General features: G+C 46.6%; 3 protein-coding genes across 4 annotated transcripts; all 3 read right to left on the bottom strand.

Annotated features, from left to right (window-relative positions):
* Window positions 1-1,581: 1,581 nt before the first annotated feature.
* RAP2C (RAP2C, member of RAS oncogene family) lies at window positions 1,582-6,454 on the bottom strand. Its single transcript, XM_070951731.1, has 3 exons — window positions 6,025-6,454; window positions 4,344-4,661; window positions 1,582-2,008 (listed from the first exon to the last, which is right to left on the bottom strand). Exons 1-2 carry the CDS (start codon window positions 6,295-6,297, stop codon window positions 4,383-4,385), a joined length of 552 nt encoding a protein of 183 aa, XP_070807832.1. The 5' UTR covers window positions 6,298-6,454; the 3' UTR covers window positions 1,582-2,008; window positions 4,344-4,382.
* Window positions 6,455-22,119: 15,665 nt separating this feature from the next.
* On the bottom strand, window positions 22,120-48,452 carry MBNL3 (muscleblind like splicing regulator 3). 2 transcript variants are annotated; one of them, XM_070952170.1, is made up of 9 exons: window positions 47,824-48,452; window positions 35,894-36,058; window positions 34,896-35,096; window positions 34,193-34,429; window positions 27,732-27,882; window positions 26,527-26,562; window positions 24,361-24,455; window positions 22,575-22,644; window positions 22,120-22,482 (listed from the first exon to the last, which is right to left on the bottom strand). In XM_070952170.1, exons 1-8 carry the CDS (start codon window positions 47,995-47,997, stop codon window positions 22,588-22,590), a joined length of 1,116 nt encoding a protein of 371 aa, XP_070808271.1. In that variant the 5' UTR covers window positions 47,998-48,452; the 3' UTR covers window positions 22,120-22,482; window positions 22,575-22,587. The 2 variants fall into 2 exon arrangements, with proteins under 2 accessions (XP_070808271.1, XP_070808272.1); XM_070952171.1 differs by lacking the exon at window positions 26,527-26,562.
* Window positions 48,453-76,666: 28,214 nt separating this feature from the next.
* Window positions 76,667-142,467, bottom strand: HS6ST2 (heparan sulfate 6-O-sulfotransferase 2). The gene is made up of 2 exons (XM_070951867.1): window positions 141,959-142,467; window positions 76,667-77,384 (listed from the first exon to the last, which is right to left on the bottom strand). The coding sequence occupies exons 1-2, from the start codon at window positions 142,465-142,467 to the stop codon at window positions 76,685-76,687; spliced, it is 1,209 nt and encodes a 402-aa protein (XP_070807968.1). The 3' UTR covers window positions 76,667-76,684.
* Window positions 142,468-142,928: the final 461 nt, after the last annotated feature.

Below are 142,928 nucleotides of genomic sequence, written 5' to 3'. Positions count from 1 at the left end.
GCTGGGTTTGGGCACCTGGATGGCTACCCCACCCATCCACCCACCCACCCACCCACCGGAACACTGTCTGGCTTCCCATTGTGCCATGTGGAGAAAGAGGCATTTGAAGCGGGGAGAACCAGAGTCCTTCCTCTTCCTCTGATTAATCACCTGGGATCTTGGCCCAAAAGACTTCCATGATTCAGCCAGGGCAGTGGGACAAATGCACCAGCGCCTTCTCGGCTGGACCAGAAGAGGCCTTGTGCAGCTCCAGAGCCCTTCTGGAATCCAGGGCCTGAAGCAAAGTGGGCGGGGAGGCCGACAGCTCAAAGGCCGCCTGGATTTGAACCTTGCAATACACTTAACGACTGGGAAGGCCGCCTCTTTTAAATGGCCAGCCCTCCCCACCCCACCCCTGGTTCCAAACTGCGCTGAAGCAGTAGCCCAGGTCAGATGCCAAACTCTTTGCCGTTCCCAACTCCAACTGAGAAAGAATTGGAATTTTCTTTTCTTTAAAAAAAGGTCAACCAACAGAGAAGTTTAACGCAATGTGTCTACCACTGAAGAACTAAGGTACAGTCAACTGTGTGAATTCTGCATTCCCTTGGCACGTCTTGATACTTGGCCAACGTAAAGAGCACTGCAAAACGGGGTTTTACGCTTGGAGATTTCTATTAAAGTGCAGGCCTAGCCTTTTACTTCACTGCAAATGTTGAATCGAGAGATCAAAACTCTGGGAAGACTCAGGTTGAAGGCCCAGCATGCTAGTGCCAACTGCCAACCCAGATAGATTTAAGGATGAAATTTGGTCAACACTTAAAAAGTTTTGGGCTGCTACGGAAGTTGATTAGATGTACGGTCAAAGGGCTTCAGGTGGGCTTTTAAAACCTGGTGCAGGTTCATTCCCTGCCTGGAGTGGAGAAAAGACACTTTTTACATCAGTGCCAGGAAAAGGTCTACAACAGTTGCGGTGCTAACACTTCCACTAATGCTCTCTTCCTTCTGCTCAAAATCTGTGTTGCTCTTCCAAGACCACAATTAGTTAAATTGCCGTTTTGGGACAGATACAGGCCAAGGATCAAATTTTTTTTTTCCCCCTTTGCCAAAGTCACCTTAAATCCTATCGGGGAAATCTCAAGTTCAGGTTTGCTTTGGAACACAACCTAAGAAGACACACGGTCCGTTTGCCAAGAAAACTTGGTTTTTCAGCATTTGGAAGGTGAATGTAATAAAGCAGATGAACGAGTGATTTTCAACACAGCCTTTTCTTTCCAAAAAACCAAATCCAAATACCATATAACAACAGAGAACACACATACAAATTGCTGGATGCCTCCAGTCCCCACCGAAAAAGCTTTCCCATCAGGCCAACCACATGCCACCACAGCTGCTGAGAAAAGGGATGTCGCGTCCTCCCGTATCAGGCAATTCTTAAACATCCTTCTATGACACCATCACATGTAAACAGAATGTTTCAAAGTTCCAATCAATGACGTTTTAGAGGAGAAGAAATCTTGTTTTTGCTTTCTCTCTCTCTCTCTCTCTCTCTTTCTCTCTTTTGCAAATCAAGCACGGATGTGAGGTAATATACAGAAGTAACCATTTGTGTTTAAGGCTCACTTTTATTCTCCATTAATTTTTTTTTCTCTTAAAAAGGCATTTGAGTAGGTAATACTGAGTTTAAAGTTTAATAAATACAAGATTTAGAAATCAATTAAAGAAATAAAATAGTTTAAAATGAACTTTTTGCATATTAGCCATTAATAGGAACTTAGAAAGCTATTTAAAAAAAAAAAAAAAACACCCCAAGAGATCAAGAACAGATTCCCAAATCAAATGGTAAACATGCTAAGTGTTTGTAGCAGGCCCGTTGCCTCCCCCTGGCTGCTCCCTTGCCTGTTTCACACCGGATGCCTGGAAAACGTGCTCTGAAGACCGAGACCAGGTTAAGCAAGGCTCAGTTCAGCAACCTGGGCTTAAAAAAGAGTTCTCCAATGCAGCATCTGTGCAAATTTCCTCTGAGTTTTATCTGTAAGAGAAAGAATTCTGTCAGGGAGCCCCAGGTCAGGGGTGGGTTCTACTTACCTTTACTACCAGTTTGCAATGGGAACCTTTACTACCAGTTTGCAATGCACGCACTTCTGCACATGCGCAGAACGTCAATTATGACATCTGGGCGGGTGGGCGGAGCCTCCAGCCTCTTTTACTACCGGTTCTAAAGAACCGGACAGAACCGGGATCAACCCACCACTGCCCCAGATCCTCCCAGGATCTGTTTTGATGGCATCACCGGGTACGAAGGTCTGTTTTCCCGTCACCCCAAAAGAGTTTTATTTCTGACCTGCAGATTAATTTTTTTTACAGCTTTTCCTGGGGATCTGTGAGAGAGGACAACTTATTCCAAGCCACACAGAGATCCTGATTTATGAAAATGCAAGCAGAGCAGAGAGTAGTAGTAGTACTTCCCGCCACCCAAAAGTTAAATCCAATAGATCCCCAACCAGATTTCTTACACAATGCAGCTGGGAGGGAGGGGGAAAGCTTGGGACTAAATCTATTAGAGAAAGGGGTTATTTCCCTCCTGTTACACCTGAACAGTTTGATGCCTTGAGGAGCTGATGAGGCTCTCCACCTTGGAGACTGAAGAAAGGTGACCTTTGTCACTCTACCATTTCAAAAGAGGGCAGCTACATGGTTACAGGAACAGGGAGAAACTGAGATGGAAGCTATTCAGCCTCTCAAGAGGCAGAAGGCTGCAGATTATTGGGAAAAATTAAGTCATTGCTTCCCTTTTCTTTCGTTTCATGCAACCCGTGTGGTTGCAACACGACTTCATTTGCTGATCATGTCTGCAGCCCCCGGAAAATTCAAGGGCAGCTGACACATGACCACACTTTCACAACCTCCCGCTCCATTAGAGCTAAGAGGCTGCTTCAGGTTAAGAAGTGGGCGTTGCCACTGAACCGTTAGCTTTCCCCCTTCTTCAAATGAAACAAAGCGATTTGCATATTTCAGAATAGCGTGCAGGAGAAAATTGGCCTTGCAAGAAAAAAATCAACATTTATTTACAAGGAGTCAGGGAAGGATCAACTATAGCGGGCCTATACAGATGCACCGTAGATAGTAAACACCGTATTTTTTGGAGTATAAGACACTCCGGACTATAAGACGCCATCTACCTTTTTTGGTGAGGAAAAGAAGAAAAAGAAATCTGCCTCTGCTTCCCAGCAATTTTGCCTCCTTGCAGCAAACAGCAAATAGCCTGCTTTACTTTCATTTTCGTTTTCAGCATAGCTTGATTAGCACAAGAAAAAAAAACCTGCTCCCAGCAATTTACCTCCTTGCAGCAAGCAGCAGAACCCCCCTCAAAACAGCTGAGAGCAAAACAGCTGAGAGTCAGGAGGCCCATCCAATCAACTTGTGCTAATTAGGCTGTGCTGAAGCTGAAATGGGCTGTTTCTTCTTGCTGCTAGGAGGTAAACTGCTGGGAGGCAGAGGCCAAAGGGTGGGGGCCAATGGGTGGGCAGGGCTACACTCGGTGTATAAGACGCACCTAAACTTTCACCCCCTTTTAGGGGGGGAAAAAGGTGTGTCTTAACTCTGAAAAATAGGGGTACTCGGAATAAGTTAAGTTGCCAAGCAAGAGTAAGAATTCTGAAAAGAGGTGGCTAATAATTAACCAATGGAACAGAAGCTGCCTCCAGAAGTCATGGGAGCTCCATCAATGGAGGTTTTTAAGAAGAGACTGGACAGTCACTTGTCTGAGATGGTATAGGGTCTTCCTGCTTGAGCAAGGGGCTGGAGTAGAAGACCTCCAAGGTCCCTTCCAGCTCTATTCTGATTCTAATAGAAAAGCCCCTTATTATCTCACCATAGCACTTCCTCTACCAAAGACTGGGGAAGATGGCTTGTGAGGGTTCCGTGTTGAGCCAGGAGGATTTAAGGCAGGTTTTTTTTAACTGTTTGCCCTGCTACTTGGCGAATCCACCATGTTTTTTGAGACCAAGCACTGCAACGTAACCAATCCTGGCTTCAGAATTATTTTGGAAACAGGGTGGAAGAAAAGTCCAAGAAGTCCAAGAGAGGTGCTGCCAGCTCAATCACAACCAATTCGCAAAAAGGCTCCTGTCTGGTGTGTTTTGTTAGAGGCGTCCAGCAAAGTTAACACTGGCAGATTCTGGCTCTCTGTACTCAGGTAGCAAGGGAACCCAAGCACAGGACCCATCAGCCACCAACTTAGCCAGGGAGCCAAAGGGCTGCTCTTCTCTTCAACAAAGGACCTACTCCTGGCATTGCTGCATGGAACAGCCCAATCCCTGTTCCAGAGGCTCTTTTGGAAAGGAGGGAGGGGAGGGGGCACTTACCTGCTCTGCATGGCCATGATGGAGAGTTTGCTTTCTCCCTCACTGGACAACACAAGTTGTACAACACTGCTCTTGCTTTTCAGGCAGGGATGCATAGTTCATTTGTCGCACAATCTCGGCAAAGAGTTCATCCACCATGGTCTTGCTCTTGGCAGAAGTCTCCATGAAGGGGCAGCCCCACTCCTGGGCCAGAGCTCGGCCTTCTGCTGACAAAACCTCCCTCTCCGATTCCAGGTCGACTTTATTCCCCACCAGGATGAGAGGAACCTTTTCATAGCGCTTCACACGGACTATTTGGTCCCTCATCGGCTTGATGTCCTGGGGAAGAAGGGAAAACGGGTGAATGCTCTCCAAAATTTGAGGGGTGGTGCAAGAGCAAAATGGGGGGGGGGCTTCACCACGTCTGCAATGCTAACACACTGGGCCAAAGAGCATGGGGTCCCCCCACCCTCAGTAGGTCCCAAAAGACAGTTTAAGGCAGCAATATTTACTACAAAATATTCTAATAGAAGAGAATATTTGTAGCTTAGGGTTGAACTGCGGGGACTTTGGTCCTCTCTGAGCTTGGTGTTTTTCTTGCAGACCTTTCGTGACCCAGCTAGAGAACATCATCAGTTCAACTCTCAAAAAGAAACATACATCCTACTATCCAAAAGAAATCGGTATAAAGTAATAGGATGAAGCCAAGCTGAAAGAGAAGAGGGGCTGCTCTGGCCTGCAAGGTTGGAATTTGGGGTTCGTCAACCCCCACATGGTGGGGGTTGGAGGTCACAAGGGCATCAAGAAGTGCCTCCCCCTCAGGGCCCCAGAAGCTGGAGCCTTTCCTCCCAGTCTAAGATGGAGGAGGACCATTGCGGCTTCTCTAGGCTCCTTCTGTGGAAGCCAAGGTGGAGAAGAACCCTCCAAGGAACCGGGGAAGCCGATGCTGGTCCCAGCCCTGGGAGTCTCCCCGGCCACTTTGGGCAGGGCCAGGCGAGAGGCCTCGGGTTAACCCAGATCCCCAGGAAGGGGGGTGGGGGAGGCTTCATCTTCCCAGGTCCCCAAATGGGGCCCAGCCTTCCCCACTTGGGCTGGGGGGAGGGGAGAGGCCAGGGCCTTCCAGACAGGCCTGTGGAGGGCGGGGGGGGGGTGGGGGAACGTGGGGGGTGGGTGGGTGTCTAAGGCAGGCCGGGTAGGCTCAACCCCCCCTACTCTTCCCCACCAGGATGGCCTAGCAGCCCCTCCCAGTCCGGGGGTGGAGGGGGCGTGTGTTTGTATGTATGGTGTGTGCGCACGTGGCGGGTGGGGGGGGTGAACAGTGTGTGTGTGTGGGGTCTATCCCCACGCAAGGCAGGCCGGGCAGTGTGTGAGAAGAGGGGTGTGTATTGTGTGAGGTGTGAGATGTGTGTGTGAGAGTGAATGTGTGTGTGAGAGGTGTTTGTGTGTATTGTGTGTGTGTGTGTGAGAGAGAGAGGAGAGGGGTGTGTGTGTGTGTGTGTGAGGTGTTTGTGTGTATTGTGTGTGAGAGAGGTGTGTGTATGTGAGAGGTGTGTGAGAAGAGGGGTGTGTATTGTCTGAGGTGTGTGTATTGTGTGTGTGTGTGTGTGTGAGAGAGGAGAGGGGTGTGTGTGTTGTGGGTCTGTGTTGTGCGTGAGGGGGGGAGGGGCGAGGGCCCCCCCTGCTCCCTCCCTCCCTCCCTCACCTGGAAGCTCTGCTGGTTGACGAGGCTGTAGACGAGGATGAAGCCCTGGCCGTTCTTGATGTAGAGGTCGCGCATGGAGGCGAACTGCTCGGTGCCGGCCGTGTCCAGGATCTCCAGCACGGAGGGCGAGCAGTCCACCTCGATCTCCTTGCGGTAGAAGTCCTCGATGGTGGGGTCGTACTTCTCGATGAAGGTGCCCGTCACGAACTGCACCGTCAGCGCCGACTTGCCCACCCCGCCGCTGCCCAGCACCACCACCTTGTACTCCCTCATGGCCCCGCCACGGCCGCGGCGGCGGAGGGAGCGCTCCACGCGGCCTACCTCCCGCGCCTCGCCTCCACACGCCCCCAGGCCCGGCCGCCTCCTCAGCCGCCGCCGCCTCAGCCACCTCACTCCATGGCCGGCCTGGGGAACCGCCCGCGCGGAAGAGTGCGGCAGCGGCGCTGATGACGCCACTTCCGGGCGCGGGGAGTGGTGGTGGTGGTGGTGGTGGAGCGCCGGAAGGGGGCAGCCCAATCGGAAGGAGCGCGCGGCGCCTGCGCCCTACCCGCCAAGCGGGGCCGCTCTAGCCCTCCGCTTGCTTCCCTGGAATGCCTCTCTCTCATGCCTGAACAAAAGGTTTCGCTGGCCGTCGGGGCGGGGCTTAGAGATGCGAGAAGGCGGCCGCTCCTTCCGGGCTGGAGTCGAAGAGCCTCCGATGAAAGGAAGTCATGGGGGTGGGGGGGGGGGGGGAAAGGAAAGAGGGATGGACACAGAGCGACGCCTTCAACAAACATAGAGAAGCAGCGGCCAGAGCGGCTGTCTCGATTTTCCCCGGAAATGCTTTTTTGGGAGGGGGGGGAAAACGGGCGGAAGGGAAGCTTAAAAGTGTAACGCGAGGCGGAAGAGCCGCGCTCAGCTGAGCCCAGCCTGTCACCTCCGGGCGGCCCGTTTGAAGGGAAGCGGGGGAAGAGCTCCTCGCAGGCCCAGAAAGGCCCGTGGGGGGGGGGGGGGAAGCAGGAGGAATGCTGGAAGGATGAGCGGTGCCATCTCCGGGATGGGAGACCACGAGGAGATCCCAAGGCAACCCTCCAGCCTAGACCGAAAAAGCCTTTCCTAGTTTTTCCTTCCCACAGTGGAAGCCTGGCCGTTGCATGGAGAGTCTCCCCCCCCCCCCACTACTTTCTTTTCCTCGGCATCGCTGCTCCTTTGCTGCCCTTCCCAAGAGGGAAACTGAGTCAGGCTGACCCTCCAGTGGCTGGACTGCTCTGCAACAGCCCATGTGGGGATGAAGCCTCCCCTCCCCCCCCATCGGTTCTCCAGTGGCCCCACCAGGCAGCAGCACATCCAGGGATTGTGAGGTCCCTTGGAGGGCTTTAAAACAATCTTCAGAACAAGGGACCGAGAGTGGCTGCTCCTGAAAATCCCCTTAATCCTGTTCCCTGCCTGTGTTTCTCTTCCTTGCAGCTGGCCTGCTATAAGCTCTACTACTACTACTACTACTACTACTACTACTACTATTGTTATTATTGACAGTATACACAGCAAACAGATGACCATGCTGGATTTCGTATCCCAAATCACTAGTGGAACACTTCCCAAGCATTTAGGACTGTGTGATGTATCGGCAGATTATGCGAGCAGATCCCAATAAAGTGGCTTTCTGCAGCTGACCAATGGTGATCTTGTCAGTGCCAATTGTTTTTAAGTGCTTGCCTAGGTCTTTAGGCACAGCACCCAGTGTGCCAAGTACCACTGGGACCACCTACACTGGTTTATGCCAGTCTCTGCAGTTCGATTCTCAAATCCTGATATCTGGTGACTTTTTCAAGTTGTTTCTCGTCGATCTGAAAAAGTCACCAAATATCAGGACTTGAGAATCAAGCTGTATTATTATTATTATTATTATTATTATTATTAAATGGTCATAACAATAAACATACCTGACACACCGGCTTCTTACTGTTTCCTCCTGAACATCCTGGCCTAAAGACTGGCCACCATCACGACCTTAAATGCCTTGGACCAGATTCCTTGTTAAGCTGGGGGGATTTCTGAAAATATGCGACTCCTTTTTTTCCTCTCCATTCAGATTTGGTCCTCAGCTTTGCTGTTAAGGGCTTAATAAAGCTCTTTTGTTCCTTGGTGGGGAAAAAAAGACTTGCTTTCACACACGCCCTCTGAAATAATACTTAAAAAACTGCTTTATGGAGGACAGGACCATAGGGCTGTTTGTAAATTACTGCAATAAGCTTATTGCCGTTACATCGTTGATGGGACTCCTTGAATGTTACCGGATGTTCCTCTTCAAAGGAAGTAGAAACGGTACAAATGATTCACTGGTATGTGTTATAAAGACATTTACAAAAGGCACAAGAGTTCCAGTCGGAATATGGAAACGCAGCAAGAGATTCACTGCTTCGTTTAACAGCAGTGAAATTTAAGAGAGTGCTGTTCTACAGGAACAACATGGGGTGTGTTTTTTCTTAGCAACTCAAATTATGCCTAATTTTTCCTTAGGGGGGCTTGGTCCCCTTGCTAAACTCCTGAAGAGGGGCCCCTTGGTCCAAATATTGTTCTGTCCGACAGCCACACAACAGAGCGTGCAGCATGTACAGCGAGAACATTTAGCGGGAGGAGAAATAAGCTTCAAGGAGGCCGAGGAAACAGTGTCCAGAATCCCATCTGGACAAGCTTATCGTGTAATTTTAGCCCTGACGCAAGCATGATAGTGACCAGGAAAGTTGAGGGAGGGGGGAGGAGAAAAGAGGGCTTCCGAGAGAGGAAAGTTTATGCTAACAGATTGCGGAGGTCACTTCAGTTCACCCTCTTAATGACTGCTTAGCCATGCAAGCAAAGCAAAGCAAAGCAACGAAGGCGACAGGCTGCGCTGCAGAACCCCAGGCTTGGGAGTTAATTTTGGACGCCAGTGACCGAATGCGGATGTTAGGGGTCATGCATTGTTTGTCTCCAACCTCTGCCCCACTGTAGGACTAAAAACAGGCAGGTTTTTTTCCCTTTGGGGGCACCGCTGTGCAAAGTGCAGCTGCAAACACACACCCCTCCTCCCTTTGCAAATGCATCCATCAGCTTGTCACAAGAGAATGGCTGGCTGGCAGAGAGTCGCAGGGCGTGGATGGATCCATTTTTAGCAAGGGAGCGGCTGGCATTACTCAGAGCAGTGTCACCCGCCCAGCTCACAGGCGGAGGAACTTCTCTGCCGAGGGAAGAGAACGTTTTCCTCCAAGAGGCTTTCCTACTGGGCAGGATGAAGCAGCCACTGGGGCCAAGACCAAAGCGAATTTTGTTTAGAATGCAGTTTAAATTGAATTTGCCCGCTATTTGACACGAGTCCTAATCCCAGCGGCCAAATGTGCCAATTTCTAGATTGAATTATGTTCAAATTTCAGATGACTTGCTCTTTATTAGGGACACTCTAGAGCTGGGTTCACACAATTACATTTAACCACCTAGTTATGGTATCGATCGGATGTGTTTTCTACAAATCTTCCTCACAGGGTATCCTAAACTAAGCAGGTTGGGTTTGCAGATCACCGAAAGCAGAAAAGCCACCAAACAGGCGGAACACGTTTACGAAAGAAGCGCAGCTGCAAAATCGTTCCTTCCTGAATAATGCTAAATCACAAGAGTCCCAGCTGTTTCTCAGCTTTGCTTAGCAAAGGAATTGCTCTCCATGTTTTTAACGATTTCCCTCCGTCCTACAAAAAATCCACTCCAGGAGCTTCTCTAGCTGAGGGCATTTGCACACAAGTGAGGGGAACCTTCTTTCCTGCAGATCCCGTTTTGGGAGCCTAAAGTGTGTGTGTGGGGGGGAGGCAGGTCTTGCTCAGAAAGGCTGCCCTCCCTGGAGAATGACATGGGGAAGTTTCCTGATCCAGACAATTTTGCAAGACTTTTTTTCCCTTCAAACCCTCCCTAGTACGGCTGAGGCCTTGTGGTTTGTTACGTTGGCCTGTTTTCTTCCCCGGCAGCTGCTGTCCAGTTCCCTGCCTTGGAGGCCACCTTAATTGAAAACGACACCTTCCATGTTGTGGCCTGCCAAATCCTGACACAGCGGAGAGTTTAAATAACGCACAAATGCAGGAAGCTTATAGGATTTCTTGTAACTGAGCCCTGCTGGCAGAGAAGGGACGGTCAGTGGCCAGCCCCAAAACAGAAACAGATAAAACTCCGATTGACCTCGATTCCATGGGTCAATCCTCACAGATGTTCCGTGGCAGAGTCTCTGGCCTTGGGTTCCTAGATGTGGTTTGATTCAGCCACCAGTTGGTCCAAATCAGATCAACCCAACAACTTGTCTCTGAAAGGAGGGATACTGACGTGAATGTGAAATTAACCGACAATTCCACCCCGCTGCAACCCAAGAATCAGGATTTTGTTTGGTGTGAATGACGGCAGCGCTGCTTCTCCCATCTTCAGAACAAGGCCGATTCCAAACTCTCTTGACAACTCCAAGCAGCTGCGCCAAGGGCTGCCATGTTTGCCATCCTGCAGGCAGACATGGCCATGCAAGGTTTCAAGAGGTAAAAAAAATAGGTTGCAATTTGTGGCTTTGCCCGTCCCGTTGCGCCTTTCCCATCAACCCTGAGCAAAAACATTCCCAAGGCAAATTAGGGTGGGCAGAAGTCATCCTGGCAAAGTTGGCTTGGTCTGTCGTTTCTCCTTTATTCCTGCCATTTTCCAGTCATGGCTCAATTCAAGAAAGAAGACAAGCAATCCTTACCTAGCAGCCCTATGATGGGATAACCTCTACAAGAACTTTGGAACTGGCAAAAATGTTATAAAGATAAATCAGCTAAATGTTGGAAATATCACCAGTTACCAGGTTCTTATTACCATATGTGGTGGACATGTCCAGAAGCTAAAAACTATTGGAATAAAATTAAGATATGGCTGGAAGAAATGATACAACAACGTATTGATTTAAAACCAGAACTCTTCCTACTGGGTATCCTGCCAGAAAAAATTAGCAAAGAAAATATTTATTTGATTATACATGTAATAACAGCTGCAAGGATTGTTTATGCACAAAATTGGAAAGCAGAGAAAATACCTTTGGAAGGAGAAGTAATTAAAAAAAAATTAGATTGTGCAGAAATGAATAGATTGACTATGATGATTGATTAAAGAAAGATTCAGAATACTTTAAGATATGGAATCAACTCTACTATTGGTTAGAAGAGAGATGCAAATAAGTAAATTAATTGTTATGTATAAAAATGCTATGATCAGAATATTTTGTTAGTGATGAATTATTGTAATTGATTGGATGAGAATGAAGACAGAAGAAATAACAAAAAGAACGACTGGAGACAACACCAAGATGTCACACGGAAGGAATGACTGATATATTAAATGTTTGTTTAAAAAATAAACAACTTTTAATAAAAAAAAAAGAACTTTGGAACTGGCCATCAAAGATGAAGATAGGGAGAAGGGCAGCCAATGCAAACCCTCCCTTTGCAGGTGTGAAACTCTCAAAAATCCAAACTAGCACAAGGAGAGGGGGAGGGCACTGAATTGTTCTCTGGTACTGTCAGGCAATTAGAAATTGAAATCTCTTTCCCATCTCCAGCAATCTCTTCTTAAAATCTATTAATCCTGCTTTCTCTGGTGCCTCTCACTTTATTTGACCTTGGTCACGTAAGACCAAGAGGCAGGATAGTTATCAGGTACGAATAAAGGATCACAACGATGCACTTCTCGGCATTTTAATTCATTTGTTGGGTTATGACTTTCGCCTGCATTTGCCAGATTCATCTCCAAGAAGAGTCCTGCGGATCAATTAATGGGAAGCTTTTTCCCCACCCCCAGAGAGGAAACTTGATGACAGTGCATTTTGTCTGCTGCTCTTTTCAGAGTGTTAGGAGGAAAATGTCAGCAGCAGAAGTATTTTTTTCTGGAACTACTGGTGCAATAACTTTCTGGTTGCACAATTCAGAAATTGGAGCCAGACACCATTATGCTGCAGTAGCTGATCCTGCACTATTTCCAAAGTCCTGCAGATGATTCGGTTGAAAAATCAAAACAAATTCGAAACTCTCTTTTTATGAAGACCAACACATTGAAAGATTCTATAGGGGAGCTTTCAATCTGAGTCTCCAGACAGACTTTCCAAAATACGCAGCATATTTCTGTCAACAGTTCCTAGGATTTACTCTTCAACATTCTTCTAGCGTCACTTTCTCCTTCTTTTCTTGCTCTATTTACTTGGATGCATTAGAGAGTTTATGTTGCTATTTGTCTTGGTTTTCCTCAATGAAAGCTCTCGCTAGGACGTTATAATATTTTGCAATGGAGATCTTCTGGAAAGAAATGCTGGTTTGTGTGTCAAGTGAAGTAGATATGTATCTACAGCGTGTCCTTGCATTTCGTTCAGTGTGCTTTATTGTTACTGGGTCCTTTTAGCAGAAAAAGATTTAGAAGTGGGTGGTTAGAACAGACCAATTAACTTGATTGGAAGACTTTACTCCAGAACAGGGCTTTGCACACAAAGGAGGACACGTAATAATATCAGTGTCTCAAAATCTAATTTGTACGTGAAGGACAACGGAGGAGGGTTTTCCCTTTGGCAGATGGATATCGAGCACATCAGCTAATAGGTCTCTCTCTGCTGTCACATCCCACTGAAATTTAATATGCTCAAAATTCTTTCCTTTTTCCTTTGTACAATTAAAACGGGGAAAAAACAACAAGAAACCAGTTAAAACTTAGAAAAAAATGTATCAGCTTAAAAGCCAAAATCCTGAATAATGAACTTTTCTTCCCTTCATAAAAAGGAAAGTAATGGAGCTTAGCTGTCCTATTTAATTTACATGACAATCGCCAAACAGCGTTAATCTTTCCTTTTTTAAAAAATAAAATAAGTTTCCACAATATGAAACGATGGAACAGCCATTTCGAGGTTGTGACTAATCAACCAGACACTTAAAAAGTAAAGTCCTATTTATTAAATGTGTTGATATAGGTTCATAAAAAACATACAGAGAGAATTTTATACACTTTATTAAAAGATCCGGGAGAAAAAAAATAAACAATAACAATATAGAAGTAACATAGTAAAATGAGTTGCATTATGCAATGTTTCTAGAAAGCACAAACAAGCACTCTAGCAATATAAATGTGGCGAAAAGGAAAAAAATAAAAACATCAAAGCATATATTCCATCCATAACAACTGAGGGAATGATCTCTTCTTGTTGGCCTTGAATTTTACAGACTGGAACTAATCTGGATTTGCATCACGATGGAACCAGATCGAAAGCGAATCAACTGATTTCTACCGAGTCTCCTTTTGGTCCCTTGCAAGATTATATTTTTTATTCAACCATTTTAGCTTTCTTTTTTTTTAATTTTCAAAATTGGCCGGGTTTTTTTGGGGGGGGAGACCCAAGCCAAATAATTACAAAAAAATTAGACTTTAGGATCAAAAAACCCTCCTCCTCCTCTTGATTTTGTGCAAAAGTCTGAATTAAGCATTTGAAACCTGGACAAAGATTGAGGTTTTCTGACTTAAAGAAAAAAAAAATCTGCTGTTGATCATGGATTTCTTTGTAGCAGAATTCACATTTCTGCACTAAAATCTGGCCTCCCTTAAAAAAAATAAATAAATCACCCTTGCCACAATAGTAGGTTGTTTTGGCATTCTGAATTTTGGAAGGTTTTATTTTTGGTCCCGGTGACTGTAAAACGAAGCCCAGTTGAACAGAAATATCCTCCCCTCCCCGTATGAAGGCAACAGAAGAAGTCGTCCCCTCAGCCGTTCGGATACCAAGAGCCATGGCAACAAAATCATTTGGCTTCCACAACTATCAAATAGCATCTGTGTACAGTAACAAAGATCTGAAACCATGTAAATTCTACGTCAGGTGATTTCCCTCTGTTGTGTGTTTGGAAAAAAAAGACCACTTTTTCTTTTTTTGGACATTTCAATCGTTATGATCTGTTGGCAGTTTGGGGGATTAATTTGCGTGGCCTTCTTTGGAAGGCGTGAAGCTTCCGATTGTAGGACACGTGGCTACGAGGGTCACCAGCAAAGGTTTCCTGGGAGGAGGGGGCTACAAGAGTCGAGCTTCTCTCCCTCCGCTTACAATCACCCCCGAAAGAGACCTCTTCCCCCAACCGAAGGACCTGCAGATGGGTCTTTGGCTGGGGGAAGGGGCCTTAAGGAGGTGGGTGTCCTTTTTCGATCAGGTGGCACTTCAGCTCTTCTACGTTACTCCCCAACCAGCCCTGTTTCTGCTTCTGAATGTTGAAAGTCAACCCAACTGGAGGACGTCAGGTTGGCCAAAGTTTCTTGAACTTTTAAAGCCTGGTGCTGAGGTTAATGTTGGGCGTTGGCAGTGAGGGCTCAATGGCACGTTTATTTATTTTATCTTTTATTAAACAAGGTTATATAGCCGCCCAACTCACCCATGAAGCCTGACTTCACATCTCAGCTTGACCAAGATTTATCTTTCTCTCTCTCTCTCTCTTCCCAACCCCTAGTTTGGAGTGCTTTTTCATTTTAAAACTGGGTTAAGTCCACTGTGATCTATCCATTTTTGGCTAGCACATGCATCTGAGCTCGCAGTTCATACTCGTCTGCGCATCTTTCCAGATAACATTGTGCACATCCACACAGGAAAAAAAAAGTACATTTTCTTGTGGCATTGACCTCTGAAGCAACTTAGAACTCAGGAGAAATTTCCTGACAGTGAGAACAATTCATCAGTGGAACAACTTGCCTCCAGAAGCTGTAAATGCTCCAACACTGGAAGTTTTTAAGACGATGTTGGATAACCATTTATCTGAAGTGATGTAGGGTTTGCTGCCTGGGCAGGGGGTTGGACTAGAAGACCTCCAAGGTCCATTCCAACTCTTGTTATTCTATTAAAAAATCGTTACAAGCCTATGCAAAGGTTCCCTTGTCTTAAAAACTGGACCTGGCTTATGGGGTCAACTCCACATTCTGTGCAAAGCCATTCTCAGGACCTCGATGCTTAGGAGAACCTAAGCCGGGGGTCTCCAAATTTGGCAACTTTTAAGACTTTGTGGACTTCCAATTCCCAGAATCCCTCAGCCAGCATGAGCCTACTGGAGCTGGGGAGGCCTTAGTTGAGAGTGAACCAGACCCACAATTTGGGGGTTTGTTTAAGGGTGAAGCAGGCGGGACAGATGATCTATCCAACGGCAACTTCTGGTATTTCAAAACCTAGCCTGGAACGAATGAATGAATGACGGAAAGGGCTCCACTTTGGAGCAGGCTCTCCTCTCGGAAGGCCCAAAAAAGGGGTGGCTAGAAAATCATCCTGGAGGAACCTTTGCGGGTGACCCTGATTTTGAAGTCAAGTATTTGTTTCCCATATGGAGTTTTCTTCTGAGCTGCAGGTTGAAGTGACCAGTCCGCTGTATTACAAACTATATGGCAAACTACAAAGCTTGGAGAACAGCAAAAGCAACTTCATGCGTTCAGATAAGTTTTATAGCAAAAAATCTCTTCCTTTTCAAAGCCTTAGTAATCTCTTTTACAAACTTTACCTTGTATTATTACAGACCTTTTTTTTTTTTTAATATATTCAAAATAAGTTCCAAGGATTTCTTTCGTGGACTATGTACATAAGTGCAAAAAGACTTCTCACACACATTCGTACACCAACTGAATCAGTTTTAACTGCAGCATATTGGTTTCTTCAACACTGTCACAGAGTTATTCCACAGTATTTTTTTGAGGCGTGTGTGTGTGTTTGTGTGTCTCATACGTATTTTAACTCTTCCTTTTTTTTCTGCTGATAAATAAAAATATAGATTTGTCTTTCTTTCCTGGTCCTGATTTGGACATCCTTATTTCATGAGCTCAGAACATGATTCTCTTAGGCAGATGATTTTTAAAACGTCAAGGATGGGAAAAAATCCTTATTGGGGAAATCCCTCACAAAGGGACAAAAAAAAGGCAACGGCTGTCAAAATTCAATGCAGATTTAATGAGATCAAGTCCAGCCAAATGAAAAAAGCCTCAATTTTGCAGAATACTACGTTCCCTTGATTTCGTTCGGACCTTTCTGGGAATCTGTGGACCAAATTCTGTATTCCGCTTTCCAAAATATCTACTATTTGGAAATGGAACTAATGCGTGGCAACCCTTTCTCTCATTTCTATCACCGAGAAAAATACTGTGGAATAACCCAACCCACACAACAATTTCTACAAGCTATAAAACCTGACTCTAAATCCATGTGTTGTAAACTTTTGACTGAAAAAGTGACGTCGAAGACACAAATCCAGCGTTCACATGGGACTTTGGGATTTTAAAAATATTCAGTCATATATTTCTCCGACAGTATTGAACTGTACCTTAAACAAACCCATACTGTTACACATTACTTTTTTTTTTAAATTTACATGTGAAAATTTCACAAATAATGTATACAAAGGTAGCCATGTTGTAGTTTTGTTGCCATAGCAACAACAACTTAATTATAATTAGTTAACAATGAATCTATCATTGTAAGGAGTTACATACAAAGTTAATTCTTCCGTTTGTTCTTAAACTGTAAACTATACAAACTAATTATGGACTGTATTTTTTCTGTTTTCTATTAACTTGGCATGCGCTTCAGTGTTGTTGTTTTTAGAAGATAACTAAAAGAGTTGAATACATGTATTTAAAAATCTTAACATTCTCTAACTCTCCTTCAAAAATTAAATTCATTAGTTACTAAAGATTATATATTTATATATGTATACATGCACATATATGTGCATATATAAATATATATATATGAAAGCAATAATAAAATCTGTTAAAACGAACAATAAAATAAATGGAAAGTAATGCAACATGAATTAACTTGTTGTAGCCTATTAACAACGTCTTTTAAATTCTATTTACAATTATTTTTAGGCTATCAACTAATAATAGGTATCTTTTCCTTAAAAAAATTACTACAGTCTTAAACATACAATATATTCTAAGGCCTGATCAGGCAACGTGGTAAAAATAATTTCGGTACATCCTTTCAGGAGGAAGGGAAAATTTAAGACTTTTCCTCATATATTTCACTTTTTTTTTTAGTTGTCAGTGAAATGTATTACGGATTTTTTTTTAAAAAAAAAAGAAAGTGGGGGGGAGAAACTCCAGTTTTTAAAACTTTTGTGTATTAACACGTCCTATTAAGTAATTGGTTGAGATCAACAGGAGGCCAGCCTGCCTTTTGCCCATCGGTAAGACTTCCAACATTTAACATATATCACTCTGTTTATCTATCTATCTATTTATCTTTCTATCTATCTATATAGTAGAGGGTTATCCAAACTTGGCAACTTTAAGGCTTGTGGACTTAACTCCCAGAATTCCCCAGCCAGCTATATTATGCTGGCTGGGGAATTCTGGGAATTGAAGTCCACAAGTCTTAAAAGCTACCAAGTTTGGAGACCCCTGAGCTAGTCTGTAAAAAGGGTCACTTTCACAAGCCAGCCTTATAACTTGGGGACCAGAGCGCACCGGTGAAAGGCTGAGATGCATAGGATCGCGCCATAATCCCCACCCTTCGCATAGGTGTGGCTTCTCTGCAAACCCCTTTAAAAAAAGAGGGAATAAACCTTAATTTCTAAGGTCTTCTTCCCGCCCTAGCAATAACTAGCTCCAATGTACTTTCTACCCCTTCCTAACTCTACGAGAAAAACATCATGGCTCAAATATGTTGCTCAAGACAACAGCTGTTTACTCTCCAAGTAAACGCCAATGAGAAGTCAAGTCTGCCGAATTCCTGGTGCATGAAGCGGTTGTCCGCTTTGGAGGAATAAAAAAATAATAATAAAAAATTCCAACCGACTGTCTTGTGAGTTCAGAGATTTGAGAGGAAGCCAGGTTTATTGGGGAATTTATTTTGGAAATTTATACGGCCCTCCTCGCTACATCGACTCTAGGAGGCTTACAAGGATAAGGAGCAGGATAAAAAAAAAAAAAAAAAAGGGGGGGGAGAAATGCATTTTCCCCAAACAATCTCACTCCAGACTGTACTTCAACCTGGTTGAAGATTCAGAAATGGAGTTTTCAAGTTCTCTGCTGATAGTATACAGGAAGTCCTTGACTTACAAGGAGTTCATTTAGCGACCGTTCGGAGTTACAATGGCACTGAAAAAAGTGACTGACGATCGTTTTTCCTGCTTACGCCCCATGGTCACGTGATCGAACGCTTGGCAACCGGCTCATATTGATGACGGCCGCAGAGTCCCGGAGTCCCTTTTGCGACCTTCTGATAAGCAAAGTCCATAGGGGGAGCCGAATTCACTTAACAACCGTGTGACTAACTTAACGACTGTGGCAAGAAAGGTTGTAAAATGGGGCAAAACTCACTTAACGAATGTCTCGCTTAGCAACCAAAATTTTGGCCTCAATCGTGGTCGTAAGTCAAGGACTGTCTGTATGAGGAAGGGACAATGCGCCGGGGAAGGAATGGAAAGGAAAATAATCGTGGGCACTCCATCACTGGATGTTTTTAAAAGAGCCCTAGACGGTCACCTGTCTGAAACGGTCTAGGTTCTCCTGCTTGAGAAGAGCAGGGGGCTGGACTAGAAGACCTCTGAGGTCCCTTCCAGCACATTCATTCCACTTCTAAGCAAAACCAAATGAATCTCATTTCTTGGCTCACTTAATGAATCGCTTCACTGGCTTCCCCAGGGTTTTAAGGCAGGTTGACTAGCAAGACTGCAAAATAAGGAGGCTGGGAGGAATCGGGGGCCACCTTGGCCAGGCCAAAACTGAGGATCTCTTTTGCAAGGAGTTGAAACCGCTTAGCAAGACTTTTGCCAAGGGCAGGGGGGCTGGCTCTGGGAACGGGGCTGGGGAGAGAATTTCACACAATATTGCAAAAATTACACCACTTTACCAAAAAAAAAAAAAAAAAAAAAAAAAAATCCCTTTATGCTAAATAATTTTTGTAAAAAAACCAAAAAACCAAACCGAACGGGGTTGATTATGAAAAAATAATCTAATCCATCAGAACACTGTACTTTTAAGATAAGAATCATCATTTTACAGATCCACCGACTTCTAAAACCCTCTCTAGTTTTTGTGCATGTCATGTTCAAGGTTTAGGAACACATGTTCTTTTTTATTTTTATTTTTATTTTAATGGAATGGCTAACAACTTTCCCCCCTCAAAAACGACCAATCAGCTTTTTCCGTTTTCCCTCTGCAATGACCCGTTTTATTCAAGTTTTCTGCATTTCTTGCATATTATTTGCATAAGGCTGAGAGAAAATGGGCACACGTACACCAATCGATAACCACATGCATACTTTTTGAGAGAAAGAACTTTGGATAAATTAAAAAAAAAAATAAAAGGAAGACACAGGCTTGGATCCACCTGCGCCAGTTTTTTTTTTTTAAAAATAAGTCGTTAAAACTCACATACAGATTTGAACAATCTTTATAGAAAAATCTCTGGAATCAAGTTCACACCTGAATCCGGGTTCGGGAGATTTGATTTTAGAGTCACCAAATAGCTCAGCGACTTTGTAGACAGAATGCAGCTCCTAAGGAATTTATAGTCTGCCGACTGTGTTTTTTTTTTCTTTTTCTTTCTTTCTTGAATAAAGAAGTCATTGCACAAACAATCTTTTAATAGTGCTACCCTCACAAATGGCATTTCTATTCCCACCCTCGGGTTGAAATTTGGTGAAGTTTCCAAAGCTTCAAGCTTTGCTTTTTTTTTTTTTCTTCTTCTTCTTCCTCAAAACTTTTTTTCCCCTCTCTCTCTCTTACAAACAAACACTAAATTTGCAAAAGTTGATATTAAAAAACAAGAAGAAAGAAAAAATTCTTGTGGCACCTAGAAAAGTTACCCTGACACACCTATCACTGGATCTCCATATAAAGTGTGTGCATGTGAGATGTGCTATGTGTGTGGTCGTATGATCAGTTTCAATGTCTGTTGCAGGAGGTTTTTCAACAGGTTAGAGGACACTTTGATAAAGATAGCTAGGAGTCAAGCTTTCCTACTCCCCCCACCCTTTTTTTTTTTTTGGCTCCTACATCCTTCCGAGCACTTTTAAAAGCTGTGAAACTGAATGCTGTGGAAGTGTGTTAGGCTTACATTCCATGCACATCTACGCAAGAATTATATATATTTTTTGCTTCTCAACATCATTCAGAGAAAACCGGAAAGAGTTACATCAAAGTGACAAGATTACACAAATCTCCATCTACGTCGCACTGAAAAACGGATGCTCCGCCTCCTCGCTTTGAAGAACGTAAAGCTAACACCGGCGTTGTGTACACAAGTGTGTGTGTGTGTGTGTGTGTGTGTGTGTGTGTGTGTGCATGTGTCTAATCATCTTTCCAACTAGAGATCAGGGATGTTCTCTGTAGAGGCACTGCCACAGGTTGTGCAAATCCCATATCATCATCATCGCCACCGCTGCCGCCACCATCTTTAAAATATATAACTATCTGCGCCTAAGGAGTATTCAAATCCTGTTTTTCTCCATTAACTCGGTTACAAAGCCAGGAAACAGGAAGTCTGCAACCAGGACCTGAAGGACATTCAGACGTGCCAGGATGTCAAATTTAAGGAGTTAGATGAATATTCGGTAAGCCTTCAAAGTAGCACCAAAGGGCTTAGTTCTCCGGAGGCCGATTTCCATGTTTCCATCAATCAGCGGCTCTCCTTGTTTCTGGATTTTATGGGGTTCCAATTTTGGAAAGGCATCTCAATTTACCTCAGGGGTGTCCAACCTTGGCAACTCCCAGAATCCCCCAGCCTTAGTCCATTGGTCTTAACGTTGCCAAGATTGGACACCCCTGATTTGACCCCCGAAAGTAAAAATGACCAAAGACTCTCATGTTTCAGAACGGAGCACCAGCTGGTTCTTCACCCAACCATTTGTACGGGGATGCCAAGCTCACCGAATTAAAACGAACGAGCTCTGAGGGCGAATGCATCTAGAATTACCTCCAGATCCTAAATCCTAAATTTTACATTTGTAAAATCAGTTGCTTACGGACAGGAAAGCGTTAACCTATTTGAAAAAGAAAATGAAAATTTCTGGGAAAGCTGTTAAGACTTGTTTTGTTTCTCTACATGATTGGAGGCAAGGAAATTCGTTACTATTACATACACAGCGATGTGAAATCACAGCTGCCAGCTCTTTAGCTGGGTTTGGCTTTCATACCCATCCAGATCTTCCCAAGGACCTGGGAGGTTATAATGTATTGGTGCAATACACAAGCGGTTCCAAGTTAGGGCAGCCTTTTGCAATTGACAGATGGAAATGCTGTCCATGCGTAGGTTTTCTAAGTGCCCTTTAATTAATCAACGTTATTATTGGCAAGAGAAGTAGCGAATGGAGAACTGAGGCATCTGCTTGGTGCTACTTATCTGATCTAAGATAACCCCATATCTTGGGTTACGCCTGTTTCTTTTTTTTGTTCTGTATATATTACAGATTAACTTTGATTTTGACGGTAAAAAAGGCCCATTTTTTTTTTTTTTGTTTAATAAAAAGAATCAATCTTCTTCAACATGATTTCTTTAAAACCTAGTCACTAAAGTATTAGGAAGTTGAAGGCCACATACTGCAGGAAATTGTAACTGAAAACAGAAATCTTTTTTTCTGGCCAATACTTTCTGCCCTCCAGTGAAAATTCTTCAGCATTTAGTCCCTGGTCCATTTTTACTTTCTGGTCTGTTTCCAGACAAGTGCTTTTTCTTTTTGTTTTTTGCACTATTTGCAATGTTTAGAAATCAACCTGATCAGAAACCACCTGCAACCTGTCTGAATATCTTCAGATCTTCTGTTGTTGTTTTTTTAAAAGCAAGGCCTTCCTGTTTCCCATTGCAACCTTTATAGCATATCGTTTCAAAAAGGGGGAGGGGAAGGGAAATTGATAACAATGGTCATCTATGAAAATGTAAGGTATCATGATCGTGAAAAAAAAAATGGTGTGGAATATACTTGATAATGATGTACAACTTTTTTTTGTCTCTCCAAATAAAGTCAATATAGACTAGGATGTAAACAAAACATTAAGATAACACTTTGAAAAACAGACAAACATTTATCCATTGACGATAGAACAATTAACCTAGTTAAGTCCACTGTGCAAGAGCACTTTGTCTTGATGGTAGACAGGAAAAAATAAAACCCCACTTTTAAAAAAGTGTGTTAAAGTAAGGTGTTATAAAAGTCTATTTTATAGTTCTCTACTTCTATGTCTCATATAACAGAGCACTGTTTTCTTAATTGTTTTTTTTATATATAGTGCTTTTTTAAAAAAAAATGTTTTGACATTCCCACAGATCAGTTTTTGGTTAACATGGATGTTTGCCGTAGGCTTACTGTCGATGCCGAAGGGAGAGACGGAAAAGGGGGCAGAAAGCACAGAGAGCCCACTTCAGCTTCCCACCGGGAGAGGAGAAGGAAACAAGACGCACAGGGGGTGCCACCGTTTCTGCTCCAGGAGGCCAACAGGACGCTGGAAAAAAGGGGGAGAAAAGGAAACAGTGACAACAGAGACATTTGGCAAAGACGGGCAAGTCGTGTCAACACCGCTGGAGTGCCACTTACTGTTGTCTGGCTTCTACATCTGGGACACAAACATGCTGCTGTTCAGTTCATCGACCGATAACTGGGAGATCTGCAGTAAAACAAAGAGGAAAGAAAGGGCATTAAAACGTGCCCCAGAGGGGTTAACACTCTCCGCTAAATTCCTCAGGAATTCTAAGGCAGGTCGCGTGGGGGTGGGGAGGTAAGCAACCCCGGGGGGTGGGCGGGGGCGGGGGGGTGGGTTAGGGTCACAGTGCTAATCCTCTCATTTGCAATTACACCACTGCACCGAAATTTGTGCAGTGACACCCTAATGCATGTGATGTCGCTCTGACCTCAACGATTCACGCACAACTGGCTGGTTGGGAAAGAGGGGGCTTATGAACCGTTGGGGATCAAACCAACCACCCTTGAAGGTAGCATCCCTATACAGTGGCCGGCAGGCATCACCTTTAATGCAGCGTTTCGCAACTATGTCAACTTTGAAGCTGTGGGGACGTTATCTCCCAGAATTCACCAGCTAGCCATGCTGGCTGGGGAATTCTGGGAGCTGAGGTTCTTCACCTCTTCCGAGAAAGCCTGCCCTGGTTATACCACATGAATGGGACAAGTGAGCCATCAAGTAATTTCAGGAATATTCAATACAGAAACCACCACCACCATTTCAAGCAGATTGAAATGGGTCCCTCCCTCCAGATCACAGCTGATCCCTAGATCCCTAGGAAAGATCAGAGAGATCATTTTAAAGTGTAATTTAAATGAGTTGAAAAGACACTGGGGAGATTTCACGGGTTTAGCCTTGTTCCCTTTCGCTTCCATGAAAACATGACATCACAGCCACAACTTCTGGCAGACTGCCTGCAGGCGGCCCTTAACACCCTCCGGGAAAGCTGGTTATGGGTTATTGGGCTGATTTTTCCTAATCGATATATTTGGCGTGGCACCAAGTTCAGTGCTTGGCGTCTTGTCTCTTTCAGGTTAATTCTTACAGAGTGGTTATTAGGTTCCCTGTCCCAGGAAAGGCCTGGAAGGAGCCCCCCCACCCCTCCCAAATTGCAAGACTGGCACCCCAAGAGCAGAGCCAACTGGCTGGGAAAAGCTGGAAGGAGCCTGCTGCATTTTTAAAAAGATATGAACGGAGGCAAAGAGTTTGGGGCTAGGGGGACCCATGCTTGGACTCCATTTCCTTTGGAGGTGGGAAGGAAGGGAGGGACTCCAGCCTCAATTGATGAGCTGGCAGGAATCTCTCCTCCTCCGCATCAAACTTGAGCACCTCCCCCGCCCCGTTACAAATTGGGGTTCCAAATGGGCTGAACAGCTGCTCCTAGCCTGCCAAGTCTGGGAGCTGCTGCCCCAGCACATCTGGAGGGGGAAGAGTGATGCTTCTGGACCCCTCAAACTTCCCGGTCCCTTGGTTCAAAATTACCCCACCCCCACCCAGGAGGAAGGCCTGTGCCCCAAGGACCCGGCCTCCTTCATGAGGCACCGGCCTCTCCTCAAGGCTCATAAAGAGAGACTGAGGGTGCAGGAAGGTTTGGGGGAACCCAGCCCACCTTTCCTCTGCCAGGAGGGTGTCCTCGTGAATGGTCACCAACCGCCCCCAACACGCCAGTTGGCGGAGTTTCCAGAGCGGTCCAGCGGCCTCAACGGGAGCATCAGCCCCTGACCGAGCTGGGTTTCCTTCACACCCTCGCTGTCCCCATCTCTACGTCATCCCTGGCAAAACGCACCGGGCCCCACGCGGGACGTGGGCCAGCTCCTGGCCCCTCCGACCCCATGAAAGAAAGCTATTGAAAGGGGGGCAAACCTGATTGGCTGTTGCAGTTGCAGCGAAAGGAACGCTGGTGGCGGGTGTAGTTGCTGCAGAAACAGTGGTGGGCGTAGCACCGTGCATCATGGAAACTTTTCGGTAGGGAACCATGGAAGCAACAAAACAGGAGGGTGGAGCGTTTATGGAACGCGGTGGGGGGGGCGTGTCGGGAGTCACAGCGACAAGCCAAGGTGACGTCATGGAGGGAGACACCAGGAGGCGGCATGCAACCACAGAGCAAAGCAAAAAACAGCATCGGGGGAAAAGAGAACAAGAAAATAATAAGAGAAAAAAAGGGGAAAAAGCCAATTACAATTATAATTAAGGAAAAAAAAACTAAAATATTCTCAACAGTCAGTAAACATTTATAAGCAGAACAATGATGTATAAAGACTCTGGGGAAGGGGGGGGGGGTGCACGTGTGGTGATCGAAATTTCCAAAGATGGGCGGAAAAGGAACAAGTAGCCAAACCACGTTTTCTCGCGGGGGGAGGGGAGGGGCAAGTTAAGAGAGTCTGTGGTCCGCAACCAATTAGGAGAAATGGCAATTACTGGCACACAAGACCCCACCCCTTGATTTGTGAGTAAGGGTCCTTTGTGGACCTTGTTCACCTCCGTGCCCCCTCTGGTTACTCCCTTGGGGTTCTTTCCAGGTGCCCCATAAGCCCCAGGTACAACTTCTGCTGGTTCTGTCACAATGGGGTTGTGGGTGCGAATGCCTCCCACATTGCAGGTATTTTCCCCTGGGCCCACCCCAATTTCTCCCAGAAGCAGAATATGGGGGGGGGACCCCAGTGTTTGTAACATCTAACATCTTTAGAAAAGAACCAAAATAGAGCCAAGTAGTCAATGGGAAGACTAAAAATGGCCTGTAGATTTTAATGGAACAGGGGCCTTTGGTCTTTATTTTTGGTGTGTTTTTCTTAAGGTTAAGGCGTAAGGAGGGCTGCAATTTGAGGAGACCAAGGAAAGGGAGGTCCTGAGAGGCCTGATTAACTGGATGAGGCCCAAACCTTGAGTCCCTCTCTTTTTCAGAGAGGAGGGAGGGAGAACTCCCCAAGCCCCCTGGAACTGGTTTCAAAGGAGTTTATATTTTTTAGCAAGGGCAAAGTCACTGCCGGTTCCATCCACCAAGGTGCCCCTTGTGGTCTGGAGGAAGAAAGCTCCGTCCAATGACCCAAATTTACATCCTCTGTGGACCTTGTTTGTCAACTTCCACAGCCCGCCTTCTGTTCTCCCTCATCAAGGTTAGTCAAGGGGAAACAAAACACCCAGGGAAAATATGTGTGTGTGTGTGTGTGTGTGTGTGTGTGTGTCTGCACTATAAGCAAACAGACCGACATGAAGGAAACAGCGGTTATTCATGAATCGTGTTCTCCAAAGGATTGCTTGCCTAAAGCTCTCCCTTACAGAACCAGCAGAAGTGCTATAAATTCATCCCTTTTACAGACTTGACTCCTCGGGCAGCACCACCACCAAGTGTCTTCCCAGTAAGCAAGTGAAATAAGAGTGAACTTTGAGAGGAGTGGAAATACGTCCCAGAATCCTAAATTATCAAAATACCCCCAAGGGCAAGGGAATACAAAATGTCCCTGCTCTTAACACATACACATACACACACACACACACACAATCTCTTTTGTTAGCCCAGTTTTTCCTTTCTATGTCCTGCTCTTTTCTGGATTAAGACACAGCGTGGCTGTCGTCCATCTGGAATCGCGTTGGAGATGACATGTGACATCACAGCACTACATAGCCCATCAGACTGGGCTACCCGGAGATGTCGGCAAGGGTCCAAGGGCAAGGAACATGGAATGGATTTGATGACATTGTGCCGGCTTTTAAGAGTGGAACAAAGGCAAGTAGAAGAGAGGAGAAGGGGGCCACGGAAACACTGCCGAAGGGAAACAACGAGGGAGAGGTTCAGTTTGAACGCTCATTTAAGCTCGGTTCCACTGATTTCATCCTCACACTTGCCACACTATAGAGATGTGGAAGAGCACATCTCATGTGCATATCATGGGACACTGCTAGGCACGCGCGTGCATACACACACACACACACGCAACCTTCCCGCTCTCCTCCTCCTCCTCCCCCACCAGTAACCCCGACTAATCCAAAGGCCTCATTTGTGTTAGGAAAAGGTTGTGGAGAAAAACCTACCAACGTTTGCTGCGGGTGCCATGCACAGCACAGACCCTGCACGTCATGCAGTGAAGCGTGGAAAACATGAACAGAAGGGATATTTAGTTAGTGAAGCTGTTCGTGTGTTAACAGGCACACATTCTGAGTAACATGATTATTTTACGGGGCAGGGGCGGGTTCTCTAGGCAGCAGTGCCCACAGTCATGCCCACACCGAACTTGGATCCGACAGTAATTGAAACATTTAAACTTTAGCGCTGTGGCCAAAAGGGGAAACATATGCTTGGATTTTTATGCGGCAGGTTTGCTGTTCAGGCCGAGTTCCTGAATCCCTGCTTAATTCGGAACAGGTTTTTTGCAAGCTTACATTTTGCCAGTTCTGCAGGAAGGCTGCATGTGGGAGACACGTCCCAAAGGGAGAGAAGGGATGATGGGCACCCCATCTGCTAGCCGGGGCTGGAGTGGTTGGCGCACTGGCAAATGTTTTATCTTTGAAGTTGGAAAGTTTTGACAGGCCGCATTTTGTACGCTGGCTGAACAAAACCGGTGGAACACCTGAATATTTGGTGAAGAGCAGAGTTCACACCTTGGGCTTCCAGCTGCAGGGGAGGTTTTCCTTGGGTGGAGGGAGGGAGGGGCAGCTATCAAAAAACTGGCCGGGAAACTGGCCTGCCTGTAATGTTTATTCACAGCAGGGGAGATCAGTTACTCTTTGAAATGCAAGAAAGCATCTAGAGTTGCATTAGAGCAGAAGTCTTCAAACTTGGCAGCTTTAAGACTTGTGGACTTAGCATAGCTGGCTGGAGAATTCTGGGAGTTGAAGTCCACACGTCTTAAAGCTGCCAAGTTTGGAGACCCCTGCAGTAGAGAAACTACTTGTAGAAGACCAAGATATTCAAAAGAAAGGTGACATTCCTGGCCATCCACTTCCCAAAGAAATCCTTGCTGCTTCCCAACTAATTCAACTCTCTCAGATCCTCGACCCCTAAGATTCTTGGAAGGCAATGAGAGAGAGAGAGAGAGGAAGTCCTGTCTTTCGGCCCTCACCTCTGGCTCAGGCAGCACCAGCAAACCGAAGGCTCACAGCAGGGAGGGAAGTCATGCACAGCTGCTCTGGGCAAAAGCTGGGCAGTGAGGGGGCCCTTTGGAGAGTCACACGGTGGCCCCGGAGGAGACAATTCGCGCATCGAAAGAAGAGCCAAGAGGCTGAGCCAAGGCACCTACCTGTTGGGATAAAGGCAGGCTGTTGCAACTGCATGTTGGCAAGGGCCTGCTGGTAGTGAAAAACGCTTGGGCTGAAGACTGTGGTGGCACCGTTGTTTTTTTCAAGCGCTGGCCTCTTTGGTAAAGGTTGAAGGGCACCAGGTGGCAATGCCTGCAGAAAGGGAGAGTCGCAGCCGACGGAAAGGTGATGGGAGAGGAAGGGGGGTGGGTGGGAAAAAAAAGAAGGGAAAACCAGGTTTAGTCGAAGCATGTCTGGACCAGGAGAGGCGGTGTCATCTTCAAATCACTTGCAACGTCCTGAGAAATGGGACATGGGACAGAATTCACCCCTTGACAGCCGAAAGAAGTGAAACTGTGCCAACGTCAACCAGCGGGCGAGCAATCATCTTTGCCACCAATCTCAGATTGCTTTTAAAGCAAATTTAACTGCCAGGGCTAAGATCTTCCCCAAAGGAGGTCTTTCCATTCCGAAAGGGTTGGGAAAGGCCGCAGAGGCAGGGGGATTCTGGGAGGTGAAATCCCCACATCTGGAGAACGTCTGGGCCAGGGAAGGCTCAATCAAGGGAAAGGAGTAAAGGCCGCTTGCCTTCTCCTCCTCCTCCTCCTCCTTTCTTAGGCTTTGACAGTTAAGTGACTTTTAAACCCGCTGATGTTTTCACTTGGTTTTTACACAAAATTTCAACGATCAAGGATGCCGCTGGAATTCACAGACTGCAGCGGATACCAATGTAGTAACAGTTCCGATTTTCAAAAGGAAAAAAAAAAAAAAAAGGAAGGGAATTTTTTTAAAAAAAAAGAAAGAAAAAGGAGAGGAATCAACAACAATTTTCACTTGCCCAGAAACAATTGCAGTGGTACGCAAGCAACAAGCGTGAAAGACACACACAGGGAACATTAACAGCTAAAGTCAGAGATACGTCTATTAGCAGGGGAAGATTAGCAGAAACAAGGGAGATGGGGGTGTTAATGCTGAGACTGCTGGCTACAGGTGTACATACCGCTTCCTGGGCCAACTTCTGCTTCTAGGGCAGCTGTGACGCCAGAGGAGGACATGGTAAGCATTAACACTGCGGGCAACTGGCCTCTGCCGCCGTTCAATTCTCTTTATTTATTTTATTGGGAGGATTTATATGGCTGCCCACTCACTCTCAGCGGCTCTGGGCAACTCACAAACAACCCTTTCCCTATGGGGTACATCAGTAAGGCGTAGACGAAGACAAGCCTTATCTCCTCTTCTGGTGTGTGTGTGTGTGTGTGTGTGTGTGTGTGTGTGTGTGTGTGTAAGCCTTAGCAGTAGAAGCAGCTTCTCTGCCCCACTTGAATCCCTGAAGAATCACACAACTGATAAGACTGGATCTTCTTGTATAGGAGGACTGGCAGAGATAGCTTTTATATTTGGGAGGTGGGGGGGTTCTAAGAACTGGTTGGGGGGGAGGGGGGCAGGGGAGTTCAGCAGAAGCAAAGCCAATCAAAAACAGCTATCCTGGGCTGGGTGGTTGAGAGAAGACAGATGCACAAAGAGAAAACACACCCCAAAGGGTAAGCTAACTCTTCACTTAAGCCAGGGGACTTCTAGCAAATGTTGGTCTGGATGCGAAATCAAACTTGCATCCACCACTCAAGTGTATCAACCAGTTCAGGGGTGAACAGCTGCAGCCCCTTTACAACCAGGGGACTTCAACTCCCAGAATTCCTGAGCCAGCCATGCTGCTGTTGCCCATCCCTGAGCTAGTTGCTGCTCTATGATTTTGGGGATCGTAATTTTGCCCCAAGGGTTACTCAAAGGCCATTCCCTTTGTTTTTCTTTCATCATCATCATCATCATCATCATCATCATCATCATCATCATCATTATTATTATTATTTGGGGGGGGGGATCTCCCAAGGCACAGAACTCAAAAGATGCTGAGTCCCTTCATGTTTTGTTGTAAGAGACAGGTGGGATTTTTTTTAGTAGATCTGGTGACAGGATGAATTTGGCCCAAAGGCTCCTTTCCTTGGGGGTTTTCTGCCTCTGGGCGGGCGGGCGGGGGGGCTGGCTGGGCAACTTTCCAACCAGCTTCTCCTTGTCTGGAAGACCTGTGGCATCACAAGGCGTTAATGCTCACAACTGTTTCACCATCACACTTAAATGGAGAATGCGCTCACCTGCCGTGGGGGTTTTCAGCCAGCCTCTTACACATTGCCCCTCCCCACCCCAAAAAAACCATGCCTAAAGAATAGAAATGCATTGGAGGCCATAAGCAAAACCCCAGCCGGCCATACTTCTCACCATATGTTATTACCCCTCAATCCACTGCATTTCATTCCCTTCGAAATTCCTGTTTTTCTCCTGTGCAGGGCTGTTTCTCTCTCTTGAACAAAAACGCCCAGCAATTTCCTGGATTTATTATTTGGGAAAACTGCCCACTTAATTCATTCCAAATTTAGGGAGGTTCACCCCAAACTCGCTTCAGGACCTGTGACAGTCAGAAGTCACACATTTTTACAAAACCCACCCACCCCCACTTCTTTCGGTCTTGTTTTTTTTTTTAAAAAAGACCTATTATTTCTGTAAACAAAAAAGCAACCCAACCTATCTTCTTTCTTTAAAAAACGACACCTTGAAAGCTAAGCACGGGGTACAGAAGCCAGCCTCCCCCACCCCCACCCCAGAGAAAACAGGCAAGGAAAAATGACGAATGGAAATGGAAAGAAAGGGATGGATGAACTTCAAAAGCTCAAATGGAAAACGATACCCCCCCCCCCGCCCCATCCGTACACAAACTTTGGGAAGGAGGCTGCGCATCACACGAAGGTCACAACCCACTCCCTGGGCAGAAATTCCCATCAGCCCGGTGGGTTTAAGAATTTAAGAAAAAAAAAAAAATGAAGAAAGTAATTTGAGTTGGGCTCTCAAAGAGACGGTTAACATCCCACATATTTACAAGCCACATATTTACAAACAAGGGATCCACAATGTACAACTGCCCTGGACCCTTGTCCGTGAGGGTAGATTTTATAATCTTATTTTATGGCGGTTGTTAAGCGAACCAATGGGCTGCAAATGGATGCACTTTTGCTGAAAACCAGACAGAAGTGCTGGTTTTGGACAAAACCATCGTAAAACGTCGCCGTGTGACGGCAGGATGCTGCAAACCGACTGTAGATGTAGCCAGTCATAAGTCAAGGACTCCCTGTATCGGACTAGGACGGGGTTCTCATTAAACTGTGAAAATCAGCTGGCCACCAAGAGTGGCTGCCTTTCCAAAGGAGGGGCCCGGAGACCCCCTTTTCTTCATGCCCCTAAAGTGCCTCAAAGGATCCCACCCAAAAGCCTCCTGCACTGTTCGGAAACAGACGGACTGAAAAAAAAGCTGCAATCAGAGATTCTTGCAAAGCTGCACCTGGACTTTTTAATTTCTTGGGTGGGAAAGGCAGCTGCTAGTTCAAAAATGGATTTTCAAATTCCAGCAGAGAGTGGTCTTTTTTGTTTTCCCAAACTTAGGGGGCTGCAAAACAATACGGACCAAAACATCCGATTGGAAACATGTTCCTCGTGTGATGGGCAGTCTCTGGACACAACACCCAAAACAGAAAAGGGAAGGAGGGAGAGAGAGAGAGAGGGAAAAGGGGAAAGAATGAATAAAAAGGTATTCCATGCAATCTAAAGGATGGTTACATGCAAAGCTCCAAGTACCAGGTCAAAGTTTGCCTCCAGGGGTCGCTTCTGTGATCGGAGAGCTGGCTGTGTCTTAATTAGCAGGCAGCGAGTACATGGCGGTATTGAGGAAGGGGGGTTGAAGCACAACACAAAAAAACAGCAAGCAGAGATGTGTCAAAAAGGAGAGCAACGTTGTGGAGAAGGCGGAGAGAGAAAAAAAATAAAAATAAAATGAATGCATTATCACAGTAATTTTTTTTTTTTTGAAAAACAAACAAACCAAAAAAAATGCAGACAACAAAGCATGCACCACAGAGAGGTCTGCAACAGTTAAAATGGACAAAGAATAGCTGGGTGGGGTGGGGGGACTCCCCTGGAAAGCTTGGGCAGAAAGAAGCCTTTTGGTCCCCGTTTCCACGAGTAATGCAGCAGGATCAGACACTTCACTCAGGGGAACGAAAGCAGCACCACGGCACAAGCTCCGCCCCTTCCGTGGTGCCCGTGACATCATGGTGTGTGGGTGGAAAACGAGGGGCGGAGCTTCCGTCCTGATGAAGCTTCCATCACAAATTTGCTCTGAATAAGGAGACCCTTTCACTGAAGGATTCACACTAGGGATCCCTGGCCTCTAAAACTATTCTGCCAAATAGGCCCCAGGGTTTCTAATTCAGGGGTCAGCAACCTCTGGCTCTGGAGCCGCATGTGGCTCTTTCACCCCTCTGCTGCAGCTCCCTGTCACTCAAAATATGCGTCATAACCACCAGTGTGCGACACCTGTCGGCACACGGTTTATTGAGCTTTTCAACCCCCGATAGGCCAACTATGGATAAATCCAAGAAAAGTTTCAGAAGAAAAGAGAATGTTTAATTCAACTACATATGCTAGTTTTGTGGCCGCTCAAAAAATAGGCAGGCACGAGAAGGGTTTTGTGGCTCCCGGTGTTTTCTTTTCTGTGGGAAACGGGTCCCACAGGTTGCAGACCTGTTCTAGGATAATGTCTCTGTATTTTTAAAATGCACACCAAGGAATAAAGTTTAGATCGTGTGAAATTGTGCTCCCAATTTGCCCAGCTGCCCTTTGAGAATAGCTTCTGGTTTTTAGGACTAAATTCTTGGTGCTGATCAGAAGCAAGTCTCACTGTTTTCAGTGAGGCTCACTTCTGCGTAAGCAAGAAATTGGGAGGCGTGTGAAATATTAATAAGTAGCATCGAGCTTGTCCAGAAAGGGATGATTAGCGTATATTTGAAATCGCAAGATTTCTTCTCAACTTAAGAAGGAACCATCTATTCTCAAAGAATTTTGAGACAACCTCCAGGAATTCTCCATGTCTTTCCAACCACACCCTGCTTTTCTTCAAGATGACCAACACAAGGACGATCCAAGAAAATGTTCCATCTAAACAGTGCTCAGAAACTGTCTTTTTCATTTCATGCCATGACTTGGGTAGAGACAAGGCTGAAAGACCCCCTGGGGGCACACACAAGTCGGTGTGAAGGAGACGTGCCTCCCTCCCTGTTCTTTTCAGCTTTGACTTCCAGATCCCTGATTTATAGGAGGCCACTTGCTTACAGCGGCTGAAACAAACCAGAGCTGCCTTTTGAAAAATCTCTCGGTGAATGTTTCTTTCTCTGTCTCTCTGTTTTGCCCATCGATCAATTCAACCGGTCGGCCCATCAACCAACCAACCAGTTTCTGTGCCACCTTAAAAGGTGCATTGGACAGCAGGTTTTGCCATTCATCCGTGCCAGTCAGGGAGACTTGGGGAGGGGGTGGGGAGTTAATGAATATTACAAGACAGTTTGGATGATACAGCTCTGGAAACAAGCAATCGGTCAAGTATTTTAAAGCTGGATGGGTGGGGGTTAAATGGCACACTGCTAATGAAGTGTATGCTGACAAGGGACAGCATGAATTCAGCATGAACTGCGGGGAGATGGGGAGACAAGTGTTACAGGTAGCTTGTCAGGAATCAGCCCTGATCATGTGAGCCAATTCTTCCAAGCGTGACCATCAAGATGTGCTCTTTTAGTGACAAGACCCACCCTAAACCCAGAGTTGATGCTGGGCATCTTAAGGTCTATGGAGATTCTCAGCCATCCAGGTCATGGTTGTCCCAAAGGTGCTTTTTCAAGAGGAAACTGGACTTCCTTTGTTTTCCTTTGAAGACGTCTCGCTTGTCATCCCAGAAGCTTTTTCAGCTCTACTGAATGATGAGGAATGGAATACAAATCCTTCCATTCCCCACCGTTCAGTTAGAACTGAAGAAGCTTCTTGAATGACAAGTGAGACGTCTTCAACGAAAAACAAAGGAAGTCCAGCTGCCTCTTGAAAATGCAGCTTTGGGGCGATTGGCATCGTAATGTGGAACTGAATGATACAGATATGGGTAGAACAGCATAAATTGGCTTTGTAAAGGATAGGTTGGATTGTAAAAAGAAAATTCCCAAGGGCTCTTTCTTGTAAACTTTCTATGCCGAGAGAAAGAAAGAAAGAAAGAAAGAAAGAAAGAAAGAAAGAAAGAAAGAAAGAAAGAAAGAGGGCAGAGGAGGCTGCTCTGCACACGGAGCCCCACCTGTCTGAAACACAAACGCATCTTGAGGGGTTTCTGATTCAGAAAACAGGATTTGGGTTCTGATAAACAGGATTTATGGATTCTGAAATCTGTGGGGCTTCCTTCTAAACGAGCATCTCGGGGCCGAACTGGCGATTGTGGGAGGGCAACTCTGTTAAAAAGGGGAAGGGGGAACCCCCTGAACCCCCCCACTTAATGGTACAACACAACATTCAGCCAAGTTGTCGCCGGAGGCGGCTCTCTTACCATTGCGGCTGCAGCAGTCTGATTCACCTGGTGCTGAGCTGCCTTGATTTTAGCTTGCAAATGCGCAGGGGGGTGAAAGTACTTGCATTTCTCCCTGGAGCATCGGCCTTTGATGTAATCCATGCACACCGTGACCGTGTTCTCATTGGTGTCAATCATGGCAATATCGATCGGGTGAGCGTAGCGGCAGTCGTTCTCGCCCCGCGTGCAATTTCCACGCTGAAACTCTCGGCACACCTGGAAAGGCAGAGGAGGTGGGATTCAAAGAGGGATATATCCTGCTGCCCCGGACGTAGCTCTCGAGACGATCGCTCTGCCAGGTTAGTTTGAGTAAGAAGGGTGGCCATTATCAATTGGCAAGACAGAAAGAGAAACTGTAACAGTGTGTGGAAATGGCCTTGAGAGATGGACGGGGCGATATTTGGATAAGAGGCAGCTGAACCTGCAGGCAGAAAAGGGGCATGGCAATCATCTCAGAACGGAAACCTCCTTAAATTTTTGGAACTGTAAGGTAAAGGGGGAAGAGATGTCCTTTCAGTTTGCACAATTCTATCAATGTAACCTTACAATAAAATTATAGTTAGTCCTCCTGGGTGTGTTTCTCGTTTGGCACAAGGCTGACGGAAACAGAGCAATCTGCACCCAAATTCTCCCATCGATACCTTACAAAATAAGGCAATGGAATCCAAGCCAATGCAAATACCTCTAATTTATCTGTCCTCATGAGTTTCTGCCCCGCGGAGCCACCGGGTACCGAAACCGCAGGGTTGCTGGACACCAGAACGGGGGTGTTTGGTAAGAGCTCTGCAGGCATCAAGCCCATCCCTGGAGAAACGTGGCTTAAGTAGGGGCTGAACGCCATGGTGGGGCTGGTTGCAAGCGAAGGAGTCACAGGAAACGTTGTCTGTTGGGGAAGAGCAAGCAAAAGACAGGCTGTCATCAGATGAAAAGAGTTGTATGGGACCTTGTAGGTCATCTAGTCCAACCCCCCACCCAATCACCGAGCAGATGGCCATCTATCAATATTCATCTATGGGCCTCCACCATCCATTCCTTCCCTGGTCTTTAGAAGGACTGACGCATCATGCTGCTGGCAAAAGATACACCCAACACTCAAGACATTTTGGGGGCATTTGATTCCTCCGCCTGCTCTTATGGATGCCACAGATTGGAAGCGCACGGGATTCTTGTCCGTGTGGACAGGACGTACTCCAGAAAACTAACATCTAAGTCTACGAAGCCAGAAGGTTGGCGTCTCTTGAACAGAATCTGCCACAAATCTTCTGGTGCTCCAAGGGCCGTCTGATTTAGGAGGGCAGAAGCTTTTGTGGTCTATGTGGAGTTTGTAACGCATGGGCCGTTGTCCTGAAATAACCTGGAAGAGCAGGAGCAGCACAATAACCTTAGATCTCATCGCTAAAGTGCCAATTTTGAATGCTGATGTTGGGCTTTTGGGGAAGGTCAGGGAATCTGCTGACGTTCCACCCGCTCCAGTGCTTTTTCTCACCTTGAAGTCACCGACACAATTTTTCAAGCTGGTGTTGAGAACTCCCTGACAGATGCGACCTGTGTGGTCCAGGAGTATCACCTTGCTTCATCTTCACCTTGTTGGAAACGCGGCCCTATCTTAACTCTAACCTTTCTAACCCAAGAAGCCCCCCCCAGCTGGCTCTTGTCCAGAAAATGACTCCTGTCACTTACGATCGGCTGCAGCTGAGCTCCAGGCACCATGAACTGCATTTGCTGTGCAAACATGGCAGCGGCTGTCTTTTGCTGGATCAAGTTGTTGCGCCCGTTGATTTCAAGTTGTGTTTTTAAGTGTGGTGGAGGGTGAAGATATTTGCAGTTTTCTCGAGTGCACCGACCCTACATGGTTTGTGGGGGGAGGAAAAAAAGGAAAAGCAGATCTTCAGAAGCAGAATCCCTGGGAGACCAGGATAAAATGGATTATTCAGCGCCTGGAGGGAGAACGTAGTATCTCCCACGTTCACTTTTCATTTTTATGCACGATATCAGCACGGAAAATACATGACAAGAGGCAACTGTTTTTAAATTTATTTTTAAAAAAGAAAGTATATTTAACAAACAAAAATTAAAAATACTCCCAACAGTGAGGATGTAATAAAAAAAAGTACGTATAGTAGTAATAAAAATAAACTAAAACTTTAAGTAGTAACGTACAATTTGAGTGTGCTATTCTGTAAAAATAAAATTAGCTTTCCAGGTTTACAAACCCTGTGATTATATCCTCACTGGCCCCTGATAGGTTCCATTATTCAACTGAAATCATAATAGACAATCATCTGAAACACAATTAATGAACTTAACAATTGTTGATAAGAAAGACCCTCCTGAAGACAGCAGAAGAGAAGAGAAAGAACTGGAGAAAATCATAAAATACAAAGATCTGCAAACAGGAGAATGTCTATGGCAAAAGAAAGCAAAGATAGTACCAACAGGAATAGGCAATGTGCAATCCCAAAACATCTGGAGCACCAATGGCATTGACAGAATCACAAAATCAGTCAACTGCAGAAGGCAGCTTTAATTGGAAGAGTTTATATCCACATGTGCCTATCCCAGGTACTTGGGAAGGACTTGATAGGTGGACAAAAATGCCAGATTCAGTTTGAACATCTGGCTGACTGGACAACCAACCATGATAATACTAGCAGCATGCCTGTCATGAAGTTCAACTCCCAGAATTCCTCACATCAGCCATACTGACCAGCGAATTCTGGGAAGTGGTCCACCCATCTTTAATTGGTCAAGGTTGAGCTTATGGACACCTCAGCCCTGCACACAGGCTTCCCAGCCAAATTTAGAATAAACCCTCTTGGTGTGTGTGTGTGTGTGTGTGTGTGTGTTAGATGTGTGTGAAAATACGCTATCAACTTCTCAAGCAATCCAGTTCCTTAGCCAAGATTTTACTGGGAACATGCGTTGTTTTAATTGGCAACTCCGCAGAACATTCAATCAGCTTGGCTGTTCCATGTGGCTAGAGGGGAGAGGGCAGGATGCACTACAGACTGAAGGAGGAGGGTGGGATTCCAGAGGACAGGCCCCTTCCTTGAATCAGCATGCTAAAATAAAAAAAAAAATGCTATTCCATCTGTTGACTGAAAGGTGTTAATAAGTCCTAACTCTAAGAAAAGCATGTGTGTGTTGTGTTTTACTTGTCTTCCTTTAATCAAATTCTTGTTTTTTATTAATAGAGAGTAGGTGGTGTCATGGTTAGGGTCCTACATAAGGACTGGGAAAAAGTAGAGGAAGGAATATTTTATAGGTCATGAAAGCAAGAAGTCTGAAAGCCATCAGGGAAGAATTCCCATAACTACTGGGTATTAAACATGAGCCCTATTTATAGTGAAATTAAGATTTGCCTGAACGTATCTTCCGTTCTGTTCTGTTCTGTTCTGTTCTGTTCTGTTCTGTTCTGTTCTGTTCTGTTCTGTTTGCCTGAACGATGCAACAAGCTAAACGCTCCTGCCTTTGGGAAGGGCCCTCAGATGGCCCGGCTTCCATCTGACTCTTGTTTGATAACAGACATTTCTGCTATCAGGCTGATATTATGATACAATAAAACAAGTAATTCCAAGTGCTCCTTTCTGGTCAGCTTCAAAAACATGCAATCTGTTCCTTCCTTTAGTGCATCGTGAGCCATCCATTAAAATAAGGCTGCCTCACCTCCCATCACCCATCCGATCACAGCTCTACAGGTTAATTTAATGCCGTTCAGCCAGGGCTGCCCAGGCAGAAAAGGGCTCAACTGCTGGGGTCTTCAGGGGTCTGCCTATGGAGTCATCTTGGAAACAGGGCTGGCCACATTCTCGGGGTGGGGGGAGGGGGGAATTTTAGCCTTCCCATTTTAGCCGATAGCTCTGAGTGTTCTTCCCACAAATACCAACTGGGCATTTGCCGTAAACTCTGGTTCACCTCTTGGGGATCACCACGTTTGGCTAGAGGCTGACTCCTCTTGTGACAGACGCCTTGTATAGCCGAGGGGACGGCCCTTCAATCCCGCTCTGGGCCAAGGTTGGGCTTCAGTGGAGACTTCAGCGTGAGATAACGCCACACTTTTCTGCAAGTCTCCGGTTGCCCCCTCTCCTCTGACCAACACACAGGCCCCGATGTTTCCAGGACAAATCTCTTAATCCCATTCTACAATTCTCTCTGAAGGTCACCTGGGGACGGTGGCGCTGCTTCCCCTGAGGTTTGCTACAAGCATCACAAGGGCACAGCCGCTGCCCACGGCGGCCCCAGGGCAGAGAACGGCCCAGAGAATCAATGCGGCCTCCCTCCCTGCTTTTATGGTGGCTGCAGAAGGTTCTAGCCAGGGACGCTGACTCTGTTCTGAATTGGAGATGTTAAGGGGCCCCATGTCTGAATGCTAATGCATGCCTTTAGCTGCCTTCTTGTATTTTTGGATGGATGCATACACACACACACACACACACACACGCACGCAGAGAGAGAGACACACACATAACAACAACCCTGAGCCTGTGATAAGTACTGATTTCAGCTTTTGGAGAAAGTGTCTTATTAATGATCACTTGAGAATGATAATGCACCTTTTATAATAGAGGAAGCACATGCAAGGGGCATATCTTAGGGAAAGCCCCCTCCTCGTGCGGCAGAGTTGGGAGTGCTAATTCCTCATCTCCCGGGGAGCCCCTAAGATATCAAGAGCCCACTAGAAAAAGGCAAAAGGAAAGAGAAGAAAAGGCCTTGCAAAGGAGCCCTATTTCATTGAAGGGACAGGTTGCGGAAATCGTTAAGGGCCAATGTGTGTTTGTGTTGTCACATAATTTAGAAAAATCAACTGCTTTAATTAACATAAACAGCTCTTGGACTTAAAAATAACAATCCATCTGAGCTGACAATTTGTTTTCAATCTGGGAAAGAAATCCGTGCCAAGAAATGTACTGCATTTTTAAAATAGCTCCCTCAGATTACAGAAGGAGAGGCACAAAGGTGACTCAATCCTTTTATTTTAGCCAGGCCCGCAAACAGTCTTAGAGGGAATCAGAATGATATGAAAGAGCTAATGGGTTCTTCCTTCTGGGAAAAAAAAATTGTTTCCTTTGGAGGTTTGGGGAACAGCTATAAGCGACTGAATAATTACGATAACAAAACTTCTGGAAGGTTAGCAATTATTTTGGATGTACCGTAAAGAAATCTGGACTGTAATATTAATCAAAACAGCCTTCCACGGCAATGAATTTATGAACTAGACGAGGGAACAGTGGAATTTCCCCAGCCTGAACGACTAAGAAAGATGTTCTGTACAAAAGTCAGCCAAGGAAACTTTTCTGCAGCAAGGAAGCTAAACTTAAAATATACTTTCTAATCGCGCTGATTCAGCTGGACGGAAGGAAAGGGATAAGAATTAATATGCAAAAGCTAACTTGCAAAAAAGGGGTTGCCAATAAGTGAATTGTTACAGGGAGATTTAGAGGTAGAATCGGAGAGTTCTCCTGGCAAGGAATTAAATCCTCCAGTTTGAAACCTGGTTTACACCTGCGGCAGAAATGAGAGTGTAGAAATGAGCTTTGCCAACCTGCATACATTTTGTTTTTTAAAAACAAAAACAAACTTCTGCACACACACACACACACACACACACACACACACACACACACACCTTACATGCCAAGGCTGCCATTCTTTCCTCTGAGAGTTTTAAGATCTGAAATTATGCCTTTCATGTCCATCTCCACTTTCCTGTGTTGGTTAAGGAGATGGCAAAATGCCCCCTTTGCTCTCCGAACAATGCTTTGGGATGGAGGGCTCCCAGTCATTCGTGTCCTTCCATGCTTACAAACATCCCACCTTTGCCCACCTGTTTCCAGCACAAAATGCCAGAAGAAGAAGAAGGAGAAGGAGAAGGAAAAGAGGAAGAGGAAGAGGAAGAAGAAGAAGAAGAAGAAGAAGAAGAAGAAGAAGAGGAGGAGGAGGAGGAGGAGGAGGAGGAGGAGGAGGAGGAAGAAGAAGAAGAAGAAGAAGAAGAAGAAGAAGAAGAAGAAGAAGAAGAAGAAGAAGAAGAGGAGGAGGAGGAGGAGGAGGAGGAGGAGGAGGAGGAGGAGGAGGAAGAAGAAGAAGAAGAAGAAGAAGAAGAAGAAGAAGAAGAAGAAGAAGAAGAAGAAGAAGAAGAAGAAGAAGGAATGCTCCTTCTCCTCCTAATGCTCTTCTCCTGTCAAATGAAGTCAAAAAAATTACCAACTGCCAAACTTTCGGCTCTCAATGTCAACAAAAGATTCTTGGATTCCTAGGCTGAAAAGCTAAGAGATCATCCCCCAATGCAAGCAATGGCCAGGAGAGGATGGGCTTTGCAATCCAGCATGAAAAGTAAACAACTTTTTTAATGCGACTCCTTGAAATCAGGTCCTATTAAACCAGGTGAATTAGAAAGGAACGGCCTGGTCTTCCCAAATATTTCCCAAGGTGCTGAATGCCAACAGGGAGGATGCCAGCCAGCCTGCTTTGGCTCAGCCTTTGCACCAGGGCGTATGTCTTAGCCGAAGCCTCTCTTGCTTCAAATCCAACCGTCTCGCTGAGGCTGCACAAACCCTGGCCAGCAATTCCAGGCTCACAAAGGCAGCGTGGCTAAGGCCTGGCTCACATACTGGGCCGCTTCCTGCTTTCACGGCCCCCGCAGCAAAGCTCCCCTATCTCATTTTCTCTACCCAGCGCAAAGGAGCAGATTAAGTGGCAATCACAACTTAACAAGATTAACTGTACAGACACACACACACAATGCCTCCGTCGGTCCTTCCACTGGCATGTAAATCGGAAGGAGGGTATTGCTGGAGACCCAGAAGATGCGTATCAATCCGTGATATCCTCTGCCACCATTTCGTCCCATTGTTTTTCCCTCCCAATCCTAATTTCTAACAAGTCCGTGGAACATTTGATAAACGAGGAGCAGCTCTCTTTCTCAAGAACTCATTAACCTTTCAAGAAAAAGCAGGCATCCATAAAGAGCACGCCCAGGCTGCAACTACTGCCTGCTACTGTGGGGGTGGGGGTGGGGGTGTGGAAACACGGGGGACACAGCGTTGTGCCCAAATCTGGCCTGGACAAAACATGGCACCCGCCACTGCCCACTCTCTTCTGCGGAAAGGAGAAATCAGATCTGACTGGGTTTGCTTCATTCACAGAATAAAAGGGGATTTCCCTGCACCGTCAAGTTTGGATCCTGGATGCCACCGTCTCTCTAAAGGTAGTCCTTGACTTATGACTACAATTGAGCCCAAACTTTATGTTGCTAAGGGAGACGTTTGCCAAGTGAGTTTTGCCCCACGTCACGACTTTTCTAACCACAGTTGTTAAGTGAATCATTGTAGTTGTTAGTAACCTGGTTGTTAAGTGAACCTGGCTTCCCTGTTGACTTAGCCTGCCAGAAAAAGGGGATCACGTGATCCCGGGACGCTGCGACCGTCATAAATGTGAGCCAATTGGCAAAAGTCTGAATTCTGATCACGTGACCATGGGGATGCTGCATGTCGCAAGTTTGAAAAATGGTCGTACGTCACTTTTTTCAGTGCCGCTGTATCTCTATAAACAGTCACTAAACAAACTGTTGTACGTCAAGCAGTGCCTGTACTGTACTTCTGCCGGATCATCCAAATGCTTTTTATCCACAAACCGCTTAAGGTGCGGATGTCGCTTTCTTTGGGAGGAATATCAAAATAAACCACATCTCCTTCCTACTTTTTCCTGCTCCGGCTGAGAGGACCGGGCTGGGTTCTCTGGCAAGTCAGCCATCCCACATGAGAGGCAGAGCAACAGCGATAAAAGGGCTATTAAAATCCCAAAGAGACCCTCCCCTCGATAGATCAACACCAGGGGTCTGAGGCGTGACAGGCTGCTATTCAGCTTGGCCTTTCATCCTCCACTCGCACAAGCCATTCTCGTGAAGCCTAAATCCCCGTGAGAGGCTTCCTGCGCCACTTAATTGTTCAGAGGGGTCCAGGATCCGGAGATGGCCGCGTGCAGGCACGAGCCGGCTGCCCCCAGCCCCTCCAAGACACGGAGAGGCGATTCTCCAGGAGAACAAAGAGGTCACAAGAGGAGAACAAAGAGGTCACAAGAGGACAAGTCCGCTGCCAAGGCCTCATCAACAGAAGAGTTGGGAAGAAGGCAAGAAATGGGAATTTCTCCGGCACAAGCCAGAGAGGATCAATAGCCAGCAGGGTTGAACCATGGTGAAAGTGCTCCCCATCTCAGATTTCAGGAAGAAGCTGGAGAGCCCCCCACCTCTCCAGAATGGCTTAAATTGCTCTATTACACATGGCAGAGGGTTGGACTAGACCAGGGGTGTTATCCAACCTGGCAACTTTTAAGACCTTGCGGACTTCAACTCCCAGAATTCGCCAGCCGGCATGGTTGGCTGAGGAATTCTGGGAGTTAAAATCCACAAGTCTTAAAAGTTGCCAGGTTGGACTACACTCCTGGACTAAATGATCCTTGGCCCCTTCCAACTATCATTTAAAACGTATAGGGCACATCATTCCCTCGGGTAGTTTGCCAAAGATTAGACAGGTTTGTTGCATTAATGCTACAAGAGCTAGCCCAGACGCGGGAACATATTCTAAGCCAGGGTCAATGGCTTAACCGTACTCATGAGCCTGGCTGCACCAGGGGATTATGGAAGCAGTTGGATACAAATGCAGGTAAAGACTGGGGAAATGCACAATGGTAACCTGGGGACAACCTCCCCACCAGCAGAAATATAGCAGGTTGGGGCAAAGTCAGATGGAAGTTGAGAATGGTCAGATTCACGTGCTGAAGCAAGCCGCCACATAACCTGATGAGCTTTAGCTGAGTATCTTTGGGGAACCCAGGCTGTGACCTGCAGGCTGCCATTTCTGGTGTGATGCTGAGAACAGCCGCTGAAGGAGAACCAGGCCCGACCCTGATCTGTATCTCTTACTCCCCACAACAGCTGAACCGTCTCTTCGCCTGCAGCTTCCTCAACTCAAGTTAAAAAACAAACAAACCACACAGTTGGGAATCAACCACCAGACTTCCTTCTCCACGGGTGGCCCCACAGCAGCTTTTCAAAATGCATTTCTCTGGGCCTGTGAGAAACTGGTGCATTTAAGGACAGTTTGGGAATATTTCCCATTTGAGACGTTTCTCAGCCGGCCTTGCTTCTAGCAGAGCCCAGTGAGCGAGAGCTCCAAGTGCCTTGGGATGGCCAGCCAAAGACAACTTTCCCTCTGATCCTTTTCTCCCTCTGGCCCCACAAAATGCAGGAAAAGAAAAAGAAAATGCTTTAATTATCTTTTCAGCATACGAAGAGGGGAAACCCCATTTTGCACAATATATATCACAGCCAATTAATAAATGGTTGAAAGAAACGTCTCCCACGTCCCAAGGAGGGAGAGGACGGATGTTATCTGATGCTTGAAAAAGTTCAAATTTGAGAAACAGAGCTTCACCTCCTTGCAGGCTCCACCTGTGAAAATCTCCTCCTCCGCTCAGTGACGTCCTAATTTTCTCAGGGAGGCGACTCACAAGGAGCCACAATCTCACTTCTCCAAACTTTTAAGGCCGCTGAAGATACTTGGGCCAAATAAGAACAACTCCGGGGCCAATGCCACCGTTCCCCCCTCCCCCACGGCCCAGGGGCGAGCTGGCTCCCGCCATGCAAGCAGCTACACGGGAACCAATCGGACAAAAAAAAAAGGGGGGGCGCTCGCTTCCTACGTGCCAGCCATGAGGATGCTGCGTGAAATTATCAAGAGCTCCTGAAATATTTATGTGGCTTCAAGCTCAGCACCAGCCATGGCAGTTTTTTCTGCTCTTCCGCTTGCCAGGTTGTCCCTGTTAACAGCCTTCCAGCAGAAAGAGCTGCAGGAGAGAGAAATAAGTAGGACTGGAAAGAACCGATCGCCACGGAATATTAAAACAAAAGCTCTGCTCTCAGAGACCAGATGGACAGGAAGTTGCCCTGGAATGTACCCACTTAGCAATCGGATCCTTTATATCTACCTTCCTGGAATAGATTAACTCAAGTGTGCAGAGATACCTGCCTAGTTAAGAGACCATGATCATAGGAATAAATACTGTCAGGAGCATCTACGGGCCCTGTTCAAAGAAATCAAGATGGCAGCCTCCACAGCATGATCCAAGCTTCCATTCTCACGGACGCTATCTTGGGACTTTTTTCCGACCATACCATGAGGACAAGCCTGAACACTGAGATTTCTAATGTGGATGGCTCTCCTATATCGAGTTCCCTCAGAGGAACCTTGCAGCTTACAACTTGGGAGTAGAACATCTCTTCCTTCTATGGATGAGAAAAGGCATTGCACTTTTTGGCTAATGAGAAAAAGGGAAGACGAATCCGTGTCTCAGAGGGAAAAAGGTCCATCTAAACTAGCACTTTAATGCCAGCACCAAGTGTCATGCATGAGATGAGACTCTCTTTAGAGATTTTAGTGGCATCCCATCTCTGAACATGGGCATTCCTTCCGTATGGCTGTTTTGAGCATCAGCTTCCTATCTTGGATCCCAGGCCACCCTCTCGTTCCCCAAATGCCAAGGGGATTAGCAGAAACAGGACTTGCGCCCACCTGCATGATGGGAGAAAGGAAAAATATGGACAAATGCTTGCTCGAGGCAGAGAGGGGAAAATGGAACAGCAATAGAGAACAATTGAAATAAGCCAGCCTTAATTTAGAGAAGGGCATCTCCAAGGCTTTTTCTTTTTTCTTTTCAAAGAAAGAATGGATTTCAGGAATTGGATGGTTTAGAAACCTTTCAGCAGGAAGGGCTGCCCTCTTTTTATAATTATGGCCACAGCTCACTCCCCCAGAAGTCTCCAGCATTTCTCTGCAATTTCTCCTGTGCATTTTTAAGGATTACTGTCGGTTCAATTACCTTAATTGCATGGCTGGGCTCGATGTAACACGATCTGTACAGAGATGGCTGGTTACAACATCCTAATTGCCACGACTTTTTCCCTCTGATACACAGATTCGTCTTCTCTTTTTCTCATTAGCCAGAAAGTGCAACGCCTTTTCTCATCCACAGAAGGAAGAGATGTGCTCTACACCAAGTTGTAAGTATACACCCAGTTCTTCCCTCCTGCGCCCCCACCCCCGAGTGAAAGAGCCAGCAGGCAAAGCAACCCCAAATCTAACAGGAGACAAAGGAAAATCCCTGCTGTCTTCTTGGAGGTGAACTGGATCAGTTCTGCTTCGTGAGTTGAGCTAATTTGTTTTCACGTCCAAAACCCAACATGTTCAGGTCTTTTAAAAAAAACAACAGCAACACCTTGGTTCAGTCATTGTGTTGGCTGCATCCCAAATACAGGAGTCAAACTGATTTGCCACGCAAAATATTCAGCTACTGAACAAATGTCACAGAAAAGCAATGTAAACACTTTACTCTTGAAATCCAAGGTATTTGTGTGGTTGCTGAAGTTCAGAACTTTCAAGGACAGAGCAGAACAAAAGAAAACAGGGGAAAATATTTTCTGAATATATATTCGGAAACCCTTAAGCAGCAGCAATTTGACCCAACGTTGCTGAAGGATTGGGGAATTGGCTATGTAATGCTCACTTGAGAAACCAAAGGATGGCACTTTCCAAATACATCACAACAGAGACAAGATGAATTAATCCCAGAATGGAAACATTTCTTATTCCAATTAATGCCCATATCTATGGGGGAGTTTTTCCCCCTCCCATAAAGGCCCATGGTGAAGCTATATGTCAGTGTTTCTCAACCTTGGTAGCTTGAAGATGGGTGGACTTCAACTCCCAGAATCCCCCAGCCAGCGCTGCTGGCTGGGGGATTCTGGGAATTGAAGTCCACCCATCTTCAAGCTACCAAGATTGAGAAACACTGCTATAGGTTGCTATTTGCATCTCAACACTGCTCATCACTGCTATTTGCAACTCAACACCTGATAAGGTTCTTAGGCGGTAAGACACAAAACCTCTGACGCTCCTTGGAACAACGGAGAACAAAAATTAAGCGAAGCCGTCACTCTGTGAAACCACAACTGGTCTTACAATTGGACTCCGATTCTCCTTAACTTTACAGCAGAGGTCTTCAAACTTGACAGCTTTAAGACTTGTGGACTTCAACTCCCAGAATTCTCCAGTCAGCTATGCTGGATGGAGAATTCTGGGAGTTGAAGTCCACAAAGCTGCCAGGTTTGAAGATCTCTGCTTTACAGGCCAGCCGAAGGTTGTAAATCCAAGGAGAGGTGGTATAAAGTTATTTCTTTTTTTTTTCATCACCGCTGTGAATGACTGCTAAATGAGGCAGTCGCTAAAAGAGGACTACCTATGTTCGGACCGGGGGAGTCAAGAAGCCATTTCACATAGATCAACATCATGATTCCCCCACCTCCTTTGCATTCTTGGATCAAGAGGGCGAGAAATACACGAAGGCCATGTTCAGTGAAGGATTGGGATGAAGTATGAAGAGAAGCTGCTGCGTTTCCAGCTAAAATTGGCTGTACAGAGTAACAAGGTGATAGAACGTGTAGGCCGGTGGCAAAGGCAACCGTCACTCAAAAAAAATAAAATAAAATAAAAAAAATAGCTGGGATGAAAATTCCTCCTCCTCGGTGAATATTCTACTCTGGCTTTTCTTTCTGCAAAGCAAGGCTATGGCCGATGTTGCAAGGTCCCTGCAGCCCCCTTTCTGGGGATGGGGGGCCCTGTATTGTGGTTGTTATTTGGCTGAAGAGGAACGAACTTCCAGCCTGTTTCTTTCCTTTCCAGATGGAATTGTGGGCTTGCTTCAATCTTTTCGGGCCGGACATTTTACTTCCCTTCTCACCAGGATCGGTGGATAGCAGTCTGCTGCTAAAATAAAGGGGAGTCCAGGGCTGCATTTTGAAAGTAGATGTACTTTTTTTTTTTTAAAGCAAAAGGCTGGATAAATCAAGGGCATTTAGGAGGACCCCTTTTGCTAGAACACCATTTGCTGTTTTCATGCCTGTGACAGCCTGCACTAGATGCTTGTCCCTGCAGTTTATGGCCCTTATGGTGAGAGTCCATGCAAAAACTTCCGTTTATTTGTATCCTGCCTTTTTATTATTTTTACAAATAACACAAGGCAGCGAACATAGCCAAGACACCTTCCTCCTCCTATTTTCTCCACAACAACTCTGTGAGGTGGGTTGGGTTGAGAGCCAGTCACCCGAGCAACCTTTCATGCCTAAGGCAAGAGTAGAACTCACCACCATCTCCTGCTGACTGGAGCAAAGTCACCCAGGCAGCTTTCCTGCCTAGAACTCCCAGTCTCCCGGTGATTGGCCCAAAGCCACCCACATGGCTGCCATGGCTAAGATGGGGCTAGAACTCACCGTCTCCTGCTTTCTAGCCTGGTGCTTAACCACCAGACCAAACTGATTCGTTACGGACCTTCATATTTGCATTGGCTGCCATCCAAGCCCTTTGCTCCTTCCTTGTCCTTGTGGAGAATCAAAAACTGATTTGCACAGATACACAACCTGCATTGTTCACCTCTGAGCTCCCAAAGTTGGGGAAAGAACTGAATGAGCCACCAGGAAAGGTATATTTAAAAAAAATAAAAAATAAACAACTTTCTGGTTTCCAGAGCACCTCAGCAAAACAGTTGCGTTAGCCCATCCTTACCTTCAGGGAATCAAAGCAGGCGATAACGCGTCCGTTTTCCACGTGGCAGCTCCGGGAAGGGTGGGCAAACTTGCACTCTGTGTCAGAACGAGAGCAGGTTCCTCGCTGGAACTCCCGACAGACTTCCAGCGTCAGCCATTTTGTGTCACGGACCAAGGAAACGTTCAGCGCCATATTTAAAAAACTGCCCCCAAAAGGGGGTAAAAAGGAGAGGAAAAGGGGAACACGACGTTCTTCGGGTGAATACTAATGATTTCTTTTGAAGAAAGGGAAAATGTCTGTGTGTGTGTGTGTGTGTGTGTGTGTGTGTGTGTGTCGGGGGGATTTCTTTATCAAAAGGAAATTCAAGTTAAAAATGTGAAGAAATAACTTTGTTGCTTTGGTAAAATTTCTATTCGTCAGCACTTAGGTTTCATCGAACTCAAATTATGCTTGTCGAAAAGAAAAGGTTAAACTTTTAGCCAATCATAAAATAGAAATCTCATCAGAATTAACTAAAAAAATCAAATTAGAGGCCAGCTCCTAAAAGTGCAATTGTCAAAGTTAAAATAGAAATGTTATATATTTATATATGTTTTTATATATATGTATATATGTATATGTATATATATATATATTTATGTATATATATATATATATGTAATGTTTTGTGCCACTGCCAAAATTATTTCAAAACTCGCATTCCTCTGTTACTGCGTCCTCACAGGTTTCTGTGCTCTCAAGTTATGGGTTTCCACTATCCTCCCACAAAACCAGATCAGTCCAAGAAAACGCAGCTGCAAGGGTACAAGCTGAGGGAATGGTTTTTGTTGCTTGGCAGAAAAGAAACCTTTAGCAAGTTTCTATCCTTTCATCCTGTGCCTGAAACATTTGCAAAAGCTGCAAGTGTTAATACCACTGGTGGAAGAAAAGTTTCTCTTTTTTTCCCTCTCTCTATTTCCTTCCTCTTGTGTTTTTGTCTTTCTTCTTCTTTTCTTTTTTGTACAGGATCGAGTTTGTTACATAGTTGGGAAGAAGAAGGGGGCACAAAGATGACCGAGCGAACCGAATGGGAAAAGGTGAGGGAAAAGACAAGTGATGGCGGTTGAACAGCTGGCCGAGATGTCCCACGCGCACCGAGCAGCGACGGAGGGGGGCTTCTTTCCAAAGAAGGGGGCAGGCAGAAGGGCTCGAAGGCGGCTGTGGGTCGTGGGCGCTCTCGATCCCCTTCCGAGTGCAGGTGAGGGAAAGCCCAAGTCGGGGGTCGAAGCAGCTGTAGCGATGCCAGTTTCAAGGAAGGCACTTTTCAGCGACCTGCGGGGAGAAGGAGAAGAAACAGCAGCTCAGCCAGGAGGGAGCCTCATGTGCCCAGATCCCACCCAGAGAAGCCCCTGGACAAACCTCTCCATCTCAAATACGGCCACTGTCTGATTACCAGTCTTTTTTTTTAATTGCAAAAAAAGAGGAGAAATAGGGAGGGAGGGAGAGAGAGAGAGAAGGGCATTTCCTACCAGAAGCTGCACATGGTAAGGAGGAAGCAGCCAATTGCAGTTCTCCTTGCAACCCAATGTCTGGGCAGACACCCAATAGAGGACCTTGTTCCATATTTATCTCATCCTGGCACACATTGGCTCGCGTTTCCCGAGCTGGTTCATGGTCCCCTCCTCCTCCCTCCGTCCTCTGTGCCACTGTATGCAAAATGCCTCTGCCGGCTGACCCGATGGACAATCACCCCCCCCCCAACCCAGGGCCAATGTACCTGCAAGGAGCCTCCAGAGTGCCTGGCCCCCACCCAAATATGCTCCTGGCAAGCAGAAGGGTTGCCATCACCAGGGCTTCTCCTGAGCCCTGCAAACACGCTGGAAACAGCTCCTGTTTCCTGACACCTCCCCTCCCTGTCACCCACTCACCACATCCAAGCCCATAATCCAGAGGGGGGGGGAGAATGGCCACAGATTGGAGCTGGACAAAAAAAAAAATTGGGTGGGGAAGCCGTGACGTCATCAAAGACAAAGGAAAAGGCAACTGCCCTTTGGGGATGGGGTGGGTGGGGGAAGCTGCTGCTGGCTTCTGCAACCTCGTTTGTTGACGGAGAGCCTGGGCATCAAGACTCCAATAACCATTATGCCAGCCATCCTCTATTTCACATTTAACGCCTTCCCGCTGAAGGCGAAGTTTCAGGAGAACTAACAAGGTCTTTCCTTCATTAAATGGCACCACCCCCCTCCGCCACTTTCCTGGAAAAGCCAGCACAATGACTGGCTGAAATTTCAGCCGTGTCCAGGAGAGAAGGGACTGTTTCTTTTCTTGTTAAAAAAACCCTAACCCTTGGAACAGCTGGATTTTTCCCCCATACAACCATGAATTCAGGTTCTTCTCTCAACACGACTTACACAACTTTGGAGGGCAGAAACAGCCTTTGTTTCTTGGTAATTCTCCTCCCCAAGCACAGGGCTTCAGAAAGCCTGGCTGAAACTGTCCCGAGGACCAATCTCTCTCCCCAGACATGAATAATAGCACCATCCTGATGTGCAGAACTCCCAGGTGTGACAATTGTGGCTGGAAGGGAATCCCACCTGCACCCACTACTATTCCTCCCCTTCCCAGTCACTCCTCGCCTGGCCTGAAAAGGTAAGGGCGACAGCAGGTGACAGAGAAGCAGCTGGGGCAGAGACAGAGAGATAGAGAGACATAGAGAGATACAGAGAGGGAGTCATGTGACTGGTGGAAGTGAGTGACGTCGAGATGGCCACGCCCACCCAGGTTTTGTGGCTCCCGGTGTTTTCTTTTCTGTGGGAAACGGGTCCAAATGGCTCTTTAAGTGTTTAAGGTTGCAGACCCCTGCTCTGGAGCAATTCCCAGAAGGCCGAGATGTTTACATCGTTGGACAAGCAGAGCAGGACACGGACATGACTACCCCGAGGGCCCCAGTCCATGCTCTGGAGCCCTAGTTTCTCCCAGATCCTCCAGGGAGCTCAGGACAGTGAGAAGCCAAAAGACAGCTGGACTGCAGCAGGAAAGTTCAGGGATGGTGCCAGTCAAGATGCCCATCAGTGCAGATACCGATGCCCGCAAAGACAGCTTGAGACCTCCGATGCCTTCTCAAGGGGCCCGCCACCACAACAGATTCCAACTGGTCCAAGAGTCATTGTTATCTGTTCCCCACAGCTACCATTTATGCTGACCTTCCCACAGACCTGATGTGATAAGACGGTGAGAACCTTTGAAGACAAAATGGCTGATCTGGGCAGAGGAAGCAGCCCATCTGGTGTACCTCGATTTGGACCAAATGCTTGTAATTGTCTGGCCTATCCTACACTCTTCAGCCTTTTTCTCACCTTGACTCATTGCAGCAACCTGAGGAAGGGGACTGGATGAGTCCTCAGCGGCATGAATGTCCCAAAGGTGCTTTTTTCCAAGAGGCAACTGGACATTATTTCTTTCTGGACATTTCACTTCTCATCCAGTCAGAACTAAAGAAGCTTCTTCAGTTCTGACAGGATGGTGGGGAATGGAAGGATTATACTCCTTGCAGACAGCTGGTCATTTACATTCCTTTAGAGAGTCACTGAGGCCACTTGGAGGTTCATCTGTGTCCTCTGGGTTATCTGGGTTACCTGAGTGGTGCAACTGGGTGTGGAGCCTTCTTGGAACTGTTGAAAGGACTGTAGACTGGAGATAGATGATGTTGTATCCCTCCCGTTAAGAGAATTTTGACATAGATGGCCTCTTTGACCCCTCTTTCAAACCAGCGGTCCCCTCTGTCCAAAATGTGGACTTTGTTGACTTGAAGAGTGGCCTGTGTCTTTTAAATATAGGTGGAATGCTGAAGCTAGTCCTAATATGTTTGTTCTTCTGTCTGCAAGGAGTATAAATCCTTCCATTCTCCACCATCCAGTCAGAGCTGAAGAAGCTTCTTGGATGAGAAGCGAAACGTCTTCAAAGAAAAACCAGAAAGTCCAGTTGCCTCTTGAAAAAGCACCTTTTGGACATCCATGACCTGGATGAGTGAGAATCTCCCTAGACATGGAGGCATGAATCCATCTCGGTGGGCTGATGGGAGTAATATCACCAACCTTAAAGAAGATAATAACCTTTTGAAGAACTCCTCAGCAGATTCAGAGGACTGTGCCAATTATTGCCTGATCCTAAACACTCCATTTTGGGATAGTGGGTGGGGGAGAGGAGGCGAGTCTACGCAGCCGGCAAACGTTCTTGAGGACATAAGGTTATCCTGGCCCTTTTCGATCTAGGTTTAGGCCTGGTTTGGAGAGACACTCGGGCACAGTCAACCATCTGATGGATGCTCTCTTGTGGGAGAGGGACACTAACGCACGATTCATCACCTTAAAGGTTCTGGCGCTACTTCTTTCCATCCAGTACATGAGGAGAGGGGTGGAGAGTTGGGAAGAAAGTGGGTGCAGCTCGGCAAACAAGCCACAACAGGCTGTCGTATGAGTTGGAATGAGGTGGAATTCTTCTAGGAATCACACCCATTTAAAGCAAAGCAAGAACTGGGCAGCTTTTGACTGAGAGGCGGCTTCTTGGCTGAATCAGAATCCATGGTTGAAGGTCCTCTCCGAGCCTTCTACAAACTATCAGGCCCTTTCACAACTCCTTTCACAACTCCTAGGATTCCCAGCTAGCGACTTCGGCTCAGGATGATGGATGCTGTCACTTCAATTCATCCAGAGGACCTCAAGTTCTAGAAGCTGGCTGCTAAAATGTTTAAGGAACCTACTGAGCATTAATTGCTCAATGACATCAGGATCTCAACACAATTCACACGAAGGTGAAAGAGGGAGGCACATTCAGACTTGCAAGCTTCTGTTAGTAGACCAGTTCTAGGTCTAGAACCCTCTACAGTTAGACCTTGACTTGCAACAATTCACTGAGTGACCAATCAGTTATAACGGCCCTGACAAAAGTGACTTATGACCGCTTTTCACACTTACAACCGTTGCAGCATCTCCATGGACACATGATCAAAATTCAGATGCTTGGCAACTGACTCATATTTATGACGGTTGTGGTGTCCCGGAGAGGGTCATGTGATCCCCTTTTGTGACCTTCTGACAAGCAAAGTCAATAGGGAAGCCAGGTTCATGTAACGACCTTGCAACTAACTTAATGACTGCAGGAATTCACTGGCCATAGATAGCTGACACCAATTTTTAAAGATGTGCTTCCTTTTCCTTATTAAGATTAAAAATGTGAATTGGCGGGAGGGGCTGTCTGACTCTGTTTTCATAAATCACACTTTTGGCCGGGCTCAAGACATGTTTACTTGACTGTTGCCTTGACAGCAGATTTTTCTTCTGTCCTTCAAGGCCATCTCCACATTCCCTGCCTACTTGCCGGGGAGGGGAAGGCCCAAGTCACATCTGTTGTGCACCGCCATTCAGGGGTCAACAAAGGAAGGGTAATTAAAAAAAGTTAACTGAACAATGAAGACATTGTGCCAAGTTAACCTTCCTTTCCCTCTCAGATCCACCTCCTACGTTTTGAGGAATCTCCCCGAGAGAGAATGAAGTGCAGGAATGATGCAGTGGTTTTAGCAAAACTAAGCCGCTGGCATGCAGGGCAGCCGGGAGCTTGGGTTAGTGCCCAGCAATTGAGGGGCAAAGAGAGATCACGTAGAAGCGTCTGGAGAAAACAGTAACAACCCCTTTTCTCTCGCCTCGTTGCTAGAAAACACATTCCGACTTCAAACCGAAGGAGCTACTCTATTAACGCAAGGACTTCACAAGGTGGATAGACACTTCGAATACTTCTCCGTGGACATTCTGTACCCAAAGGCTTCCCCTCTCCAAGGAAGTTTACTTAATTTAAAAGGTAAAGCTTGGCAACCTATGAAAAAGAAAAACACCGTCGCTTGTTTAACCTGGCCCTGCCCCAAAGATGCCTGTGCCTGAAACGGTCATTCAAAGAAAATGGCCAGAGGATGCCAAAGGTATGGACAGAGTGGTCAACACTAGAGCGACGGCCTTAAGCCTTGTCCCGCTTGGTTGACTGCGAGGAGCTTTTCACAGATCTGCCCTTGCAGACCACTCAGAAGTTACAACGGGTCCAGAATGCAGCAATTTGTGGCAGTCCAGAGTTGTTTAAGACTCCTATAAATCTTTAAAATAAATTATTTAGGTTATTTGAAATCTGGGAAATCAGTTGGGTGGGGAGACCCTAAGAAATGTGCATCTTGTTAAAATGCAACTGCCAATGACTGTTGACTTTCCCTGGTTTAGAAATCCTTGCCTCTCTGGTTGCAAGATACCATTCAGCCTGCCGTGACTTCTGCCTAACAATTATGCCCAGCCTGGCCAAGCGTTTCGCCCACAAGGAGGAAGTGCTGCCCTATGGACCTTTTTCGTGGCTGGCACAGCCATGGGGCCAAACGACACCCTTCATTTCAATACAGCAGATTCCTAGGCTGTTGTGAAGTGCTACGCAAGGATCCTGCTGGAAAATAAAAACAAACCACACTAGGCCCTGAAGTCAGTTTGTTTAGAAGCTGACCTGACTTTAATTCTAAGCCACCGTCTGCCTTGAATGAAGCAAACCCACAATCTGCTAGAACAAAACAAAATGCTGGCATTCCGTGCTCCCGGCTGCTTAAGAGAAAGAGGATCAATTCCCATCCGTGCATATAACCATAAATTATGGGAAAGAATTCCCAGCCTCAGATCTTTGACCACTGGGGTAACCATCAAAATGGTCACAATAATTGAAAATTAAAAGCTCATCCAACCCTCAAAAATCTTGCAACATTCCAAACCAGAGCCCCCAAATGTCACGATTTTGCAACTTTGGGCCATTGGTAATAGATAATTAAATGTTTTAGAATTGTAAGGGTCCCCCAGAGGCCATCCGGAGGTGCCATGTTCGCCCCACGGCCAGAAACAAAGCAGCACGAGGGAGCGGTGTTCTCCTTCCCACAGACCTCAGCACAACTCTAACCAAGGAACATTTTTCCAACTCCCCCCACCCTAAAGGCACATTTCAAATTCTGAAGGAGATTCCTGGCTCACCAAACTCACCAGCCTGGTGTGCTCATCATGAAAGAAGAACTATGGCCTGGCCATTAAGAGGAAAGCAACCTCTCAGTAACATAAACAGTGAAACAATCGCCGGACAACGGAATATTCAGCAGAACAAAAATGACCCCAATTACGGCCGTTTTTAAAAGCTCCCAAAAACAAGAACTTGGGAGCAGGCAGTCCCGAGTGGTAGAGCTGCAAGCCAGGGGGCAGCAGCCGACCCAAACTCCCATCCTGCAGGAAATGCCACAATTGCGACACTTGTTTATGACCGCAGCGTTGCGAACATTGGAAAGCTGAAAACGACTGGGGTGGGGGGAGAGACCAAACACATGGGCAGTGGGTTCCCAGAAAGGACAGATGTTGGGCACCCCGTGCCTGTCCCAGCCAGGAGAAAGTTGAGCTCTGGGAACGGGCACAGCTTGGGAGGGGAGGGGTGAACTGGCATCCCCGATGCAATTCCCTGAAGGCAGAATGAAATTTTTCAGGCAAATCTATCCAGGCCTAGGACACAATGTCTCATTCAAGAGCCAAGGTTTTTGTTTTTTTTTTTTCTCCCTCTTGCAAAATAGTATTATTGCTATAAATTAAGGTTTGCTGGATGAAGGTGGCCCATAACAATAGCAGGACAATATCCCCCAAAACGTGGCCGAGGTCCTTCAGCCTCCAGCCTTTTTTGATCAGCTCATTCGCTTATCGCTTCCTCCCCCGAAATGCAGACCTTTCCTTATCAGATGAAATCCAAACATTTGTTTTTCACGGAGCTTTCGGAAAGCCTGCTAATGACTTTTTACAGGCTCATAAAAATAATGGGAAGGGGAAAAAAAAAATATTTCTGAGCACTGAAAAATGCTGGAACGGAGCTTGGAAAAATGCCTTTGGGATGGGATTTCTGGCCTAGGTGTAGATGAGGGAGAAATTCTTCTCCGAAAGGGGGAGAAAAATACGAGGATCTTTCTGCATCAACTCCTATCCTGAAGAATCTCTATAGGCTCTATTCTGCAGCAACAGAATAGCTAACAAGAGTTGAAAGGGAGGGACCTTGGAGGCCTTCTAGTCTAGCCCCCTGCTCACGCATATACCATTTCAGACAAGTGGCTGTCCAGTCTCTCCTTAAAAACCTCCAGTGTTGGAGCACCCACGACTTCTGGAGGCAAACTGTTCCACCGATTGTTCTCTGTCAGAAAATTTCTCCTTAGTTCTGGTCTCTTAACAGTTTGAAAATTGAGTGGTCTCCCTTCCAAAAAAGAGACAATCCATCACCTGACACAACAGCAGATATCATTACATCCTGGGGCATTTTTGCCACTTACTTCATTTGCTATAGTTCACTTTTGTTTGTTTTTATGTTTGGGTCCTGCTGCCCTTGGAGAGAACTACAGAAGTGGAATTTGACAGGATTTCTCTCCACGGTGGCATTTACAACGTGCACAAAACACGGCAGGGTAAAAGGGAAGAAACGTATCTGTTCCTGGGCAATTTCTCCAGTATACTAAACACAATTTGTTCTTACGCAACGGCTGCCTTGTGCAGCTGCCAAGGTTACTGAGACCTTGCTTCATCTGCTGCAGGAGACACACTGCACAAGTTTTGACTTGTGTGCAGGGATGTATTTTTCCATGTGTTTTCTCCAACCATGTAGAATTCCCACTTAGACCATGAATTTCAGTCAGTATCCTGTATCCAGAGCTGGAGGCGGGAAGGAGAAGAACGGTGCAGGAAAATGAGGAAGAATCAAACTCCTGGAGGAGGCCAAGATGCAAGTCAAGGGTTTGCAAGATGATAGTTAGATGAGTACTGCCACCCTGTCTTCCAGCGCATTACCACTTCATATGACCCTAAAAATCTAAAATTAGGCCAACAGAAAAGGCCTGAGACTTTGCTGTCCCAACTTCCCCATCTACGTCCCAGTGGGAAATCCCTCCTCAAAATTCCCTTTGGAGCCTGCATAAATCAGCTTTTCCCCAAGGCCAGGAATCCCAATCTTGCTAGGAAGGAACAGTAAACAGTCCCTTCCACCGCCCGCCATGCCTGTTTCCAGCCTTCCAAACTTTTAAAACTTGGCTGGAGGGCTCCCACTTCAGATAAAGTCGGAGAAGATCAAAGTTCTTCCTTTAAGAAAAAACACGTTAAAAATCTTAAAAACCGGAGATACAGAATATAGGTTTTCTGTTTTAAAAATCTTAAATGAGTTGACGGCCTTAAAAAAAATATAATCACGAAGGCTCTTGTTCCCATTCTTCTGAAAGCAGCCAGGTTGGGGAAGTGAGCGTGGTAGCTCACCATTTCCGGAATCCTATTTTCTAAAGGGGGAACTTGGTTTTAGCTGCTTCATCATGGCTAACAAGCTCTGAAGGATCGCTCTTCCCACCTCGTAGACAAACTTTTTCACTTCATTTTTAAAGCCACCCCCATGATGAATTTATTTGCAGAAGCACTGACTTTCGGACATTGTAGCAGTGCTTGCTAGTCAAATTCTCCCCCAGATTTCAAAGAACATTTTAACAACCCAGTGTTTTTCAACCTTGGCAACTTTAAGGTGTGTGGACTTCAACTCCCAGGATTCAACTTTTGGAAGTGGAAGTCCACACACCTTAACGTTGCCAAGATTGAGAAATGCTGGTTTAAACTATCTCCCCTGGTTTAGAAAGGACCAATTGAGATTCTGCACTCAATTGGCCCTTCTTTCAGACCATCTGCCCCATATATATTTTATGTTTAGTAGTTGACTTTTGCAAATATTGTCCTTGAAAGACATACCAGATCTTTTTCTGGGGCAGAAATGACAGAGGAACATGGGGTGTGGTTTTCATCCACCCAGAATCACAAAACCATGGTCCCAAAGGGGAATCTGAAATTCCTTTGGTGATCTTCTGAGCCGTAAGCAAGACAAGCTAGCCATTATGGCTCTTTAACAAACTGGGATTTAACAACCTGGGTTATCGCACCGAGACCTGTTATGTGTATGGATGGATAACATGGACCTGTTATGTGTATGGATGGCAGAAACTAGTAAATACATTTGGACAGCACAAATGCTTTTTCCCCCCAAAGAAACATCCCCAGTCTTGGTATAAGTCTCCCCTACTATTGAAAGTTGAAATCTATTTTTTTCTACCAAGAATTATATTTTTATTCAAGCATACCTGATACATAGCTGTGATTGGGGGATGTGCCCACCGTGCATATTTTCTACTGCCCCATTCATCCAAGCCTCACATGCAAAATTAAAAAAAAAAAAAATCTGAAAATGAAAACGAATCCTCAAGGATTCTTTCACCCAGGCCTGCACCCAAGCCCATGTGATTCCACATGACTGAATACAAATTGTTCTACTCTGCGCTTTGCACAATTCCTGTCGTCCAACAGCAAGGGCGTTTCAAAGAAGAAGAAAAAAAGGGGGGGATGGGGAGAAAACTTTTGAGCCATAAATAGCGGGTCAACATTTTTTTTGCCCAATTAAAGTTGGAGGCTATCTATTTTTTTTTTTTTAAAAAGAAAAGTTTAATAGTAGTAAGGAACATACTGTACCCAACCGTCAGATTTATGCTAGCTGAACAGAAGAACATTCACAGAATGGCTACATGGAAAAACACATCGACTTCTCATCCAAACAGACTGTGAACAGGAAGTTGAAAGAGAGAGAGAGAGAGAGAGAGAGAGAGAGAGAGAGAGAGAGAGAGAGAAGAAATTAAGCAGCTCCACTCTTGCATGTTACAAAACAAGTTCACCAAACCAGCATTTCCTGTCACTAGCTGCATTTGCTCCCCATGGTGTAGAGAAACTGCCGCATTTGGTGTCGGCGTGTGCATATTAATTCTTCTTTTTAATTGTCCGAATGCAGGGAAATCGCAAGAGGAATCTGACTTTGGCTTTTCTTAGAGAAGGAACACAATGAATTGCTTTCCAAGCAATGGCAAAAAGTGGGGGGTAAGGAAGGGACATTTACAACTCCCCCCTCCCAAGCCCCACAACTGCTCATGCCAACGGTGTGGCTCCACACACGGGGCATTTGGCCTATGGTGCTGCACCCATTCCAGGCCAGGGCTTGGCGCTCCCTGCCAGACTCCCACTCAGAAAAAAACATGGAGGAGAGCTGGGTTGGGGACTGCCCTGGGAACTCTTTCTCCGACTCACACACTTTATTAAAAGGCACGGGCACTTTCACTAACACCTGCAAGTTGCTCCCAGGTCCTCTTGGTTTTTCGGCGGTTTCTTCCAGTGCCAGATCTGCCTGGAGCATGGTGGCACACACCCAGGAAAGAAAGAAAAATAATGCCCCCTCCCTGTCTTTCCCAACTTGACCCCCTCGCTCCTCCCAGCAGAAGCTGCTCTTCCTTCCCTGGCCTGCATCTCCACAAACCCTTCCGTGGGCCTCCCGCTCTTGACACAGCCCAAGGTTTCAGCTTTGGCAGTGGGTGGTGAACTGGCGTTGGGGGGGAACGGGGGTGCCAAAAGCAGAACAATAAATGGCATTGGGCAAACGGCAGCCAGATTCGGTTGGGAGGGCTGCCAAAAATCCCCAACTCCTTTTGCAGGGAGGGAGGGAGGGAGGGAGGAAAGGCCCTCCCTTAGGAAAACCTGCCAGCCGCCCTTTGATCCACAGGCTGCTGGCAGAAAGGAATCCAGATCGGATTCCCATTCCCCTTGCGGCCACGCACAAGAGGCCGGGTGAGCCACTGGATCACACACCCACACCCAAGCTGCATTCAGCCCTCTGGGCATGGAGTGACCCACTCTCTCCCCATGCCGTAAAAGCAGTTCCTTCTTCTGCCAGGGGTGAACGGAGTCACGTCTGTGCCGGATTTCCCCAATAGAGCCCTTCAGGGATGTCTTTGACCACCATGGCTGAGGATGCTGGGAACTGGAGTCCCAACCCATCAGGAAAGAACCAACAGGCACTGGAGAACAGTGATCCTAAAAAGGATCTGGAGAGAACCCGGCAGATCCTAACTTTTACTCACCATTTCTTTCCCTTCCCCTGATGGAAGCTTAAACGGTTTGTCCAGACAAGCCTAATATGGGAAACCTTATGGATTCGCAAAACCAGCTTTGCCTCTCTCTCAGCCGTGCTGTCCTCTCTGCTTCCTGTGTTTTAAAGACCTTGCAGGAGGACAAAAGGTGACTAGGCTGTCAGGTAAAATAATGGCAGCCTGGCAAAGGAAAGTTGACGGGGTTTGCCCATCAGAAACAGCTCAAGAGTAGAGATATGTCCTTTTTTTTTTTCTTTCATTTCTGCATCGCATGCCATATGTATGGTATTTATTTTATTTTTTATGTTTTTCAACATTTTTTATTGAATATTTTTCATGATTTTTATATATTTGCTTTTTTACTGCAGTGTTGTATGCCACTCAGTCATTTTTTGTGAGATAGACGGCCATATAAATTTAACAGCTGTAATAGGCTGAAAGAGAACAAGTTGGGAGATTCGATTAGTTTTTCTGGATTCCAGAGACGGATTCAGAGATTCAACTAAATCAGTTTCAAATGCTGCCTTTAAAGCCAACCCTCACACATCCCTAACTCATATAGACACAATACACAGACAGACAACCTAATCCTTTGTTTACCAAGCTCGATAAAGCCTCAAAACAATGCCTGCTTTTGATAGATGATCACAATTATGCTAATAAGCTGGGTCCAGAACATGACAAAAAAAAAAAAACCTATTAGATGTAGTTTGCAATTACATCCACAGCTATTAAGCATTTTCTCACTTTTTTCTTGCCAATGTGAAAAGTGTGTTGAATGTTTTGCTCATAATATACACAGCCAACGGTGCACATACTTCACACCTAAATGGGGAAAGCAGAACTTCTTCTAACAGGTAACAATTTTACAAACTCTACCCTCAGCCTTACAGAGTCACACACCACCTGGATGTCACTTTGGGGAGGAACTCACACACTATGCAAGAGTTCACCATGGAGGCTAAGGAACTTAAAATGCATTACTATTATCAGCGGAACTTGAATATTTTGGATGCCAAAGCTGTTTTTTAATTGTGGCTTTTGCTTCTCAACTTTACTTTACATATCCTGGCAGAAGACTATTTGAATACTGGTTATTTATGTGACTGTCTGGATTTAAAGATGCAGCTCACCATATTTTCTTTTCCCAATAGGGATAGAAACGCCTCTTAATGTGACGCATCTTCTGGCATAAAGGCAGATTGTTTCTCACTCAGAAAGACAGCTTGCGTCCGCTTTGAAATTTAATAAAACAATATTCATGCCCCTGAAAGCCAGTGGCAGGCCTTAGATCTGGGCCTGACTTGTAAGCATATCAGAAGAATGGTGCTTAGATCCTAGACACCAGACTAGGCGTGGTCTCGTCCAAAAGTGTTCAGATCGAAAGGCTCTTTTTCTGCGCAATTCTGGGTCCTCTCTCCACCTGAAGCTTCTGGGTTTAGGAGCCATGTGCCATGATAATCCCCATTCAACTTCCTCTGGATTCTGCATCAAGTAACAATCTCCCCAGATGTAATGCAGCAGCTATGGCCATCGGCTGTGTCCAAACTGAAAGCTAAGGACGAAGGAGTCCAAGGAGAAATCTGCCTGCCCCAGCCTTCATTAGCAACTGACTGCCGCAATCTCTGGTGCTTGAGGGCTCTTCCACCCAGGGGAAATAAAACCTGGCCCAGATCAATCAGAATGTGACTTCATCAGGCCTCGTAAGTTAAGTCAATAGCAGCCTAACTTGTTTCTAACTTCCCAAAGTTTCCTGGAAATATTCTACAACCAATCACCTATGACTTATGTGGCACCGCACAAAGTCAGAGGGAAGGTTAAGCTTCCCATCCTGGCTGCCACGTAATATTTTCAGCAGTTTCACAGTCGCCCAAGCCTCATGTTAACGTCCACGTGGCCACCTGAAAATCTGCTGATCTGCCCTCTGCTTTTTTTGTCGAGGCAAACCCAGTGGCACACTTCCCAAAAATTTATGTCTGATACTGAGCGTATGGAAAATTAGCCCACTCACCTCTAATGACTTCCTTCAAGATTAACCTTAATTTTACATCCAACTGGAACTGCCCTTTTCCCAAATTCCTCCTACAGTTTATTAAAGCAATCCGTAAGAAGACCAAACTATTTATCTATTTGTTCCAGAGATGTTCAACCTGAAATGCTAGGATTGTGTCTGGCCAAAAGCTTATTCTGCAACTCCCAAGGATCTTCAAATATTGTTTTTTTTTTTTTTTTAAAGCAGGGGACACAAAGGAAACTTGACTGCAGAATAATTCCTACCAACAACATTCAATTTTCAATCAAGACTGAATGACAAGTAATTGAAAGAAAAATTCTGCATTTGTCTTGGCAGTGCCTAGGAAAGTCTGAAATGCAGGCACCCCCAATCCAAGGGTGCTGATCTTCTAGCCTTCTACATATGGAAGGCTAGAAGATCAGATGACTTCCAGATGTGGCTGACTACAATTCCCACAATTCCAGGGGGCCTTCTATTGGGTCATACTGGATGGGGGGGGGGGGGAAATCTGTCGTCTAATGATGGCAAGGGATGCTCTCCAGAAAGCTCAAAATGGCCCTGGACTGTGTGCAGAAGCTGGTTTACAGATGGCTAAAGCTGAGTTATGGCAACAACCAGCTGTAAACTTTCCCCTTATCAGCGAAGAGAGCCACCTCCCCTTTGGGACACCAAAACGCTATGAGAAAAAGCTTCAGGAAAGCTCTACCTTAACAGATAGATGGAGGCTCAACTGGAAAGTTTGTCTGCTTAAATCCTTGCGCCACAACAACTTTTTACATTAAAAAAACCTCGCAAGATTAGTTTTTCTCACCATGCACATGTATACATCCGGACTAGACTGTGTTATTTCTCTGTGTCATAGAATATATGTGGGTATAGGCATAATTTTGTATTTATTTTGTCATGTTTATGTAGTGTCTATGGTGGTGACCTTCCGAGAGCTGTATGCAACGAAATTTCAGTATGCCGATTAGCGTAGGTTCAAAGCGACAATAAAGTTATTCTAAGTCTGTGCTCACCGAACTGTAACGGGGGGGGGGAGGGGGGAACCGGCTTTCACCCTGGGGCTCCCCAGCTCTTCCCTGGCCACAGCCACCCTGGAGGGCATCCCATCCTCGGATCCATCACCGCAGTGCTGAGAAAGCACCTCTTGCCGATGCAGAGGGCGGGCAATTCAACCGGGGCCGCCTCCTCCACAAAACCCACCCCAGGAGCCCATTTTAAAGCTTTGGGGAAGGGGCAGGGTGGAGATGGGCCTTTTGGAGAGCTTGACTTCGCTCTACCCCTACCCAGGGGGATTTACTGATCGACCCCACTAGGCACCCCTCTGGTTCCCACCAAAAGCATTTTTCATTGTTGTTCTTCTGCACTTTGCTTCCCCCCCACCCCCTTCTACAGTTTTATTTACCTTGGGAGCAAACCACCTGGCCGAAAGCGAACAGGGAGCTCCTGCAGGCCCAGGGAAAGAAGACTCCCCCCTTCTTCTTCTTCCTCCTTTGACCCCCCTCCCCAAGGAAGCCCAAGAAACCCGGGATCGAACCCGGAGAGGCAGAAGCTCCTGCTCCCTTCTGGGGGGGGGGAAGGAAGGAGAGAGCACAACCGTGGCCGAAGCAGCCGCATCTTTCGGGCCACCTGGCTCTCTCCGTCTCTCCCCCCAAATACCCTCCCCCGCCCCAGGCACCTCTTTGAGCCCCTCTAGCTGGAGGAAAGGAGCGCGTTTGTCCCCGTTGGCCAACCGGGGTCTCTTTAGGGAGGAGGGGGCTTCTCCTCCCAAGCGAGCCGGGGGGGATCCTGGGAGTTGAAGTCCTCCCCCCTTCCCCCCCTCCCCTCGCGTCATCGGGGCCTCTGAGCAGGTGCAGAGCGCGCGGCCTGGCAGGAAGGCCCCGCCTGCCAGGCCTCCCTCCTTCCCGCCGTGAGTCAGCACCCCGCCCGGCCTCGCACGTGGGCCGGACTGTCTTCCTTACTTCTCCCCCCCCCCCACACACTCCGGACCCCCCTTTGTCTCCAGGCAGACCGGCGGCGGCGGAGGCCTCCAGTGCGCATGTCTCGGGGGCGCCGCGGTTGGGCCTCGCCGCCTGCCCGCCAGGCCTCGAGTGAGCCCGGCTGAGGGGAAAAGGCGGCCCGCCCGATGCGTGTCAGCGGCCAAGCCAGGCCCGGCCAGCGCCCTTGCTTGCCTACCTTGCGCGGCGCTCCGCTGCGGCTGCTGCTGAGGCGGCTGCTGAGGCGGCTGAGGGGAGCGAGGCGGCGGCGGCGGCTGAGGCGGCGGGGGAAGCAGCTCTCCGCGGGCCCTGGAGGCGGGCTGGGGCTGCGGCGCGCGCCTAGCATGAGGGGCTCGTGCGGGCCGCCATCTTCGGAGGAGGCGCGGCGCAGCGAGGCGAGGCAGGCCGGGCCGGGCGAGGCGAGGCGAGGCGGACGGGGCGGGGGGGGGAGGGGGGAAGCCGCAGAGCCGCCGCCCCCTCCCTCCCTCTTTTCCTCCCGCCCTCCTCCCGACGCGGCGGCGCCGCAGCAGCAGCAGCCAATCAGAGCGCGCCCCGCGGCCGGGCGGGGAACTCCCGACGCCGGGAGGGGGGAGGAGGAAGGGGCGGGGCGGGCGCGCGAGAGGGGGCGGGCAACCGCGTCTGATTTTTTTTTTCCACCCCTCGCCCCGCCCACTCCTCCTTTCACCCCCCCCCCGCTCCCTTCGTTCTCCCCTCTCCCTTCCCGGCAGGCCCTGTCGGAGAGGCTGCCATAGCAACGCCCGCCTCACCCCCCCCCACCCTCCACTGCAGGCCTTGCTTGGCGTTCCCTCGCGAACGAGGGAGGATGTGGGGGGCGTGAGGGGATGGTTTTGACGGAGTGGATTGGCCTGCCTTCCCCCCTCCCCCCACCCGGATTTGGTGAGGGGTTTTGGGAGATTAAGCGTGAAAGCCCCCCCACCCAACTTCCCCCGCCCCGCCGCCGCCGCCGCCGCCGCCGCCACACGCCAGCCACAGGCCGAGGCGCGTCGAGAACGGCGTTGCTAAGCAACGTCGCTTGGAGACGCGCCTGCGCCCGCCCTCCGGCGCGCGCGAGCTGGTATGGGGCGTTGCGTCATTCTGACGTCATCGCGGGTAGCGAACGGACGCCCCGCCCCGACTTCGGGATTTAGCGGACTCTCTTTTTTTCGGCTGGGGCGAGGTTGATGGCCGAAACCCGGACCTTCCTTGGGCTCCCACCGTTTCCCACCTGCCACCTCCGAAGAAAAGCCCAAGGCCCGGCCCTTCCCTGCCCCTGAAGAAGGGAAAAGGGGAGGGCAGCCTGCCTCCTCCCTCCAGTGTCCCTTCAGACGTGTCTGAGGTTCAGTCACGTGTATAGTGCAAGCCAGGTTTCTGTCTGAGCTTTTATAGGGCAGGAATAGTAATAATTCCACCTGCTCCCCCGAAACATCTGGAAGTAGCCTGTGTGGAACACATCCAGATATTTATGTGAAGCCCTCCCTCTTCTCCCTTCCCACTGATAAAAAAAATGCTTTTTTCCAAGTAACTGCTTAGGCCTGAAATGGGAGCTGGGGGTGCTTCCTCCTGCTTGGGGGGTGGGGATGGGGTTAAGTTGGACTAGATGATTGGACTACAAGCTCCTTTCCAACTCTTGTTAATTCTGTATCATCTGAGCAATGCTTTAAAAGTGTCCTCTTTTAACAGAAATGGTGGTGGCTTGTGGCTAGTTAGCAGATCCAATTTTTCTGTGTGTTGGTGCAAGAGAGGGGAAGCGGCAGCTTCGTTGCCTGGAGTTCCCGGGGAGTTCCCAGAACAACTGAAGGGCCCCTATTTTGAGATGCCTTTGCAGGTAGACCTTCAATTGCACCATCCTGGCTTTGGGGACCACGCCTCAACTGGCTCCCTTGGCAACCTCCCAAACTGACTGACTGAAAAACTTTGTATGATGCCTTCATCCAGCTTCAGCGGCTCCTGCTTGGTTTTTTCCCCCAGGGTGGGGGTGTTATTCCCGAGAAGATGGATTGATCCCTTTCAAAGCACTTTGTTTGTTTGTTTGAAAAGAAGTGAGGCTGGGCTTAAATATAGCAGCGCTGCAGCACAAACGTCTGAACAAAACCAGTGTGTCAGCCAGTCCTTTGTAGAGCAGGACGATGGTCTTCAGTGCCCTCCAACCCGGCCCCTACTTGGTTCTCCCGTTCTGCAGAAGCAGAGGTCATCCCAGGACGGAACGCTTCGGAGCCAGCTGTTCCCTCTTCGGCCGAGAAATGAAGAGCATTCCTGGCCTCTCCCCTTGCAGCTGTTCCTGCTTGTCCAGCAAGGAGAGATTTATTTAGCCCCTTCATCAAATTCCAGGAGTTCAGGTAAATCAGCGTCACATTATAGCGGGGCTGTTTACTTTCCAGATTGAGTTGATTGAGGACAAAAAATGAATCCAGTATCAGTTGGAACCATTTTTTACAGTAGTTCAAGGAGTTTGAACGTCAGTGGTAACTACAAGAGACACTGCTGGGAATTCCTCCCATGGACTACTTGAGAGAGAAAGAGGGAGGGAGGGGGAGAGAGAGATGATAGACAAATAGATAGAGAGATAATAGACAGGATATATTGATGGATGATAGATATAGATAGATAATAAGTTAGATAATACAGATGATATATTGAAAGATAGATGAATGATAGCGATAGATAGATAGATAGATAGATAGATAGATAGATAGATAGATGAGAGATAGATGAGAGATAGATGAGATAGATAGAAGATGGATGGATAGATAGATAATAAGTTAGATAATACAGATGATATATTGATAGATGATATAGATAATAGACAATAATTTAGTAGACAGATATATTGATAGACAGATATAGATAATAGATAGATGATAGAAGATAGATAGATAGATAGATAGATAGATAGATAGATAGATAGATAGATAGATGGATGATATGGATGGGTGGGTAGATAGATAGATAGAAGATAGATAGAAGATAGATAGAAGATAGATAGATAGATAGATAGATAGATAGATAGATAGAAAGATAGAAGATAGATAGTAGATAGATAGATAGATAGATAGATAGATAGATAGATAGATAGATAAAGATAGATAGATAGATAGATATGGATGGATACCCGTTTAGTTTCATAATGGATTCTATTGTGAAAAAGGAGGGGGGGGGTCTATTTCCTTTTCCCTGCATGAGGCGTTTTTCTCTTTTCTCATAATCTATCAGAGAATCTCCTCCACGGCATAAAAGACGGTGGCACTGAATAAAAATCCCAAAGGTGCTTTTTCGAGAGGCAACTGGACTGGTAAACAGTTTCCAGAAAGTCCAGTTGCCTCTCGAAAAAGCACCTTTGGGACAATCAGACCTGGATGGCTGAGAATCTCCACAGACGGTATGAATAAAAGGTGCGCAAACAAAGCAACTTCCCAAGATGCCACCGAGGCCTTGGGAAACTTGTCATGGTGGCAACCTGGCACCCAACTGTTATTTGGGCCCTGAGTTGGTAGCAACGCGATCCAGGGCTCCAGAGAATATTTTGTTTACCTGCAAATCAAAGGGCTGTGGCATAGAATTGAACAAGCTTAATCCAACTCTGGGGAAGTCAGGGTGGTGTGTAAACTCAGCCGCCAGGGCAGAAGGCTTGAGGGGGGGCTTGCCCTGTCCTTGCGCCCCCCTCCCCGTTCTAGGCATCCCTTAGCCTAAACAGAAGCTGTTTTGAAAATGTAACAGACGTCCAAGAAATGTTGACTACACAAACACCAGTGCAGGGAGAAGAAAAAAAGCTTTCCAAATCCGTAGAAAGAGCAGTTGGATTCCAAGCCCATCAGAGAGACAAAATGGGTCACGCTAGGAGAACAGAAAGAAAAAGAAAATCAATTCTGCCAGGTGCTGATGAAACCCAGGATGGAAAAGGCTCTTTAAATGGTCAAATGCCAGATCATTTTGGGCCAGCTGGAAAGCGCCAAAGGAAGAGATTTAATTTCCCACTTCTAGAATTGGGGACGTGAGGGAGGAAGGGAGGCACTGAGGGGGGCTGGCAGCAGTGACTCGGGCAGGCAAAAATTACTTTTTTTTTTTTTTTTTTTTGGCAAAACCTAGACTGTTCCAAAGGAATTCACTGCCACATGACAAAGTAGCCAAAGCTTTGCCCAAAGGAGGAACAGCTGGCTGGCATCTGCCCGACAACGGAGAAAGGAGGCAGAACCCAGAGGAGGAGGAGGAGAAGCAATGGAGTATGCAAGACGAGGGCTTGCAGGGTGGCCTGGAAGAGCCGAATTAAGATTGGTGCCACCACCTCTTGTGACAAAGCCTGTTCCCCAGCAGCTGTCAGTCATGGAAAAATCCAGTCAGTCAGGTGCTGGGGCGGGGTGGGGGGCGGCTAGAGCTTCTCTCCTTTATCAGCAGCTTCAGCTAATGAACTTCCGGTAGTCCCGATCCTAACTAAGCCATAGATACTCTCAAAGGGAACTCCTAGAAAGCCTCTCTGATGCTCTTTGGCTACTGATCCTGAGTTTAACAGCAAAGCAGGCATTCAACTCGGCCTCTCTCGCGTATCGTGCACCCCGTGTCTCTCTTCCAAACAGGAAGTCACTGCAGAAATTCCTTTGAGACGTGTGCCAGCTAAGGAAAGCATGAAAACACTATGCATTTAAATCCAGGCAGCATTCGGACTTTAATAACTATGTGGATCTATAAATAAAAAGGTCTTTCCCCCCCACCCCTTCTTCTCCTAACACATGTCCTCCGGGGTCAATGCTGTCCATCTGCTTTCTCAGCCTGAATTTCGTGGCAATAACCCCCTTCCTTCGCCTGCCCAAAACGGATTCCCAAAACTGCCAGGTTTAGCAGCCCAAGCAAAACGCTGCGACAGAACATCCGAGCATCGGTGGCCTTAGCTCCGCAGGGATCGCGCCGACTATTAGAATAATTCAGGCTATTTTGCAAATCCAATCTGGGAAAACAAATTAAAACTTCCAAACCCCTTCATTAGATCGCAGGGGACGGATTTTTCGAGAGGAGCCGAGACCTGGCACAATCCGGGCATCGACAAGCCCAGCGTTTAACCAATTAGCCGCTTTTTCAGCAGAGAAACGAGGCGATGAAGCGAAGCACCAGAAGCAGGCCAGAGAAGCCTAGGAGCGGCCAACATAGCAGCTTGAATCCCAGCTCATGGAGCTGAGCTGACGGTGCAGGATTTGCCCTTAGAAGGGAAGCTTAAGCCTGGGCCTGGCACGTGCACATTCGCCCGGCTAAATCTCCAAGCCTTAAAAAAAAAAAAGGATGGAAGGGCTCTTGGCAAGCCGATTCTGCCCAACTGGTTTTGCTGCTGCTCTGCTCACCAGGGGAGGGAGGGGAGGGCAAGGCGTGGCTCCCTCCCTCCCTCCACGCCACTTTCTGCACAGACTCAGCAAGCCCTGCGAAAGGCTGGGCGAGACGCCTGCAGGATGCTTTTCGTGGGGGCTGCCGGGGGAAGGCGGCTGAGGGCAAGACGCCCGAAAAGAAGAAACCGGTCTTCCACCTTGCCACCTGCTCCGGTTCCCAGGCTCTTCCCGCGTCTGCTTCTGGCGCTGGGGGATGATCCGAGTTTGCAAGGGCAGCATTATAAGGAACACTCCGAACATTCCTCGCCCGTCTGGGGAGTCTTGGTGGCTCCTCAGTAGTTTTCCTTCCAACCTCCTGTCCTTTCAGTGCCGGAAAGAAAGAGGGTTATTCCGAGCAGCTTTTCCATACAATGGGTTTGATACCCTGCAGCCTGTTGTTATGCTCCTTTTTTTCTTTCTTTTTTTTAATGATTTGCTTTGTAGCTTTGGGTTTATCGTTAAGAGGCGCTTTTACCTGTTAGCCGTTTCTTTTTTTTTCCCCTTGAGAGCGGGGCTTAAACCCTCCTGCGGGGTTGAAAAAGGAAATAACCGGAACTTTGGAAAGTAGGGAACTAAAGCTTTGCTTGCAAAGGAACCCATTTCAACCTGAGACCTTGCTCCTACCAAACACCTAACTTTAGACAGCTGCAGTTGTCTGGTCCATCTGCAATTCCTTCTCAGTTCCCTCCTTGGGATGAGGAAGAAAATCCGTGTCGTTCTTGTGAAGCGTTCCCGAAGGACGAACACTTGAAAAGGAAGGGCTGTTGGAAGTCTACTTATAAGTCGAGGGTTACAAATTGCAGCCCATCCCCATAAGGATCAAGGATTTAGATATTAATCTACTATTTCTCAACCTTGGCAACTTTAAGACAGGTGGACTTCAATTCCCAGAATTCCCCAGCCGGCCACAGTTGAATTTATGAGTTCTGGGAGTTGAAGCCCACCAGGGTTGAGAAGCCCTGGCCTAGCAGTTTTTTTTCTGGATTTCAAAATCCACGTGGAAGGCTACAGGAAAGGCAGAGCCTCCAGCAAGGGCTGCCAATTCTGGAAGCAGCTGGAGGATTCGTGCATCTTTAGGACAATGAGATTAAAATCAGACAAAAGGGGGAGGAGGAGACGGAAAGTGCCCTATATGAAAATATCATAAATCACATTTTCTTGGCTTTACTGCCCCCTGCAGGCTGTTTTCTCTAGCTGCAGGGGTGTGGGCGGGTGTGTTCTTTGCTCAAACCAGGGAACCGTTGTCTCTCTCACACACATACACACTTGTGTTAGGCAACAACTTTGGAGCAGGGAAAAATACCAGGGGAGTTTTCCGTTTTGCAAAAAAAACAACCAAAGGAAATCTTTCCATGCAAAAAAAAAAACCATCGATGCCTCAAGCATTTTTATATACTTTAAAAAATATAGGGAGAGGACACGCCTTCAGCCAACTAAGTGTCTTATGTAAATTACATGTGTTTTCCCTCCGAATCAAATGAACTGAAACCAATAATTATTTGGAGACTTTAAAAAAAACTTCACCTCCATTTTCAATTCCACACTCTGAAATTCTCTTTATTTTGGTTTTCGCCATGGGGACAGGGAATATTTTGACCGAGATCGCTGTTGAATTGGCTTCTGGAATCCTCTTGCGGGCTGCCAAAATATTTCCCAAACTTCTACTGAAGTTGGTTCAAGGGAAATTCTAATATATCCAACTACCAGAATAAAATCCTGGCTAAATCTTTATGGAGATTCTCAGTCTTCCAGGTCATGGTTGTCCCAAAGGAGCTTTTTGAAAAGGCTTCCTTGGTTTTTCTTTGAAGAGGAAGAATCTGAAAAAGCTTCTTGGATGAGAAGAGAAACGTCTTCAAGAAAGAACAAAGTCCAGTTGCCTTTTCAAAAAGCACCTTTGGGGAAATCCTGGCTACTTACCATATTTTTCGGAGTATAAGACGCACCTTTTTCCCCCCTAAAAGAGGGTGGAAATGTTGGTGCGTCTTATACACTGAATACAGCCCTTTTTGGCCTCCCGAAGCCCTGCCTCACTCATTCCATTTTTGTGAAAAACAGGCCCGTTTTTCGCCTGTTTTTGCAAAAAACGGCGCACAGAGGGTTTGGGAGGCCTGCAGAGTGCTCCTGAGGGCCAGGGAAGGCAAAAACTTTTTTTTTCCTTACTTACCTCTTCGAAATCTTGGTGCGTCTTATAGTCCGAAAAATACAGTATTAGTGTTGGAAAACGACAGGCATGAGTAATGCTCGGAATATCATCACCTCCGCCCACCCCTAATTAAATGCAGACTGACATCAATCCCATAGATGAATTTTCTAAGCTCCAATACGGTTCTTTGCAAGTGCATCCACTGACTCGACCATCTGGAGAAAATAAAATACACAGGCTGTAATAAAAATCTTATCTGTGATCAAAGGTGCCCTGCCCCCTTGTGGCCACAGAGATGCGTGCAGCTTCATTTAACAGCTGTTCTCCCGATGTCCAGGCAGGAGCAGGAACGTTTCCAGGTTGCAAGACTTACGGAGGCATCATTTCTGGATGTAACGAAGAGAGGATCTACTAAGATGGTCCCTTAGATGGTACCCTGAAGTAGGCATCAGGATATCTCTGCTTTGATTTTGTCTACTGTAAAATGGGACACAGAGAAATTTGGCCAAGGTTTAATTTTCTAATTTTTCCCTTATATATATAATCTCTACCTAATGCTTGGATCCCTGTGACTTGGTCTCCTGATTTATCTAGACTGGGGGTCTCCAAGCTCGGCAACTTTAAGACTTCTGGACTTCAACTCCCAAAGCTCCCAAGCCAGTTATCTTGTGCAGGGGAATTCTGGGAGTTGAAGTCCACAAAGTCTTAAAACTGCCAGGTTTCGAGACCCCTGATTTAGACCGCAGGGGGTTGTGCTGTTTTGTTTTGTTTTTTCCCCCAAGGCACACACCAGAAACTCTCGACCGTGATGGCTTATTCTTCCTTTGTTCTGAGCTGCAACGATCGACGTTTTGTTCGCCACCTGGGTTTGCTATGAAGCCGGCAGCAAAGAGAATCCAGCCAGAGCAACGTCAAGAACCAACCCACAGTCGAAGTCAGTAATTCAAGTTTATTTTATCAACTCTATTGATAAATGACACCATCCGAGTCAGTTGAATTTGGCTAAACCTCCCCCACCCCACCCCACCCTTCCCACCTTCGCCAGTTGTAAACTTATACAGTAACACAGCGGCCTATACTGGAAACCAGAAGCGTTTGTATGGTTATGACAAAATCATAGGCATACCAACCCCTATATACAACAAACAGTATACGCAAAGAAAAGGGTTTTGTTGTTGTTGTTGTCGCTGCTGTAAACCATGCACACCACAGCGTTAAGGACAAAATTGTGTCTCTTGATAAAGAGCTATTCAAGGGTGCAGAATTGGGTCAGCTTCTCTACCGGAGCTCACAATCTCTCCCTGTTAGAATCAATGCTAGATGCTAGAATGGCATTTTATTGATTTCAGTTTAAAAACACTATGCAACCCCCTCCCCCCTTTTTTTGGGGGGTGGGGCATTTTGCTAAGATGTGCCTCACCCCACTCCTCTTGAATTCTTAAAGTTTTAGGGCTCCGAAGCAGCGTTTCTGAATCTTAGCAACTTTTAAGAGATGCTGGCTGGGGGATGCTGGGAATTGAAGTCCTGCTATCTTAAAAGATGGTGCTGCCCTTAAAGGAAGCCCCAAATTCTACACTTTGCTAACTTTGTGACCTCCAGATCTGTCGACCAGGACAGAATTCTGAGGACTTCAGTCCCAGCACAATGGAAAAGAGGAGCTGCTCCAGGCCAGTTGGCCTGCCAAACCGACCTCCAAATTATGTCTTTTGCCTCGAGGCTTCTTATAATGTAGTGTCCCAAATTTTAAAAGACTTAAATGTTTCCCCCCCAAAAAAAAAAGGCAGGGGGCTGGTTAATATTCAATATGCCCGAAACAAGGAAACTTTCTCCAAGGGTCTCCACTTCCCCAGAGTTGAGAAGGAAAGTTACGTTAACTCGTACAGCAATGAAGGACATAAAACTGAAATGAACCATCATCAGGATAGAAAAGCTTCCAAAAAAACAAGAGCTATTGATCATTGCAGCCTTCACAAGAGTTTTTGCATAGAGATTCACACTGTCCAAGTGCATCCAATTGCCTGTTTCTCCACTTTCTTGGATATTTTCGAGCACCAGGAAGAGAGAGAGAGAGAGAGAGAGAAAATCAGGGACAAAAGCCCTCAATGGATGCCAGTTCCGTGCCAAAACATCTGGAACACTGCAGCTACTGTCCCTATTCTAGATACCCACTGGTCAATGGGGAGCCAATGCTGTAGGCCAGGGGTCGGCAACCTTAAACACTCAAAGAGCCACAAAGGTCCTAACCGGAAGCCTCCCATTCAATTCTGGAGCCAACCAGAAGTCCGGTTCCTCACCATAGAGTCTCCTTCTAGCATGGCGTCCTTTTTCCTCTACCTGTCCTAAGTGAAAGCCCTATCAATTGTGGAGCCAACTGGCGACAAGGAGCCACAGCAGAGGGATGGAAGAGCCACATGCGGCTCCAGAGCCGCGGGTTGCTGACCCCTGCTGTAAGCTAAGGGATATCCAACCTTGGCAACTTTTAAGACCTGTGGACTTCGACTCCCAGATTTCCCCAGCTCCATCCATGCTGGCTGGAGAATTCTGGGAGTCGGAGTCCACAAGTCTTAAACGTTGCCAAGGTTGGACAACCCTGCTGTAGACTTGGGATTCCTGCCTTGAGAATTGTGTGTTGGTTTTCATCAGTGCAAATACCAAACGGACATGGCACACAAGGGACAGGAAGGGCCATTTCTCAGAAAAGAGACCCAGGATGAAGGGAAACAAAGCCAGCTGCAAACATCTGTGGCCCTGGGATCCTCCATCCAGTTCTAAAACCCAATGCCTGGAATGACACAGCGGCAGAGCCAAGGAAGGGAGCTCTGTGTGGACGGAGAACCCACAGCACCAGGCAAGCTTTCCAAACTTCTGCCCTCCAGGGTTGAAGACTATGATTCCCAACATCACCTTCAGCAAGGGAAGGTTGGCATCATTTTCTCCCGCAGATGTCTTGGCCTACCATCTGGGATGGCAAAATGAGAGCGGAGACGATGAACAAGCTCTTGGAAGCTCAAGGCGGATGGGTCCATAATTCACTGGGTTTAGACCCCTGGAAATGACACCGCTGGACATTTAAGAATCTTTATGATTTTTAGGGACAGCTTTGACTCTACGTCCTCAAAGGCTCTGCTGACACCTTCCTGGGTTTATCGGTTCAGTTGGCGTTTCAGGACTTACTACCTTTCCATCAAGACAACCATCACCGTACCAGCGTAAACAGAAAAACTGAACTCTCTTTACTCAAAAATTGCTGTGTGCCATCGGACACAACACGTAGGTGTCCGTCTTTCCTTTGTTGACAGATGTATGGGGCAGGGCAATTTTCTCCCCCCCCCCAATATTCATCGGGTGTTGGGTGCACAAATGCAGGATTGTGTCTGTGTACGCCCAAGATACGGCCCACTACCTAACTTGGCAAATAATTCCCATAGCCCAGGGGCCTCCTACCTTGGCAACTTGACAACTTGTAGACTTTAACTCCCAGAATTCCTCAGCCATTCTTGGCAACTATACAACTTGTGGACTTCAACTCCCAGAATTCTTCAGCCAGCCATGTTGGCTGAGGAATTCTGGGAGTTGAAGTCCACAAGTTATAAAGTCGCCACTGTTGGAGACCCAACTCTCTCTTTCGCTCCCCTCCCCAGATTTCACAACCTAAATCACAACAAGCACCCTCCATAGTAGCTACAAGAGCAGAGGACAGTTCCTCAAGACCTTGTAAGTCCGATCCTAAGGAAAGCAACCCTTTTCTATTGGTGTTCTCCTCCTCGCAAAGCCAGATTCGTAACTGCCTTATTGAATTGGTCCCAAGTACAAGCAATATCACATTATTATTTCCGCCCCGCCCCCCAAATCTGATAACAGGAAGCCATCCTCCCAAATGCTCAAATGTCACACTGGGTCATAAAAAGTGTTTGAAAAGCAAAACGAATGCTGGAGTTGCCCCCCTGCTGATGAAGGCTGCTTCTATTGGGAAACAGCTTCTGCCATAATAAAAAAAAGAGAATTTTTGCAGGATAAAAGCTTTGCCCCCCCCCCCTTCTAAAAGAATACACACGTTGCAAGAATTGTTATTAAAATGGACGGAGGGCATGGAAGGCCATCTTTCTTTCAAAAAAAAATGTTCAAATATTCCCGTATACTTTTTAAAATGCATTAAAATTCAGTGTCTTTAGAGAAGCCTATGGTTGCATTTTCTGGTGCCAACACTCAGCAAACCATTGAGGCTTTCTCTCTCTCTCTCATTCTCTCTCTCGTTCTCTCTACCCTGAAATGAAATAAGCTTGAGTTCCATCAACAGCAGCGGCCGTCAAGATTTCTCTTTTTAAAAAGCAATTAAATATTTATAGGCCAAATCTTCCCCTCTTCGCTAAAAGCCAATTGACACTAGACACTCATCAACAGTTTTCTTCTTCTTCTAAAGCTTTTTCCCTCTACGCCTCAACCCCAACTCGTCTTTTTTGTTTTGTGGCCGTTTGCAGCCTTTCAAGAGATGTTGATGAAGCCAACGCCAAACTCTTGTTAAAAAAGGATCTGAAACGGTTCTTTCTGGAGTTTTGAAAATCACTTCGGGTGGGCATGGGTGTGTGGGTGTGTGTGTGACAGTTAGATTTTTAATTCCCACAGAATTGTGGTTGTTGAATCCATTCATTCCCCAATAGGATAACAGACCTTGGAAGCAAGAAGAGGCTTGACGTGACACGACAGTTTGAGTGGCAGTGCTGACCCAGGCAGGTCATCCTGTCTTTGGACTCGCTTTGGCCACCCCTGGCCATGCTTTTAGTGGCCAGAGGCAGCCCCTTCTACCTGGGTCGGCCGGATGTCAGGGGTGGAGCTTAAAGGAAGTCCCAGAAGTAGGAGGCCCATGGGCTACGGCCAAGAGGCACAGCATTTTTGCAATGAAAAACATTAAAGAAAGAGTATTAAATGGAACTGTTGGCTTCTCCAATTGGTGATGCTGAAAGGAATAAACGAATGGACCTGCAGCTACACACTGCCCAATTTAATACTCCCTTTCCAGGTGTTTTCTGATCTCCGAGACCTATAAAAAAAGTACCAGAATCTCAGGCCACCTTATAAAATGCAGAAATGGCTCCCCTGTGATGCCCCCATCTCAGGAAACCCTCTCCTCCTCCTTCCCCCCATCGTAGTCTTTGTAGCTCAGCCTTCGCTGTTCCCACTTGGGATCTGCCAAGTCATCATGGTGAACGAGAATGACGGCAGCCCAAGGGGCCAAAACTTTCTGTCTTTCTTGACAGGGACAGATCCGAGACAACACAGATTAAAAGGTTCACCCATCTACAGCACAACACTGAATGCAAAAGGCCGCCACCCCTCTTCCCCACCTCTCCCGGAGAAGCGCCTAGCTCTGTGCCCTTCCTCGCCGCACCCTCCTCCTTATCGCCACTGTTCCACGTTCCCAATGTAATCTGCGGTTGCGTTTCGACCCTCCTGCTCTCTGCTGTGGCCCAGCTTGGCCCGCGAGGCCTTCCGCTGCTCCTGCCGTTTCCGTCGGGCTTCCTGGTGCTCCTTCTGCCTCGTGAACTGGTACCGCTGGAGGAAAAGGTCTTTTGCATAATCGTAGAGGTCCATGTCTAAAAAATTGAGAGCCTCGATCCGCTGCTGGGTGGCCCCTTCAATGTCCACGCTAGAGGCCCTGGTGCTGTTGTACTGGGTGAAGGGCGAGATGAAGTTCATGTTGAAGGTCTTCTCAAAGAGGTACTGGGCCTTCCGCTGGAATTCCGTCAGGCCGAAGAAGGCCATGCGCTTGAGGTTCTCCTTGGCGCTGTCCAGGAGGACCTTGTTCCGTTGCTCTTCCGGCATGACGGACAGGTTGTAGCAGCCCACCAGGCTCAGGTCAGCCAGCATGCGGACTTGACGGTTGTTGGCCAGGTTGTAGGGACAATCCATGAACTCCTGCAGAGAGCAGCCTGACCAGTCGTCCCCCAAGTAGCAGCTCGGAAGTTCCTCGGAAGTGGGCGACCGCCCATCGCAGACATGCAAGGAGGCCTTCCAGGTGGCTCCTCTTTGGACATGCCTCCATTCGCTCAGGTAGCGGGAAACCGGGTCCCTCAGGATGGTGATGTAGTAGTAATTCCTGAGGGAGGAAAAGAACAACAAAGCACCTTTAAGGAGAGAAGGGCTTCATGGGGTGTTCATTGATAAGCAACTGCAGTTGGGAAGATTGAGGTCCATCCCTGCCCAATTTAAACCCACTGAATTAATTTACAGATGCTTCTCGACTTACAAAAGTTCATTTAGCAACCGTTCAAAGTTACAATGGCATGGAAAAAAAGTGACTTTCACACGTACGATGGTTGCAACATCTCCATCACGGTCAGACGATCAAAATTGGCAATCGGTTCAGATTTACGATAGTCGCCGCGTCCCGGAAGGGGCCACGCGATCCCTCTTTTGCAGCCTTCTGACAAGCCAAGTCAACGGATAAGCCAGATTCATTTAACAACCACGTCACTTAAGTCAACAGCTGAAGTGATCCGCTTAACAACTTCGACAAGAATGGGGCCAAACTCACTTCACAAGTGTCTCGTTTAGCCACAGAAAGCTTGGTCGTAACTCAAGGGCTTGGTAGTAGAGTGGTCTAAGGCACCCTGTTATTAAGCTGGTTATTAAGACCAGCTGCCTGCAATTACTGCAGGTTCGAATCTCGCCAAGGCTCAAGGTTGACTCAGCCTTCCATCCTTTCTAAGGTAGGTAAATTGAGGACCCAGTTTGTGGGGGCAATAAGCTGACTTTGTATAAATATACAAAAGGATGACGGCTATTGCTGAGCACATTGTAAGCCGCCCTGAGTCTCCGGAGAAGGGCGGCATATAAATCAAATTAAAAAAAAAAAAAAAAGGGCTACCTGTATTTATCAGTCGAGCTACTGAATGGGCAGAAAAGGAGACGCTGAAGGAACCGCTACTGAAGACGTCAGACCGAACCAGGCCCAAAGAACTATCACAAAAATAGAAGTGCAAAACTCACAAAAAATTAAAATTCTTTCATTTCAACCTCCCTTGCTCGCTTCACTAGGGTACGCCACAAGAGGTCGCTGTTCCATGAAAAGAAAAGAGAAACCCCACAGCCCACGGTTCTTTTAACAGAAGAAAATGGCTAAAAAGTAAACTTTCTCCTTAAAATCTGAAGCAAAAAGCACAATCTCTCACAGACACCCCTAAAAGAGAAGAGAAACTGAAATGCGCCAAGCCTCGCGTAATGGGCTTCAGAGTACCCAAAGCAGATCACTTTAATGGAGCTTTATGGATTGCTGCAAATCAAATCCCCAGTGAATCAAGTCGATTTGTTTCCCCCTCCCCCACTCTATGGACTGAAAATCTGCAGGGATTAGCAGATCCTGCTTCCCTTTTGGCTGAAGACATTTTAAGAGTTTCTTTCCGAGTGGCAGAAATCAAAAAGCATTGAAGCAGAAAGAAAAAGGAATAAAAATTGCATTAACTCACTCTATCTGTAAAATGGCACCTACCCAAAACACAAAAATACACCATCCTAAGCCCCAGCACACCAACAACACAATACGTGTCACTGCGTAGATACCTGCAGGGTGAGTCAAAAAGAAAAAGAAAAATCAAGATAGCAGCTACGATGGTGTGATTGAAATTCCACCACTGTTTGATGTGATAGCAACAGCAACAGCACTTAAGACTTATATACCACTTTACAGCCCTCTAAGCGGTTTACAGAGTCAGCATCTTGCCCCCCAACAATTTGGGTCCTCATTTTACGGACGGAGAGCTGAGTCAACCTTGAGCCTGTCAGGATGGAACTGCTGGCAGTGGACAGAGTTAGCCTGCAGTACTGCATTCTAACCACTGTGTCACCAGAAAGGAGAATGAGAAAGGGAGGGAGGGAGGGACAGGAGGGAAGGGAGGGAGGGAGGGAACTTAGCCCTCTCTAAGCAGTTTACAGAGTCAGGCTCTTGCCCCCCAACAATCTGGGTCCTCATTTTACTGACCTCGGAAGGATGGAAGGCTGAGTCAACCTTGAGCCTAGTGAGATTCGAACTGCCAAATTGCAGGCAGACGGCAGTCAGTAGAAGTAGCCTGCAGGACTGCACTCTAACCACTGTGGCTCATGATGGCAATAAACAGGCAGAGTTTGGTCCTGCCATCGTGGCCACCTGGACTTAATGGCCACACTCTGCAGATACCCATGTCATTTCACATATCAGGGTTGAAGAATCTATCGATGGAAGTTGAGGGTTGGGTTCTCCACCTCTGGAGATCTTTAAGAAGAGCCCGGACGGACATCCATCTCTGGAAGATGGTAGAAACAGTTTTCCTGCAAAGTGTTGAACAAGATTAATCCTGGTGCCCAAATCTGGAATGGTAGGATGGCCGTATCTGTTGGAAGGTCCCACTTTGGATCCTCTTCCCCTGCAACGGAATGTCGCTCTTGCCTTAGAACGACATTTCTCAACCGTGGCCAGTTTATGCTGGGTGAACTTAAACTCTCAGAATTCTCCGGCCAGGTTGGGGAATTCTGGGAGTTGAAGTCCATCTGGTTTAAAATGGCCGAGGTTGAGAGACTCTGCCTTAGGGAAAAAAAATGTAGGGGATGCAAAATGGTCGGTGGAGTGAAAATGGAACCCATAATTGTCCTGTTTTGACCTTTTGGTCCTTACAAAAGGGGTCAGTGAAGGGCAGGGTCTCAAGATCCTTACACCTTACAAGAAGTCACATTCCCAGAATCCCTGCTGGGTCTATTGGCCTGCCTGACCCCACTGCAATGCTGGTGGGACAGATGGAAAAATTTTGGGGAAGAACCTGGAGAACATCTATCTATTTAATAGGCAGAAGGATGCCTCCTTTGATTTCTGGAGCAGCAGAGCCCCCTTGGAAATGGCCCCTAAACCACGATTGTAACCTAGGTATGTCTGATGATGGATATACAGGTAGTTCTCAACTTACAACCACAACTGAGCCCCAAATTTCTGTTACTAAACGAGACAGTTGTGAAATGAGTTTTGCCGCATATTATGACCTTCCTTGCCACAGTGGTTAAGTGGAGTTGTTCAGTTAGTAGCACGGCTCTTACAGTAAGTGAATCTGGATTTCCCATGGACTTTCCTTGTCAGGTGGTTTCAAAAGTTGATCACATGACCCCGGGACACCGCAGCCGTCACAAATACATGCCAGTTGCCCAGTGTCTGATATTGATCATGTGACCCAATGGTCGAATGTGTGAAAAACAGTCAAGTCCCTTCTTTCAGTGCCACTGTAACGTTGAACAGTCTCTAAATGCCCTGTTGTTAAGTCAAGAATGACTTGTATTCTTCAAGGCCTGCGGAAGATTTTCCCGAGGAAGGAACAGGTTAGTCGAAAGACACAACTTCATAAATAAAGATGTGCCAAGCTGTTTGACAGGCAGCACTCCCCAAATCCCAGCTCTGCTACCCCAAATCCTTTATCCAGAGAACAGGAGGAGAAGACAGCTGCAAGGGAAAAACAACGATGAGGCAGCTTTTCTCCTCTCCCCGAGAGGCATCTAAGCCACATCTGCGGAGCCCAGAAACATTCCAACAAAATTGTCGTCTTCCTTCGGGCACCGTGGCTGGCTGAGCCCAGCGAGACCGGGAGCCGCAGTCGGGAGCTTTCCAATCAAGACTTTGTTGGTGTGGGAAAACGCCAAGCCCAAAAGCAGAGATTGGATGCTCCCGACGCCTGCAGATGGAAGGATAGTGGGGGCCGCGGGGATTTGGCTGAATACAGAGAAATGCCAGGGGCCGGGAATGAGCTGGCGGATGGCTTTAGAAGAAAATGCCAAGCTGCCAGGTTTTTTTTTCCCAGGCGTCTGCTTTTGTTGTTCTACTTTTTTAATCAGCAATTTTAGACCTGTTCAAGGACATTTCGTGGTAAGGGAAAGGATGTTGATGCACTTCCATTTATTCCAGTTTCGCCCAACTCACGAAATCCGTTGGGCCACCTGAAAGCAGGACAAGAAGCAACCGATGGAAACTCATCAAGGAAGAGAAGCAACCTGGAACTAAGGAGAAATTTCCCGGAAGTGAGAACAATGAATCAGTGGAACGACTTGCCTCCAGAAGTTGTGAATGCTCCAACACTGGAAGTTTTTAAGAAGAGACTGGACAACCGTTTGTTTGAAACGGTACAGTGTTTCCTGCCTGAGCAGGGGATTGGACTAGAAGACCTCCAAGGTCCCTTCCAACTCTGTTATTCTTTATTCTATCGCTCCCATCCTCCTCAGCCGGTGTGGGCAACAATTGTGGCGGATAATGGGACATTGATAATGGTCCTAATCATCCAAAGGTCATCTAAGCCCAATCATACTTTTCTTATAAGTTGGGAAACTGCAAAAAGCAGAGACATCACCCTGCCAACAAAAGTGTGTATAGTCAAGTCGATGGTTTTCCCAGTTGCAATGGATGGCTGTGAAAGTTGGACCATAAGGAAGGCTGAGAAGGCCAAAGAATGGAGGCCTTTGAACTCTGGTGCTGGAGAAGACTCCTGCGAGTCCCTTGGACTGCAAGGCTATCAAACAAGTCAGTCCTAGAGGAGATCAACCCTGACTGCTCTTTAGAAGGCCAGATCCTGAAGAGGAAACTCAAATACTTGGGCCACCTAATAAGAAGGAAGGACTCCCTGGAGAAGAGCCTAATGCTGGGAACGATGGAGGGCAAAAGAAGAAGGGGATGGCAGAGAACGAGGTGGCTGGATGGAGTCACTGAAGCAGTCGGCGGGAGCTTAAATGGACTCCCGGGGATGGTAGAGAACAGGAAGGCCTGGAGGAACGTTGTCCATGGGGTCACAATGGGTCGGACACGACTTCCCAACTAACAACAAAGCTCTTAGAAGTGCAGCTCACCTTGGATCCATCAGCCGGCAACAAAAAATGGACTGACCATCCCATGAATAGCTTAGGTCATTCCATAGATTAAGATGGTGATCCCAAATTATTTTGGGTATCCTTAGGAAGACCTTAAGAATTTCTCTTCGGCAACCCAGTTCCCTCAAACAGCAAGGAAGTTGTGAAGACAGCAGAAACGGGCTTTCTTGGCCACGCTCCTTAAAACCGTCTGCAGAAAATGCTTGCTCCCTCTCCTCTTGCCTTAGAAGTTTTTCAAATATTTGATTAAGGGAAGGAATAAAGAAAGAAAGCACAGCTTAGTGTGCTTAAACGGGGATGTGCGAGCACATTCAAAGCAGGAGATCGTTTTTAATGGAAGCGCGCACTGCTATTTTAAGATCCTACCATGCAGCAGTATTCCTCCTCCTGTTTAAATTTTAAAAGGGGGGAGAAAAAGGAAGAGAGGGAAAAATTAATATCGAAGCACATCCAAAGAATGCTAAGTGTTACAAATTTAATTACAGGTGAGAGCGCCGGGCTGTTTTAATAATAAAATTGTGCTTTTCCACTGGCACCACAGTTATCCCACCACTCTCACTGTCCGTGGAGCCCCGTATTTAGCCCCTCCCATTTGGACCACAAATCCGTGCATGGGGGGAGAGAGGGGCGGTCCCATTGTATCTCCCCCTTGAAATTAAGCCAGTGACCAGTGGATGCATAAAGACTTTGAAACCAAGGAAAAAGAAATAAGCACCAAGACAACGAAGGCATCAAAAACCTGCAAATCTCACACACGTCACCTTAAAAAACCGTTCCAGGAAATACAGGTATTTCCTCGACTTACAGCAGTTCATTTAGTGACCGCTCAAATTTACGACGGCACTGAAAACGGTGACCTATGATCGTTTTTCACACAACCACTGCAGCATCCCCAGGGTCACGTGATTAAAATTCAGATGTTTGGCAACTGACTCATAGTTACGACGGTGGTGCTGTTCCTGGGGTCACGTGACCCGCTTTTGCGACCTCCTGGCCGGCAAAGCCAATGGGGAAGCCAGATTCACTTAACAACCGTGATACTGACTTAATAATTGCACTTAACAACCATTTAACAAATGGTTCCCTTAACAAATGTTTCACTTAGCGACAGGGCTCAATTGTGGTCGTACGCTGAGGTCTACCTGTACATCTACAAAAAATCAAATCCTTTGATGAGAAAGCTTGAACCGTCTTGGCTCAGAAAGGAGGACCCATTTTATGGAGGCCGTCCTTGCGTTACGACCATTATTCAATGATTGTTCAAAGTTACGACAGCGCTGGATGAAAGGGCTTCTGATCAGTCCTCATGGATGGCTGGGGAGTTCTGGGAATTGAAGTCCACTGGCCTTAAAGTTGCCCAGGTTGGACTCTCCTGGCTCAGGCCCAAAGCAGGGGACTAACTGGGTCTCCAAGAGGCCACTCAACCTGCAAAGAACAAAGAACGCCAAAAGCATCATCCCAACTTCTCTACTCCCAGCACAGGGACTCGCTCTGCAAAAGTTTCTCTGCTCCCATCAGCAGAAAACGCAGACCCTTTTGCAAGAACACAATCAGAGAAGAAGATCTGGCTGTCATAATTAAATCAGGGGTCTGCAACCTTAAACACTCAAAGAGCCATTTGGACCCTTTTCCCAGAGAAAAGAAAACACCGGGAGCCACAAAACCCTTCCCGTGCCTGACTATCTCTTGAGCGGCCACAAAACTAGCATATGTAGTTGAATTAAATGTTCTGGAACTTTTCTTTTCTTGGATTTATCCATGGTTGGCCTACCAGGGGTTGAAAAGCTCAATAAATTGCGTGCCAGTGGGTGTTGCACATTGGCGGTTGTGACGCATATTTTGAGTGACAAGGAGCCGCAGCAGAGGGGTGAAAGAGCCACATGCGGCTCCAGAGCCGCAGATTGCTGACCCCCACATTAAATACTAATATCAGCCCCCAGTAATTTTAATTTAAGCTTCCATTAATTTCATTCAGTGCAGCTCGGGTAGGTGACGTGGGAGTTGGTCTCAATTGAAGAAAAAGAAATGTATATTACCGTAGCATCCCACCAAACAACCCTCTGGTATTTCCCCCCCCTCCCCCGTAGCGGAAGGGGATTCTCGTTTAATTGAATTGGAAAAGCAACTCATTTTAGCTAAAGAAACTTAATCAGTGCCATAAAATTAAAAAGGGGCCATCCAGCAACCACCACATCCCTGATTAAGTCACTCGCAAACCATATGGCAAGAACTGCAGAGGCTTGTAATGATCTCAAGTATCCAGATTCCCTCCAGGGAGGAAACGGGAATCTTGGAACCGACACTTAGAATATTTCATATGCGGTTTTTCCTGCACGGCACAAGGGCCTCTCGCTCCCACTGCGGGCACGGAGGCTCAATTGTTGCCAAAAGAATTGGACTCTTCCCCCCCCCCCCGAAGCTATGGGTTTTGGAGGAACCCTTGGCTAGCCAGCAAAAAAAAAAAAAAAAGCCCATAATTTCATTTTGCCTGCTTGGGGTTCCCTATAGATGGGGAAGAAATGGAGGTAGTGACAGATTGTATTTTCCTGGGCTCCCAGATCACCGCAGATGGAGACTACAGCCAAGAAATGAAAAGACGCTTGCTCCTGGGGAGGAAAGCCATGGCCAATCTAGACAGCAAACTAAAAAGCAGAGACATCACCCTGCCAACAAAAGTGCGCATAGTCAAGGCGATGGTTTGCCCAGTTGCAATGTATGGCTGTGAAAGTTGGACCATAAGGAAGACTGAGCGCCAAAGAATGGAGGCCTTTGAACTCTGGTGCTGGAGAAGACTCCTGCGAGTCCCTTGGACTGCAAGGCGATCCAACCGGTAAGTCCTAGAGGAGATCAACCCTGATTGCTCTTTAGCAGGCCAGAGCCTGAAGAGGAAACTCAAATACTTGAGAAAGACTCAGTGGAGAAGAGCCTAATGCTGGGAATGACTGAAGGCAAAAGAAGAAGGGGACGGCAGAGAACGAGGTTGCTGGATGGAGTCACTGAAGCAGTTGGCGTAAGCTTAAATGGACTCCAGAGGATGGTAGAGGACAGGAAGGCCTGGAGGAACGTTGTCCATGGGGTTCTGAGGGGTTGGACACGACTTCCCAACTAACAACAATTTTTCCTCTAGTCCTTCTTATTTTAGGTAAATGGAGTGTGATTGCTACCCCTCCAGAAGACTAAATCAAAAGGATTCTCTGGAAAAAGCCCTACTGGATCAGGGATGGATCTCTTGACGGATTTCCGATTCACAAGATCCTCAAGCCTGCAGGGAGGGAAGTCCCAGCCCTACACATCAAAGTTGCCCTATTAAGCAATTCATGGTTGATCTCTAACTTGAAATGCTCAATCCATTTCATTCGAGGTGCTAAAACTCACCTGTTCCCAACAGATTCGCAACAGAGGCTGGTTTTAGCTTGATCTGAAGTTGTGGGTGCCCCATCGCTGGAGGCCTTTAAGTAGCGACTGGACAGCCACTTGTCTGAAATGGTATAGGATCCCTGTGATTCTATGTTCATCTGGATTTCTGAATGGAGAAGATCTGCCTGGCCTCTGCATCTCTTCTAATTGTAGGATTTGGGGGACGACGACCTACATTTCCACATATGGGATATTAATTGAAGGGGCCGAGAAACAGGGAAGAAAGAAAGGGAGGAATATTCCATCTGTGAATGACCTTCAGGTGTCTTTAAAGCAGGAGATGCATATTTCAGAGGCTCCAGATTGATTTAGCCTGTTTTAGTTGCTTCCCAGATCCATATTTCAAATGCAAGCTATCCGAGATCATCGATCACAAATTCTCTGCTACAGAGGAGGTACCTTCGCTGAGGCTCAAAACCCTTTGCTTACAACTCTGCCCCGGATCTTGGGATCTTGAATTCGAGACGGTTTGTCTCAATGGAGCCATGGGTGCCCGCCCCCCCTACCACCATCCAGCCCTCTTGTAAAACCAAAGGGATCATCATCTGCCTGCCACAACCTCCCATCCTGGAGGGAGACATCCATCAGGCCGCATAGCTCTGGATGCGGAGGGAGGGAGGAGGAGGCCGGATTGGGAAAAAAAACAGTTTGCTACTCATTGTTCTACAAAGCGGGCCGGGGGGGGGGGCAAATTAAAAAGACTGACAAACAAACATTCCCCGATGCTGTCAGCGATGTACAAACAAGAAATCCATCAGCTCACAAAACGAGCCCTTCCCTTCCAAGCAGAGAAGGCGGCTGGGCCTTCAGCGCCTCTCTCCCTGACGGGCGGCTTGCTTGCCCCTTCCCTTCGGAGGGAGGGCTGGGATGCTCTCCCCCCACCCACCCCCGGAATCTTAATCAGGCTCATCACAGTTCTGTAAAAACAAATCAATAGATGCTCTTGGCAGGATAAGTTAATTAATACCAGCGCACCTCTGCAGCTGTCAGTCTCGCCCCGTTCAAGTGTGTTTCTTCCAGAAAAGAAAGAAAAGGAGAAGAGAAGAGGAGGGAGAGGAAAGGAAAGAAGGAAGGAAAAAAGGGAGGGAGAGAAGGAAGGAAGGCTTTGTAGGGTCAATCCTGAAGCTCTGAGCCTTTGGGCCAGGGGCTCAGCAAAAGCCAAAAACAGATCAGGCAGCATTCAGACAGCACATGCAGACCGAGGCGTCAGGCTCACCAGACAAACCTACTTTTAATCCCCAAAGGTAGAAAGCTAGCATGTCAAAGTGGACCCCAGAGTCACATTGTGACGGGCGGCTATTAAAATCAAAGAAGGAAAGACACTTTAAAAAGTGGACCCCTCCCTGACCTACATGATCTAGATGGAGGAATTGTTGTTGTCCCTGGATCAGAAGAGACCAGGCAATCTTTTAACCCTACACAGGCTCTGCGTTTCAGGATTTGTCTTCAAGATCTTTTTCTTGAGGTTTTTCTCTCTCAGAACTTTCCAAGTTTTCTTTCAGAACCAGGATGGACTCTCTAAAATACTCAGAGGAACCAAATTTCTCCAAGGCCAAACACAGGGCAGGAAAAACCAGCTAAGCTTTAGGGACAAAGCTTCACCTCTAAAGATCCTTCAAAACAACAACTAAAAGCAAGAAGAGTCGTCTCACACTTCTGACAACCCAGCTGGGACAAAACCAGAAAGAAAAATGGGCCCCCTTCCTCTGAAGAAGAATATACGGCTGTCAACGCTTTTATGCTTCTCATCTCTACTCGGAGAGCTTAACAGAAGTTGGACCGTAGAGAGCCTTCCGATACCCAAGGCAAATATGAGGGTTTCTTTCAACTTGGTCTGTTGCTTCTCCCCAGTTGGCATCAGCACAGCACAATCACAAATGAGACAGAAGTCAAACACGAGGTGTGGATGCAATTTCGACAGCCTTGCACCAACAAAAAAAAAAAAAAAATGGGCAGGAGAAACATGAGGGCCCACTGCTGGCCATTCAAGAACAGTGATTGTCCAAGGCCACCACTGTTCCTGCAGCTGCGTAAAGAGAGGAACAACGCAACCCACTGACACACTCTCCACATTAATTACATGGCGCCTGTGAAAGGCATCCATTTCCACCTGCACTTCCAAGAGTGGACTTTTGGTGCCTCCAACAGGCAAGACATCTGGATCAGAGCTGAACGCACGGATTAATTGACATGAGTAATTGGTTAATTCATTCATTGCTTCTGGAAAAAAAATAAACCACAAAAAGCAGTTAGACACCAATGGCATTTCGGGAACTGTCTCGTCAGAGACAATTCCTTCCCCCGGCATATATTCGCACGCACGCACAGCCAAAATAAATGATCGGTTTGCCTTATTCTGTAAACAGATATATGCACACAATTACCAATGCCTAGCTAGAGTCTAAATCTGGCAGGGATTTATCTATGCATGGAAAAAATTTATCTATCAACCATTTGTTTAATTTATAGAATTCCCCGCCAAATAACTCAAAGAGAACCATTGGCTGAGACAGTGTTCGAAGAGAATTAAACAATTTTATGGAAAAGTCCCTCCACAAATTTGCCAAAGCCACATTTCTAAGCAACAGGACGCAGAATTAATAGGTGCTGTGTAGCGATGGCAGGAGAAGATCCTTGGCCTCACCATGAATGATCTTCATCCCAGGGACCTCTGGCAGACGATTGCAGGGATGATAAAGGTTGGATCACCAACATGATTCAATCAGTTAATCGGAATGGAGCTGGAAGGGACCTTGGAGGTTTTCTAGTCCAACCCCCCCACTCAAGCTGGAGACCCTATAACATTTCAGACAAATAACTCTCCATTCTCTTCTTTAAAACCTCCAGTGATGAAAAACCCACAACTTCTGAAGGCAAGCCATTCCGCTGGCTAATTGTTCCTCCTTTTACGAAGTTTCTCCTTAATTCTAGGTTACTTTTCTCCTTGATTAGTTTCCATCCATTGTTTCTTGTCCTGCCTCCAGGTGCTTTGGAAAATAAGCTGACCCCCTCCTCTTTCTGGCAACCCCTGAGATACTGGAACACTGCTATCATGTCTACCCCCCCCCCCCCCGATTCTATTCAGTTGCCATGATTTAACCTTTTTAGATACTGGCCATGCCTACCATGACCACCCTATATTGGGCATTTGCAAGCTCTTCTTCCATGCCAATCTTTCTGTGGAACCACCCACCATGTGTCCTCAATACATCTCCAGAAGATTGATCTTCCAGGCAAAGGTCTTTTCGTCAAAGAAGTCCTGTCCAAGATCTTCCAGTGTTACAAGGGATCCTTCATCTCAAGCCAAAGGACCCTGTTTTGCAAATCACAACCTGTTCAGCCTAAGGTATCCAGTGAGTCACCTGGGATGGCTTCTTTCCATCCTTCTCCTGCCCCCCGCTTGTCAGATGCCACTCCTTAGCATAGCCTACGCTCGTGACCACATGAAATCAGCTCCAGAAATTGTGATCCTCATAAATTTTCTCCACAAGGACAGTGGATTTTGGAAAGCATCTTTCTTCACTCCAATCCATATTTATAGGCCCCGGAATATATTTGACCTCCTGGGTTTATTTATTGCAACAAAGACCAATAAAACAGTGAAATACATCATCCAGATGCCCAGGAAATACAGCAACCAAGAGCAAATTTGCATTACCTTGAAGCTGTATTTCTCTCTGCTGCTGGCTCCTGGCAAGCCTCTCCTTCCCAACCGCATCGAAGCCAGCTTTCTTTATTCCCGTCAGGTCAAGGAGGGTGACCACCATACCTGAGGTTAACACCCACCTTGGTTTTTCGTTTAATTACAAAACCATGTTGAGACTCAGAAGGAACACAGGTTCAGCCAAGCCAGAGTACCTTTCCTCCCTTTAATCTAACCTACGAGAGTCATTCTGCCTTGTAGACACGCTTTTGTCCAGTTCTTGGTCCTTTTCATGACTACCCAACAGGAGTTTGGCAAGCATTTGGCAAGGACCAAAGTACTGGCGGCATCTCCTAGCCCCTCGAGGAGACCCAGGCCTTCCCAACGAAAGGAATCCATTCCGAAAGAGAAGTCAACGTTTAAGTTAAAAAAAAATCCCTGCTTTCACTAGAAGGCTCTACCAACTTGTATGACAAGGGGAGGGAATCAAATACGATGTTTAATTCCACGGAAGAAATAAATACATTTGGAGTAATCCTACTGGTTTATTTAATTCTGAATCATTTCCTTAATTTTATTGATATTTGATCCTACAGTTGGTCTTGCCCGGCTCAGAAGCTATGCTGGGTCAGGCCTGGTTATTCCTTGGATGGGCGATCCAACTGCAAGGCAGCAGGGTCGGTTAATCCCTTTAAATAGTTCCTGAATTTATTAGGAGGGAGAAAGTCATAATGAAAAGATGTCGCAGCACAAAGCCCCAAACCCCAAAATTATTTATGCACGTCTGCAACCTGCTCAAGCATTTAAATAGATGTTCAGCTCATCTGAAGTTAAATCAATCTGTTTCTTAAACGAAAGGGAGGAGGTTGCTTCGCTTCAAGGTTCTCAGTTTTCCCCACCCCTCCCCCTTTAAAAACACCCCCAGCCTTTTTTCTCTTTTGCTGATTCGGCTTTGTGCTGAAACGGACCATCTGTGTACCCTGAAATAAGAAAACCAGAAGGAAGCCAAGTCATCTGGATCAAGGAGAGACAGCTGTGTTCTCTGCGGGTTGCGGAGACTTTCAGCTGGCAAGGTGGTCACTCATGGGAGATGAATGGTTTTTCTCACAACCAAGGATCCCTGAACATGATCCGATAGCAGCCAGATCCTTATGGTTTATGGTGGCCTTCTCCAACTTGGAAGAGTTAGGGGTACAAGTGGTATTCAGCCGGTTTGGGCGACTGCAGGTGGACCCACTGTGGACCCACCAACCCGCCCCAGTGTAATACTGTCTTATTTAGCTACGTTTTGGAGGCTGGGGGCATGCATTGATGAGCAAAGCATATGCGTGGAAGGCCAGGCGCATGCACGGAAGGCGCGTGCACCCGGCGAACCAGTGTTAAGAATATGTGAAACCCACTGCTGGGCACAAGGAACCAAATAACACAATGGCTGGAGACCATCAAAGCTGGCACCAGCCCAAGCGTAGAACAACTCAAAGAAGTAGTGCAAGATCAGAAGATGTGGAGAGACCTGGCCCAAAGAATCACCAAGACTTGGACATGACTGAATGGATAACATCATCATCATCCTCTCGTACCTGGAGTTACCTTTCCTAGCCCAACGTCCACAGATGTATTAGACACCAAACCCCAGAATCCTCAGCCAGCCCTGATCCTAGGATTCTAAAAGCTGTCCAAACTTTGGAGGCATCTGATGAGGGAACATTTGCTCAGGGCTTAGAGCAGCATTTCTCGATCTCGGCCCCTTGGAAGACGGGTGGACTTTGTATGAACTAAGCTGGCTGGGGAATTCCAGGAGTTGGGAGTCTACCCATCTTCAAGAGACCCACGGTTGAGAAACGCTGACTTAAGAGGAGACTGCAAACCCAACCGCTTGATATTTTATTCAGCCAACGAAGATGAGAGCAAGGGGGAGACGACCTACTAACCTTCATCAGATTCTAGGTCAGGCTAATTTTTCCACTCTGGAAGCACAGAAATTCCATTGTGTTCAGGACAGGAGCTATTGATTTTCCGTCACTAAAGCTAATAAAAAACTGTCCTTGAAGGGCTCCTCTGATGTTTAAGGAGACATCGCAGCCCCAGCCTGGGTTGGTGTGGAAACTTGAAACTGTGAAAACCTCTACAGAACGGAATCCATCGAAGCCTGCCATGATGAGATGTGCATGGTGATGTCAGAAGGCATCTCTCAGGTTGTCCTTCCTGGTCCCCTGCCTCAACCTCCCCCCCACCTCTAGGAGACCTGATGCAACCACAGCCATCTCCTCTGTTAATAGCTGAACTTCAGACCCGCTTTCCTGGCCTGTGAGTGAGTGAAGGGACTGAATGCCCCAGACAATCCCTGGCAGACTTAAAGAGTTAAACCATACAAAGGAAAATGAGTGTTCCAGTGCTGAACAATTAGCCCAGCGGTTAATTATGCAAGTTGCCTGAAATCATGCTAGGCCCCTGCGATGGCTTCTACTTCCATTGTTTAGAGTCTGTGTACCATGGGCGTGGCATGGTGGGCGTGGTGTGGCTTGGTGGGTGTGGCAGGGGAAGGATACTGCAAAATCTCCATTCTCACCCCACTCCTGGGGCCAGCCAGAGCTGGTATTTGCCGGTTCTCCAAACTACTCAAAATTTCTGCTACCGGTTCTCCAGAACCTGTCAGAACCTGCTGGATTTCACCCCTGCTCCTGCTGTGTTTAGCCATATTGAACTAGGGCTATGATGGCTAACCTTTTTGCCATCGCGTGCCAGGGCAGGGGGGGGGGTCGCATGTGTGTGTGCCCACACCCATAATTCTTTGCACCTTGCCCCCACGCATGCACGCACAACCCCCCCCCCCACTCCTGGCACGTGATGGCACAGTAGGCCCGTTTTTTGCTCTCCCCAGCCACCAGAGCCTTTCTAGGAGTCTGGGGAGGGTGAAAACAGCCTCCCCCCCCCGGAGGCCGGAAACAGCACGTTTGCCAACCTCCGGTCCCACCCATCACGGAGCTAGGGATTGCCAGATTGAACTCCTAAAATTGCAGAGGAAGGAAGAAGAACTGAAAGGCGGAAAAACCACTGCTTTGTTTACCCCTGTTGTTGTGCTCATGAATCTTCTTAAGAAGCACCAAACTAGGATTATCCCTCCTTATTCATAACGATCCATTTGCATAACAGCTCACCATTCAAGCCCTATCAATACCTATGAAGGATTCCTGCAGCTGCCTGGAATATCTCTTCCTAGAACCAGTAGTAAAAAAAAAATTGAATTTCACCACTGATGCAGGGGCCACAAGGATTGGAGGTTGTCCATCTTCCTAGGATAATGAAGACATTCAAGTTGATTGAGGCAACAAAACCAAAGGGATCCCTTCCTCTTGGGAAAACTCATTATTAAGCCAGCTTCAGGGGAGTAGATCCCACCCAAGGTCCTATGGAATCTCCAGCACACTGCCAATTTTCCATGTCTTAAAAAAAAGCGACGGCTGATTTATCTACCCCTGCATCTTGCTGGTTAGGTTCCTGGAGGCATCTGGCTGGCTTCAGGGGAAGCAGAATACTGATGCGGTTAGACCTCTGGTTTTCTCGGATTCCAGGCTCCCTCATTTTTCTCTTAACTCAGGAGGAGAAATGTAATGTTTGCCCTGCTCCCAAGGCTAGCTTGCCTACTTAAGAAGCCTTCTTCCACTTCCACTACATTTGTCAAAGCACAGGGGCTTCATCCATTCCGATGTCCGCGGACCAAATAGCTGCGGGCATGCATTTCAAAAGAACAGTGAAGCACAGCAGCGCCCGTCTGCTCATGTCTTTGGCGAGCTAAAAAAGCCGAGCTTGTAATTATTGCCTTCTTCCTCCAGCTTGTTTCCAGATTCCAGGCATATTTTCTTCCCACTGGCAACGTCCTGTAGTCAAGTCCTCTCAACCTAGGTCTCCTCTCACCTTCCTTGTTTAGACCAGAGCCCTTAAATCTCCCGAGACTCTGCTCAGAAACAGGGCAAGAATAATAGTCCCTGAGCTACAGATTGGGTTCATATATCACAGAGCTAAGCCATAATGTGGTCGTTTTGTTGTGGCTTAAGACTGATGGGTAAACATAGTCACGGGCATGTAGAGCTGATGGCTTTGTAATGGTGTAAACCCTGTAACTTTCTCAATGTCCTGTGGCTCAATGCTTTGTGTGCATTTGTGGCTTAAATGTGGTGTTCTAACCTAGGCTTTCTGATATAGCAAAAAGCACACAATTAGTCCCAACCCCCCCCCCTTTTTTTTTTTATTTTAACGGCTGTGAATTCTTTTCATTTCACCAAGACTTTATAAATAGTCCAACAGAAGTCTGCCACAATCCTTTCGGATAAGGCTGGTAAACACCCACCTTTATCTTCTTTGACACGCTGCCAAAGACCTAATTGGCAATTATCTTGGCAAGATAACATGGAGTCAAAAACGGAGCTTCAAAGTACAAACTGACACCATCCACAACGTTGCTTCCTGCAAAGGACCACGTGCCTTTGCTCCTCCTTTATGTCTTATGGGAGGGGCCAATCATCTCCAAGCCTTTCTCCCGAGTCGTCCCTTTTGTTTTAACTGTTCTTGCCTTCTGGCAGCTCTGTGCATGCGCACACTAGGAACAGGCTCCCCCTGTTCCTCTGCCTCTCTGATGTCCGACTCTGGAGGCTCCGGAGTCCGCACATAACTCCCAGAGGGCCCTGGCCCCATCTCTGCCTCCGACGCAGAGCCCTTGTCAGACTCCAGGACTGGCCCATTGTCCTCCCCAGCCTCCTCACTGTCCGACTCTGCTGCCAGCTCTGCAGGCTGCTGGCGAACCACATGTGTCTATCCTGCCTAACTACAGCTAGAAGGGAATGCCTGAATCCTGGCTTAGGCTATTCTAGCAGTGGCATGAAACACGGCTAATGTGAAATACGATATTCTCTCAACCAAGTGCTCTAAACATGGTTAAAACCAAACCGTTTAACAACTCACACTACTTAGGGCTGCCGCAAAGCAAAACCTTAACCAGGTTCATTCACAAAATAGCCAATCAGAAAAATCCAGGGTGAGGCATGAGACCGGGATCTTGTGCAATTCATGTCATGAGGATGTAGCCAAGACCTTTTCCTAGTCCCTTCAATCTGCAGAAAAATTCAGGCTAAATTCAGAATTGCTAGGAAGACAAAAAACAAAACAAAACCACCACTCGGCTCCAAATTCAGTACAATTTTAGCTCTTTTGTTCTGCAGCGATCATACTGTTGAATTGCTATTTCTGCCTGGTATCCAATACTTGGCTGGAGACTTCAATATATTTTCTGCTGATTTATTAGAGCTCGGCAAGGCGGGTAATTTCCAAGCGTCTCACTTATTCCAATGTTATCCAAAGCAAACATCATAACAATCGTAATAATATCACATGTCAAACTCCGCACTTTGCGGAGAATGAAGGATGTAGGAAGAGCAGAGCTGGGGAACTGGGGAGGGGGTTTCTCTCTGCAGGTGATGCTATGAATTGTGGGGGATGCTTAATGCTTCAGTCTATGTTGATCGAAGGGGACTGTCTTGCTTCACCGCAGAAATTACTGAATTATCTGCCATCATCATAGACTGCAGTTACTCATTCCTGTAAGTATGGTCTCAAATGATGGAATCAAGAAACATCTCCCAAAAGCAAAGCATTAGATTGTTTGCCTGCCTTAAGATGGATTGTCCAAACACAGTTTTCATTGGGGAACACATATTTCCAGCCAGCCAGAAATGAAAAAAAGAAAAAAGAAAAAAAGAAAAAAAAAAGAAAGGGAGGGGAGGGAGGGAGGGAGGGAGGAAGGAAGAAAAAGAAAGAAAGAAAGAAAGAAAAAGAAAGGGGAGGGAGAGAGGGAGGAAAGAAGAAAAAGAAAGGAGAGGAAGGGAAGGAAGAAAGAAAGGGGGGAGGGAAGGGAAGAAAGAAAAGGGAGGGAGGAAAGAAAAAAAAGGGTGAGGGAGGAAAGGAAGGAAGGAAGGAAGAAAGGGGAGGGAGGGAAGGAAGAAAGAGGTGAGGGAGGGAAGGGAAGAAAGTGAGGGAAGAAAGAAAAAGGAGGGAGGGAGGAAAAGGAAGGAAAGAAAGAAAATAAGGGGAGGGAGGGAAAGGAAGGAAGGAAGGAGAAAGAGGAAGGAAAGGATTAAAACATCTGCATCCAGTTGGAAGAAGGATGAGCTGTCCACGGCTCAAAAGCAAGAGACATTCCCCCCCCCCGAAAGTTGGTCCAATCCTGCTGCATTTTCAACTCGTTCGCTTAGATCACTCTGAGAAAATGTTCCGTAAATAGGCAGGCGAGGAGCACACAGACTGGATGTCCTCAGAGGACATTTCTGTGATCTCCTCCGTGAGTGTAAAAGTGGCTCTGAGCAGCAGCCCTCCTTCCCATAGAAGTTAATGGGTTAGTATCCCGCCTGCATCAATCTCAGCTTCCTTTTAATCTCTTTGAACCATTGTTTGCAAAAATTCTGATCAAGCTCTCTTCCTGGTAGAAGTTGTCAGAAGCCCACCATAAACATTTTATTTCAACTCTTCTGCTGTTTGATGCAGCACCGGCAAAGCTTCCATAATCAAGGGCTCTAAAAAAAGGAGAGTCAGTAAAACGGGGTTTTATTTATAACCCTTAAATTCACATGGAAAATGCTTGGGAAAAAGCATTCGGAGATACAAAAGTGGCCTCCTGCAAGCGAGGAGATAAATGCACACGCACAGAGTATATGTATATACTCTGCATTTAATGGCCAATGCGTAGAAGGAAGGAAAGAAGAAAGGAGGAAAGGAAGAGGGAAGGGGAAAAGGAGGGAGAGGAGAGAAGGAAGGAGAAAAGGGAGGGAAGGAAGGAAGGAAGGAAGAGAGGGAAGGGAAAGAAAAAAGAGAAGGAAGGAAGGGGAAAAGGGAGGGAGAAGGAAAGAAGGAAGGAGGAAAGGAGAGGGAAGGAGGAAGAGAAAGAGGGAAGGGAAGGAAAAAGAGAAGGAAGGAAGAAAAGGGAGGGAGAAGGAAAGAAGGAAATAAATATGATAAATAAATAAGGAAGGAGGAAAGGAAGAGAGGGAAGGAGGTAGAGAAAGAGGAAGAGGGAAGGGGAGAGGAAAAGGAGGGAGGGAAGGAAGGAAGAAAACCCTAATCTGGTTCTGATGTCCATTGCATATGCTGAGATTCGTTCATCCCATTGAAGGGCACCCAGAGTCACTTCCCAGGGGGGATGGGCAGCCATTTACATTTGATAAATAAATAAATAAATCTTGACCCTTTTTGATCATTCCCAGTGAATCTTCCTGAGTGGTATGTTTCCTTTTTTAAAAACAAACAAAAAAAAAAAACCCAAAATGGACTGGAAATGAAGTGAACATTTAACAATCATAAATATTCACACAAAAACAAAGCATGCGAAGACTGCAAAACGGGAAAAGGCAATTTTCTAGCTTCTCAAAAAAAAGAAAGAAAGAAAAGAAAAGAAAGAAATATTTCATGCCTGGATGAAAAGAGCTGATTGCTTTGTAAGGGCCGGGGATGGGCCAGGAAGAGAGTATGCTTCTCCTGCCAAGTGGCTCCTTGTGATTCATTTAACAACGGTGGCAAGAAAGGACCTAAAATGGAGCAAAACTCACTTAACAACTGTCCCACTCAGCAACTGAAATTTTGGGCTCAACTGCCGTCGTAAGTCAAGGACTACATCTAGTCTTTGTACCTAACACATTCCTGAAACCAGATGGGGACCTGGGAGGTTGGGAGGAGGTTGGGGGGGTGGGGGGGGAGAAGCCCAGGAACCCTCAAAATTTTGATCCAACTGCCATTTTTGATTAAATCAAACTTGGGGTTTTATCAAATCTTGCTCTCGTCCCTTATTCTGGGCACTGCCAGGCCTCCCCCCCCCATGGCCCTCCGAACCCAAAGGCAAATACGAGAGAGCAGCAGCTTAAAAGTACCAAAAGCCTTGAACAAACTTCCAAATAAACATTTCTCCTCAGCAGGGGACTGCAGCCAAATTTATTCTTGGGGGGGGGAATGACATTGGGGAGGGGGTCTTGGCTTGCTCCTATGTTAGAATTAACTACCCCAAACTCTACGCCCAACCGCAAACCCCATCCCCAAAACAGCACCAGCTCTTGCTCCGAAAGAGACATGGAACGATTCACAGTCCAATAAATCCAAGTAACGCAACCTCCGTCGGGGGTGGGGGGGGGAGCCCAGCGTGAAAAATGCCGGGGAGTCACAAACAGACACACCATCAAAAAGCCAGTTTTGCAAGTGAACATTCTCCAGCGAGGCATTTATCACTCTTCTGCCTTGCAAAGAGAGATGGGAATGGAAAGAGGCGGATCTGAAGACGTGTCAACTTCAATACGACCTGCGGGTATCTTGCCTGCTTTGCAGAATCAGGGGGAAGAGAAACAGCCTTCCTACACACACACACACACACCCCACGGCCCTATATTTGCAGATTCTGGGATTAAATTCCATGTTATTGCAGAAGTGGGCTTCTTGGAAACACTTAAAAAAAAAAAAACTTAGTTGGGGAAAAAAGGGTGTAAAAACCGGTTTCAGAAACCCACCGTCTGCTGCCCCCCAAAAGTCAGAATCTGCCTCTGCAGAACCCCACTGTACTTAAAAGGAGAAACCTCCCCCGTTTTTGTTTCTTGTTTTTAATCCAAGCGTAGGGTAAAAGCAGCGCTAACGAACGAATCCAAATCATTGAAATTCATCTAAAACCAAAATAGCAATCAAAGAGTCAGCCAGCGAAAGGCGTCGAGGACGGCATCTTAATCGGCTGCCGGGTTGGGAAGCGAGGATAAAAAACGCAAAACAGAACAACTCTAACCTAAAGGAAAAGGAGAAAAGGGAGAATAAAGCTGTCAACCCATCAAATATTCATGACGGCATTAAAAAGAACGACGGTAAATCAGAAGCACAAGTTATCTCGATCCCCCAAGATCCGCAATAAAAGAGTAATTTGTTGGAATTAGCTTGTTTGAGAAGAACATTTTATCAGCAATGATCATTGTCGTCAGCAATCTTAACCAAGGTTTTATCAGGGTGGAGTTTCTGTCCAAGCTTCCTTCTTGCAATTGACCCATAGGCCTCAACTGGGATAAGGGTGGGAAGCATGGTCTCTGGAACTAATCCTAAGGCATTCTTCACTTTGAGATCCCCAAGGGCCTGGTGGCTCAGCAGACTGATAGCATTGTGATTAACACCAGCTGTCTGCAATTACTGTAAGTTCGAATCTCACCAGGCTCAAGGTTGACTCAGCCTTCCATCCTTTCTAAGGTAGGTTAAATGAGGACCCAGTTTGTGGGGGCAATAAGCTGACTTTGTATAAATATACAAAAGTATGAAGGCTATTGCTTAGTGCACTGTAAGCCGCCCTGAGTCTCCGGAGAAGGGCGGCATATAAATCAATTTTTTTAAAAAAAAAAAATTCTCAAATTACCGAAGTAGGTTCAGAAACAAGGCTAGCCAATAAGCTCACAGATTAGATGGTTGTATCTGATTAGTTACCTGGCCCACAAATTCACTTCAAATTCTGATCATGGCATGGACAACTGCCTAGCATTTTGACCTGTCCATTCAACTTCACTCAACCTCCCACATACAACAGTGTTAATACCACTTTATAATGCCTTGGTAAGGCCACACTTGGAATACTGCATCCAATTTTGGTCACCACGATGTAAAAAAGATGTGGAGACTCTAGAAAGAGTGCAGAGAAGAGCAACAAAGATGATTAGGGGACTGGAGGCTGAAACATATGAAGAACGGTTGCAGGAACTGGGTATGTTTAGTTTATTGAAAAGAAGGACTAGGGGAGACAGGATAGCAGTCTTCCAATATCTCAGGGGCTGCCCCAAAGAAAAGGGAGTCAAGCTATTTTCCGAAGCAAATTTCCCAAAGGGCAGGATAAGAAGCAATGGATGGAAACTCATTAAGGAGAGAAGCAACATAGAACTAAGGAGAAATTTCCTAACAAGTTAGAACAATGAATCAGTGGAACAACTTGCCTCCAGAAATTGTAAATGCTCCAACACTGGAAGTTTTTTAGAAGAGATTGGGTAGCCCTTTGTCTGAAGTGGTGTAGAGTTTCCTGCCTAAGCAGGGAGTTGGACTAGAAGACCTCCAAGGTCCCTTCCAACTGTTATTCTAACCTCTTTTTCTAGTCCATTGACCATCAGATGCCCCAAATATGTGTATTTTTTCTTGGGTTGTCATTGCCTGCTCAAGGGGATCTTGCCTTTATCTGGTGCAAAATGGATTTCTTGACCTTCACTCAATTTGTGAGTCTGTAGGTAGAACCATGCTCAAATTCTTAATTCAGGGACATCTATCGTCTATGTCCCGCTCTTTCTCCTGCTCTAGCTTTCTCTCAACCATCTAACAGCACTGAGAAAACGTCGCTTTAACTATTCTGACTTCTCCTGTCATTGAAACGTCCTTATCTTTCCTGATCTTGTCTAAGACTGGCACTGATTCCTTCGCTATAATTAATCTCTTTCCTTTTTCAGGACATTGTTGATTTTCATACTGCAGCCCAAGAAAGCAAAATTACCTATTGCCTTCATGTCTTCTCCATCGACTCTTAAATTCCCCAGTTATATACAATATGGTGTTTCCTTTGTCTGGATATTTAACATTAATCCCTTCTCTTCTCTTCTCTTCTCTTCTCTTCTCTTCTCTTCTCTTCTCTTCTCTTCTCTCTTTTCTTTTCTCCTCTCCTCTCCTCTTCTTCTCTTCTCTATGCTTAGAGAGGGCTGTAAAGCACTGTGAAGCAGTACGTGAGTCGAAATGCTATTGCTATTAATGTTGCCATTCTTATATTTGGATTCAGGGTGTGGATTGATTGGCAGACCCTTCCTCCTCCTCCTCCCCCCCCCCCTCGGTCTCTGCTCTCTACCCATCCATCTTTCCGGTTATCACATTGATGTACAACAGTGGTTCTCAGCCTACTCTAAATACTTTTGGTGGCCACGGACTCCCAAGACTTCACTCAAGATTTAAATCATAACATTTTTTTCAAGCCTTCATGGACTTCCTTTGATGCCGTCACGGCCCACAGGTGGAGAACCACTGATGTACAATATTAATTCTCCATGTGTTCCTTTTTCATTGTTTAATTTATTGTTCTATTATTTTATTTCCGTTCCGTTTGCGCTCCTTTCATTTTCTTCCTGTTTATTCTTGTAAGCCGCCTGGAGCAGCTCTATGGTGAGATAAGCGGCAAATAAATTTAAGAAACAAACAAACAATAAATCTGTGCTATAAGTTAAAAGCAATAATAAGGAACCGACTTTCATCCCTCCCTCTATTCTGGATCGCTCAGTTTCCCCAAATACGGTTTATACAGTAGTCCCCGCAAAGACCCCTCAAAAGAATAATTAGCCTTGATTACTCTAATATCTTCTGCACAAATACAACCTTGAGCACTGATTGTGTGTGTGTGCTTATGTGTGTGTGAAAACTGTTGTAAATTTCTTTCATCTGCGGGAAATTATTTTATGCCCCAAAATTAATTTAGGCAATTTGGGGCAACAGTTCCCTATTCAGCATTTCCTTACTGTATTAATGCAGGTAAACCTAGCTAGGAACAACTGATTAAAATTAATTCCTGCTGCAAGGAAAACTTGACTTTTCATCAGTGGGTTTTCAAGGTTACCGAGAGTTTTCTGGCCCTTCTACATAATTAAAAGGAAGACGGTGTCCCCAGCCAAAATGTCAATTCAAATTTCAGCCCACGGAAAGTAATTTATTTGCATGTTCAACGAAGAAACCAATTTTGGTGGGGTCAGATGCAAAGAGCTGCCGGGTGATGGATAAAGGGAAGCTTAAAGGTCAGGGAATTTGGGAAAGAAAGTCAAACTTCAGATTTTCCAGAGCCTTTGAATTCCCGATCCCATCCTTATCGGCTCTTATTTAATTAAGGCACCAAATAAAAAGTCTGCAATCCACTTTGCATAGATTAGCCTAATGACAGGATACTTACTATTAAAACTCTAAATGGAAGGCTTATTCGTTTATAATCCCATCTTTTAAGGGAGGGCGGGGAGGAAAAGTCACACTTTTTTTTGACTCGCTGATCACCAAAGCAGCAACAAACATTTGGAGCAAAAAATAGGCTCGGAAGTCAAGGATCAAAGCTGACAAAACAGTAGCTATTTCCAAAATAAAACCTCAGGAATATCATTGTCAGGCAAGGTGGCAAATACCACAGCCAAGGGTATTTGAAGCACCGTGTCTGTGAAGGACCCATCTCACCAATCCAAATTTGGAAATCTAGCAATGGGAGCAAAAAATAGAAAGATGTTGATTTTCAGAGCCTCTTACCCAGGGGTCAGCAACCTACGGCTCCGGAGCCACATGTGGCTCTTTGGGCCCTCTGCTGTGGCTCCGTTAGGTGATCCCACCACTGGCTGGCCCCGCCCCTCAACCGCCCCTCCAGTCACTCATCACTTGGCCTGAGAAGGTAAGGGCAACGGTGGGGGATGGAGAAGAGGCCAGGGCAGAGACAGAAAGATACAGAGAGAGGGGGAGAGACAGAGAGACATAGAGAGAGAAGGAGAGAGAGAGGGAGGGGGGAGAGAGAGATGTCAAAAGGATTTTGTGGTTCCTGATGTTTTTTAACAACTGGTTTTCTGCCCTAATGACCGGCTGGGTAGGTGTGGCTTGGGAGGGGGTCATGTGACCTGTGGAAGTGAGTGACATCAAGTTGGCCACACCCATCCAGGTTTTGTGGCTCCCGGTGTTTTCTTTTCTGTGAGAAACGGGCCCAAATGGCTCTGAGTATATAAGACAGTGGTGAAATTCAAATTTTTTTACTACCGGTTCTGTGGGCATGGCTTGGTGGGCGTGGTGTGGCTTGGTGGGCATGGCAGGGGAAGAATACTGCAAAATCTCCATTCCCTCCCCACTCCTGGGGGAAGGATAATGCAAAATCTCCATTCTCACCCCACTCTGGGGCCAGCCAGAGGTGGCATTTGCCAGTTCTCCAAACTACTCAAAATTTCTGCTACAGGTTCTCCAGAACCTGTCAGAACCTGCTGAATAGCACCCCTGGAATGGCTGGCTGGGGAATTCCACAAGTCCAGAAGTCTTAAAGTTTCAAGATTGGACACTTGTGTGCTAGAAGATGTCCACCTTGCTTCTCATTCCTAAACCGAGCCCAGCCTTATTTCGCAAACTCCTCCTTTTCCCGGAGAACAACAGAACTCAGAGATCTATGTTCATCTGAATGAAGCTCTTCTAGGTATCTCAGCTTCTTCTCTTTATGTGTGGTTCTGGGTGAAATTACCTATTTTATCCTGGAATCTGTCTGCAGAGCATATCTTAGAGGGCAGATAAGGAGTTCTCCGATACCCTTAGAAACCCATCAAAATAGCCAGCACTGAAGGATGACATGGAAAGAGGCAGCGATAAATATTTCACAGCATTTATCTAGGAGAAAATCTTACTGCTGTTTTATGAGAGGCTTTGGCTATCTATCTTAGCCTCAGGGAAAGACTGGAGGTACAGTGGCCTGCTGAATATTCTCCTTTCTTTCAAAACTCACAACAGCTCACGGCAGATCCTGGCGGAGGCCACACAATGGACCAACACTCTCAGCCGGAGCAGGACAATGGCACTCCAAGGAAGTTCAGAGGCGCCTTGAGGAGGACCAACCCAAATGGGTCACAATGCAATGCTCGACGATGCTCTCAAACCCCTCTGATTTTCACCAGGACTAGAAACAGGATTGGCCCATGAAATAACATGACCCTTGTGCTGGATGACACAGGCTTCAAGCAACGGAGACACACACACAAATCTGCCTTCTCTGAGTTGGGAAACCACCAATGGCCTCTTAATGGGAACTTGGGTGGATTCTCTGATCTCCATCTCACATCTGCCATGAACGAAAGGAAGCTGCATCACACACACACACTGAAGCGACAGCAGCTCCCGACTCTCCCCAGCTGCCAACAATGGTCTATCCCTTCCTGGCCGAGTGTCCTTGCCTCCAGCTCCATGGCTAAATTTAGCAGGCACCTCTCCCTAAAGCATCCTTTGGTTTTTGGAGTGCCCAGCTGTTGCCTCTCTCTCTCTCTCCCTCTCTCTCAGCAGAGATTCATCTCCTTATCTTGTTCTGCAAGAACAAGGCAGCGGGGAAGAGAAGGAAGAAAACTCTACTCTGGAGTAAACGATCTTCAAGCCACCGACGGATGGAGAGCCTCAATTCAATGCTGCATCCAAAATGGGCCGCATGGGGACTCCTGGGAGGGGTGGGGCGAGGTGGGTGGGGCCAGCCAGGAGTGGGATTTGGGGGTTCTCCGAACTGCACAGAATCTTAGCTAGAGGTTCTCCCGAACCCTTGAGAACCCCCAGCAGCCCACCTCTGAATCACACGACCTTCTTCTATGCATTACCACAATTTTAAAAGTAATTTAAGAGAAAACTTCATTTAAGGTTGCTGAACCCCAAGAACAAGCTGCCTCCATACAGGAACCTGAAAACCAGTGGTGAAATCCAAATTTTTTTTACTACCGGTTCTGTGGGCGTGGCTTGGTGGGCGTGGCAGGGAAAGGATACTGCAAAATCTCCATTCCCACCCTACTCTGGGACCAGCCAGAGGTGGTATTTGCTGGTTTTCCAAACTACTCAAAATTTCTGCTACCGGTTCTCCAGAACCTGTCAGAACCTGCTGGATTTCACCCCTGCTGGAAAGTATTTCCAGGTCTTAAGCTCAGGGGTTTGAGATGCCTCCATTTAATCCCCCGATTGTATGAAGGACAATCTGAGAAGGTCTGCAGGGCTGTCATGCACATTTTATCTCTCCCTTGGTTTTCTCTTTTAAAATGGGATTTTTTTTTTTACCCTTCTGAACCGTTTCAATGGGAATCTGAGCGGTTTCTATTGCCTTCGGTTATTTCATGAACTTTCTCCGCCAGCTGCAAAGAAAACGAAGGATGCCATTTCCAAAAAAGAGTAAGGAACTTATTTATTTGGAAGGTCATTCCCTTCCATATAAGGTGGACTATAAATATCACGATAAGCAAGTTTAAAAAGCCAAAGCCGGCCCGCTCGGCCTGTTCAGGAGGGGGAGAAGAGACCAGACAAAGAACCAGAGGAGAACAAAAGAAAACATATTCGCTTGTAGTAGGATACAGAAATATATATATATATATAATAACAGAAGAACAGAACAGTGGGGGACGAAGCTAACTTAGAAACAGCCCTGGAAAATGGTAAGCAAGGCGAGTTGGCGTGCTCCTGATGTCCATGATGAAAGCTCGCTCCACAGGTGAGCCCCACCTGCCGAACTACAAATCCTCCTTTCTCGCGCTGCAAAAAAGCCATCCATGTCTTTGTCTGACAGAAACCTAACCGGCTTTCTGAGGCTCCTCTAACCCAAATGACACTCAAACCCTTGGAGACATCACGTGGGGAGTCCCTCGCCGGAGAAGCTGGGAAAAGAGGACAATCACTGCAGATCAGAGGGGAGCATCAGGAGAGGCCTGAGTTGAGCTGACAGTTGTCTCTTTCTCGGCACAATGAGCTGTCCCCCACTCCCCTTCCCCCCCCCGTCCCCCCCCCGCAACAACACACCAGAAGAGCTAAACTGGATCAAACCCAGGTCTCAGCAGGAGGAGAGTAGAAGAAGCCCCTTGACCGTATCCAAGAGTTCACCCAGAGCATCTCCTTATTCTAGAATAAGGATAGGGGATGGGGGATGAAATGGGACAGGACAGAACAGGATAGAATAAGGGATTTATTTATTTATTTATTTATTTGTTTAAATTTCTATACCGCCCTTCTCCAATATAGGACTCAGGGCGGTGAACAGCCAAAGTAAAAACAAGACATACATACAAAACATACAAAATCTAAAAAACTGATTAAAATAATTAAATATCTTGGCCATAATTAAAACTGTTCCAATTTATGGAACAGGATGAGGGATGAGGGATGAGGGATAATGGAATGGAATGGAATGGAATGGAATGGAATGGAATGGAATGGAATGGAATGGAATGGAATAGAATAGAATAGAATAGAATAGAATAGAATAGAATAGAATAGAATAGAATAGAATAGAACAGAACAGAACAGAACAGAACAGAACAGAACCAGTCCTCCAGGACTGATCCATGTTCTTCCTCAGCTTCATCGCTGTCCGACTCTGCTGCCAGCTCCACAGGCTGCTGGCGGATCACAACAATCAACCCTGAAGATGGCATAAGCGTAAGCCATATTTTATTGTAGCCTTTGTATGTTTTATTATTATTATTAATTCCGGATCCTGTCCAGAGTCTGAATTACACCAAGCCCTTGCCAATTTAATGTGTACCTAATAAATATAGACTTTGGAAAGAAGATGGATTCCTTGGGCCTTAATTTTGGGACATGTTGCTTGGAGGCTTGACGCACTAATTGCCTCTCCAATGGGAAGCCCTTCAAGGCGCAGAGAAGCCATCTGAGGCGAGCCAGGCTCATGTGCGCACAACTCTCCACGCCTCGGTGACGCATCCTCTGATCAAGGTTGCTTGGCGATTCTTCACCAAATACACAAGAGCTCCTGGCTCATTAGTGGGAAACAGCCTTCAGGGCCCCTCTGTAAAGCTGCCGAGTGCCACACCTACCTCTTTCGTTTTGCTATCTCCCAAATCCCCTCCAGTCTTTGTTACTACTACTACAATCCTCAACGTACAGCAGCAAAGTTCAAAGTTACAACGGCACTGAAAAAAAGAGACTTATAGCAATAGCACTTACTTATATACCGCTTCACAGTGCTTTTACAGCCCTCTCTAAGCGGTTTATAGAGTCAGCCTCTTGCAAACCCCAACAATCTCATTTTACCGACCTCGGAAGGACGGAAGGCTGAATCAACCTTGAGCCGGTGAGATTCGATCTGCCAAACTGCTGGCAGCCGGTGATCAGCAGAAGTAGCCTGCAGTGCTGCACTCTACCCACTGCGCCACCACGGCTCTTATCTGGAAATGGGACGCTCTTCTTTAGTCCCCTCAAGTGAGAAAAATTCGGCTTCAGTTGTCGAAGGACAGTCTTGCCCAGATGTAGAGAGTCAGGAAGATGACCGAGATGTTCAGGATCTGCTACCTAGACAAGGGAAGTGAAGTCACGCGTGTCCAGATAATGTTCAGAAGCGACTCTGATAGACACCTCCTTAATTCGCATAAGTATAAGAGGGGGAAGCAGATCTGGAAATGGGACGCTCTTCTTTAGTCCCCTCGAGTGGGAAAAATTGTGCTGTGCAGTCTTCAGTTGCCGAACTGTCACTAACAGTCAGCTGAAGTAGCTGTGCCACCTCGGCTCCCTCATATTCACCTCGGCTTATGACCGTATTCACAGTTATGACCTTTCCAGCTGCGATCCAAATTCAGGGGCTTGACGACTGACTCAGACTTATGACCGTCGCTGTGTCCCAAGGTCACGTGATCCCCTTTTGCAGCCTTCCAACAAGCAAAGTTCAACGGGGAAGCTAGGTTCACTTAACAACCGGGTTACTTACTTATCAACGGCACTTACGAACTGAGGCAAGGATGGCTGTAAAATGGTCTTTAGAAAACTCAGTCAACAGATCATCTCAACAACAGAAATGTGGGGTTCTATTGTGGTTGCAAGTCTAAGGCTATGGTTCAAATACTCTTTGTCCCGATGAAGAAGCAGCACACACAGAATGCTTTGTGTTTTACAACCGGGGCTGTTCCACTCGTCTTTCGAGAAAAAAGCACCTTTGACAGTGTCTCTCACTCACACAGCATCCAATTATGAGTACCAACACAAACAAACATTTCAGACCGCTGCTTAATTAAGTCTCTAAGGTTCTTCCGGTTAGATTTTCTTTATTTTGCTTTCAAAGCGACCCAAATCTTTGGAAATTCAACAGGGCTACACAACTTCTTTGGAACACACTTTGCAGCGGTGGCCCTCCTGAGCCTCTTTTCTCTAAGACTGAAGCCTGACGTTCTCATCATTCTCAGTGACTGGCCTTCAGGAAGAGCCTGAAGCCAGAAGCAACCATCAGAGGCTCAGAGGTGGCAGCAGCTCCACAGGAGAAGGGAGAAGGGGAAGGGAAGGGAGGAGAGGGGGAGCGGAGGGGAGAGGAGAGGAGGGGAAGAGAAGGGAGAGGGGAGGAGAGGGGGAGCAGAGCGGAGCGGAGGGGAGAGGAGAGGAGAGGAGAGGATCGTGTCACTAAGAGGGTGTTAGTTTCATCCTTTGTTCTCCAGTTGGAGATTCTAACCTCTGGTTGGGTCTCTCCGTCTCCATCTCCTCTATCTTGTCTCCAAAACAGGGAAGATTTGTAGTCTTCTTCTGCCCTTAACATCTGACGTTCAAAACGACACAAGGGAGCTTCGGCTGCGAGCACAGAGCTGGCCAAAGATCATGCAATGGGCCTCGGTCGGAGTGACCGAATCCTGATCTTCCCAAATACAAACACAATACAGTTGTATTTTTAACTGTTACGGTTGTATATTTTAATAGGTTGCGAGCCGGCCAGAGTCTTTTGAAGTGGCTGGCCACAATAAATTTAACAAGATCGACTCAAAAACCGCTGTGAGGCTGTCACCGCATTCATCTTCTAGCCAGGTTGATAAATAGAGCAATAATAATTTTTTTAGGAACTTGAGCCTTGTTCATTCTTTTCATACTGATCTTCACGGCTGGGGGTGATGGCGCTGCTTAATTATTATATTAGCACTCTAGGCAAATAAGTGACCCAAAGGATGCTTTTTGCACTGTTTGGAATTCTGTATTGGTAAAGTAAAGGTAAAGGTTCCCCTCGCATATATGTGCTAGTGGTTCCTGACTCTAGGGGGCGGTGCTCATCTCCGTTTTAAAGCCGAAGAGCCAGCACTGTCCGAAGACGCTGAAGGGGCGTTTTTCTGGTCCGCTGCTTAGAGGAAACCGTCGCTAAAGACATCAGTAAGACCTAAGACGCCAGGTCCCCCCAAAGGAATTGTACGGGAGATCAGCAAAAAAGACTCCAGACGTCTTTGATGACGGAAACAGCAAGAAGGCAACCATGTACAACATCTTGGTCGATCAAAGGATGATTCCCCCCCCAGTACTCATGACTGTACGGCAAATGCAAGGAACACATTTGAAGCGGCAAGCTGTGTGCAAAGACGGCTGCACGTTCCCAAGGAGAGGAAGAAGGAATTTGGCCACACTCAGAAAGCAAATGTCAACACTGAGGGCAAAAAAAAAAAAAAAGGAAGGAAGAAGGAAGGGAGGGAGGGAGAGAGAGAGAGAGAGAGAGAGAGAGAAAGAAAGAAGAAAGAAAGAAAGAAAGAAAGAAAGAAAGAAAGAAAGAAAGAAAGAAAGAAAGAAAGAAAGAAAGAAAGCAATAATGGCATTTGGGGGAAGACCATGAAAGAGCCCAGTCTTGCCATCTGTCTTTGGAAGGATGCAAATCTTTTTGGGACCTGGAAGGTTTGTGCTGATGCACAGCAGCATCTCGGCTAAAATATAGTTGTATAATAAATAATAAGGCCTTGGTAAAGCCACACTTGGAATCCTGCATCCAGTTTTGGTCGCCACGATGTCAAAAAGATATGGAGACTCTAGAAAGAGTGCAGAGAAGAGCAACAAAGAGGATTAGGGGACTGGAGGCTAAAACATATGAAGAACAGTTGCAGGAACTGGGTATCTCTAGTCTTATGAAAAGAAGGACTAGGGGAGACATGATAGAAGTGTTCCAATATCTCAGGGGCTGCCCCAAAGAAGAGGGAGTCAAGCTACTCTCCAAAGCACCTGAGGGTAGAACAAGAAGCAATGGGTGGAAACTAATCAAGGAGAGAAGCAACTTAGAACTAAGGAGGAATTTCCTGACAGTGAGAACAATTAACCAGTGGAACAACTTGCCTCCAGAAGTTGTGAATGCTCCAACACTGGAAGTTTTTAAGAAGATGTTGGATAACCATTTGTCTGAAGTGGTGTAGGGTTTCCTGCCTAAGCAGGGGGATGGACTAGAAGACCTCCAAGGTCCCTTCCAACTCTGTTATTCTATTCTATTCTAAAAATCCGACAGGCTTAAAACTGAAGCTAACGGTGGGCTTAAGACAGGACTGTGAAGGCAGGATGGGCTGCTCCGGATGAGCGAAGGGAAGGCGAGGAGGATGGTGGGATCCAGCATTCACTGAGTTATTTTACGATTTGTCATCTCAACAGAAGGAAGTGCCACTTCTATTTTATTTTAGGCTGAAAATAAATCCCTGGCAAATAAAGAGTAAAGGAGAATATTTGTAGCTCAGGGTTGAAATGAGTTCTTGGTGCTGAGCTTGTTTTCTGGCAGACGTTTTGTTACCCAGCTAGGTAACATCATCAGTACCCATGAGATCCTGTGGAGTGTTTATAGCACTGGTTTGGTAGTGAAATGTCAGCAAGAAAACGACCAAGCTCAGAGAGCACCAAGGACTCCTCAAATGAAGAAGAGGCTCAAGCTGAAAAAGGGACTGGCAAGGGCCCCTCTGGAGTTCACAGGATTTCTGGGACCCTGTAAGGACTTCTTTTTTTTGCCCTGGCTCTGCTCCACAGTTAGTTAGTTAGTTAGTTAGTTAGTTAGTTAGTTAGTTAGTTAGTTAGTTAGTTAGTTAGTTAGTTCAATTTATATGCCGCCTTTCTCCGGAGACTCAGGGTGGCTTGCTAAACTACTAAAATTATTCTATTCAGAGAGCTCATGCAATACACCGAAGCACGCTGGATTGACTGCACAATATACCGTTTCATCCAAACCACAAACCACAAACCGACAAACACAGCTGCAAGGTGGGGAAACGCACTGGAGGAACTCAAGATGATTTCGCAGATTTTATGACCATTGGTCTTCGTGTCCCCGAAAAACGTTTGCTCACGTAGCACCTGCAGGAAGCTGCTCAGAATGAGCTTGAAAAAAGAACGGGCTAATCGGAAGAACAAAATAAGAGAATGGGATGAACAGAACAGGGGAGGTAATCAGATATGGTAAGGAGCACAGGGCCTCGAGGGGTTAGAACGCAGGACAGGAGGTTAGCAAGCCCACGTTCGAGACCCGAGAGCTGCTGTGGGGTGGGATTCGAATCTGGGCATCGCCCGGGCAATAGTGATGTCACCGGCTAATCCTTTCAAAATCAGGTATGGTTGGAAAAGGGTCAGGAAACAGACCCTGCAAGAATTAAAGTGTAATAATTTTGGGCTTTGACAATTTAGAACTACGCCGCCTTCGGTCTGACCTAAGCGTACTACACAAAATTATCTGCTACAACGTCCTACTTGTCAATGACTACTTCAGCTTCAACCGCAATAATACACGGGCAAACAATAGATACAAACTCAAGGTAAACCGCTCCAAACTCGATTGCAGACTTCAGCAACAGAGATGGTCAATGCCTGGAATGCACTACCTGACTCTGTTGTTACATCCTCAAGCCCCCAAAACTTTTAACCTTAGACCATCTACTGTTGACCTCATCCCATTCCTAAGAGGTCTGTAAGGGGCGTGCATAAGAGCACCAGCGAGCCTTCCATTCCTGTCCTACTGTCTCCATTTATTCGTAGCCATTTCATCAGTGGTGGAACCCAAATTTTTTTACTACCGGTTCTGTGGGTGTGGCTTGGTGGGCATGGCAGGGGAAGGATACTGCAAAATCCCCATTCCCTTCCCACTCCTGGGGGAAGGATACTGCAAAATCTCCATTCCCTTCCCACTCCTGGGGGAAGGATACTGCAAAATCCCCATTCCCTTCCCACTCCTGGGGGGAAGGATATTGCAAAATCCCCATTCCCTCCCCACTCCAGGGGAAGGATACTGCAAAATCCCCATTCCCTCCCGACTTCTGGGGCCAGCCAGAGGTGGTATTTGCCAGTTCTCTGAACTGCTCAAAATTTCCGCTACCGGTTCTCCAGAACCTGTCGGAACCTGCTGGATTTCACCCCTGCATTTTATGTATTGGTAATCATGTATATACTTATATCTGTTATCTAATACATGTTTGACAAACTAAATAAATAATAAATAAAATAAATAAATAAAAAATAAATAAATAAATAACAGAACCTGAAAAGGCTGCCCGACTTTCTCTCTGCCCCATCAGATACCAGAGAGGATCAAGGGAAAAGTCCCTTGATTTTCTTTCTCACTTTTTTCCCTCTTTCTCTTGTTTCTTCCTTGAACGGCTCATCCAGACTTTCTTCAAGGTTATCTCTGCATTACAGGCTGCTTCTCCACAGTGAATATTTCAGCTCAAGTTGGTGATTGTTTGTTTGTTTTTTTTAAAAAAAATTACAGTCTCTTGCTTCCTACCTCTGTTTTTAACTTTCTACCCCACATCCTTTTTTTTTCAAAAGTTGGGGAATGAAGAGCAGCCCCCTTGGGATTTCCAGAGACGGAGCTGGAAAAGAAAAGTTGTGGGGATTTTAAAGAAATATATTTCTGAAGTGTTGGCTCAGATATCGCTGTGGTTTGCGAGAGGACTCTTCCTTTTCTTCCTTTGCCTGCAAAATGAAGCAAGAATAGAGAGGGAGGGGGAAAGAAACTACCCCTAAAATGGTCCCCGCAGGAAAAGGAATAATAAGTAAAAACTATATCCAGGAGCATCAAAGTTCAGAAGAACAAACCACCTCGGATTTTACATTCTGCACAAAGTAATGAAACTCCAGAGTATTAGAAATTCATGATGCCGTGGAGGGAGGAAAAATTAAATTGATTGGATACGGCCGATCTGCTCCCTGAGTAGAAATGAGCATAAACAAAAAGCAGGAATGTAAAGCCACCAGTTAGATCTGGCTATAATTTCCAGTGATTAAAGGCGAGGAATGCAAGCAAGGAAAACCCCAAGAATCTTCAATTGGGGATGGTGTTGAGGAACTACAAGCCGTACTTACATCCACACATACATGTTGTGGTCCGCCAGCAGCCTGCGGAGCTGGCAGTGGAGTCGGACAGTGATGAGGCTGAGGAAGAACTTGGGCCAGTCCTGGAGTCTGGGGAAGGCCCGGATGAGGGCTCTGTGTCAGAGGCAGAGATGGGGCCAGGGCAATCTGGGAGTGATATGCGGACTCCAGAGCCTCCAGAGGCTGACAATAGAGAGGCAGAGGAACAGGAGGAGCCTGTTCTTAGTGCTTGTATGAGAAGAGCTGCCAGAAGGCAAGAGCAGCTAAAGCAAAAAGGACAACTCGGGAGTAAGGCCAAGAGATGATTGGCCCCTCCCATAAGGCTTAAAAGAACAGCAACAGCTCTTGTCGGAAAACAACATTGATAGATTTGTTGCTTGTCTTGCTGCATTTATTTCTTGTCGGTGTCTTCTGCTTCTGAACTTTTGCCAAGAAAAGCCTTTGGCAGGTTGCCTAATTAGACCAAGGTTGGTGATAAGGCTGAAGAATTGTGTTATGAAGAATTTGTTTTGAATTAGTTTGGACTACGCTGAGAATGAGTTAATTCGGCCACTGACTTGTATTTATGACGATTGCAGTGTCCTAGGGTCATGTGATTCCCTTTGGCGACCTCCTGACAAGCAAAGTTCAAGGGGGAAACCAAATTCACTTAACAACCGTGTTACCAACTTAACAATTGAGGCAAGAGAGGTTGTAAGATGGGGCAAAACTCACTTAACAACTGTCTCGCTTAGCCACAGATATTTTGGGCTCCACTGCAGTCGTACATCAAGGATTACCTGTATATATCTGGGTACTTACAGACAGTCCTGGATAACCATTTGTTTAGAGACCGACTGCGGCCATAAACCGAACAAAAGCTGCACTGAAACCGATTCCTCCTAACGTTTTGTCCCAGCTTGGGAAAACAATAATCTGGCTTTTCTGTCTGTTTAGCTGCGCGTTGATTAATAATGCAAAATATTAAGAATGCAAAGAACATTAGTTGGATTACACCCAGCCTCCATCTGTCTCCAATTACCAGGAAGCAGGAAAAGAACATTGTGATGGAGAGGCCCTTCTCTGCCGTTTGACCCTTCACAGCCCAAAGGAGCCTTTTCCTCCAACCAGCAGATCCACCGGCTTTGAGTTGGACGGGAAAAAGCGAAGAAACGTCTCCTGGCCTGTGGCCCAAAGCTACAGCAGCCAAGCAATTATTCTAACACTCACGGAAACACGAGCAAAATCCTAACCCGGATTACAGAGGACTCCAAAGATGGTTTTGCTAACCATCAACGATGACACCAAGAGCAGCCGAGACAACAGCGAGAGGTTCCAGAGAAGGCTTAGCATGTCCATCTGGCCTGGTCCTAGGGCTCCAAATATTAAGTAGACAGCCGTGTCCAGCCCTGAAGTCCAGGTGGCTTATGGTACAGTTTACACAAACGTTAAAAAAACGACTCCAAGATGGAAGCAGCTTGATAGCAGAAGGAATTTTTCATCCATAAAGGAGAATATTTGTAGCTCGGGGCTGAAATGAGGGGTTCCTTGGTGCTCTCTGAGCTTGGTTGTTTCCTTGCAGACATTTCATGACCCAACTAGGGAACTTCATCAGTGCTAGAAAGGAATAGGAGGAGGAAGAGGAGGAGGAGGAGGAAGGAGGAGGAGGAGGAGGAGGAGGAGGAGGAGGAGGAGGAGGAGGAGGAGGAGGAGGAGGAGGAGGAGGAGGAGGAGGAGACGGAGACTGTGGGGTCCTTGGTGCTCTCCGAGCTTGTTGGTTTCCTTGCAGACATTTCATGACCCAACTAGGGAACTTCATCAGTGCTAGAAAGGAATAGGAGGAGGAGGAGGAGGAGGAGGGAGGAGGAGGAGGAGGAGGAGGAGACGGAGACTGTGGGGTCCTTGGTGCTCTCCGAGCTTGTTGGTTTCTTTGCAGACATTTCATGACCCAACTAGGGAACTTCATCAGTGCTAGAGAGGAGGAGGAGGAGGAGGAGGAGACTGTGGGGTCCTTGGTGCTCTCTGGGCTTATTGGTTTCCTTGCAGACATTTCATGACCCAACTAGGGAACATCATCAGTGCTGGAAGGGAATGGGGTTTGCGGGAGGAGGAGGAGGAGACCGTTGGGTCCTTGGTGCTCTCTGAGCTTGGCTGTTTTCTTGCAGCCGTTTCATTACCCAAACTAGGGAACATCATCAGTGCTACCAAGCAGTGGGGTTTGCTCTCCGTTTATATTTTATGGCTGGCTGGGGGATTCTGGGAATTGAAGTCCACCCACCTTCAAGTGGCCAAGGTTGGGAAACACTATCCTAGGGCAAGCCAATAGAATACAAACTGAGAGTAATACTGATGATGTAGTCTGGGTAATGAAACGTCTGGAAGAAAACCAGTAAGCTCGGAGAGCACCAAGGACTTTTCATCTCATGCATATGAATGGGCCAAAGCACTGACTTCAAGAGAACTTTAGGCGGATCTAAGAGGGAGATAAATTTGGGCTTTAAGCAAGGAGGCCCAGATAAAGAGGAGTATTTGAAGGTTGAAAGAAACAGGCCAGTATCTTTTAAATCCAAAGGATCATTCTTTGTAGGTTTTAAGGATTACTGACAGGTTGATTTTATCGCTCCCTTCTTGTTCAGGAAGTGAATTTACATCTCCGTCTACTCCTCAGCAGAGGAGAAGGAAGAGTCCCTTATTTTCTATTTTTTTAAAAAAAAAAAAATGGCAAACTTCCCTCCCTCGTTTAAGGAACAGATTGCTTTCGTTTGCCCTCCCAGAAAAAAGAAAAGCAGTCAATTAGCTCAATGTTTTCCGGTGGTTGAAAGAGACACAAGTTTGCGGGTTAAAATCAATGGCGGACGGATTTCGGTGCCAGAAACACATCTGTAATCAGAAAGAGTTTTACTCCTAAAGGATGCTGGGACCTCTCCTGCAAAAATTTAATTTGCTTCCGAGGTTATGGACGGCTGTTGGCAAAAATTATTTGGAGGTACATTCTTCTTCAACCTGGGGCACACCAAACATGTTGAATTATACTCCCTTTCCCAGTCCAATTTCCAATGAAGGAACTCAAGAGAGATACTCCAGAAATACTAGGGGCCACCTACTTGGAGCAGCGTTCCCTCCAGGGCCTGAAAACAAGGGCTAAGAATGGAAGACTGGATGAAACATCCCTCAGGATCCTCCCTATGTTGAGGTTTGCAATACAGTCTTTCCTTCACCGTTGAAGAGAACCCAAAGGACAGATGCTAAATAAGGTGTGGACAGACAGATGATCAGCAGTTACGCTGAAGGAGCCCCTAGTTTATGATTCAAATCAACCTACTGACAACACCAGCCATAGAACCAAAGTCTTGGTTTTGCCTTTTACATTCGTTCTTCTTTTCTCAAGGGCTTCCCCCCAAATTACAGAAAAACGACCTTCCCAAACACATCCTCCCTCTCTCCTTATTTCTAAAGGATGGGATGCCTCTTCTAAAACGAAAACTGCCTTGGCCTGTGCATACATCATCTGCAAATAGGATCTGCTGGTTTTCCTTCGTTAAGGTCTTCAGTTAAATGCATGCAAATTAAAGTAAATGAGCCAACATTTGTGGATTTGTTTTTTGTTTTTTTTTTTTTAGCAAAGCAACACTTCTAACTTTGCATATGGCACTCAGCAGAGAGAGCAAGCAGCATTTTGAAAGCATACTCTATACGGCCAGCCAGGAAGGTAGAGATAACCAAAACGAAGCCAATTTCTTTTCCTGTCAAACAATTCTTGTTTTTCCCCCTTTTAAAGGTGCAGCTTCATGCATAAAAATATGCAATATTTATCCTATTCTCAGCTCATCTTGTCAAGCATTTACACTAGCAGGTAGCAGCATATGGCAGGCTGTGTCGGGACTGGGAAGCTAAGCAGCATCAGCCTCGGTTCCTCCTTGGATGGGCGATCAAGGAGGATCAATCCAAATAAGATGTGAGAAGATGGCAGTGGAAATCCACGTCTATATTATGGCCATGAGAACTGCAGAGCCCTCTCTGGAGAGTCCATCAGCAGCCCGAGCTCAACTGGAGGACATTTTTATGTTTACCTGCCAGAAGATAATTTAATTAAACCGGGAATCAGATCCTCAAAGGCGCAGAAGTTTATTAAAAAAAAAAAAAGCTAGTAGCAGTAGTTCTGCTTGACAAGAGCGATTTACGTATGAATCAGTACTTGGACTAATTCATTATTCAGGAGGCTTGTTATTCACAACCTACAACAGCTTGGTAAATTATTTATACCCAGCCGTCCCTTGTCTATGCGTGTTTTTCTCCCTTAAGAAAAGAAAAACATTTATAATCTTCCTCGCGGGGAGATGTTCCAGTCAGAGGTGGGATGTTGACGAAGCCGATTCCTTGCAGTTTGCTCCGTTTTTCTTTCCATCCAACTAGTGATGGACTTCCCAATGCACAACACCACCATAAATGTTTCCATGCTTCTCAGTTACCATCCACATGGAAGCCCAGTCCATGTTGAGGACATTCTGAGGGTTGCTTGACACCTTGGAGGAGTCAGGATTTGTTCCACCATCTGCATTTTCTTCTCCCGAGAAACCAATGATTGCCTCCACAGGTGGCCATATTTGAACCAACAGGACACAACAAGGTCTACATTCCAGACGAAATGGCTTTTCTCAGCTGTCCTCTCGCCTACCTAAGATCTTGGTCACAACAGTGGAACCGAAGACTGAGGAAGATGGAAGTCCTTTTTGTTGTGGTGGTTGGATGTGTTTGCAGAGAGGCCAAACCACAGAGATGTGGTTTTCTCCAAGAAAAGGATGGGAGAACAGCATCCTAAATGGCATCTTCCATCTTCCACATCTTCTGGAAAACGAAATGCGGAAACCACCACGTCCTTCTGCAAAACCTGCATCGCAGTTTATCCAAACCATTTGAAACGACACAATCACAATCCTTTCAAGGATATATCATTGTTCTTTTTAAACAACACAATCTGCAGTGAACAGGCCCAGTTCAAAGATGATGTAGAATAATCCAGTCAAAGTTCAGCTATTTATCCACACCCAAGAGACAGAATCTTGCCTGACTAAACTTGTACTATTCTAACTCTGATATATCCTGGGAGATCCTAAGGAGTGGCTATCCTAACTCTCTTCCTGTCACACCTATCCGGTTCAGGGCTGTTCTGCCTCTTGTCTTGCCCCCCTCCTTGGGATATGATACGCCTCCTTCATGGGAAATTGCCACTTCACTGTAGTCCATCACATCGCCTCCCACTTCTTAGACACAATCCATGAAAGCAATTCTCCAGTTCAAAGTGGACAGTGGGTGAGTGGTGCGATGGCCTAGAGGTGGAGCTCTTGCCTCACAATCAGGAGGCTGTGAGTTTGATCCTAGGTAGAGACAAATATTGGACACTCTCTGGGCTCGATGAGACTATAACTCCTCATTGGTAACAGGAAAGGCATCCAGCCAGTAAACACTCGGCTCCATTCAGTTGCCCAGACTCCATCCCACAAGGGATTATGGGGTCATTAAAAGATGATGATGATGAAAGTGGGTGGGGATCTGAGCCATTAGTTGCATAAACGTCCAAGTACATCTGAGGAGCAGATGGGTTTCCTGTGGAAGCAGATGCGAAACAAGCAAGGATACCTCAAAATCTGCCATAGATGCACTTTCTGGACCTTTTGCTCTTCTTGTGGAAAAGTGCTTCCTGGACCCTTCACTGCTTGTACTTCATGAACTAAGAAGCTTCCTCTGGCATTAATTAATGGCTGGACAAGAAACCTTTGAAAGCTATAATTGCTCTAGAAGTTTATGGTTACGATGTAATAAATAGGAGGCGATATCAATAACGATTATTGAACTGTTTGCATTGGGCAACGCTGACAATTATGCCAGCGTGGCATGGGAAGGGAATACAACGCAAGAACCATCACAAGACACGGTCTCCATAAAAACTCTTTCGTTCCTTCTCAGAGACGCTCAGAGCTGACCTGAGGCCCCAGAGTCACTTTGGGTAATGAGGCGGGCTGCATATAAATTTAATAAATAAATAAAATAAAAAGGGCCAGGCTTCTGATATCATGAAGGTCAATCCAGGTACCTTCCAGATGTTGGACTACACCGTCATCCTTCCTACACCCACATCTTTCCTACAACCTCATTCCTTCTACACCCTCATTCTTCCTACCAGTAGTAGCAAACACTGCTGGATCTGACAGTTAAGCAGGCCAACAGAAGGAGCTTCTTGGTGGTCACTACCTTAGACCCATCTAACCCAACTTGATACCTTCTCTAAGTAATTGGAATGTGACGCACGACAAATTTTCCAACTGATGGGGACCCATCTGCCTGGGGATTCCACAAATCAAGGTCCATTAATTCTGCAGGACAGCCATTTCTTCAAATTACAGCCTGAAGTGTTACAAGCTGGCCCTTTCTCACTAGGGTGATGTTATTCTGGATGGATTGAATCATTACATGCGATCAAATCAGTGTCAACGCTTAGCGTTGGATAGATCTTTTTTTCCAGAAGGTTCTTTCCCCAACATGGGGTTCTTCAAGTCTTCCAATGGTGCTCCCATCACCAGTGCCAGAGTCCCTCCTCCTTACCAGTAGTTGTCTTCTCCTGCTCTGTTTCTTCCACTTTTCCTACCATTGGAGCCTTCTCCAGAAAACTAGGTCTTCAAATAACATCTCCAAGCCTTCTCATTTGTGCCTCAAAAGTAAGAGCTCCAGATTGACTAACTTCAAGGATCCATTCTCTGTTTCTTGTACTGACAACTCCTCCCAACTCAGTGTTGCTCTTATCACGCCTCTTCACCATTCTTCCTCTAAGAGTTTTCCCTTCTCCCTGTTCAATGCCACTGCTCACGTTCCCCCCTTCCTTTTCACACCTGGAGCTCTGTATAGCAGAGTCTCCTTACAATGAGCATCCGGCCAACTCTCCTTTGCGCGCACGCGTCCAAACACACTCACAGGCTGCCTCTCCAACATCCTCCTCCTCACCGAACTGGCGAGATCGGCAGGTGGGTTTGCGATCTTCCCTATTATTTCAGCAGACAACGACGACGGCTGTCCCTTGCGCAAGCTCTAACTGTCACCTCTCCAAGTGGGAGGCTGGCATCCCCCCCATATGACAACACCGCGCCTGCCAAATGGTGCTCAAAGCAGCACCGCGAATATGAAGGCTCCCTGCATGGAAACAGAAGGAGGGCAATGCAGTTGTCGATTCATGCCAATCACAACCCTCTCTCTCCTCCATCCTCAAGGGTGGGGGAAGAAAAGTTGTTTGGATCCTGCGATTTCCTGAGAAACAAACCCTCAGCCTTTTAAGATGTGCGTTGCAGGGAAGGATGGAATAAGACGATATGGGGGGGGGGCGAAAGGCAGGAAGGATAGGCATTAAAATAATAGGATGAATGGGCTCCTGTTACTGAATGGAATAAAAAATTAATTAATCCAGAGGGAAGAGAGTAAAGGGTTTGTAGGAACTCAAGCAGTGGGCAGCAATGGAAAACCAGGACCACACAACATGGAGAAGAGCAAGAGAGAAATCTTGAAATGGCAACAGAGCATTTCCAATTAAGGAGCGATCACATTCGGGGACGTTTCTCCAATGAGGAGGCGAAAATGCAGCACCTAGAAAAATTGCACAGAACGGAAAGGATGTACATCCCCTGCCACACCCTGCCACACCCCTCGAGAACAAAAGAAGGCCAAGCAGAAGACATGTGGAGTCACCAACAGGGTGGCAAAGACTTTGGGGCGACCAACCTTGCTCCGTCCCCCTATTTTGCAACTCTCTAATGTTTCCGCGACAGTTATGAGCGCCGTCAGGGCTGAAAACGATGGAAAACAGGGCCCTCCCCCACCCCCTCTGTTTCGACTCAACCATTGTGTTTTTCACAAGGACCCACCTTTCCCTTTCAAGGTACTTAGCGGCATCCTTGACAGTCAGCAACTAACCTTGTCAGGGAAGGGGGGTCACGTTCACCGGGGAGGAGGAGACAGACGGGAGAGAATAGGCAGGGAAGTGACAAGTTTGACACCTGTCGGATGCCTGACGCTTGGTTCCTTTCCTCTCTGATGGCTATCAGGGCCTCCAACGGGTGTTTTTCGACACCCAGCCGTGCAAACAATGCCTCTCGATTGCAGCCAGGAAAGACGAGCTGTCCAAAAGATGGGCCACCCTGAGCCGGCGGCCTCCTCCATCTGTGTCCTAGGATTTCCTTGGAAGGTCTGATTTCTGAGCAAGAGCAGGGCCCAGCCACAAGAGATGCTTCCCGTAGTGTCCTGTGCATAATTAATGCGGTGATTGTTTTTCAATCTGAGGCGGATGCTCGTCAGATGCTGAAAGATGGGAGGCAGGAAAGGACCTCAGGACGGAGAGCTTTGTTCCAGCGCTAACGTGTTCCTCAACAGTGAAAAGAAGCATGTTCTACATCAAAGTGTTTAGGGGAAGGGTGTCTAACCTTGGCAACTTGAAGACTTGTGGACTTCAACTCCCAGAATTCCCCAGGCAGTAGTGGCTGGGGAATTCTGGGAGCTGAAAGTCCACAGGTCTTCAAGTTGCCAAGGTTGGACACCCCTGGATTAGGGACAAGACAACCATGGAGTTCCGGGTTTTTTCAGCCACAAAACTGAAATTTTGATCCTGGGAACCAAGAGATGATTCCCCCCACCCCCACCCACTCCAAATCAAACCTCAACCCCCTTCAAACAAAGGAAATACATTTGAATTATGCAGGTTGCACATTCTGGTGTCTAATCCTTACAACCCATCTCATCTTCTAAATCTCATCTGCCTATCCAAGTTCTTTGCCCCTCCCCCCACTCTTTCAAATATTGTTTGGGAGCTTCCACGTCTTTTTAAAATTAGAACGCCTTGTCCACAAACTCTTCTCCTAAAATATACCAGTTCTCACCATTTGCATAATTTAAAAATGCAGCATCTGCGCTCCTACACTGCAGTATTGGATTTTTTCCCCCCGTTTGTTCTTTAATTGATTTTCCTTCATTATGAAGAAGAAAGTGGCTGGTTGAGGTGCTTCACCATACAAAAAAATATACTTGATATCCCAAAAAATTTGGAAACGTATCTGACCCCCTTTAAAGAGATCTATGGCGTTTTTCTAGATTTACCTTTTTAAACCAAAGTGGGTATTGTCCTCTCCTCTCCCCTCCTTTCCCTTCCTTCCGTCCTTCCGTCGTTCCGTCCATCCATCCATCCGTCCTTCCTTTCCTCCCTCCCTCCCTTTCTTTCTTTCTCTTTCTTTCTTTCCTTTCTTTTTCTTTCTTTCTTTCCTTTCTTTTTCTTTCTTTCTTTTTTCTTTCTTTTTCTTTTTTCTTTTTTCTTTCTTTCCTTTCTTTCTTTTTCTTTTTTCTTTCAAAAACTTTGTGAGAATCTATTCTTTTTAGCATGTGCCACACTCAAAAAATGTTACAGTGGCCTTTGCAAATACCACTTGTTTTGCACTGCACACGGGTTAATTCACAAGTACTTTCTACTCCATCTTAACCTTTGGAAAACACGGGGCTCTGGTTGTCCTTCCTTCTTAAGCAGTTTATTCACATAATTTTAGTTTATTTCCTGACAAGCACCCCCCTGGGTAAATCCAGATGTAACTATTGATGGGCTTCTGGGGAAAGTTTGAGGAGATCCATGAGGAGGCTCTCTTTCTCAGGGTGGAAGACAGCCAGACTGTAAAAATCTACTTAATGTTTCTCAACTTTGCCAACTTGAAGATTGGTGGACTTCAACTCCCAGAATTCCCCAGCCAGCCATGCTGGGAGTTGAGATCCACAGATCTTCAAGTTTCCACAGTTGAGAAAGACTGATCTACGGTACAAATTAAATATACTGGAGTCCAAAAGAATGGTAGATCCGGACTTAGCCACTTTGCTATGATAGTCTGCACATGCCTTTCTACTTTTCTACTTTTTGGCTTTTTAGCAAAACCCAGCTGAGTAGACTTTCCATGCTTTGTACCCCAAAGGTATCAAATTAAACCCCCTCATGCCACCATTTAAAAAAAAAATGCCATGATGGGCAAGATCTTTGCCATATATTCTTCAGTACTACCTACCACCACAATTGACAAAATGGTGCACCCACAATGGCACAATCAGGTGAACACTGACGTCAAAGACTTCAGTTCCCACGTCTGATGCAAATTCAGGAGTCCCAGCATTGAATAATTTGATTGTCACACATGTTATTATCTCTGTCCACCTCACCTCAAGGATGCCACTGTCAATCATGGGATGTCCATTTCAGTCTACTGGCCTTACAGGTAGAATTCTACACAAGGCAAGTTAATAAATGACTTAAATAAGTCAATTGTGAAACGGCCACATTTCTAAGGATGTGGCAAAGAATCTCAGAATTGTTGCTGATCACAACTTGGTAAGGGATACAAAATGATGGGAACAACAGCTGTAGCCATAACAACAGAGTTTTCAAACCACTGAAAATCACAGGTCCATTATGCTCTTCACTGGCTAGCACCAGGTTGAGGAAGGGCAAAGCAGATCTTGGATTAAGTTAAGGAGCCATGTTCCTTAGCTACTACAGACCATAACAACCAAGCCACTATGTGTGTGTTATAGTCTCACAATATGTGAGACTATAGGTGTCTCCATATTTACTCACAAAGACATGTTTCCAATTTACGTCCTTTGAAACCCTACATATTTATGACATTTATTCTCTGCACCTTCGGGCCTCTTTTATTTGTTGCGCAAGAGTTCCCCAGGAGAACAAACTCAGCTGACAAAAATCTTCGGCAAGGAGGGAAACAAATCAATACGAAATCAACTATGATTAATGCCGGTTTGACCATTTTTCCACATTAATCACATTCCTGTGCTCTGGAGCATGCAAAGCGGAAAAGTCTATACTCATAAAAAGTGTAATTGGGAACATTCTTTCTCCTTACTCCGAGTTGGGGAGGCGGTGGGTGGTAGCGCAGCTCAGAATTACAAAGCCACAGAATCGTCCGTGTTGAACAAATAATAAACTTCTTGGTTCCAAAGTTGGACGTGCGTTGAAAAAGACACCATCGCGAGGAGAACTCATGAGGACGTGCCCTTCATTCAAACTTGAAACAGCTGTTTCTCGGAATACAGTTCTGTGGCGGGATTTAAATTGAAGCCCAGCTGTATAACAGACACCCAAGGATATTGCTGACTTGCAATCGCGCCCTCCCTAATGTCAAGAAAGTTATCACAAGAATACCAAGGACAATTGTGTCTTAATCCACAACAATCTGCCTCCAAGGAAGGGCAGCCCCTGGGCTCTTTGCAGGCATGGTATAGAGCAGGGGTCAGCAACCTGCAGTTCTGGAGCCGCATGTGGCTCTTTCACCCCTCTGCTGTGGCTCCTTGTCACTCAAAATATGTGTCACAACCGCCAATGTGCGATACCCGCTGGCACACGATTTATTGAGCTTTTCAACCCCAGGTAGGCCAACCATGGATAAATGCAAGAAAAGAAAAGTTTCAGAAGAAAACAGAATGTTTAATTCAACTACATATGCTTGTTTTGTGGTCGCTCAAGAAATAGTCAGGCACAGGAAGGGTTTTTGTGGCTCCCGGTGTTTTCTTTTCCTGTGGGAAACGGGTCCAAATGGCTCTTTGAGTGTTTAAATTGCAGACCCCTGGTATAGAGTGACCCTCAGGATAATAAAACATTTTCCCTGATTTGGGATTTAATCTAATATCCCGCCTGCACCTAAGTATATAAACACTTCTGGGAAGAAATTGCTGTTAGCCTCACCAGCAGGTTCCGACAGGTTCTGGAGAACTGGTAGCGGAAATTTTGAGCAGTTTGGAGAACTGGCAAATGCCACCTCTGGCTGGCCCCCGAGTGGGGTGGGAATGGAGATTCTGCAATATCCTCCCCCCAGGAGTGGGGAGGGAATGGGGATTTTGCAGTATCCTTTCCCTGCCACGCCCACCAAGCCAACCAAGCCACGTCCACAGAACCAGTAGTAAAAAAAATTGGATTTCATGATAGATAGATAGATAGATAGATAGATAGATAGATAGATAGATAGATAGATGGATAGATTTTATTCCTGGGAATGAAAGAATTTCTATATTCGGAGCGGGCTGAAAGAGAAGCAAGGCTTCAGCATCAAACAGTCTACAATCAATACTTAGGAAGAGAATGAAGAATTTTCCCTTTAATCCACCCCTCCTTTTTCCCCCCTTGTTCTTTGTGTTTTATACTTTTCTGAAATTCAATAAAGTTATAGAAAAAAAAATATCCAAGTACTACCAGGAAAAAACAGAGTTGCGTCTCTAAGGAGATCTTGTGGGGAAGGTAGATCTGTACAGTTCCTCGCTAAACATGATGGAAGACCGAGTTTTAATACTCCTAGGATGCTACAAGTTGGCAAATCAGGCAGGATGGCTAGAGATCAACCTTCAAGACTGACGGTTTAATCTTAGGAGGGCCAACTCCCAGTAGGACCTTTGGGGAAAGGGGGGGGGGCTGATGGAAACAAGGCAGGCCAGAAAAGCCACCAGGAGATTGATTATCTTTGTCGTCATCGCTGCCATCCTCCTCCTCCTCCTCATGCCATACAGGAATATGAAAAAATAAAAATAAAAATTGGACTACAGCTATTAAGTTCACCCAAGCTACACAACAAACAAAGAACACGTCCATGAATTTCACAGGATGTGAAGGAAAAGCCCAAAGGTTGTTTTTTTTTAATTTCTAAATAGGGCAAATGAAATCCTACAGAGACAACCACATATTTTCATTCCAGGGTCAGTTTTCAGTTCACCCAGAGGTAGGAAACTCACCATGTTAGCCAATCATCTTCTCTTAGACCAGTGTTTCTCAACCTTGGAAGCTTGAAGATGGGTGGACTTCAACTCCCAGAACCCCCCAGCCAGCGCTGCTGGCTGGGGGATTTTGGGAGTTGAAGTCCACCCATCTTCAAGCTTCCAAGGTTGAGAAACACTGTCTTAGACCCAAGGGCTCCTAAACCCAAGCTCTCCACCATTTCACAGAACCCCCAATGCACCAACGATTTCCCGTTACAGATGTTTCCAGCTAGTTATTGATTTCTCTCAAGATGTCTGGAACTAAACTTTACTGACAACCATGAACTTCTACCACAGCTAACCTAATTTAAGACTCTCCACACACAAACACAGAAACCACTCCAGCATCCAGCACTAGAATACATGTCAGATGGGACTGGTAAATCAATTGTTTTTTTTCATGTTGGGAAGCTTCATTCCTGGGCAGGTTGGAGAAACACATGATCCACTCAAAACTGATGAAGAGAGGAGAGGAGAGGGAGAGAAAGAAGAAAGGGAAAAGGAGAGGAAGAATAAGGGAGGGGAAAGAGGAGTAGGAGAGAAGGTTGGAAAGAGGGAAGAAGAGAGGAGTGGGGGAAGGGAAGGGGAAGTAGGAAAGAGAAGGAGAGGAAGAACGAAGAAAAGTAGGAGGAGATAGAATAAGGAAGAGAAGGGGAGGAGAAGAAGAAAGGTTGTGGCAAAATAAAGAAGGGTAAATGGTAAAAGAGCAGCCCCGAATAAGTAAAAATTAAAAATGAAAGTGAAAAGATAAGATGAATGAAAAATGGTGGATAAAGGACTGTACACGTGTAATATGTTTATGAGAAATAAAAATAAAAACTTTTTGGGGGAAAAAATATCTGATGGGGCTTCCTTGGAAGAGATTTCCAAAAAATGAAAACTAATAAACAAAAAAACTCCAAAGAGGGCTGAAATTCTGAATCAGAAGCAGGAGCCAAAATGAGTTCAGAGATCAAAACGCTCACATCGGCATCTCTTCCTACAATGTACGATTCCCACAAATACTTGTGAGCTCGAATTAAATTATTGTGAGATGATGCCAAGCCATTAGAGTTAACCTGGATCAGAGACGTACGATGCCAATTATAGAGAGCACCAAAGAGTACCCAAGACCATTCTCCTTTTGCTCAAGTTTTCCTTGGGTTGATTCAAGAACAAGTTATGTTATATAGACCTCCAGGAACCCAATTTGGCCCCACAAATCCTTCCCAAGTCTTGCCCTCCAAATTCTGAGAACTCCGTTTCAAGAATTGGAGACGACTCATCCTTCACGTCATGGCTTTTTAACCTATCAAGGGTTAGACATGAGACAGAGCTATTATCCTGCCTGCCTGGGATCTTCCTCAACAGATAATTCTGAAGAGCATCTCTTATTCTCCTGCTCTCACTACAAGCTTTTCCCCTTCAAGCTACTCTTTCTGGTCCTTCCACCGCATTTCCGTCAGCCATCTTATGCGCGGCGATGGTGCCCCTGGCACAGGCGATTTACTGCTTAATTAATAACTTCACTGTGTCGAAAAGGAGATAATACTTTTCTTTCTGCATGAAAGCATCCATTTTTCCTTCAGCAAACAGCTGAATGCGTACAGTAATTAAACAAATGTTCAGTTTAGCGCCCCGTTTTCTTCCAGCAATCATCGCTTTCACTCACTGCTCAAATTTTTCGTCACAGCCCCCAAATGCAGAAGAAGACACACAAAAGGGAGCATTCCAGTCCTTTCCTTCATCGCTGACAATTCCTCTGTGAAAAATTGAAGATTTTGAACAGCAACGAAAGCTTCCTTTCAAGCCAAAAGAATGGGAAAATTGAATTCAATATAACCGAGAATTAAGGGACTCGTATTGGAAAAAGAAAAAAATCTAGCCATATTAATATTCTTTTTATCTTGCCACAATCACAGTAGTATCTCGGTGGCTTACCATAATATCAAATACGATAATCTAACAAAAAAAAAATATTAATACATTATGACATCCCAGAATAACACCCGGCATAGGGGCCCAAAGGTCCTGCAGGGAAGCTCTGCTTTCCATTTCTCCTGGATGTCTGATATTCCTGAAGACCTGTGGACCTTCAACAGGAGAGCATTCTTGAGGGCTATCTCCATCATGGAAAACCAACACTCCTGGGCTTGGTCCCACAAATCTCCTGAAAATAGGAGACAACCCACTGGTTCTCCAGATGCAACTGAAGTTTTAGGGTTAACTCTAATGGGGAAATGAGGACCTGCTATGTCGGCATGGACCTTAACCAAGAAAAGGTCTAAGGGTAGTGGTGGATAACTCCATAAAAACGTCAAGCCATTCAACGGATCCGATCAGTATATGAACCCATGTCTTTGTATTTGCAGATTCCTTCAAATGACAAACAAATCCTTCAGGCAACATGCCAAGGAAAGAAAGAAACAACAAACCAAGTTTAAAACAAATCCAGATTAACAGCTGCATGCTAGGTGTGGAACAGATTTGGATAAGGAAGTTGTGTGAACCTGGCCATTGTATGAAGGAGAGCCAAAGATTGTCCATGAAGCTGTTGCACGGACAGGATGGGCTGACGACACCAGATTCAAGTCCTCACTGATCATCCCTGGGTGAGATTAGAGAAGGTCTAAGCTACCATTACTAGACTGATGTGAAGATAAAATTGGGAGTCCCACAGAAATTGAGTAATAAATGACAATATAAAACCTGTGAGTTGGACCGCTGCCCAGATTTGCTGTCAGCTGGGCAGCCTTATGACTCTACCCTACAAATAAAGTGTTAAAATTTACTGCTATCCTCTGGAAAGGCCACCTCTGAAGGTCAGGATGCACTCCAGAGCCCTTTTGAAAGGGTGTTTATTCTAGGCAGCTTCAACTGACACCAACTTAAAGCAAGCCTAAAGGGTTTTCCCTGCTGGCAGGGTCTCCAGGTGTCTTCTGCCTTCAACCTATGCTTTACATTCAATATTTAGAATAGAATAACAGAGTTGGAAGGGACCTTGTAGGTCATCTAGTCCAACCCCCCACTCAAGCAGGAGACCCTACACCATTTCTGACAGATGGCAGTCCAGTCTCTTCTTGAAAGCCTCCAGTGATGAAGCTCCCACAACTTCCAAAGGCAACTTCTGTTCCATGGGTTCTCACTGTCAGAAAATTTCTCCTTATTTCCAGGTTGAATCTCTACTTGGTCAGTTTCCATCCATTGTTCCTTGTCTGGCCTTGGAAAATAGCTTGACCCCCTTCCTCCTCTCTGTCGCAGCCCCTCAAATATTGGAAGACTGCTATCGTGTCTCACCTGGTCCTTCTCTTCACTAGACTAGCCATGCCCAGTTCCTGCAACCGTTCTTCATATGTTATTGCATAAACTGTCCTTGAGCTCAGAAGAGGAGGAAGATAAATGTAGATTCGTTTCAAATAGTCTCCAAGCTAACTTCTCTGAGAATAATTTTCCAAATGCAATTATATTCTTTGCTTTAACAATATACTGTACACCCGTGTCCTAGTACAGAGTCATTAGTGAGGGTGGGGAGGGAAACGCAACTCTCTTGAAGGATTAAATAAAATTAGCAAAACGGAACAGCAAGAAAAAACGGCAGATCAAAAGTTTCTCTCTAGCTGATTACAAGGCATTATTCTCCCTCCATCAGCATCTAATTCGTTCTAGAAACACAGTTTCTAGAAAAGGTCTTGGACGATCATCTGGATCAATTCTGGAATGGTGGGCTGGGGAGGGGTGTGCAAAGGAAAAAGTGGGGTGGGGAGGCAAGCAGGACCAGAACTAAACAAACTCTCCACAGCCATCTCGGCTGAGGTCTTTGCCAAATTAATATCAAGTCAAAATTTTGCAAAGTTTTGCATTCCTGTTTTGAGTTGCCTGCCAGCCAATAGGCACAACAAGGTGGGTATTTTCCCAGATGAACAAAAAGGAGGTTGTGTGCAGGTTGATAAACAAACATGACACACACACACACACACACACACACACACACCGACACACCCTGGTGACCTAAATGAAAATTTTAACGAGGCAATGTGATTTATGGTTCCATCGATGGCAGAGCGTGGCTGAGATTGGCACCTGGGGGATCCAGAACAGCATCGAAGGGAAGACTCAAGTTGAATGCAGAAGAGACCCAGAGAAGAGATCCCATGAGCTTCAGCCACAAGCACAGGTAGCCCTCCACATACAACCACAGTGGGGAGCAGAATTTCCATGGCTAAACAAGGTGGGTTTTTAAAGTGAGTCACACCTGATTTTGTGAGGGTTGTTGGGGGTTTTTTTTCACCCCCAAGTTGTTAAATAAATTTCTGCAGTTTTTGAGTGAATGTTCTGCCCCAGCTTCGGACCCCAAAGAACGCAGCACACACAAGTCTGTACAAACCTTAGTTTACTAAATGAAATCAATCTTTTTCAAACAAAGGCTGTTAATTAACTTTCTTAACAGCCTACAAGAATCCAAAGAATAAATAACAGTAATCTTACTAGGGTTGGCAGAAAGCCCAGAAGCAATTTGCAGGAAACTGATAAGAGAACTAAGATCAAGACGCGAAGGAGAGTGAATGAAGTTGTTCCCTGCAAATTGCCTCAGTCATCGTCCGTCCGTCTGGCTTCTCCTATTGGCCTTCCTTGTTGGAAGCTGGTCCCAAATGGTGATCATATCACACACACACACACACACACACAAACACACACACACAGAACCACCATCGTAAATATATGCTGGCTGCCTTGAACTTTGATCACGGGACAAGTCCACTCTTTTCCCAGCTGTGGTTCACTCTTTTTCCCTTTTGTGGGTCTACTACAGGTAGTCCTCGGCTTATAACAATTCGTTTAGTGACTATTCAAAATGACAGCAGCCCTGAAAGAAGTGACTTATGACCGTTTTTCGCACTTACGTCATCAAAATTTAGAGACGCCCGGCAGCTGACTTGCATTTATGACGGTTGCAGTGTCCCAGTGATCCCCGTTTTGTGACCTTCTGACAAGCAAAGTCAACGGGGAAGCCAGATTCTTCTTAACGACCAGGTTGCTAACTTATCAACTGCAGAGACTTACTTGGCAAGAATGGTGGTCAAATGGGGTGAAACTCACTTAACAAATGCCTCACTCAACGGCAGAAATGTTGGGCTCAATTGCCGTCGTAAGTCGAGGACAAGCTCTGTTTTATTCAGAGCGTTCAGGCTTTGGCATCCGTTCTCTGGCTCTGCGTTGTAACACCTTACACCGAGCTACCCTGGAAGAGTTATTGAGAGACAAGTGTTTGTGTTGTCATCATAAATAAACAAATGGCCGTCCCCGTGGGACACCATCAAAGGAGGAAACTGCCAAAACAATATTTTTTTTTAAAAAAATATGTATCACAGCCTCCCCCTTTCTCCAGCTTAGCGGCGCGCATGGCTGTGAAACATTAGCGTGTAATTATATTTCCCAGGAAATGACTGAGCATTTAGCAATTAGGCTGCAGCATAGACAGCCTGGGCTGCCAAGGGAAGCTCCCAGGAGCTCCACCTTTCACAGAAAAGTCGGGGGGGGCTGAATCCCGAGACACAGAATTCCTGAATATATTTTGGAAGCTGGTGCGCTTACGACGAAGACCGATCCATACTGGGAGACCGCGGGTGGATCCCAGGGCTGGAAGAAGTCATTACGGCCACCGCGGTCAAACCTGTAGCCGGCCACAGAGAAGGCAATCTCACAGATGTCGGAGGCCATCAAAAGTGCAGGCATTTAATAAACTTCACCAGAGGCTGCCCTGCAACTGGCTGCCCACCTCTGGCCCACCGACCGCTCGGCGGAAATTTGCAATGATGGACAAACAACCCGAAAGGTGGGGGGAGATTAATTATTACCAATTACTTTTCAAAACAAGCAAACGGCAGCATAAAATTGCCAGGTGGGTATTGAACCTCACAGCGCCAAGTCTTTAAGTTCCTTCTCTACCCAGTGTGTATGTTTGCGTGTATGTTTGTGCACGCACACACCGTTCCAGATTTAGCCATGAGAGGGGTGGGGGAAAACCAGCAAGAGAAGGCTGGTGGAAAAATACACCTTTTCCTGCCCGTTAAAAGTTTCCTACCTGGAGACCAGCCAAGATTGGGATGAAGTGGGAACGAGAGAGAACATCCTTTAATACGTTGGTACTGGAAGACTGGCAGTGCCCCCCCTGTGCAGGCTTAACAACTCATAGTAAAGAAAGGGAAAAACCCAGCCCTGCTCAACCAAAGCAGAATTATGGAATTATTTCTAAACGATAAAAGATGTAAAAGGTTTTTAGGGACGTTCAAAGCAGAGGGCATCAAAGGAAGGTTTTCTGCAAAGAATATTTCATAACAAGAGAGCTAGCAATTTATTTATTTATTTATTTATTTATTGGTTCTATTTATATGCTGCCCTTTTCCGGAGACTCAGGGCGGCTTACAATGCGTTAAGCAATGAAAATGATCTATCCTAGGCTGGTATTTCTCAACCTTGGGAACATTAAGATCTGTGTGGACTTCAACTCCCAGAATTCCACAGCCCGGGGAATTCTGGGAATTGAAGTCCACAACGTCTTAAAAGTCCTCCACAACTGAGAAACATCGCTCTAGTCTAGGCTACCCGAGGGGACCAGAAACAGATAATTTGCAAATACAAATACAAAGCTCATTTTTCAGAAAACTAGCTCAAATTTCCTGTGTCCTTCTTCCCATCTCTCCCTTTCCGTCAATTTTGCTTTGCCTTCCCTGCGTCTCCTCTTGGCGTCCTACATCTAAAATTAAATGAATGGGATGCTAGATTTCCCCTTGCAAGAGGCTGTGAATGGAGTCTCTGAAATGTGCCAAATTTCCCCCTCCTTATTTTGTCAACAAAACTCGGGGCTACAATTGAGCCTTCTTCGAGCCTTCCTTTCGGAGGGCAGGAAAAACACAAATGCAAACCCAAGGAGCAGGCAGAGAACAGAAAGGAAAGGGAAGGCACGAGACCGAGGCAGAAAGCACCAAAGTCTTTCCCGTCGTGTCGCTCTTAATATTGTTTTTAAAAATCAGCAGGAGGTTCTGCTGCCAAGGAAGACTTCTAAATGAAGACGAGAAGAGTTACCATCTGGAAGAGAAAGACAAGAAGGCCCTTTCCAACAATGAACCCCCAAATGAGTAACTAAGCAAGCAGTGGATGCAATCCAAGGCTGTAACTTAATTAAGAAAAAAACGCAGAGGAAAGATTACAGGAAATGCACCATCAATCCCGATGCTTCCTTTCCATCCTCAAGAACCTCCAGGCAACCCCTTCTCTGCAGCTTCCCCAGAAAGAGGTCTACAGCAAGTTGTTGTGCTTTCAAAGACATTCAATTAAGTTCTAGAGCCTGTAACCAACATCTTCAAAAGAAGTTCTGGGAGAAACCATGCTGGACGAAAGGTTGGGGTCAGAAATTATGGACCAGGACCATAATCGATAGCTCAAGGATCTCAGATGCTGAGGCCTTACACCGAACACAGTACCTAGCCGCCATCAAACAGGGTATGGTAGGAAAGCAGAGAGGAAGGTGGAATTCATCATGGCTTGTACCTGGACCTCCAATGCATATTCTTGACATAAAAGAAAGCCCAGCACCTCATACTTATTGGAAAGGCTACTAAGACCAACAAATCTAACAACCCAAGATCTATCTCAAAACATTCCTGAGTGACATCAATCCACCCCCAGCGGGACACATCCTGGAAAAGAGAGACCACCACCACTTCTCCAGATCTCTGCTTCTGTTATCAAGCTATTCATTCTCTTAGCAAGAATATGCTAACATCCATCTGACATCTGCTCTCTTTTCTTTTCTATTCCATCCCTTTTTCTGGGATGGTAGGACTCCAGGCTGTGTCCTCTTCTGGGCAACAGATGGGACCCAAGGCAACTCACATGGACAAGCTAGTTCTTCCCAAACCATCTGCTTCTCTGCTCCAGGGCCAGCATCAGACCCACCAGAGCCATCTGGACCCCTTGCAGATCCTTCACAGCAGAGAAAGTCCAGGCACAACAAGACTTGCTATATCTGCTTTGAAAAATGTAACATTACTGACCAAAATTGGAGAAGCATGAAGTCCCATCTTCTCTCAAAGCATGGTTAGAAAACTGGAGGGCTCAAAGCATTCAAATAGTCACCAGAGGTTCCTGCATTAGTTCATTGAGGAGAGGTTGGTCCAGTCTAGCTGCATTCCCAATGTGCTGGACTACAAATCCCATCACTTTTAGTGATTGATTGTGTTGGCTTGCAGACAACAAAGCCTAAAAAGCAACAGTCTAGAAAATATATTGCGGTAGTCGTCCACCAGATAAACTGTTTAGAAAAAGCCACTTCCGATTCATGCTGGAAACACAAATGACAAAAATAGGACATTTGATCATGTCTGATGGATTTGTAAAAAAAAAGAAAAGAAAAAAAGAAGCAAGCTAAAAAATGCATACACTGATTCAGAGGATTCTAAAGATTAATATCCAATTAAGACCAGAGGGAGTTTTTTGGGGGGGATTGACAAACAGTGAAGGGAAAAGTCGTGGGGATGTTGTTTCGTAATGGGATAATTGCAGCAAGATTATTATATCCACAATGGAGGAATGGATGGTGAAGATGATGGAACTAGCTGAGATGGCCAAATTGACTTCTTGGATCAGAGGAAAGCCAATATCTATCTACCTTTACTGCTGACTGGAAACCCTTTTATGGATTTTATTTTTTCAGAAATAGCAAAAGACGAACTAATGATTTATGGTGTTTGACGATTAGACAGGATTCATTATAGAGAGAAGAAAAGTGATGTTTAAACCATAGAGTAAGGGATAAATTTATAATCAGAAGAGCTGTAAAGTAGATTAAAAAAAAACCTGGTCTTTCCAGAAAATCTGGAGACCCAGCCTCTGGAGCAGGGGTCTCCAACCTTGGCAACTTTTAAGACTTGTGGACTTCAACTCCCAGAAAAAGCTGATTGAGGAACTCTGGGAATTGAAGTCCACAAGTCTTAAAGTTGCCAAGGTTGGAGACTCCTACTCTGGAGGGCATCATGTCAGAAAAAAATGGGGCACCTGCCTTCTCTTGAAACTAAAAACAAACCCAGGAGGACCTTTGACCAAGATGCTACTCAACGCTCTTTTCTGGATGGATTGGATGAATTAACCCTCACGACTACTCTCTGCAAAAGTTCCCGTGCCCCCAAACATCCCCCTTTTCGTCTCGGTGACACTAATGTGTTCTTGGAAGCCCAGCTGCCAGTCAAAGAGGCAAAAAGGGTTCGGGCTTCCAATTCTCTTATGCTCCTCCTGGATGGCTGCCAAGAGGCCAAACCACATGCGCAAGCTGCAGTCATCCATCATCCCGACAATCCCTGTTCCCAGAGAAAGCAGCTTGTCCCTCCCAGCTGGCATTCAGACTTAAAACCTTTTAAGAAAGTCTGGCGTCTTATCCTGCCCCAACGCCCCCTCTCCGCTCCCCAGGGGTGGGACCATGCTTTCCATTCCTTCGGCCCTTTTGGCATAGCCAGCTTGAGGTTTTCTGTGTGGAGCTCCTTGTCCAGCCCAAAGCTAAGTAAATACTGGACATTCCTGAACTCCAGATTCCCAGCTCTTGATCCCCAAAGGCACCAGGCCTCCTCAAATGAGTCCTCGGTCGGCATCAACACGCCTTAAACATGTCTGTGGTGGCTTTTGACGACAGGAGAAGACCTCCGCCATCTCCTTCTGAGAAGAAAGGAACAGCTGGGCCCATTAATTCAAACACACATCAGCTTGGAAAGGAGGAAAGAGGGGGAACTCCGCATAATGTTGTGATTTACTCATGTAGGAAAGCTGGCGCTGGATCCCTTTGGTAGATCTTCTCTTTCTTCAGCTCAAGCTTCTATTGTTGATCACCCTCCCCACATCATCCTGCCCCTCCATATATTCAAGGCACCAAACATGAGCTTCAACGGAACTCGAGTTAAAGTCTATTTCCCCGATCAACAGTCACTGCTTTACACAGGTAGTCCTCAAATTTATGGCAATTGAGCCCAAAATTTCTTTTGCCAACTGAGATTGTTGTTAAGTGAGTTTTGCCCCATTTTACGAGTTTTTCTTGCAGATGGTGCCCACCAAGCCTCAGGACCATGCCTAAGATTGCCAGTGGATGATTCCCTGCTGTGCAGGAGATGCTTTATCACAGGGGTCTCCAACCATGGCAACTTTAAACCTGGAGGACTTCAATTCCCAGAATTCCCCAGCCAGCTTTGCTGGCTGGGGAATTCTGGAAATTGAAGTCCACCAGGCTTAAAGTGGTCAAGGTTGGAGACCCCTGCTTTAACAAATAGGTGCAACTCACCTGCTGTCACAAACGAACCACAATCCAGGTGAAGCTCATAGATCCAAAGGAAGGTTTTGCAGCCCTTCTACAAGTTCCCCTCGCGACATCTCCTCCGTGCGGTACCAAGCACTGATTTTTATCTAGACTTCTTAAACTGTGTTAGCCAGGGAGACCCCCCCCCCACCCTTCCAAATCCACAGGGCCAACCCAGCAACGACCCTCTCCAGAATGTCTCCCAAGTGCCAAAATACTTGGTGGTCTTTTATTGCATCAAGAGGAACCGTCCCGCTTGATGGGATTAAACCATGGGATTAACACCGGATTAGCGCTTCAGACACACTAATACTGCGAGATCACCCCTAGCCTACTCTGCTTCTTTAAAACCAGGTGCCTGGAAGAAGCGTAATGCAATTGGAATTGTACCCCAGATCTTCCTGGGCATCTGGGCCCGTAATTGGCTCATTAACCATTCCACAAGGGGAAGCATCAAACACCCACATGCCATGCAAATCTGGCTTTGCAAGATTTATGAGAGAGGCGGGAAGAGGGCCAATAAATCATCCCGGCATCTTAAAAGTCCAGCAAAGGGAGAAGCCTGAACGGACTCTCCACCCCCACCCCACAAACACCCCAATCAAGTCCTAAAAACCTGGGACCCAAACTACTCTTGAGTTTCTGAGCTGTTTATTTCTCTTCTAAAACAATGAACGCTTGCTTTTCCTCACGTCAAAACCACACAGGCACGAGACACGCACACACACACACACACACACACACACACACAAACACAGAGGCTTCTGGAGAGAGTCCAGTCTCTACTTATCCCAGAGCATTTTTAATCCTCCTTGTAAAGGAGCTGCCAGGAGAAGTTTTTGCAAGCTTACCAGCCAGTCTTCTGGTGCACCTGCCTATGTAATTCCAGTCACGGATTATGTTAACTTGGCTATTTCCATGCAAAGCCTTCGGGAATTCCACCTTCAAGCACTAAATTTGCTATTCCAGATTCTTCCACTTGACGCAAATCAGCGCAATGCACATTTCAGCTCCTCCAAGCCACTCATTCATTAGAGACCCAGGCTGTTTGCAAAGAAAGGAACCGTTCCTCAGCCCCCTCAAAGCCACTCGGGCCCTCAAATTTAAAAAGCAATCGAGTTTACTAACATGCACCTCGTAAAGGACACAATTCTTGGCAAATTCCCATTTAAACACACGAGGAACCAACGAGGCTCGGCGCGCGCACCAGAATGAAAATCTGCATGGCCATTGCTCACCGTGTTTTATCTTCCTCCAAATCCAATCAGCTGCCCATTCTTTTCTGGAGAGTTGATCATTTAATAATAGAACCACGATGCCAAATCCAGGACGGATTGCAAGCTATAAATATGAATCTCCTGTACCTGGCTCGATGGATTTCAGCACCATTACAAGCCATCATTTACAGCTCTGTTTTAAAACGGATCGTGGCCCAAGGAAGCAAAAGAGAATGCCACATATCACGGAGAGGGATGGCTTTGGTTGTGGCAGTGAAAGCCGGGCTCACGAGTGGGAATTACCCGCTGCTAAATTCCCACTCTGTGGCTGGAAGGGATGAAATCCAACAGGATGAAAAATGCACGCCAGCTCGGCTCACCTAGAGACACATCTTCCTCTAAACCAGGAGTCAGCAACCTGCGGCTCTGGAGCCACATGTGGCTCTTTCATCCCTCTGCTGTGGCTCCTTGTCGCCAGTCGGCTCCACAATCGATAGGGCTTTCGGTTAGGACAGGTAGAGGAAAAAGGGTTGTGAGCCGCCCTGAGTCCTTGGAGATAGGGCGGCATATAAATTGCATTATAAATAAATTGCATTATAAATTATAAAAAGGACGCCATGCTAGGAGGAGACTCTATGGTGGGGGAACCGGACTTCTGGTCGGCAGAGGAAAAAGGACGCAGCGCTAGGAGGAGACTCTATGGTGGGGGAACAGGATTTCCGGTCAGCTCCAGAATTGAACGGGGGGCTTCCGGTTAAGACCTTTGTGGCTCTTTGAGTGTTTAAGGTTGCCGACCCCTGCCCTAAACCCATGTTTTTCAAATTTGGCCATTTTAAGATCGGCGGACTTCAACTTCCAGAATTCCCCAGCCAGATATGTTGGCTGGGGAATTCTGGGAGTTGAAATCTACCTATCTTAAAAGATTGCTAAAGTTAAGAAACACTCCTTTTAAATGTGGCTCCTGGATGCATTCCTACAGATTTTAGGTTTAGGACAGGCTTTCCACAGCAGTGAGCCCAATCCACTTGTATGGCTGGCTGGGGAATTCTGGGAGTTGAAGCCCCCCCATCTTAAGATGGCCAAGTCTGAAAAACACTGCCTCAAATCACCACCTTTCAAAAGGGTTTCCCTTATCATCCTGCGTTTCTTTTCAGTGTTTCTCTAGAGAGGCAGCACTGCAACTCAATTTCAAATAACAGAAAATATGGTTCCCTCCATCCAGATATCTGGATCTGCAAGATTTCCAAGAGGGTCACCATTCATAGCTGTTTGCAAGACCCCAAACTAACCCAGCTTTGCTACAAACTGTTGCTCACACAAGCTATCATGCCGGCCCATGGTTTCACACCTTGGTGCGTTGAGCGTTAGCTAAGTCAATCTTGAATGCATCGAATGAACAGTTGCGATGCAGGCTCTTTTTTTCCAAAACCCAGCCATCTCTCCTCTCGCCACCCTTCCAATTCTTGTCTTCACTCGAGTGGAAAAGAGGGATGAGCAGACGGAGCAGATGGGGGAGGATTTCTGCTGAGGGCAGCAAAATTCCGCCCAGCCAACGAAATGAGAGATCTTCACAGCTCATCTACGTTGAATGCCAGCCAACCCCAAACGACAGAAATGAAGTAATTCTGATAGCAGAGACACGCCACTATAGGGAAGTACAGGTAGTTCTCGACTTACAACAGTTCGTTTAGTGACCCTTCAAAGCTATGACGGCACTGGAAAAAGTGACTTATGACCAGGGATGGGCTTCAAAAATTTTAGCAAGGGGTTCTCTGCCGGGTTGCTGGGTGGGCGTGGCCTACTCTGACTTCTGCACCATGGTATGGGGATGTTTCTTTGCCCTCCCCAGGCTCCGGAGGCTTTTCTCGAGCCTCCGGGAGGGCAAAAACAGCCTCCCCAGGCTCCAGAGGCCCTCTGGAGGCCGGAAATGGGCCCGGCCTTCCCAAACTTCCGGTAGGCCCATTTTAGTGCACATGCACTTTAGGCACCCAGTCCGGAAACAGTTAGCCATCACTGGTATAGGGTCTCCTGCCTGGGCGGGGGGTTGGACTAGATGACCCACAAGGTCCCTTCTAACTCTTTTAATCTGTTAAAGCAAAAATATTTTCTGTTCTCTCTCTCTCTCAAAAAAAAGCCTCCGCAATCCAATTACCCAAGGAAGTTGCCTTCTCCCTCTAATCCATTCTCCCCCCAATAACCCCCAGATGCTTGTTAACGCTTCAGATACGCAAGCAGATGTCTGCAGCGGGGAGATAATCCCCAAATGGCCTCTGCTCCAGAAAGTGCCACGTGGGTGAAGTTTTCGCCACGGATGAAGCTGCTCCAAACTGGGGTGCCCATTTCAACCGACAACTGGAAAGCAAACTTGGCTGATTAGATGCTTTTGCCAGCACAAACCATACCGATGATGTGTGTGTGTGTGTGTGTGTGTGTGTGTGTGTGTCTTAAGATAGTTGAACTTCAACACCCAGAGTCCCTGCTAAAAGACCTGGCAGCTAAGGATTCTGGGAGTTGAAGTCCAGCACGCCTGGTTTCACCCAGTCTGTATGTCTACTTTTGGTTTTTCTTTTCTCTCCTCCCTAAGCAGCAAAGGGTGCCCAGTTGGCATCGGTGAAACTCCTGGCTAGCAAACGGGAGGATGAAAAGTTCCCTTCTTCGCCTGAACTCTAAGAAAAGACATTTGTTGAATTCCCTCCTCCAGCTGCCGGGCGGTTCAAATCGACGACATCAAGAAACAGAGAAAAGTGCAGGCAACAGGTGTGAGGAGGAGGAGGAGGAGGAGGAGAGGGGGGCGCAAATGCCTGTTTCACACCCAGGTTTCCTTTTTTAGCACGCACAAACTGCAATGACAATAATTGCTTGTCAAGTAGACAGTTTTTCGGGGAAGGTGCCACCGTGGCTGTGAAGTGGCTGTGCAATTATTATATTAAATCATAATACAAGAAAGGAAAGGTGGGCAATGAAGCTCCTTTTTTTTGTTGTTGTTGTCTCGTATGTCTCTCCCGAGGCAGAAACATATGTACACGGTTTGGCACAGCTGGAAAGTGGCTTCTGCTTAGCCCAGATGTCATAAACAAGGGGGGAGGGGTGTCATACCTTACATTAAGCCATGGCTTGCAGAATAAGCCTCAAAGAGATGGGTTCCTACAGAAGCTGCCTAGAACCTCTGAAAAAATGGGCAATGTACAAGCCATGTTGCTACACTAATAGAATAGAATAACAGAGTTGGAAGGGACCTTGGAGGTCTTCTAGTCCAACCCCCTGCCCAGGCAGGAAACCCTACACCACTTCAGACAAATGGTTGTCTAATCTCTTCTTAAAAACCTCCAGTGTTGGAGCATTCACAACTTCTGGAGGCAAGTAGTTCCACTGATCAATTGTTCTCACTCTCAGGAAATTTCTCCTTAGTTCTAAGTTGCTTCTCTCCTTGGTTAGTTTCCACCCATTGCTTCTTCTTCTACCCTCAGGTACTTTGGAGAATAAATTGGGGTCGTACTTTTTCCTAAAATGTAACCTGATTTAATCCCCGTTTGCTGAACAAAAAGCTATTGACGACTGGGCCCATGCAACACACACTAAGCCATAAATGAAAGTTTATATACCAGAATGGCAGCCTACATCACCCAAAGTTAAATAAATCACAGTGGGGGCTTAGTGTATTTTGTAGAATCGAGCGTGGCCTACTCTGCAAGATTGTTGTGAGAGTGAACAGGAACTGCTCTTAGTTACCCTTTTGGCATCACACATGGAACACTGCTTTTTTTTGCAGCAAAATTATGCTCAGAAATGCAGATAAACCAACATTTTAAAGTAGGGGAAGGTGAAAACTCTGTGTGTGTTTGTGTACGTGTGAAAATACTGTGTGGTTGGTTAGTCTGTCTACCTATAAATCCTGCAAGACTTTCCATAAATAATGCAATAATAAATAAACACACAGCACACAATCCATCTTGGGTTGATCCCTTAAACATAGGCCTTTCGTCACAAAATTCTTTCTAACACACACAACCTGGCCAGTATACAATCAGACACTTTTTGTTACATTCCAGATATCCACTTTTGCTCCTCTTACAGCTGGGTCACCCTCTTTTTCCATTTCACATCTCCCCCAAAGGACTAGCTACCTCTCAGCTCTCAGGTCCAACTTATTACTATTATTACTATTACTATTAGTTTGTTTGTTTGCAGCCTGAATCGTGCTTCGAGGCAAATCCAACCTATCCATTTCTCACATCAGGAAAGCTAAAAGGGCATCCGGAGGGGTGGGAAGAAAAAACCTCGAAGCGCATTTGGCTAAAAAGGGGATTCGAAGATGCTCAGCGCCAAGGATACCTTCAGCCAGGTGCCAACCTAACAAACAGGCACGGAATTAAGATTTACGGAGAGGCGTCCGCAGTCCATCTTTCCAAGACGGGCGTCCCTCAAGGAGAACAACCCTTAAAGGGTGAAAATGGCTCTTTCCTAGGTCAAGCCCTTGCGAGGGGCTCTGTTAACCAGCACCAACTCAGTTTCCCTGCTAGAGTCCGAGGCCAAAAGGGAGAAGAGCTTTGCTGGATAAACCAGAGGCGGCAGCTGCCGTAGAAAGGCCACAAAAGGCTGGATTTTGTTGTGGTTCAGAGCCCAGCCTGCCCTCTGGACTGAAGGAGGCCAAGCCAATGGGAAAACCAGCCACAAACTTCCCAGCGAAGCAGCACTGAAAAACTCAGACCAGATTCCACCAAGGGAGGAAAAGGGGGGGTGGGGGGGGCTTCCCAAGAGAGAAGGGGAAAAAAGGCCCCTTAAAAACCCGGCGCCCAGCTTGGCAGCAGCTCCGACAGTGAAACTGCGGGGTCCCCCCAGGAGATTTCCCCCCTCCCAGCCCCTCTGAGTTTGGAGGCTTTGGGCCACGAAGCCCAGGAAGGCGATGATGCAGTATTTAGCTTCTCCCCCCCAATCACCCCCCCCAGCAAGGAAACAAAGGGTACCAATGTTGACTTGTTTCCAAGACCGGACAGAAGAGTTGAGCAGGGGAAGCCACTAGCAGAGGCAGCCGCGGGGGTTGCTTTCGGGCCGGGCGCTGGGCAGGAGGCTGTGGGGACCCCCATGTAGGGGCAGGGTGGGGGGACGCAAGGGACCCTCTCCCCTCTCCTTCCCTGCTCTGTCTTCCCCTCGCACAGGACCCTGTGTTGTCCCCTCCACTTCCCTCGTACGGGACCCCCTCTCCTCTCTTCCCCTCCCCTCCCCTGGCACGGAACCCCCTCCCCTCCCCTGCCTGCCCTGCCCTCCCCTCGCACAGGACCCCCTCTCCTCCCCACTCCTCTCTTCCCCTCCCCTCCCTCCCCACTCCCCCCCTCCCCTGGCACGGGACCCTCTCCCCTCCCCTTCCCTTCCCTGCCCTGTCCTCTCCTCGCACAGGACGCCTTGTCGTCCCCTCCCATCCACTCGCACGGGACCCCCTCCCCTCCCCATTCCTCCCCACCCCTCCCCTCCCCTGGCACGAGACCCTCTCCCCTCCCCTTCCCTCGCACAGGACCCCCTCTCCTCTCCTCTCCTCCCCTCCCCTGGCGGGCGCCGGCGGTCCCTACCGGCTGGGCCGGAGCCGGGCGTCGCGCTTGCTGTCCAGCAGGGCCGGCACGCAGTTGGTGAGCTCGGTCCAGTCGGCGTGGAGGCCGCAGCTCCAGCCGGTGGAGAAGCGCGAGAAGAGCCAGGTCTCGCGCTTGCCGGGCCGCAGGCAGGTGCACTTCTTCTGGCCGGCGCGGCACTGGCAGGGCTGGGCCAGCTGGATGTTGCGCACCAGGTGCCGCCCGAAGGTGGTGCCGCCCGTCTTCTGGATGTGCAGGAAGACCATCAGGTCGTCGCCCGCGATGCGGAAGTCCACGCGGCGCAGCAGCTCCGCCGCCGAGAAGTTCAGCCGCGGCACGAAGCGCGCGGGGCTCCCGTCCTCCGCCCGGTAAGGGTCCCCCGCCGCCGCCCGCTCCAGCCCCGGCCCCAGCCGGCACCGGCTGCCCGGACACACGTACTGCAGCACCAGCCCGCCGAAGAGCAGCAGCCCCAGCAGCAGCGCCGCCAGCCCCCGGTGCCAGCGCTCCTCCATGGCCAGGCCGGCGCATCGCCGCGCCCCCAGCCCCGCCGCAGCCCCGCCGCCGCCGCTCCGCCCGCCCGCCCGCCCGCTGCGGCTCCAGCGCCCGCCCCCGGCCCGCCCTCGCCGCCCACTCCCCGCCCAGCCTTTGTCCGCCCCGGCGCGCTCCTGCCGCCGCTCCGCAGCCGCCACCGGAGCCCCCGCCCCGCTCGCCCCGCCGGCCGCGCGAGACCCCTCCAAGTAAGCCCCCCCGGCCAGGCGCGCCCCCTCCCCACTGACCCCCCCGGCCAGGTGCGCCCCCTCCCCGGTGACCCCCCCCAGCCAGGTGCGCCCCCTCCCCACTGACCATCTGGCCAGGCGCACCCCCTCCAAGTAAACCCCCCCCCAACCAGGCACACCTCCCCCTCACTGACCCCTCCGGCCAGGCCTGCCCCCTCCCCACTGATCCCCCCAGCCAGGCGCACCCCCTCCCCAGT

This window comes from Pituophis catenifer, unplaced genomic scaffold (genome assembly GCF_029215685.1).
Source record: "Pituophis catenifer annectens isolate HBS135680 unplaced genomic scaffold, rPitCat1.0.hap2 SCAF_11, whole genome shotgun sequence".
NCBI lineage: Eukaryota > Metazoa > Chordata > Lepidosauria > Squamata > Colubridae > Pituophis > Pituophis catenifer.
This window is presented reverse-complemented; position numbering and strand designations above follow the sequence as displayed.

What these genes read in the sequence shown, in the direction of transcription:
- RAP2C (XM_070951731.1), bottom strand. Translation starts at nt 6,297, where the DNA reads ATGAGGGAGTACAAGGTGGTGGTGCTGGGCAGCGGCGGGGTGGGCAAG. An exon ending in TCAACCAGCAGAGCTTCCAG is followed by an intron (nt 4,662 to 6,024) that starts GTGAGGGAGGGA and finishes CTTCTTCCCCAG; the next exon opens with GACATCAAGCCGATGAGGGA.
- MBNL3 (XM_070952170.1), bottom strand. Translation starts at nt 47,997, where the DNA reads ATGGCGCTGAACGTTTCCTTGGTCCGTGACACAAAATGGCTGACGCTG. An exon ending in GAGCTCAGCTGCAGCCGATC is followed by an intron (nt 35,097 to 35,893) that starts GTAAGTGACAGG and finishes CTTCCCCAACAG; the next exon opens with ACAACGTTTCCTGTGACTCC. An exon ending in TGAGGACAGATAAATTAGAG is followed by an intron (nt 34,430 to 34,895) that starts GTATTTGCATTG and finishes CTGCCTTTCCAG; the next exon opens with GTGTGCCGAGAGTTTCAGCG.
- HS6ST2 (XM_070951867.1), bottom strand. Translation starts at nt 142,467, where the DNA reads ATGGAGGAGCGCTGGCACCGGGGGCTGGCGGCGCTGCTGCTGGGGCTG. An exon ending in GCCCGGCTCCGGCCCAGCCG is followed by an intron (nt 77,385 to 141,958) that starts GTAGGGACCGCC and finishes TTCCTCCCTCAG; the next exon opens with GAATTACTACTACATCACCA.